At 42.7% G+C, this 144179-nt stretch overlaps 2 protein-coding genes across 2 annotated transcripts; both read right to left on the reverse strand.

Moving 5' to 3' along the window:
* Positions 1-4605: 4605 nt before the first annotated feature.
* F5 (coagulation factor V) lies at positions 4606-82305 on the reverse strand. Its single transcript, XM_041663108.1, has 25 exons — positions 82049-82305; positions 78837-78925; positions 68585-68707; positions 57983-58195; positions 54523-54666; positions 51400-51621; positions 49691-49856; positions 48309-48486; positions 46608-46707; positions 46011-46222; positions 37910-38060; positions 32756-32968; positions 28890-31392; positions 24417-24591; positions 23148-23384; positions 21360-21567; positions 17920-18099; positions 15607-15723; positions 14802-14873; positions 13711-13814; positions 13127-13282; positions 10872-11016; positions 7922-8073; positions 6911-7093; positions 4606-5484 (listed from the first exon to the last, which is right to left on the reverse strand). Exons 1-25 carry the CDS (start codon positions 82204-82206, stop codon positions 5338-5340), a joined length of 6348 nt encoding a protein of 2115 aa, XP_041519042.1. The 5' UTR covers positions 82207-82305; the 3' UTR covers positions 4606-5337.
* A 2591-nt stretch (positions 82306-84896) lies between these two features.
* Positions 84897-110861, reverse strand: LOC121454982 (selectin P). The gene is made up of 16 exons (XM_041662446.1): positions 110610-110861; positions 110139-110229; positions 107795-108181; positions 106534-106641; positions 105848-106033; positions 104170-104355; positions 101989-102174; positions 99425-99610; positions 96163-96348; positions 93044-93229; positions 91716-91925; positions 90509-90694; positions 89572-89691; positions 87349-87379; positions 86132-86187; positions 84897-85644 (listed from the first exon to the last, which is right to left on the reverse strand). The coding sequence occupies exons 1-15, from the start codon at positions 110859-110861 to the stop codon at positions 86133-86135; spliced, it is 2556 nt and encodes an 851-aa protein (XP_041518380.1). The 3' UTR covers positions 84897-85644; position 86132.
* Between the last annotated feature and the right edge of the window lie 33318 nt (positions 110862-144179).

Genomic DNA, 144179 nt, shown 5'->3' on the forward strand with positions numbered 1-144179 from the left:
GGGGTACACTTATTTCTGTGTCTGTGCATGTGTTCCTCTATCATTCTATGCCTCATTTTTAGAGACAGGGTCTCTCATTGGACCTGGAGCTCACCACTGTGACTAGACACCTCTCCCTACCCAGCACACATGTTACCTGGCTTTTGCACAGATACTAGGGGCCCAACCTCAGGTCATCACAATCTCATGGCTAGAATTTTGCCCATTCACCCTTCTTCTCAGTTCAATAAACTTAAATCTTCTGGGGACAAGAAAAGAAACAAACATAATCATGCATTCATTCATAAAATGTGTTATCATCATCCTAATCATTGTTATTATCGTTCTGGGGACTGAGTCGAGAAACTCACATATACTGGCTAGGCGTGACTTCACTGAGTTACAGCCCCAAACTATCCTGTGGAGTATTGGCTTGAGAGTGTTGGCCTCCCAGTTTCTTTCTAACATAGGATGTTAGCAGCCGGAGGATAGGGAGCATTCTTTCTAATCTCAGAAATGTCAGATCATATTATCACCACCAATGGTAGAATGTTCTAGTCTATTCAGTGTATTGCAAAAAAAAAAAAAAAAGCATAACAGTTCATTGTGCTGGATATCTTTTTCTGGTTTATCTTTGGTTAAACTTCTCTCTCTCTGGTTTTTAAAGACAGGGTCCTCGGTTGTAGCCCTGACTGTCCTTCCTGTAACTTCCTCTGTAGACCGGACTGGCCTCAAACTCTGATATCTTCCTGCCTCGGCCTTCCAAGTGCTGGGATTAAGGGCTTGCACCTCTACCACCTGGTTTATTTCCTTTCTTAACAATCAATTTTTCCTTTTTTTCCTTCTATCTCTCTCTCTCTTTCCTTTCCTTTTTCTTTCTTTCTTTTTTTTTTTTTTTTGAAAGGGTTTCTCTGTGTAATGGTCCTGGCTGGAACTTGCTTTGTAGACCAGGCTGGCCTCAAACTCATAAAGATACCAGCTGCCTCTGCCTCCTGAGTGCTGGGATTAAAGGCGTGTTTTTCCACTGCCTGGCTCTAATTTTTCTTGAAAGAAACTTTTTACTTAATTCCTGTAGTGGTTTGAATAGGAATGGTCCCCATAGGCTCATAGAATGGTTGGTCACCAGAGAGTGGTACTAGTGGGTGTGGCTTTACTAGAATAAGTGCATCATGTGGGTGGGCCCTCATGATGTTTCAAATGCTCAAGTCAGGCCCAGTGTCTCTCTCTTCCTGTTGCTTACCATCCAATGTGGAGCTCTCAGCTGCTTCTCCAGCACAATGCCAGCCTTCATGCTGCCATACTTCCCGTATGACAATAATGGACTAAACCCTGATGTTAGCAAGCCCCAAGTAAATGCTTTCTTTTTTATAAGAGTTGCCTTGGTCATGACCACTTCACGGCAAAAGAGCACTAAGACAAGTACATTTAAAATTCTTAATTTTCTATGTGCATAATTTTTTCCGAATCTCATAAGAAGGCCTAAGCGTTTGGTATATAAACAAACATTAACTGCATCTATTCCTGAGAGAAACATAATCTGGTCAGTGAAATCTACCAAGGAAGTTCAGGCATGACATCCAGTCAGTCATTCGTTTAGCCTCGGGAATTAAGGTTTAACCTTTTGTGGAAATCCTGGAACTCTATTTGTACAGTTGAATGCCAACTGCTGAGGAAAGGAAGGCAGAAAACAGGGCAGCGGCTGAAAGCAACGAGTGCTCGACACAGGCGGGTTTGAGGCCAACTTAGTCTGCAAATAGAAAACTAGATGAGGCAGAGTGAGATCACAAGTCTCTGTCAAGCATGCACATGAGCAAAGGCTGGGGAGCAGTGGTGACAGGGCCCCAACAATGGGAGAGCTTAGGCAAGGGGTTGAAAACAGGCACACCAGAGACTGTCACCAAATTCCATGCCAATAAAAAATAAACAAGAGTCTGAACTTGCTGTGTACCATTCCTAAGACATGGAGAAACTTTCCTTTACCATAAAAATAGAAAAGTGCAGATAGATTTGAGGGTGGTTTGAATAGGGACAAGAGATCAAGCCTTTACATAAACACTTTAAAGTCTTGCAACCGTCCAACCGTACCCTGTGATTGTTCCATGTATCAATCATTTTTTTTTCACATATGTCAAACATTTCCCCTTGAATTGTTCTACTGGTCCTCATCACAAAAGATGATACTTGTTCAATTTTGTTATAAAAAGTGGCATGATGTTTTTTGGTACTTGAAATCCCTCTGAAGAAGTGATCCTACGTTTGCTGAGGACTTCTCATATTTGTGAGGAACCCAACTGTTCTTCTCCAACTTTCAATTTGAGTGACTAATAACAACTGGGATTTTAATTGTTGGTTTCTCTTTGCAAATTATAATTCCTCTGTGAGTCACTTCTTTCCATAGCAACCAGGTATGAGATAACAAACAGCGCTTGTGTTGTGTCAGAGGAGGACAGACCAGGTACCGAGGCTGTAATTTCAGCTAAAGCACTTCAAAGCGAGGGACAAAAAGTGGAACTGTATTTTACTTCAAAGTCACTTATAGCCCTAACATTTTATTGGTACTGAAACATTTTTTTCAGATCAATTATGTGTCATTAATTAACACTCATATCTTCCTATCTAAGGGTGTGGTTTATACACACTATAACTTCCGTTTTTGTTGTGATTGGGTTTAGCTCTAACACTAACAAGTAAGAGTTTTGAGCAATTACTTTTCCTTTGGGGTCTTATTTATCTCATTGACAAGATAATCAGGCTACCTGTTTCACTATATTGTCTTTTATCCCCCTATTTACGGTACTGCATAATATTTATTACCCCAATCACATTTCAGATCAAGAGAAATTCTAGCCTGGTATGGGGGCACAAGGCTTTAACCCCAGCAGGTACAGGTGGATCTCTGTGAGTTCATGGCCACCCTGGTCTAGAAAGTTCCAAGCCAACCAGGACTATATTGTGAGACCCTGGAGAGAGAGAGAGAGAGACAGACAGACAGAGACAGAGAGAGACAGAGAGACACAGAGCTGAGACCATCTAATTCTATAGTAGAGATACCTAGGACTAGCTTTATAATTTATGGGGGCTTCTTAAAAAATGAAAATGTTACATTTTTTATTTATCTTAGAATAAAATGTGTCAGGAGGATGACAGCTGAGCAGAAACCTCAGTCCAGATCCCTGAACACAGGGCCTTTTTGTTGATGGATCAGTAGCGTATTCACAAGGCCAGACTTGTAAAAAAGATTTTTTTTTTAAACTTTATATTCTCAGCTGTTGTTAACAAAATGAAAATCTTGGAGAAATTTTGGTAGGATAGTGACAGGAATCAGGAATCAAGAAAGGAAAGTGACAAGAGAAATATAAATACTTCAATGGACGTTGGAAGCTCTCACACATATCTGCAAGGCTCGCCAGAAGAAGAAATAGGTAACTGGTGGTTTCTAAAGGAACCCTCAGTGAGCAGTGCCCTCTGGTATGCACAGCCCGTAGAGTTCCTCCTACTCTGATACTGGGCTCCCTTGCTTCACCGGATGGAATGCGGCAGAAGTGAGGCTATGCCTCCGCTCTGAGCCTGGACTTTAAAAAGAATGAGGATCTCATCTTCCTAGCATTTGAGAGATGCCTGAACCATCACATAAAAAGATCAGCTGCTCACTGGGGACACTGAGTGGAAGACCACACACAGAAGCCAAGTAGGGGGATTGGAGCTGAGACACATCAAAAGAAAGGACGCTCCCCTGCCCCCACTCCCACCCTGCTGTCTTAGTTTCTGCACTCATGTAAATCCCCTTCGAAACCCAGTTGAGGCCAGGCTTTTACTCTAACTACAAAGGGACACCGAAGGAAGCCAGCAACGAAACTGTCCAACTGAGCCCAGGGAACCCACAGCACCCTCAAAGGGAAGACATTTGGTGTTGTTTATGTCATTCATTTTTTAATCTAGAAAAATTGTATTTGTGGTATAGAATGATGTCTTGACTATATGTACACACCATAAAATTAGCCATCTATCTTACCTCTACCACATGCATATTTTGTGCAATTCTTGCTTAAGCTTTGGGGTAGTTTATTTCACAAAACCAGAGAGTTTTGACTGTCTGTTTGAATGACTCTCCTGACTGTATGGAGTATCCATCCCATGTGACTTTACAGATGTTGAGAGGCTCTACAGATGGGCGAGCAGAACAGCACTGTCAGATTTCACGTTTCAGAGAAAAGCATGCTAACAGGAGCTGCCGAGTGCAGGGAGGCGAGAAAGAAGGCACAGACAGAACCCCAAACCCACTTGGCAGTTTGGCCCGGAGCAGCTCTAACAGGAACTGCCAAGCGTGTGCCAACTGTCCCCGTGTTCCTCTTTACAGGTAAGTGCTTTCTTTCCCTTAGGTGACCCAAGTTTTGAAACAGTATGTTTCACGGTGCCAGATTTTCGATCAAGCCAAGGCATATGACCAGCTCTCCCAAAAATATTTGAGTTGTATTTAATGTCTTGATGTACCCTTGGACGTCAAGAGGTGCAGCCTCCCCCAAACAAGGCCAAGACAGATTTGCAAGTCCAACTGGAGTGTGAGAAACATGCTCAATTGCTTCTTTGCTCATGAGGAATCAGAAAACTCACGGTGACATCGAAAGATGGACTTGTAAAATCTTTTATTTACTGTTAGAGCTTGAATGTGGGCATGGGCACACACATGTGCCACAGCTGCATGGTGAAATCAAGGACAGCTTTTCAGAATCCATTGCTTCTTTTCCTGTGGGTTTTCGGACTTGAACTCAGATCATCAGGTTTTGGCAGCAAGCACCTCTGTTGGCCCGCTAGGCCATCTCAACGCAGGGCATTTTAAGTTCTCCCTTCATTACCGCAAGATTCTTTTCTCTATTATCAAAAAACTAAGCTATTTTAGTCTCTCTTCTTTACAAATTATAGTTTGATTTTAAAGGGGAAGTATAGGAAGACAAGTTTTCTAGGTCTACGAACAGTTTCTGAAAGTAATATCTCTTTTATTAATGTCTACAGGATTGGAAAGAGCTAGAGTGAACCATATCATTCCACTATCTAACATTCCATAACATCTTTAATCAGAGTAAAAGGCAGTCATTTTCTTGCTGGAACTTACTATTTTCCCATCTATATTAAAATTAGTGAAGAAAATAATAGCCGCCACCTCGCTTAATGGCAGCGATGAATTAACATTGTAAAAGCTTCTTATATAAACTTTATTCTCTATTAGAAAAAATAGCAGAAATCTCTTAACATTCAAAATAGTCGTAATATATTGGCTATTTTATATTTGCTCTAAATGGCTTAGGCCTTAAGAAGTTTCTTCAGTCTTTATCCTTTCCTTTTCTTTCTTGGTTTTCAATTCTAGTAAACGTCACAGCCAAAGAGTTCCAGGCGAAGTGCAATACTTTGGTTCCAGGATTTAGGAATGATGCGGATAAATCTGGAAATGATGGGTGGGTTAAAGAAGTTCTTCATTTGTCCTTTGGTATTACTATTTCCTTCGAAAATCTGAAAGAAAAACATGATAAAAATTGTCAACATTTACATCATGGGCATTAATGTTTCATTCTCATTTTTTAACATCCTTTTATACCAAAGTCAATTATTATATATTTTTTTGCTATTATCAGTAAGTTACTAAATCAGAAGACAGATAGATGTCCCCTTAAAGATGTTCTTGTTTGTTTGTTTGTTTGTTTGTTTTTGAGACAGAGTTTCTCTGTCTAGTCCTGGCTGTCCTGGAACAAGCTCTATAGACCAGGCTGGCCTTGAACTCACAGAGATTCGCTTGCCACTGCCTCCCGATTGCTGGAATCATTTCTTAATGATGTGTCAGACTAGGAAAAAATAAATAAACCTGACATGAGTGTTTATAAACTTCTTCTTTAGCGTCTTTGTTGCCATGTGAGTTTGAAGACGTCATTACATCCCTCTGCACTCACTGTCTCATCATCAGGGCGAGAACAATCAAGTTTGCATCATACAAGTTGCACACATTTGAAAATGTGTGTAAGCACACGGCGAGTGCCTCGTCAGGGTTGTGTAGTGGATGCCAATGAATAACTTGTTGTCACTGACATTTAAAATAAATGTGACCCTGAGGTTTTTATTTTCATTTCTCTTTTTTGGTGTGTGCTTTTCCTCCTCCTCGAGTGTTTATGTTTGTTTCTGTTCTCCCCCTCAGGAAGTTCCCTGAGATTTACCCACACAGCAGCAGTGAGAAGTCATTATTTCTTTAAGGTAGCGGGGTTTACCCTGATGTGAGGGCAGCCTGCTGTAACAAGATAACACACACTGCCGGGGGTTTACAAATAAGAAAGGGGCAGCAATTTATTCAGTGCTAAGCATTTAATTAGAATTAAATCAAATTAAACCTCCCTGGGTTGCTTTTCCTACTAGTTTTAGCCCAGTTTCCATTCCTGGAACACTAGGCAGACTTCCTTGGCTTTACTTCGGACAGCATCATTAAACCACCTGGTAGAAGGTAGAGGGACTTAGGAATGTAATAGAGCAGTTAGTTTCACCTGAAGAGTGGTTTTCCCAAATGTTTTCTGTTCAGTAGCAATGTGACATACAGAGGCTTGCAGTCCTGGGCATCTGATTCGCTACAAGCAGCAACTCTAACTGCAGCAACTGTGTTTTATTATTATTATTGCAAAGGTTTTCTGGATAGGTTCATTGTCTTTCTCAGTCAGAGAGAACAAAAGCCACACTGCACCCCTGGCATTTTGTCCTCCCCATTTTAGTTCACAGGTGGCGAAGTCAGAAAAGTGATGGAAATGGTCCCTCTGCTAAGACCAGCCACCTGGAGAACGGGGGTTGAGAAGACTGGGGGAGCGGTACATAACCAGCATTGTCAAATCAAGAAGCCCTTGTTTGTCTCATCAGGAGACGGTTCTCCAGCAGCTTTTGCTTTGCCAGATGGCACCCGTACCTTGTCCACCATGGAGGATTTCTGCCTGTAAGGCTTCCATTCCATGCCCTGGTCACTGTACTGGATGCTGTAGCTCTTCACGTACATCTCAGAGGACAGAGACTTACAGCCCTGCGTTACAATGGCAGTTATCTTCTTGATCTTGAGCAGATCGATCTGCAGCCACTGCTTGTTGTTATTTGCCTATGAAAATGATTTAAAAAACAAAAACAAAACCCTGGAATGAGTATGCTGTTAGAGCCTGTCTGTTTGTTACGATCAGGATGTTTAGAGACACACGGGGCTTTTCCATTTGCTCCCTTAGGAGCCACTGTCTTTGAGAGAACTTCACTGTGATTTCTTGTTTATTGCTGTGGATCATGATGGGGGACAGGGACTAAAGAGAGAGGAATAGACTATACATAAAAGGATGGCAATATTAAAGGGAACTGATTAAGAACAAAGTATGTTCAATGTCAAACATATGTATGACATTGTCACAATAAAACCTATTCCTTTGTACACTAATCTAAAAAATTTAATTTCTACTGACGTATTGCATATCATCTACAATAATCATTGCTTTTTCTTTTTTATGTCCCTTGCTGTTCTAGTGTGAGAGCTTAGTTAGTCTTTTACCCCTGGTGTTTATAACAAGACAAGGTACACAGTGTTTGACAAGTAGCTGCTGGATAAATACATACAAGAATTTTACTTGAAATGAAAAGAGTACATTCCCAAATTATCTGCGAACTTAAATTATTTACTATCTCTTTGCACACTGCTGTTCCTTCCCGTTTTAAATCCCAGCTCGACCAAGAACCACAGTGAAGATGTGTGACTTCTTCTGAGCCATGGCTAGAGCTGCGACTGTGGATTTTACAAGTCATCCTAGCCTCTCAGATCGGGGACTTCAGAATCTAACACTCCTGCTCCCCAGTCACGCACCTCCCCCCAACTATGTCCCCTGTGGTAGGGGCCATTGTTTGTTTCTGGAAGGCAAGAGAACACCATTTGTATGGTTGTTGTCACCTTGGCTTGCCAGGCATTCACACGGCCCTGGGCATTCAGGCGGGCACGGGAGGGCTCCCAGTAGTCTCCCCACCAGGACTTTTTAAATGAGGATGCAGTGATTTGCTTGTTTTCTATCCTTCCATCTTCCAGGCCCAGTGGTGTGGAACATCCTGCCAAGTGGAAAGTAATGTGATTAATTACACAGCACTAATAGTCCCTGCATTGCATTTGCAACAGAGGAGGCAAGAAACACCACTCCCAGGGACACAGCAAAACAATCAAAACAAAGAACAATTGTTCAATTCAAGTGCAAGTACCACTATAAATATACTATTCAACGCTCGTACTCACACCCATTTGACAGAAGAGTATAGAGGACAGCAAGACATAGCAGCTTGCCCAACACAAGACAGTCAAAAGAACAGGAAACTGAATTTAATGCCAGTTATCATCAAACACTATATCCTGAGTATGGGTACTCCCTTCCTCAGACAGACATGAAGCTGTCAGTCTTTGAGGTAGATGGTAGTTCTGAAAAATTTATGTGTCCCATAATAATGACATTTCAGTTAATAGCAGACCACACAAATAATGTGAAGCTGATGCCTTGTAACATCCTAGCTGTCATAGTAATGTATAACCTCTGTGTTTGTGATGGTGCCCTAAGTAGATTTATATGCAGTGCATAGAATTATGTAGAATTCATAATATTCCATAGTAGACTACAATGTAACAGCTTTGTGTATTTATTTTACTTTCTAATCATTATTTTTGAATGCACTCTTTCTACTTAAATAAAGTAGCTTATTGTGAAGCAGCGCCATGCTATGCTCATTCACTATGTTTCCTGATTGTGTCAAGAGACCATACTGAGTGACTGTACTGTGCTGTCTAGGTTTGTGTAAACACAATTTATGGTGTTTGCATGGTAAGCAAAATAACCTAAAATGCATTTCAAAGAACTGATTTCTACAGTTGAGTGAGGCATAGCTGTACACACACACACACACACACACACACACACACAGTTTTTTTTAACAGAAGCTGATGAGAAGATGTAGTGAAGCTTTGGGAGTCACTGTTTGTGTTTTCCTTTTCAAAATTTTGAACACATATACTCTTTAGAATTTTGCCAAGGTATAATTTGAGCATTCTAGGCAGCAGAACTGACCTATTGATTTAGGAAACTAGCTAGTGAATAAGGCTAGCTAAATATTTTCTTAGTGCTACTTTGTTTTTTATTTGAAAGATACAGACTTTTATTTTGAAGCTATAGCTTGCTTTTCATATGTGGGAAAAAAAATCCTAAGAGGAACCTGTGTGCTGTGTGGTAATGTTCTTGTCCATTGTAAAGATTTGTCATTCATATTGGTTTAATAAAATGTTGACTGGCAGTAGCCAGGCAGGAAGTATAGGTCGGGCGATCAGACTAGGAGTATTCTGGGAAGAGGAAAGGCGGAGACACAGTCACAATCCAGATGCAGAGGAAGCAAGATGAGAATGTCTCACTGAGAAAAGGTACCAAACCATGTGGTTAAGCATAGAAAAGAATTATGGGTTAATTTAAGTTGTAAGAGCTAGTTAGTAATAAGCCTGAGCAATAGGCCAAACAGTTTATAATTAATACAAGCCTCTGTGTGTTTCTTTGGGGCTGAACAGCTATGGGACCAGATGGGACAGAAACTTCCATCTACATATGTAGAGCCCACTATGTAAGTTCCAAAAAAATGGAGAAAAAAAGCAATGCTTATTATATAGAAAATGATTTTTTTTTTTTTTAGTTTTTCAAGACAGGGTTTCTCTGTAGCTTTGGAGCCTATCCTGGAACTAGCTTTTGTAGAGCAGGCTGGCCTCAAACTCACAGAGACTCACCTGCCTCTGCCTCCCACATTGGATTAAAGGCGTGTGCCACCACTGCCCAGCAAAAATGAATATAAATTAATAGAACAGAACTTCACATTCTAGGTTAGCGAGAGTACATGACTGAGCAAAGCTACCATTCACACCATAATTATGGAAACAAAACTCCCATGACTTGTAGAACTGTTTCATGGAGTAATCCTGCCTACACAAAATTTGCATTTTGTGTGGGCAGTTTTATACACTACTAGTAATTAGGTACTGGCAATTGTCCACATCCATATCTCTCACAAATGTCAAGGTCAGCATTATCTACTTTGGAAAGAAACTGGTTCCAAAATTCAGGTACTTTCTTAATGATGAGTCAGGGGAAGATCATGTAGTTAACAAGAGCATGACACTCAATTTTTTAGCAGTCAGCTGAGGCCTGGGTCAGCCAAGCCTTGGGCCAATTTCTTTTAACTCAGAATGCCTGGACGATGATAGTATTTTCTGTATGTGCCTGAAAGTTAAAAATACTGGAAGACCTTGCTTCAAAATCAGAGAACAGTCAGTAGACCTTTATTATGACTGTTTCTTATGACCCAGATTTTGTTACATCCTAATCCAAATTTCATTCCCTGAAAAAAATAGAGGCTTGAAAAGACTTGAGGACTTATACCGGGTCCAAAACAGATTACAGAACACACTCGTGGTTTCAGAAATAGGAAACCAGGGTCAGATTAAAGAACACTCACTGAACCCCCAAAATATGCCAGAGTCATGGCTCCTTCAGTCAAGAGGCTCTCACTGAAAATGGGCTGATGGTGACAGTCCCAACCTAGACCATTGATGATGCCATGGTGGGGCCATGGTGATGCTCATATCATCTAGACATCATCTAGTGAGGTGCTGCCTACCTCCTGACTACCGGAACCAGACTCAGTCTCTGTTTAGATAGTACTGAGAATATCCCTATTTGGAACTGATGTTTTGCAAATAAATAAATAAATAAATAAAAATCTGGAGCCTGAGTGGTTGAGGAGTATCTAAGAATTCTAGTCTCCCACACTGCTCAAATCTTGAGTTTTGGGGTGGCCATGAGGAGGTCGTGCTTCTTGTCCCTTACCATTCAGCTCACAGCCTTGTAGCTCTAACCGAAGGGTGGGTCTATTATAGGACTTTGTTGGATGTATCCTAATGTATCTAGCCACGATAGGTGGGTCAAACCGATTCTCTTTTATTGTAGAGGCATCTGAGTTGCCAGCAAAATCCTAGAGGAAAAGAGGAAAACATTAATAACAATTCCTAAGACATTGTCTTTTTAACAAATTCATCTAACAAGTTTTGTAAGATTCTTTCATGGGAACTGAATCAATTCAATTGGGTTTGAAAAACTGATTGTGGATATTTCTACTTCGAGGAAGCTGGTGCCGATGCACTTTCTCCTATTCCCTCTGCTGTGTAGAGCCAGAAACCCTGGACTACGCCTAAAAGAAGCAAAAGAAGATGAGAAGCTGGTATGAAGAAGCAGAACAGACCAGCTAAGCCTCTCGGGGATATAAGGAATAGCACGGTCCTGGGGCCCAGGCTTTCTGTTTCCGTCACACGTCCCGGGCTTCTCAGAGATGAAGACGGCAACAGTCTCACTAGATAGCAATTGAGTACCAGCCAGCTACCACAGGAAAACAAACAAACCCAGACTTAACCCAAGCATAGGAGTAGCAGCTGGACTGAAGGGTTAGACTTCTAGATTTCTGGGACTGAAGAGGTACTAGAAGCATCGTAGGGTATTAGAGAAGGGCAAAGTAGGAGCCCAGCATGCCGTCTCTGCAAATCCTAGTAGGGCGCCCTCAGCAGTGTCAAGAGAAGCCAGTGTGGAACTCTTCACCTACCTAGCAGTCAAGAGAAATAATGACTCCTAAGGCGCCCAGTGAGAACTTGGACTCTGACCCCTACCTGGAAGTCACCAGTCTATGCCCCACCTCCCTGTCTCTGACAGAGAAGCACCAGAAAATGCCCAGCAAAAACAAGGCAAGAGTAGGCATCAGCAAGATTGAACACAAACAATAGAAGGAAATTGATAAAGGAACTGGTGCTTGGAGAAGATTAAAAACAAATTGACAGAACCTCAACAGGGCTGACCCCAAAGTAAAAGAAGAGAGAAATTTTGATGTCAGAGATGAAGTAGGCCATATCGCTACAGTCCCTACAGATGTTGGGAGGACATCTGGGGACAACTGGTACTACAGATTCTACACATGTGACCCACAATGCAGAGGAAAGGGGCCAGTTCATGTTTTAAGAGCCTTAGAAAGAATCACAACTTACCCTATAAAATAGACAGCTCAAATAGCCTTCAAATGACTAAAGAAAGAAATTGAATTTAAAAATTTTACATTTCCCACAGAGGAATTTTCAGGTCCAGGTGGGTTTGTGGGTGATGTCTGCCAAATGAAGGAATTAGCAACGATTTTAGAAATCTCATCCCAAGCACTGAAGGGAATACTCTTTGATTTATTTCACAAGTCACCCACTGCTGTATTAAAGTTAGAAACAGCAGAAAACAATCAAACTGCACACCAAAGTGCCTCATAAATACGGGCCTGAATATCCTTAAGGTATGATGGTCAACTGCTGTCTGTGTTTTCTCTCCCACTACTGATTTTTTTAGCATCATAATTGAAGATTTTTAGTGATCTTAATCTAAACTGCTTTATAAATGTGTCCCTATTAGAAATAGCTGAGACAGCAAAGGAAAAGTAGCCTATGGTTAATGGTTTATATAAAATACCAACAGAAACAGATTAAAAGTGGTTGGTCTAATGACAGCCGACAGGCTCTCTACATTTGGATATTTTTGTCTGCGGAGGAGGCTCGGGACAAGGGGCTGATCTAGGAATCTTGGCTCGGCTCATGGAGGACCAGACAGGAGGACACTGATCCTCAGGCATGTCCCCAAGAGCAGCTTGAGAATCACGCGGCTTCAGAGCATCTCTGGGTAATTATGCTCACTGTAAATTAAGGCATGTTAGATAAGGAACAAAGTAAAATACGACCGTGAAATCAGAACTCTTGGAGGGCAGTTTCTAGATAGGCTCTGTGTTGCTCAGTGGTAGACACTGTTCCTGCCACCTGATAATCTAGTTTGTAGGGTGTTTGCTTAAATGAGTTTTTCCTCTCAAGTCTTGGGAGGTTTGAAGTTTTAGTAGCTCCTTGTGTCCTTTTAATTTGTAATATACAGGCTTATATTGGCGTTTTTTACTTCCTAGGACCCTTAGAAAACCATTCACATTTCAATCGTCCTGATGTACTGGTAAAGGACACTGCTACAGAAGCCCCAGAGTGAGTCTTAAGATTTAGCCAGAAAACATGAGCACAAACCATGATGTTCTTTGTGCTGTTCCCTCTGAAGATCTGCCAGTTGGTTTGGTCGGAGCTGTATGCCACGTGGAATTCAGTGATAAAGCAAGACTTTAGGTAGTGTTTCGCACCCTGGGTTTGTACCCCTGTGACTACAACTTCCTTCTGCATGTCCACCTGCAGTACAGACAAGTCGGTAAACAGCAACATCCTCGTTAGTGAGTCACAGCTCGCCATAGCTCATGCTGTCATCAGCTTTCTTTAGCATTGGACAATGCCCAAGGTCTTAGTGAGCTCAGTAAAATGGTGAGGCCAGGGTACGGCCCACAGTCGAGCAAAGCACACCTGGACTTGAGTGTCAGCCGAGGCGCTGGCTGGGAGAGCTTTACTTTGGGAAAGTGGTTGTCACCTTCGTCTGAGTTTTTCTTTCTTAGGCTGAAAATCAGTAGACCCACCTCCCCAAGCTGATAGGAGGAAGTGAAGAGCTGAGAACAGTACCTGCCACCCCTTACTGCTTTTTCCTTTAGCGCCACTGTAAGAACCTACTGACTTGCTGCCATTTTTGTCTCAATAGCGGTCAATACCATCAGGTTAGTAAGCCATACCTGGATCCAAGACTTAAAGGCAAAGTCTAAAGCAGATTTCTCTAAACTCCAAGCATTATATGAACCACCATTGTTCAATCGTGCTAGTTTGGGCTCCCAATAACCTAAATTCATAAACAGAAGGAAAAGGAATTGTGAATTTATTTGTTTTTTGAGGGAAGGTCTTGTTATATAGCCTAGGCTAGACTCAAGCTCACAGTCTTCCTGCCTCAGCCAGGTACTACCATGTCTAGCTTGAAGTGTTGTTCCTTTTTTTTTTTTTTTAATAGAAAATGACCAGTTTCTCAAGTAAGTTTGGTCCAGCAGAGAAGCAGATCCTCGGAGGATCTGTGCTGTAGGTAGGAGACCAGGCAGGTGGCATGGGCATAGGCTGCCTAGCCAGTCCTGAGTGATGAAACCTTGGCTTTCGGCCATGTTTAGTCAGCTCAAAGGCGTCAGCCACCCTTCCTTGTGCATAGGTCATGTTTGTGTTTTCTCAGCCATGTTGATATGGCTACTGCTGAATATACCTACTGAACAAGAAGATTTGGGAGGAATCCGTGGGATCTCATGATGTTCTTCATTGTGGCCTCTAGATCTCAGAAAGGGATTCGAGGCAGAATGAATAAATCTAAGAGACGTTTTGTTCATAACATTTCTTGACTGGATGAATGGCTAGCTTAAGTATTGGAACTGTCTTTCTTGAACAATAAAACCCAGTGAATCTGGCTGGAGCTTATGTGTGAGGGCCAATCTAGGCAAGATAAATGGAGTTTGGGAAATGATCACAATGTCCTAAGACTAAGCTATTTACTTCCTGCCAAATCCCTGCAGAGCTGTGGGTTGCTTAACAATGCTGGGTTCTTGGTATTTCCTAGAGAAGACCCTTTGGGGAATAGACATGCTGGGTGTATGAATATGATTTTAGCTCCTGCTATATTTCTTTCTCTACCAGAGGAGAGCTACAGATGGAGCTGTTTCATCAAAGCTGTGGCAGACACAAACCCAGAGAGAGGAACTGGCTCATGGTCAGGTTGTCATGCCTGGCTTCATGAGCTGGATTCTGCACAGTGTAGGCATCCCCAGTCACAGGTTACGATGTTGCTACTTACTCAGATGTCCTGAGGCCTTGATCTGTGAATCAGATATGACACCCGTGCTCAGTCCCATTGGCATCTTACACTCTGTGAAAAAAAAAAACACAAAAATCAATAATTTTTTTAGAAAAAAATATATATAATAAGTAAAACCTCCATGGCTAGAGATTGTTTGCACTTATCTTTCACGATAATGACATTAATATGCCTGATTAGAAAGTGATAAGCACTCAGCAAGACTTTAGTGTTTATTAAAATAGTCAATACCACATGAGAAATTAACTGGAGTCTTAAAAATATTTTTAAGCTGACTTCTGTCTGGCTCAATTTTTAAAACAAAGTCTTGACATTAAGCGCTATTATTCCTAAGACTGCAGGGCGCTCTTGGCCTGGGGGTTACAAGGAAGGAACTACCAGCTAGCGGGTACCTGGATGAGAACGCAGTGCTTGGTCGTCAACAGGTGATTGACAAGACTTGATACCAAATGGATAGATAATCTACGAGTTCCTGCAGAATCCTGGTTTCTCTTTCGGCTCTACTCTAGGAGCTTAAAGATTTTCTTACATATATTTTCCCATGGGTCAAAATTTCTGAGGAAGTAAGCTTTCTATTGTTTCCCCAGTCATGAAATACTTGACCCGTTTGTTAGGGTTTTATAGATAAATTGTTATGTTTTTAATGGCCAGGGAAAAAAGGCTGTTTCATCTTTGTCACAGCAGAATGATGAGAATCAGATATTTGCAAGAATCAGATAACTGGACATTGGAAGCATTCTATTATTTGGCACCTCCTCATCAGCAAATATCACATGGGCGATACCTTTGTCTATGATGAGAAAGGGTGTTTGCATGCCTGCTATCTGGTTCTCTCCAATCTCTGTGTCCAGCAGCCACCAGCCAGGCTTTGAGGCCTTCATTTCAAGAGTTTTAAATGAACCTAAAATAGGGAGTGAAAGAGAAAATTATAAGCTTAGTGATTATCAGATTAATATTGTGGTGGAGCGCTCTAAGAATCTTAAGTCACAAGAAGCTGCAGGGGAGAATTTAAAAGTGATTCTTCTCTCTTGAGGCTAGATAAAAATTAATTCCGTGAAAGCTACGACACCAGCATCCACAAATGACCAAAACTAAGGGTAGAGGAGCTACTCAGTCAGGAAAACATGCTTGCCTAGAATTCTCAAAGCTCTGAACTTGACCAAGAACCCTGTAAACTGGGTACCCCAGTGCATGCCTCTACCCAAAGGGCTCAGTAGGAGAAGGCAGGGGAATCAGGAGTTCAAGGCCATCTGTCGCTGCATGGGGATACCTGAGACTATTTCAAGCAAACAAACCATCAAGCAGATAAACAACACAAGAGAAATTACCAAAAATAAATCACCCAGACATAAAAACCCTGCCAGCCCTCCTTAAAAAGTTTTCAGTCATCTAAACTCACTGTTAGGAACTGACCCATACACAATTTGAATACACAGTTTCAAGTTTCAAAGTGACCTTGAATGACTTATCACTCGGCATTATAGCTATAGAATGTGTTTTCCTTTTCAATATGAAAGGAATAAAAATATCCTTTCCTTACGCTTTCAAATTCTCTTGAAAGTGTACATACATAAATAAAAATGCACAAAAATTGTTTCAGTAAATTGGAAAGAAAGCCTAAAACTTATGTTATTTTGTACTGACACATAATGTCCACTCTCTTCCACTTGATCCTATATTTGAGTTTTATTTACTACAATTTATGACCACGTCCCAGATTGTGAGTAAAAATTAGCAGCTAATGGTTATTCGTCTCAAACTCGGTGAATCACATCTCTCATGTTCCTTCTGACATCTGTTATTTTGGTTTGAAAATGCATGTGGGATGCTCAACCTTCACTTCTCAGGCCACGCTGCATGTTTATGCAATGAACTCGCTTGCTGACACTTGGTGAAAAGATGGGGTGAATTTGGTCTGGTCCATCCTGTCTCTGAAGTTAAACAAAGGAGCAAAGGAGCTTTTTTTTTTTTTTTTTTTTTTTTTAACTCTTAGGGAGTGGCATTCAGAACCAAACCAGAAGACATTTCTCCCTCTGTTTAGTAAAATAGACCTGTCTGGACTTCCTTGTCTGTATATGAGACTAATTCACACAATGGCATTCACACCCGACCCCTGTGAAGGGATTGCCTTTCGTTAGTTCTTCAGACAGTGTGTATGGGGAGAGTAGCTGCTTGGAAGAGATCCAGAATCCCGGGTCTTCTCCCCCATGGTCTATACCTTTCCAAAGTCTCTGAGAGTGAAAATCTCAGTTCGTGAGCATCTTAACCTGAGTCCTGGGTTCTTCAGTGGCATCTCGCCCTCATAACCCCGCCCACTAACAGATTTCTCTTCAAAGAACTCAGAGACACAGCAAAAATCTTCCCTGATGGTTCCCGTTTGTACAGATCTACGTTAATCATCGTGTTTTCACATGAACAACTCCAAATGCCTCTGTTAGCTTTTACAATCATGCAAAGGATCTTGTTCTCCAGAGTCATGAATCTGTTCAAGATTACAATTCCCAGAATCGCTTACTCAGAAAGGTTAGGCTGAAGGTTTCAGAAGTGGAGTTCAAAGCCCCCGAAGAGCACAGTTTGAGTTCCTAATCAACCTCCCAACAGCAACAGGTTCTTCTTTGTGCCTTGGTGGCTTATTTGTCATGTACTGAGATCTGATTCTCATGAAACACAGATGTCCAGGAGAAATTGACGTGAGAAACTCTGTGACGACCCGAAGGTCACAAATCTGTCTTATGTGGTGCCTACACACAGCTCAGGAGATCCAGATGTCCACAGGTGTGCTCTCCTGGTCTAACCTGCAGCTCCCCGCATCTGATGGTTCAGTCCTCTGGTATAGCCTGCTGTTTCCTGCTTCTGATGGCTCTGTCCTCTCCTTGTCTAACCTGCAATGCCCTGCTTCTGATGGTTCTGCCTTTTCTAGTCTAACAAGCTCTATTTGTGCTGGATGTATACAGCATAGAGACAAAGCTTTGCCTTGGCATCTGGAGCAGACTTTTCCCTTAAACAGTAGACGTACAAGGAGACAAAGACAGGAAGTTACAGGTGCCCTGTCCTGCTGTTTCTTAGCAGAGACCTCTCCCATCGCCCAGATCTTTACCAGGTAGAAGGGGCCAGACCCCTAACTGGTGCTGTTTGGTGCTATTATCCAGCAGGGTCTGGCCATGAAAGTGAACCACGTGAATGTCTTGGGAGTCGCCCATGTTCAGCAGGTGGAGCCTCACCCACTCTTGCTCGTACATTATCAGGCCAGGCAGATTGTAGATCATCCCATTAATGGCTGAAAGGAAAGAGAGCTGTAATCAATCAAAAACTTGTATGCACAAGGAGGAGTCGGGTAAGCCACCCACTCCCCACCCTTCTTCCTCATTACTGGGCATTCCTAGGCCTACCCAGGTGTAGAAAGGGCCCTTGGCGGGATCATAGAACCAATGCGAGGCTGAATGAGGACTTCTGAATTTTTAGGCTACTTCACAAACATCTGCAGAAGTGTGGGTTGGCTCTATTTTGGAATGGTTTTTCTCTTTCTCCCCCAGATTTTGTCCCTCTCCTGCTTAAGGCTTTGCCCATTTGCCTTTCACGTTGATTGTATAAATGTCCCCTGGGTGCAGAAAGATGAAAGGGGGCAGATAATGGTAGCCCCTAGGGTGAGAGTAAGTGAACAGTAGCAGTGTGCCATCTTTCCTAGGTGTGGCTCCTCAGCTCACCTCTCAGGTGTGAGTCTAAGATCGCCACACTGTATCTACCTTCCCTTTAGTGAAATCGGTGGATTTTTTGTTTTAGGTGAGGTCTTGGTATATACCCCAGGCCAGCCTGGAACTCTCTCTCTTTAGCTCAAGGTGATCCTGAACTCAGGTCTTGTTGTCTTATCCTTGGGCACAATACCATACCACTGTGTGTGTGTGTCTGTATGTGTCTGTGTTTAAAGCTCCTAATAACCTTAACCACCTTAAAAACATAACGCACATACACACGCACACATGCACACACACACACACACACACAAATTAATGATAAAGTTTGGTGCTATCAAACACTGAACTGGAACAGAAGCGGGGTAAGGAGACTTCAAGGGATTGCTGTAGGATTTCAGAAACCAACCAAAGAAACTTTTGGAGGGGGAGGGGTTGCAATTATTCTGGCACTTGTCGAATCATTTTGAGCACAGGAATGCCTGCCTACATACTTGAGCATCAGCTCTTACCCCCGTGCTTCAGTTTCTGTTCAAGAATTTCATGTCATAAGAGTGAAGGGCAGTGGGAGTGGTCACTACGTCAGCATCGTTCAGGGGCTGCACTAGGATATGGGAGAGAGGACTTTCAACAGAGATGCTCAATGAACGTTCGGTAGATGAGGATGGATAAGAGGACTTGTTCATTCATTCACTATTTCATTTGTATTCTGAGCATGTGCTACCAAAGCCAGGCACTGAGCTAGAGCCTAGAGGACTCCAGAGGTCTGCTTGTCACATACCCCGATAAATACTACACATTGGGATCACTAAATGTCCAAGAATTAGGAATGTGTTTAGGACTGAAGCTATAATAAACATAGCTGGCTTTGGGGGGAAACCAGAAAGCATTTTCTGGAGGATGCTCCTCAAGCAAAGGGCATAATCAAGAGACAGCCCATCTTATTCTTCAGCCTGTGGGGTCTTATTAGGCTGAGGGGGTTCCTAAAGGGGATACTTCCTGCTTATTCAAGCCAACTTCAGGGCTGAAAGGCCTAGAGATGGAAGAGGGAACGGAAGGGAAAGGAAGGGAAGGGAAGAGAAGGACAGAGCAGGGGAGGGCAGGGAAGGGGAGGGGAGGAGAGGGAAAGGAGGGGGAGGGGAGGAAAAGAAAGGGAAGGGAGGGGGAGAGGAGGAAAGGGGAAGAGAGGGAAGGGAGGAGAGGAAAGGGGAAGAGAGGGAAGGGAGGAGAGAAAAGGGGAAGAGAGGGAAGGGAGGAGAGAAAAGGGGAAGAGAGGGAAGGGAGGAGAGGAAAGGGGAAGAGAGGGAAGGGAGGAGAGGAAAGGGGAAGAGAGGGAAGGGAGGGGAAGAAGGAATCTCTGTTTGCAATCTGTCCAACAGCTGTCTGAATCAGCTGTACTCTAACAGAAGTTTTTATATTTGAATTTTAAAAAATCTTTAAAGGTTTTTATAAAAAGCAGATTCTACTACTAGTTGGTGGGCTTTGAGAACAAATGTAAATCATTGTTTTCCTACTTGTGTCTCAAAGTATTTACAGGTGACATTATTGAAAGTCTAGAAGTAAGGCCATGTATATAAGAAGTGTGCCTTGAGCACATCAGCGATAGAGGAAAAATAAATCTACCGAGCCTGGGTGGCTGGCTAGAGGTGCCATCTAATAGCATGCTATAAAAACATCTTGAAGTACATTGTTCATTTATTTGCTATTTATTCTTTCAGACAAGGTCTCAGTGCGTAGTTCAGCCCTCCTACCCCAGCCTTCAGTGCTGTGATTTCAGGCCTGTGCACCTTTCTCCTCCTTCAGTATTCTGACAGACTCGTTGCCAAAAGCACAGGTTCTCACTAATCAGAAACTTCAGAACAATGGCCTTCATTTTCAAACTTCATTTCCAAAACAGGCCTGAGGTGTCTCTCATTTATTTTTAAATTTATTTTCACCTTGTGTGTCACATGTGTATGTGTGTGCACATGTGCTCGGGTGTGCACACACATACACATGTGCACGTGCATACACACACACACACACACACACACACACCTATGGTATTAATGCAGAAGTCAGAGGACACCTTGTGGGAATCTCTTCTTTCCTTCCACCATGCAGGTTTGGGAGATGGCCCTTGGGTTTGGAAGCAAGCCCTCTTACTTTCTGAACTGTCTTACCACTCATGAGTCTTTATTTTCTTCTGATTTCTAACTGTTGTTGTTTTGGCTGGGCACTAAACTCTTTATCCTGCCTTTTTCTAAGCCTGTTTTTTAATTAATTTGCCATTTTACAGGCCACGTTCCTCAAGGGACTTCTGAACAGAGACACTTTCCCCTGTATCATCTCCTAAGGGCAGGCTGTCTTGCCTGTATCCTGTTGCCTGGATGCTTAGCTTCCTAGTTCCTTAAATTCTCATGCCACCTGGTATAGATGCTGCCTGCAGAGGCCAAGAGATGGAGCTGCTATAGCCACTCTGATTTCGGAAGAGACACAGGGATGACCGTTTCTTAGTCTAATTGTTTTAGACTGCAAGAAACAGGGTCATTAGTATCTTACAGAGTAGAGTGATACCGTGCCCATGCCTTTGTATGTTGCCATCTGGAGGACAGTGCCCATTTTCTTGTTGGTTAGTTTTATGTTGTCTGGCAGCAGCCAGTGTATGCTGTCCTGCAGTCCCTCTGTGCTCTTTAGCAGGGTTTCCTATGGGCCAGATCCTCTCTCTAGGATGCTGAAGAGCCAGACTTCATGATGCTGCTGGCTCCTCAAGAACACCTAAGGTCTAATCTTGTGAAGACCTAAAGGCAGGAATCATTGTGACCTTGTGAGGTTTAATCAGAACAGATCAAAGTCTGAGGAAAAATACCGTAAAACTTGTGGGAATTTTTCACTTCTGGAGAATCGGTTCTCCATGACCTTTTGGACTTTTCATAGTACCAACTCTTCTTTTCATCAAAGGCCATGAAGAGCAAGACAAATTCCCTCCTGTCCATAGGCAGATTGCTCTCCTTGTGAAGTGTTCCTTTCCGGCAGATCAGAAGGGGGCCAATCAAACCCGAGTGGATGTCTTTCTCCTGGAAGACAAGACAAGCAAAGTGCAAACGCTCGTCATTCATTGGAATATTCTTATTTTCTCTTCTGACAATTACAGTTCTTACACAGAAAGAAATCTTATCTAAGAGGCTCCAAACTTGAAGATCAGTAATGAATAAGTCTGGGTTGTTATCCTTTATCTGAATAATAACATTAAGAATCGGCAACCAAATGAACACCATTTATTGAGTGTCCATGCTTTATTAAGGGCTTTGCCTGTAGTATCTTATTTAATCCTGACAACAATCCCAACGGCAAGTGGAAATACATTCATTGAACGCATGTCTACTAACCTCCCCACACCCCCTTCCTTCTACCACTCTCTGTTTTGGTTTTGGGAACGGAACTGATTTCCATCTCCAGCCTCTTTCTAATTTTTCCAAAGGCAAGTTCTCACTAAATGGTTCAGCCCATCCTTGAATACACTCCGAACCAATCCCCTAAACCCCTAAACCACTTGTCCAGGGACAAAGGGAATCCCAGCAAACTGTCTAGAAACCTTGGTCTAACAAAGACAGGTATTTGCCCTGTCTTTGAGGGCAAATCTGAAGCCAAGCTGTCCTTTGCCAGGTGGAGGGCTGGAGAGGGCTTTGGGTTTTGCTGGCTGTGAACCTGGGCGGAGTCCTCAGTCATCTGTGTTTGGGAGTCTCACTGTGCAAAGGTCTCTCTCTAAATGTCAAGGGCAAAGAAGACAGTGAGAGGCCAGTGGGTCTGAATGGACGCCAATTTCTTTCTGCCTTTCCTGGGCGCCTAAGGCCAGCCAAGAAGACAGGAGGTGGGCACAGCTTGTCCTGATCGACACAGTTGCTAGTTTGCCCAGAGAAACTAATTGTTCCTACCTTCCTGAATGTGCCTGGATTATTCCTCCAGGAACACCACAGCCTCCTCCCTGTGTCCTTGTTTAACTTAGAACAGAACTGACTTCTTATCGCATTGTTCTTTATTAGCAAAGGCTACACATTAAGTAACAAACTGAATCTCTTCATGGCCTAAGTGGAGCAGGGAAAACATTTCCTAAGTTGATGAAAATGATTGACCAGGTCTGGTCTCTTCCTCAAGAGGGCACCAGATCTCATTACAGATGGTTGTGAGCAACCATGTGGTTGCTGGGAATTGAACTAGGACCTTTGGAAAAGCAGGCAGTGCTCTTAACTGCTGAGCTCCATCTCTCAGGCCCTGACTTAAGACTAAACTACTTTTAAACTGCAAACTAGCATGGTGTTCTGGGAGCACACTCAGACTTATGTAATCCCCAGGATGTCCATTGAATGAACACTTTTTCTGTGCCACATCTAATGAACTGTGTGGAGTATCTCTAGTTATGGCAGCCACACCATGAATGGCAACTCTGTCACATGTCCCATGAAAAGCATGGGAGCCTTTTTTTTTTTTTCAGACCAGGCTGGCCTCACAGAGATCTGCCTGTCGCTCCCTCCCAAGTGCCAGGATCAAAGGTCCGGTCTGTAGGAGATGCAAAAAAAAAAAAAAAAAAAAAAAAAACAAAACCAAAAACCAACCTGTGGCTTTATGATGAGGGTAGAGATCAGAATTCAAAACCTACCACATTCACTGCAGAGTAGTAGGCCCAAGCCCGACAGGCAGAGCCAGCGTTCTCTGGCCCAGAGCGCTCGGTGGCATGCCACACATACGTATAACTGCTGTTGGGCTGGACAGCATTGTCTTCCTGAAACCATTCAGGAGAGTCATCTTCATAAGTCTTTCCCTCAGAGGACTTTTCATAGAAAAGTCCATGGGCATGAAGAGAGTATGGTCTGGATGCTAAATTTTTAAAGCGAACCTAGAAGAAGAAGAAGAAAGAGTGACCCACAAATGTCTTAACATACCAAACCAAAACTGTCAGCACTAAAGGCTGTCACTGGCAGTCATGATATCAGAGCTAAAGTGTACTGGGCGCTTATAACTGCAAATGAATTTTTGCATATTACTTGATTTAATGCAAGACACCCAAAGCAGGGGAGTCAAGCAACCATTGATGAAAGGGCTAAAAGAAGTGTTTCCTCCGTTATCAGAGCAACAGAGAGCCGACCAACACAGACTTCATTGCCTTTCATGACTGATTAATTGGTTTGGTTGTGTCGGAGTTCAAGGCCAGGATCTTGCAGATCACAGACTAAGTGGTTACTCTTCACCCATGGAGCCATCTCCCCACCCCCGTGTGTCTTTTGAAAAGGAACAAATGGTCATTGACAAATTGGCAGATACCCTCACAGGTCAAAGGTTATGTTTCTGGACATAGATGCGGAGCAGTTTTTCTTGTGTTTTGTCTGCTTATTGTTGTTACTGTTTTGTTTTTGTTTGATATATGAGAGTTTAGGAAGGATGGGGAGATAAACTCTGTTATAAACGCAAGTTGTTGTCTGGGAAGTGGATACAGGGTTTTAAAAGCAATCAATGACTAAGGCTGGTAAAATGCTCAAGAAACTGGCTTACTCTTTAAGGGCAGAGAGACATCTTCATTTTCCAGTTTCCTTTCATTTGGTCTCATATTGCCTCTTAAGAAAACGCTGGGATATATTTATAAATTACTACGGTTGCTGTCACCGCTTCTGCCGTGGAACACAGCTGAGTCATTTTCTACGTTAGCTCAACACAGCCTGGCTTCAGCTAGAAATGCCAGTGCTGCCTCTTCCAGATTAAACAACTTTCAGGGTTAAAACGTCTAAGGTCTTTTTTAATCTCAAAAATTGCCAAATAGTCAAGCAGACTCTGGGGGTGGGGAATGGCAGTTATTTGTCAGTTCTGAGAAACAAATCAGCTTTGGTGCTTGTGGTGAATCCCTGGAGACTCAGAGGGCTCGAGGATGGCTTACTTGGATCACGTCATCCACTTCAGCTCTGATAACAGGACCCAGAATCCCAAGATGCTCCTCATATTCCGCCCGAGGATCACGTCTGGTGAAAGTACTGTCCAGGTATTTTCTGAAAACAACTTTCTTGTATGTGGTGTCTCTTGGGATAGCATCAGAGTCTTCACTGTCCATTTCACTGAAGTGATAGCAATAGCATTCATTAAAAAAAAAAAGAAATTAAGGACTGTTGGGGAAATCTGGGAGAGATGGCTCAGCAGTTAGGAGCTCTGGTTGCTCTTGCAGAGGACCTACGTTTGGTTCCCAGCACCCACTGTGGGCAACTCACAACCACTTGTAACCCCAGTTCTAGGGGATATTCTGGCCTTTGAGGATGCCAGGCACACAACACAGTTCATACATACATTCAGGCACTCATACCTACACATAAAATAAAAATAAACAATTGAAAGGAATTAGGAAATAATCTGTTTGGTAACTAGCATAGAATATTTAATAACCACTTCATGTATAAGTTAATGAATATATATAAATGAAAACACAGGTGACTACATTATGTTTTAGTTTCCAGCTCAAATATAACTTCTTAGGTAATACTTCCTAAAATCTCTTGGAGTAGGTCCAGTATAATTTCATTTATTTATTTAGTATATTAATATATCAGTATAATAAATATATGTATGGTATTATTATAGTCTACACAGTAGATTTCTATAATAGTCCTATAGTATTTCTTTTTGGTTTGTTTGTTTTTGTTTTTTGAGACAGGGTTTCTCTGTAGCTTTCTCTGGAACTAGCTATTGTAAACCAGGCTGACCTCAAACTCACAGAGATCCTCCTGTCTCTGCCTCCCGAGTGCTGGGATTATAGGCGTGTGCCACCACCGCCCAGCTTGTCCTATAGTATTTCTACAGGATGTATAACAAATTATGTGAGACCTGAGAGATCTATTAATATCTCGGTCTGCCACTAAGGAGCAGGTCTTATGAGGCCAAGTATTCTGCTCAGCCTGCTCATGATATGTTCTCTAATTCTGTTTTTTCTTTTCGTTTTTCCCTTCCTTCCTTCCTTTCCTTTCTTGTTTCTTTTTCAAGGCAGTGTTTTTCTGTAGTTTTGAAGCCTGACCTGGAACTCACTCTTGTAGACCAGGCTGGCCTCAAACTCACAGAGATCTGCCTGCCTCTGCCTCTCAAGTGCTGGGATTAAAGGCATGCGCCACCATTGCCCAGCTGCATTCTCCAATTCTTAGCATGTTATTTGGCATACAGTAGGCACTTAATATGTTTTTGTCAAGCACATAACTTAATAAACAAATATAATGATAAAATAACAGATATTTTAAAACCAAAGACAGACAACATCATTCAATGGGTAAGTACCAGAGCTGGGACTTTCAGATGATGGTCAGTTGAGTTAGAAGGCCACCCTCATGAAAGGGATCAGATAGATGCATGTCTTTTACCCTGAGTAGCTGTTCTTGGCTTTGATTTTGCTAAAGCATATTATTTATAAGCTTTTAGACACTGGTCTGAGCAAAGATTTTCATGATAAGACTCTCAAAATCAGGTAACAAAACACAAACAGACAGATGGAATTCCATTCATGCAATATCAGACTAAAGTGACATGTTGCAAAGGAAACAGTCAAGAGAATTAAGAAACAGCTTATGTGATTGGAGAACACATATTGTATTAGATACATGCCTATGTATCTGATAAGGAATCAATATCTAAACATATGAGGAACTAAATTACTAGCAAAAATATTGATTAACAGTAGGCAAAGAATGCAATATACATTATTATTAATAATTAATTAGTAAACAAAATAATATGGTAACATAAATTTTTATATATAATATATTTAAATTTTTGATATATTATCAAAAGAAGACTTAGAAATTCCCAACAAGTACATAAAATGCTACTGTTAACGATCAAAAATGAAAATAAAAATTCCAAGGATATCACTTTTAATCGGTTAAAATGGTGATTATAGGAACAGGAGATAAGTGTTAACAAGCACATGGAGAAAAAGAAGCCTTTAAAATAAAAAAAAGTAAATCTAAATGATAACACATTATTAAAAATTGGACAGAGGTTGCTCAAAAAATCAACAATAGAGTTCCAACATACATTGCAGTCTCATTTCTCTCTCTTGCCCTTTCTTTGAGATGGGGTTTCACTGTGTGGCACTAGCTAGCCTAGCAGTTACTACATTATAATCCAGGCTGGTCTTGACCTCCCAGAGATCTGCCCGCTTCTGCCTCCCAAGTGCAGGGATTAAAATGTCTCACCATGCCTGGCTGGAAATCTCATTTTTGGCCACAGAATTGAATGTGAAATTTGTACATTAAAGAAACAGCTGCATTATTACAGGATTATTTATAACAGCCAAATGTATAATCAACCTAAGAGTCTATTAATGAATGAATGAATAAAGAAAATTACACACACACACACACACACACACACACACACACAGGAACACAAGATAGCCTCTATAAAGAAGAAAAAATTGTCATGTTACTAAATGAAAAGAGCCAAGCACAGAAAGACAAAAACTCACGGAAGCAGAGTGGTTACCAGGGACTTTGAGGGAAGCGGACTGAGAAGGTGTTGGTTAAAAGATACAAAATTTCGTTCAGAGAGCAAATGTACCTTCAGGAGACCTACTATACAGCATAGCAACTATAATCAGTCATTGTGTAGTACAGCCTTGACAACTGGCGAGAGTAAGCTCTAAGAGTTCTCTAACAGAAAATAAGTGTATGGTGCATGTGTTCATTAGCTTGGGATACATCCACAGGTATTGAAACCCCTCATATTTGGCAGCATCAATATGCATCAACAGCAAAACAACAACAAAACTTGTGAATGTCATGTGAAATCCTACAGAGCAATAGAAGGAATGGTTAGATTGTTTAATAATGAGGATGTATCTCTGGAGAATTTTGTTTAGTGGTTAAAAAAAAAAGCCAATCCCCTAAGATCACATGTTGCATGACACAGTGGTTATGAAATGACAAAATGGCAGATATAGAGATCTGACTAGTGACCGCAAGGCTAAGGTGAAGTACGGTGGGAGGGAGGTAGATGGGTGGTATGAGGTGCGCGCGCGCGTGTTTGTGTGTGTGTGTGTGTGTGTGTGTGTAGATGGCAATGTTCTCTCTCACGACAGCAGCAACCTCCATACACTTTTTTGTAGTATAGTATACTTTTCTAAGAGACTACCAATAAGGAATATTGTGTAATTTCTCACAAGAGTATGTGATTCCACAATCATCTCAAAATAAAAAGCTTAATAAAAATATAAATCCAACACTTTAGTTCCCACAGATCTTACCAACTAAGCGAGAGGCCAAAAGACATCAAATTCTCTTACAGATTCAATTCTCTCAAGTCGATGAAAATAAGCCCCAAACTCATCCTTCAAACACCTAATAGCTATAATATCTCCAAAGCCATCAACGGAGAAACTTATTCTGCCTTCCCTCCTGTCTTTCTTTCCTGCTGGCCCCATCTAGCCACACACGGAACACATGAGCAGGCAAGACAACTCTGCCAGCTGTAAGAGCCAGCTTCAGGCCTGAGAGGCAAGAGTTTCGAGGAACTGGCTTCCACTCTTTCTACTCTGTGTAAAGACCCTGTCTCCCCAAGGCTCATCTTAGAAATATTCAGATAACTAGTTTATTCCCATGTAGTGATGGGCACTGCATTTAAGTAAGAAACCACAGGGGACAGCATCTTAAAGAAGCATTCTAAAGCAAATGCTAGCCGCTGTATGAACAGTCCGAGGTGGATCAGTCTCAATGCACACCGTGTTCGCGTACTATAATCACACCTTTACGATATGAGTGTGGCAGCCTTGATTAACCACTACAAGCTGCTTATTGCGTACAGTCACCAGATCTATCCCGACGAATCTGCGGTTGACTAATGATTCTTGCCCCCTTCTTCTGTTTTCATCCCAGAACAGGGTGGCTTTCCATCCCTCAGTGACACTTAATTGGAAAGAATATTAAAAATAAAAGAGTAAGTGGATCTCTTAGAAACTGTTGTTAACAAGTAGATGCAAACAGAGATTTCTACATTAAAGTCTGGATTGGAAGCCAACCTCACTTGAGCTGTTTTGGTCAGCAGATAGCTATGCAGAGGGATAGGTGTGTGTTAGGACAAGGAAAGGGGACAGGAGCATGTGTGGTAAGTGGATATGAGAAAGCAGGGGAGACTGATTTAACCACAGCATACCATAGACTTCCTCAGTACTGGTTCTTCTTTGCCTGAGTGTCATCTAAAGTGTAGAGGGCACTAATATTGGAAATGACAAAGGAAATATCACAGGCCCAGTTGACATAGGACACTTAGACAATAGAAAGCACAGTTTGTCCAAAATCACCTCCCAGGAACTGCTGTCGGTGATTTTCATGGCAGTGGTAGGAAAAATGAGAATATGAAGAGAAAAAACTAGCCAAACCTTTGAGAAAATTTTGAATAATCCCAGGATATTTCTTCAGCAGCAATAAAATAGTATTGCTTGTTTCCACGATGGCCACGGAGGTACCATGCTGCAATGGTATCCGGATTTCTGGAGGAGTTGGTATCTGTCCTGGTATCTGTTTTGTAGGGATCATTATAGTTTACATAATAATCTTCAGTATAATCATCATCAATGCTTTCTAGCTCCTCATTTGACATGATTTCAACATCATCTCCATCGACTCTGCTGAGACCTACTACAACAAGAGGATTCCGTTCCGTTGACTTGGAAGTGTTATTGAGTTGGGGCGATGGTGAAGGAGATGGTGTGTGAATGACATCTGGATGGAGAAGAGTCTGGTTCAGTTCTGGAAGAGGTAAAAACTGACCAGATTCTGAAGGGTCGGATGCTCGGCCAGGATCCTCAGAGGCTGTTTCGTGCCTGTGGTTAAGAGGGGGGCTTGTCTGGATGAGGTCTGGAGAGAGGGTCACTTGACTGAGGTCTGGGGATAGGATGATCTCATCAAAATCTGGAGAGAGGGTCAAGAGGCTGAGGTCTGGGGAGAGGGTCATCTGACTGAGGCCTGAAGACTGGGGCATCTGGTCCAAATCCTGGGAAAGGACTGGCTCATCAAATTCTGGAGGGAGAGGCAAGAGGCTAAGATCGTGGGGGAAGGCTTTCTGGTTGTCATCTGGAGAAAAGGGCACCTGGCCCAGGTCTGGGGAGGAGGGCATCTGGTAGTCATCAGGATAAAGGGGCACCTGACCCAGGTCTGGGGAAAAGGTCTTTTGGTTGTCATCTGGAGAAAGGGGCACCTGACCGAGGTCTGGGGAGAAGGTCTTCTGGTTGTCATCTGGAGAAAGGGTCATCTGGCCTAGGTCTGGAGAAATAATTGTCTGATCTAATTCTGGAGAGATGGTAAAGAGGCTTGGGTCTGAGGAGGGACTTGCTTTGCCATCTTCTGAAGACAGAGACTTTTGACTTTGGTCTGGAAAGAAAGATGTTTGACCAATGTCTTCAGGGTAGGATTCATGGCTTAGGTCATAATCAAGCCCCTGGCTGGGCTCTGGAGGAGAGGATCTGTGACTCAGGTCTGTGGTAGAGTGTGTTTGGTCAGGATCCTGGGTAGGAAATATTGGAGACTGTTCCTCTGGGGGCAATGACGGATACACATCTAAAGCAGAGCTCATCTGTCTCGAGCCATGTGGGGGGCCCTGATGATGGTGAGAAAGTGACCTGTCAACACTCGTCGAAGGGGAGGTCTGATTCAGGTCTATGGGAAGAGCTGTTTCATTAGACTTGTGGGGTGACAGCGAGTGATTAAGTCTTTGGTCTAAAAATGTGGTTTGGGCATCTCCTCTTAGTGGGTGAAAGCCTCTTGGAGATAGAAGACTGTGGATTGCCATCTTCTTATCCTTCTTCTTCTTTCGTGTCTTGATGAACTGTCCGTTATTAAAGTTTCTGTTCCCTTTCTCCTGTCTTACTTGTGGAGATTTACGTCTAATTCCAGAAAACATTGGGAGGTCACGTGGCTTTCCTGTTGTTTTTGTAGTGGAGGTGCTATTGTCCCAAGCCCCTGAGATGTTCTGATTCTGAGGGCCATTCTGCAGCTTATCAACAGCCGTGTCTTCACCATTTGCTGGTATTATTTCATAACTACTTTTTTCAGAAGCCAAATACCATGCCCTATCCAAAAAATTGGATGTGTTTGTTTGTTTTAAGAGGAACAAATCAGTAGGAATTTCCTCGCTGGACCTCACTCTGGCATTAGTATTCTTTGGGTTTGAATGCCTCCTAGTTTTTTGGGCTGGTACTTTCATCTGGGGGAACCTATACTTCATCAGGTGGGCTCTTCCTAGCTTGGCTTTGTTATGCTTAGCGTGTCCTTGGCTCCCTGATCCTTTTGCACCAAGGGGAAGTAGGTGAACCACTGTGATGTCTGATTGTGAATCTTCCACATCATGTTCATAATACGAGCTGGAATGGTGTTCTGTGGGAGAGTTGAGAACCGAGTTCTCACCCAAGCCAGTGAGGTCCTCTGGGAGCGTACCAGTCATGGTGGCTCCTGAGCCAGGAAGGGTTTGTTGAGATTCTTTGAGGTTGTTACTGACAATCCCACTAAGGTTTCCTGGAGAAGATTTCGAGTCATTTACTTTGTCTATGCTGGGAAATACAGACTCCGAGCTGTTCTCTAGAGCGAGAGCAGTAAGATTGAACTCATCTTCCTCCTGATTCCATGATGAGTTTCTGAATGATCTAATTCCTAGTGACGAAGCCAATAGATACTGGTAATCCTCATCTTCACTCTCAATGGAAAACTCGTTTTCTAAAGAGTCATGAATTTTCCGAGTTGTCGTGGAATCAGGTGTAGGTACAAAAGGTTCATAAATCTCATACGAGTCTTCATCATCATCATTCCGGATACATTTAACATCCCTAAATCTCAGTCTTAGGTTTTTGTGTCTTGGATTGGAATTCATGGTAGTTAACATCCACGTTCCTTTATAGGAGAGACAGAGAAGGGAAGGTTGAAAGCTCAGGAAAAGTTATAAAAACACCAGAATCTGCTGGGGGAAACAATTTCTAGTGAATTTTAACCATAGGGCCCATGTGTGAGCTATGGACCATGCTAGACTATAAATGGTGAGTTACAGAACTACATTGACATAGAGAGAAAAACCAAGAATAGGGTGTTTAGGAATTTTTTAAAATGTAGCTTGACATTGCTTTGGTATCTATCCACAGGGTTATTGTACTTTTAGGCTAGGGTATTTAACAGAAATTAGCTTTAAACTATTGGTCTATGGAGATTAAGAAGAAAAAGGGACTTTCAGTTTGGATTGTTCAAGAATTGTTGCTTTAGAATACACCAAGAAAAGGGGAAATCAGTGATAAAATGGACCTCAAAAGTCATTACCGTCTGCTTACTTGTACATTTTGTCTGAGGCTTGGAATTTGAGAGATGATGGTGAGGTTGTTTTCCCACAAAGAAAGGGTATTTAGGTATTTCTAGGAAATAACGTATGTGTCATTTTGAAAGTGAGTTACTGAGACACTAAGGATGGCCTGGGACAGGACCAACGCAACCACTTGTTGAGTGCTGGGCACTTGGAGGAGCTTACATCTAGGAGCTGAAACAACTCTGGACAGCGCTCTCAAGCTCTTCTGAGGGAGACTTCAGGCTTAGTGAGGGCCAGTAACACATCTAAAGTTGCAAAACATTGAGCAGGATTTGAACTTGGGTCTTACACAACAATGTTGTCTCTGAGGCAGCCTCCAGGGCTCATCTAATGGTTGCTCACCTGAAGGTGCGGTGGTCTCTGATAAGAAATTGAAAAGTGGGGCTGGGAGACAGTTCAGTTAGCACAAGGACCTGAGTTTGATTCCCAGCATCCACGTAAAAAAAAAAAAAAGTCAGGGCTAGTAGCCCGAGTTTGTAATTCCATCTCTGGGGAAGTGGATATAGGTGGGTCCTTGGGGTCCACTGGACAGTTACAATGGCCTATTTGGCAAATTCCATGCCACTGTTTCATAAAAAGGTCAACGACGCTTGAGGACTGACACCAAAGGCTGCTTTCGTGGCTAATCCCTTTCTGCTGCTTCTTCAGGGTTACATCTGTCTTTCTGCCATTGTATGTCTTTGCTGCCTGGTTATTTCAGAGATGTGCAAATGGAATTGGCATGAAACTGCTTCTACTTAAGCTATTATTTTCCCAACTATAAACCATGAGCAGCAGGGTAAGGCAAGCCCACAACGGTCCTGGAGACACACCAGGAGCTGTGGTCATTGGGATAGCTCAGTAGACCTTTCTCCACCTGAGAGCTGATCAGTTTTCCCTCTAAATACCTAGACTCTTACTCACCAACATTGTCCATCGTGACGGTCACAGATTCACCGCTCATAGGGAACAGGGTCAGTGTGTCCTCGTGCTTCTTCCCGTAGATGAATGAGTGCCCGGTGAAGTGGACGGTCAAAATGTCATCATAAATTCCCACACTGCAGAAGTGCCACTGGACGGTGTCATCAAAGCAGAATCCTAGAGTGGATATGCTCTCAGGCACATAGCCGTTGAGAGCTGAAAGAGTAAAATCTGTCAAATGCCAGGCCTGTACAACACGAGGACCCATAATCACAGCCCAGACAAATACCTCTATACTCATTTGGCTGCATTAAGGCAGCGGTTAGTGAAGGTAAGCTTTGAGGGCTAATGTGTGAGCAGGTCACAGTCAGCTTCCCAAGACATGGCTGATGCTCCTGACTTAGTTGAGAGGGGAAATCAGGATAAAGATAAAGCCTCTCATGCACATCGGTTAAGTATGCATCCATCAAGCAACTATAAAATGTTACTTTATGCTCTGCTGTACTGGATTTAGATTGTCCAAGATGAGCCTACTGGGAAAACAAGTCTATATAGAAGAACTCTATCTTCTTGGGCATCATTCTTGTAAGAATGAATGTCACAAAACAAGGAGCTTACTGAGCACATTTGTTGTTGAGAACTGTTATCTGTAACCTAAGGTTGACCGACGGCTAGTCTAATAGTTTCCATTCAAGCACTGAGTTCATTTATTTTAATTATCTTTAAAGGAACACCACTTTGGGCAACATCTTTATTTACATATGTACTGCACATGGTAATCCAATTAAGATATGATTTATTGGAGGGCACAACCAGTACACCCAGGTCACCACTGTGACCACACTCCTAGTACGTGTGGTGTTTGGTACTAAAAAAAAAAAAAAAAAAAAAAAAAAAAACAAATATAAGTGACTATGTACCAAATATATGTTGAGTTGCTGAAAGTGTGTGTTATTAGTTTCTACATCATTGCAGATGCTTTTCTAAATGGGCCAATACTATGGGCACTGGCTGCAAGAGGCGGTGAGCAGGTATATTCCATTGACATGTACTTTAAGATCAAATACACACTGTACTGCAAAGACAGTCATGAAGCACATCCCATTTATTTGTATTACTTTAAAAATTATATATCTTTACATCATGAAAGCCTATCTCAAAACAACAAAAAAAGATAGTATCTGGAATATGCTGAGCTAAGTAAAGATTATTCTAATGAATTTCACTCATTTCTCTTTACTTTTCAACTTACCAGGAAATTTCATGTAAATGACTCACCTGCAATTTTTGGGCAGCACTGGTCTAGAGCTATAGGTTTAGAGCTTTCACAGAACCTGAGCTGTAGGTCTAGAGCTATCACAGACCCGAGCTGTAGGTTTAGGGCTATCACAGACCCTGAGCTATAGGTCTAGGGCTATCACAGACCCTGAGCTATAGGTCTAGGACTATCAGAGACCCCAGCTATAGCTCTAGAGCTTTCACAGACCCTGAGCTATAGGTCTAGGACTATCAGAGACCCTGAGCTATAGGTGTAGAGCTTTCACAGACCCTGAGCTATAGGTCTAGAGCTTTCACAGACCCTGAGCTATAGGTTTAGAGCTATCACAGACCCTGAGCTATAGGTCTAGGGCTATTACAGACCCTGAGCTATAGGTCTAGAGCTATCACAGACCCGAGCTGTAAGTCTAGAACTATCATAGACCCTGAGCTGTAGGTCTAGAGCTATCACAGACCCTGAGCTATAGGTCTAGAGCTATCACAGACCCGAGCTGTAGGTCTAGAGCTATTACAGACCCTGAGCTATAGGTCTAGAGCTATCACAGACCCGAGCTGTAAGTCTAGAACTATCATAGACCCTGAGCTGTAGGTCTAGAGCTATCACAGACCCTGAGCTATAGGTCTAGAGCTATCACAGACCCGAGCTGTAGGTCTAGAACTATCACAGACCCTGAGCTGTAGGTCTAGAGCTATCACAGACCCTGAGCTATAGGTTTAGAGCTATCACAGACCCTGAGCTGTAGGTCTAGAACTATCACAGACCCGAGCTGTAGGTCTAGAGCTATCACAGACCCGAGCTGTAAGTCTAGAACTATCACAGACCCTGAGCTGTAGGTCTAGAGCTATCACAGACCCTGAGCTATAGGTCTAGAGCTATCACAGACCCGAGCTGTAGGTCTAGAACTATCACAGACCCTGAGCTGTAGGTCTAGAGCTATCACAGACCCTGAGCTATAGGTTTAGAGCTATCACAGACCCTGAGCTGTAGGTCTAGAACTATCACAGACCCTGAGCTGTAGGTCTAGAGCTATCACAGACCCGAGCTGTAAGTCTAGAACTATCACAGACCCCGAGCTGTAGGTCTAGAGCTATCACAGACCCTGAGCTATAGGTCTAGAGCTATCACAGACCCGAGCTGTAGGTCTAGAACTATCACAGACCCTGAGCTGTAGGTCTAGAGCTATCACAGACCCTGAGCTATAGGTTTAGAGCTATCACAGACCCTGAGCTGTAGGTCTAGAACTATCACAGACCCGAGCTGTAGGTCTAGAGCTATCACAAACCCTGAGCTGTAGGTCTAGGGCTATCACAGACCCTGAGCTGTAGATCTAGAACTATAACAGACCCGAGCTGTAGGTCTAGAGCTATCACAGACCCTGAGCTGTAGGTCTAGAACTATCACAGACCCGAGCTGTAATTCTAGGGCTATCAGAGACCCTGAGCTATAGGTCTAGAGCTTTCACAGACCCTGAGCTATAGGTCTAGAGCTTTCACAGACCCTGAGCTATAGGCTTAGAGCTATCACAGACCCTGAGCTATAGGTCTAGAGCTATCACAGACCCTGAGCTATAGGTCTAGAGCTATCACAGACCCGAGCTGTAAGTCTAGAACTATCACAGACCCTGAGCTGTAGGTCTAGAGCTATCACAGACCTGAGCTGTAAGTCTAGAACTATCACAGACCCTGAGCTGTAGGTCTAGAGCTATCACAGACCCTGAGCTATAGGTCTAGAGCTATCACAGACCCGAGCTGTAGGTCTAGAACTATCACAGACCCTGAGCTGTAGGTCTAGAGCTATCACAGACCCTGAGCTATAGGTTTAGAGCTATCACAGACCCTGAGCTGTAGGTCTAGAACTATCACAGACCCGAGCTGTAGGTCTAGAGCTATCACAGACCCTGAGCTGTAGGTCTAGGGCTATCACAGACCCTGAGCTGTAGGTCTAGAACTATAACAGACCCTGAGCTGTAGGTCTAGAGCTATCACAGACCCTGAGCTGTAGGTCTAGGGCTATCACAGACCCTGAGCTGTAGGTCTAGAACTATAACAGACCCTGAGCTGTAGGTCTAGAGCTATCACAGACCCTGAGCTGTAGGTCTAGAGCTATCACAGACCCTGAGCTGTAGGTCTAGGGCTATCACAGACCCTGAGCTGTAGGTCTAGAACTATCATAGACCCGAGCTGTAGGTCTAGAGCTATCACAGACCCTGAGCTGTAGGTCTAGAGCTATCACAGACCCTGAGCTGTAGGTCTAGAGCTATCACAGACCCTGAGCTGTAGGTCTAGAACTATCACAGACCCGAGCTGTAGGTCTAGGGCTATCATCGACCCTGAGCTGTAGGTCTAGAGCCATCACAGACCCGAGCTGTAGGTCTAGAGCTATCATAGACCCTTAGCTGTAGGTCTAGAGCTATCACAGAGCCCTTACTGGAAGGAAATTATGTGAAGTCAGCTTAATGTGGCACCTGTCAGTCCTGAAACGACATGAACAGTCTCTGGGAAGCCACCTTCAGAGAGGTGGTTATTCATCAGAAAAGGTGATGGAGGCGGCTTTTTATTTTGAGGAATGGTGTGTGTGTGTGTGCATGCGTGCATGTGTGTGTTCATGGGTGTGTGTGCATGGGTTTGTGTGCATGAGTGCGTGTGTGTGTGTGTATGTATGTGTAGGAGACTCTGGTTGTTGGAAGGAAATTGCTTGCAGATGCCACAGTAAACTCATCTCAGACTTCTCATGACAATGGACTTTGGAATCATAGCAAATACCAAGCTCAGGGAACTTTCCCTCTGCTCTGAATTCCTCTCCACATACTTTCTCTTCAGACTTCTGCATCCACCGCCTTCTCACGACACTGGGCTCCCAGGCTCACCTTGCTTGCCTCTGACTGGAGAATGCAGCTTTCTCTAAAAGACATCTTATCTCTGTCCTGGCATCAACTAGAGGGTCTTTGCCATGCACATTTCTAAAATCCTTAGGTACCACTGACCAAGGTCCTCGTGCCTTTCCTCCCAGCCTTCATCGTTGCCTAGTGCATGCACACTTCAACACACACACACCACATCACATTCACATACTACACATACACATGTACCACACACACATACATACATACCACACCACACAAACACATACCACACATACATGCACACACAAACACACACCACAATACATACATACACACACCATGCCATACACATACACATACTGTACACACATACATACACCACAGACACACATGTACACCACACAAACACACATACCACACATCACATACACATACCACACATACACACACCACAACCACATACATACATACAAACCATACCGTACAAACACTCATACACAACACACAAACACATACCACAATACATACACAGACACACAAACATACACCACACATACACACACAAATATACACACATACCACACCACACACACATACATCACCACACACACATACACACCACACAAACGTGGCACACACCTTTAATCCCAGCACCCGGGAGGCAGAGGCAGGCGGATCTCTGTGAGTTTGAGACCAGCCTGGTCTACAAGAGCTAGTTCCAGGACAGGCTCCAAAGCTACAGAGAAACCCTGTCTCAGAAAACAAACAAACAAACAAACAAATCCCACACAAAATTTGGAAGCACGAGGCCGCTCTGACTTAAAGGATCACTAGACTTTGAACCTTGTCTTAAAAGAAAAAAAGCTTTGGTTGCTGTGTTGTCAGGCATCCCATTACCAAGTCTTCAGACCCTGAGTGAGGAGAGGAGGGGTTGCTTTTGGGAGAGGATAAAGCCATCACATGTTTGCCTTTGGGTAAAGACATGCTGCAACCACTAGAGTAAAAAAGACAGATAGAAGCGGAGGCTCCGACTTACTGCTCATGATATTTGATTCATAAAACTTGGGGTCGTCACGTTTCACCTCTTCAGGATTTTCACAAAACTTGTTGATGTTGTCCTCGATGTACCAGCTCTTGTTCTCATCAAACACAGCAAACACAGCCTGCTGCTCAATGTCTGCTGCTTTCTGGAGGTGAAAGAGCAGGGATTAAAGCTCCAGTTGGCTCCTACTTCCCCATTGCTTTGAGTCCAGAGAAGCCACATTTCAGGCACCTATGAGAGCCCATGATATACCAAACACTTGTCAGAGATATAGCTAATATGTGAAAGCAAACTGGAGGGGATCAGAGAACTCAGTCAAAAGTTCCTAGGGGGAAAATGCTACCTCCGTCCGGCACCTGCAAGCCAGTGTGTGTCTGTAGTGGGGCACTTTTCAGCACGAAAGACTGAGTTTGCTCCAGATGATGTAAAGGAGGAGCAGAAGGTTGCAACAGGGAAGCCTCATGCCCTTCCTTCCCGTGTCCTTTACGATATCAATAAATCAAGATCTTGCAAGGGTTCTGATTTTTCTAGGCATCTGCCTATTTTGCATGCCTTTGAATAAGACCCCTTTCACTATTATTTAACCTAATGGGAATTTTAGGTGAATAATATAAGACTATTCATTTGCAATGAAGAGAAACTCAGGATGCTGGGGATATAGTTCTGTTGGTAAAGTGTTTGTTTAGCATGCAGAAAGCCCTGGGTTCTCCCAAGTACCACATATGCCTGGTGTGGCAGCATATGTCTCCAGTCCCAGAGGCATGGAAGTTCAAAATTATTCTGGTTACACAATCAGTTTGAGGCCTGCCTGAACTACAAGAGAAACCTCTCTCAAAACAAAAACAAACAACAACATACCAACAAACGGGGCAGGCTGGAGAGATTGTTCAGCAATTAAGAGTGCTGGCTGAGGCCGGGCGGTGGTGGCGCACGCCTTTAATCCCAGCACTCGGGAGGCAGAGGCAGCCAGATCTCTGTGAGTTCGAGGCCAGCCTGGTCTACAAGAGCTAGTTCCAGGACAGGAACCAAAAGCTACGGAGAAACCCTGTCTCGAAAAAAAAAAAAAAAAAAAAAAGAGTGCTGGCTGAAGACCTGGGTTTAATTCCCATCATTCACATGGCACCCTACAACCATCTGTAACTACAGGGGATTTAACTCCTTCTTTTGGCCTCTGTGGGCACCAGGGATACACACTGTATGAAGACATGCATGCAAGCAAAACACTCATACACTAAAAACAAAAATAAAATAAAAACTAAAATTTAAAAATAAAAAGAAAGAAAAGACAATTTTTAAATGTTCAAGGCCACCCTAGCCCATATAGTGAGTTTGAGGCCAAGTTGGGCCACATAAAAACATGTCTCAAAAAAAAACAAACTGAGAAATCTAGTCTTTTTGGTCACATTCTTTGCTGTAACTTAGTCTCACCAAAGAAAAACTTTTAACAGACTCCAATTTCACCAAAACTATGGCTCCAGCTGGGCTTTGATGGTGCATGCCTTTAATCCTAGCACTAGGGAAGCAGAGGCAAGTGGATCTTTGCAAGTTTGAGGCCACCATGGTCTATACAGCCAGTTCCAGTACAGCCAGGGCTACACAGAGAAACCCTGTCTCAAAATCAAAGCAAAGCAAAACAACAACAACCCAAACAAACAAACAAAACTATAGCTCCAAATGTCCTTGTTCTAAGGGCTCTCTCCTGTCTCTGTTACCTCCCTCTAAAAACAACAAAGACTGGCACCGAGTTTTCACTGCACTCCTATGCCACCCTGTAAACACATTTCTGGGGTGAGGGTGTTCTTATTTATTTGATCAGAGAGAAGAATTAAAAGAGCTTAACTGGCTTCTTCATCACACGGGCAACACTGACAGGCCTAGAGTTTGAAACTTGGTTAAAATCCAGCATCACGAGCAAGCTCCACCAAGAGCAGAAACCAGGAGCAAAATCCAGTCCCAGGAGTCAACTCAGTCCTGGGTCAATGGCGGATCAGGATTGAGCCAGTGACCAGATGCAGAGTCAGTGATCTCCATCGGAACAGGTAGAGGGGGAGTAACTGCTGAGTGAGTGAGCCAGAGCTAGAGACCACTGAGGGTCCAGACATGAATCTGAGACCTTCAAGGGAGTAGACCTAAGCCAAGACCTCTGGGGTCTGGGCGCGAGTAAACCTGGGACCTCCGATGGAATAAGCAGAAACCAGAGATCTCTGTGGGGCCAGGTGTGAGTCTGGGACCTCAGAGGGAGTAGGCCTGAGTCAGGATCTCTGTGGGTCCAAGACCTCTGTGGGTCTGGGCACTGGTCTGAGACATCAAAAGGAATAGGAAGGAACCTGGAACCTCTGAGGGACTGAGCCTGAGTCTGGGACCTCTGAGGGAGTAAGCCTGAGTCAGATCCTCTGCAGTTCCAGGTGCACTCAAACCTGGAACATCTGAAGCAGCAGAATGGAGTCAGAAATCTTTGCAGGACCAGCTCCAAGCCAGGGACTTCTGCAGGAGAATATCCAGACCAGGATTTACAGAAACATGGCAAAGCCAGAAGCCTAGGCCAAAGTAGATCTGAAACAGCAAACTCCAAGGGAGCAGAGCAAAGAACAGGAGCACTGAGCTATTTCCAGGAACACGGAGTAATCAATGGGGTAACTAGAACTGTGGCACTGACTGTACCATGAAGAACAACCATCTGAGCTTTGGATTCATTAAAACCTAGAAGGTTATTTAACAGAATCTCAGACAGCCCCAACCACACCTATTAGAGAAAAAGATGAGTAGAAAAGGTAAGAACACACACAACACCACAAGAGTAACACAACACCAGTAAAACCTTAAGACCCTACAACAGCAAAACCTGAACAATCAAATATGAATGAAGCAGAAGAAAATGACCTAAAAAATAACTTCAAGGAATGTTTGAAACTCTAAAAGAGGAAATGAGAAATTCCCTTAAAGAAATGGAGGAAAAGACAAACAAAAATTGGAAGACACCAGCAAATCACTTAAAGAAAGTCAAGAAAAAGAAATCAAACATATGAAAGAAACTATTCAGGACTTGAAAACTGAAATAGAGACAATAAAGAAAACACAGGCTGAGGGAATTATAGAAACAGAAATCATGAGAAAACAATCAGGAACCACAAACACAAGCATGAACAACAGAATACAAGAGATGGAAGAGAGAATCTCAAGTGCTGAAGATACAATAGAGGAAATAGACTCATCAGTAACTCTAACAAATGCTTAACCCAAAATATACAAGAAATATGGGACACCATGAAAAAGCCAAATCTAAGAATAATAGGTATAGAAGAAGGAAAAGAAATTCAACTCAAAAGCACAGAAAATATACTTAACAAATTCATAGAAGAAAACTTTCCCAACCTAAAGAAAGATATGCCCATGGAGATACAAGATGCCTGTAGAACATCAAATAGACTGGATCAAAAAATAAGTCCTCTTGCCATATAATAATCAAAACACTAATCACACAGAATAAAGAAAGAATATTAACAGCTGAAAAGGAAAAAGGCCAAGAAACATATAAAGGCCGACCTATCAGAATTTCAGAATTACACCTGACTTTTCATTGGACACAATGAAAGCCAGAAGTCAAGCATTATGCAGACATTAAAAGACCATGGATGCCAGCCCAGACTACTATACTGAGCAAAACTGTCAATCACCATAGAAAGACAAAACAAGATATTCCATGACAAATCTAGATTTCACCAATACCTAGCCACAAATCCAGTCCTACACAAAATACTACAAGGAAAACTCCAACCCAAGGAAGTTGGCTACACCAACAAAAACACAGGCAACTGATGGTCTCATAGCAGCAAATCCCAAAGAAGGGAAAAATGCACAAATTAACATCACCAACAATGGTAACTAAATTAACAGGAGATGGCAATCACTGGTCATTAATATCCCTTAATGTAAATGGACTCAACTCACCTATAAAAAGGTACAAGCTAACAGATTGGATATGAAAACAGGATCCATCCTTCTTCTGCATACAAGAAACATATCTCAACCTCAAAGACAGACATCATCTCGGAGCAAAGGGTTGGGAAAAATATACCAATCAAATGGACCTAAGAAACAAGTGGTGTAGCTATCCTAATATATAGCAAAATAGACTTCAAGCTAAAACCAGTCAAAAGAGACAAAGAAAGACACTTCATATTAGTCACAGGAAAAATCCATCAAGAGGAAATCTCAATACTGAACATCTATGCCCCGAATAGAAGGGTACCCTCAGATGTAAAGGAAACACTTGCAAAGCTTAAATCATGCATTAAACCCCACACACTAATAGTAGGAGACTTCACTCCCCTCTCACCACTGGACATGTCAGTAAGACAAAAAATGAACAGAGAAATAAGAGAACTAACAGATGTTATAACTCAAATAGACTTAACAGACATCTATAGAATATTCCATCCAGACAGAAAAGAATATACCTTCTTCTCAGCACCTCAGGAACCTTCTCAAAAACTGACCACATACTCAGTAACAAAACAAACCTCAACAAATATAAAAAAAATGGCATAACCCAATGTACCTATCTGATCACCATGGTTTAAAACTAGAAGTCAACAGCAATACTAATTCTATAAAGCCCACAAACACATGGAAATTAAACAATGCTCACCTGAATCATGAATGGGTCAAGGAAGAAATAAAGGGAGAAATCAAAGACTTCCTAAAATTCATTGAAAATGACCACACAACATACCCAAATTTATGAGACACAATGAAAGCAGTGTTAAGATGAAAGTTCATAGCACTAAACACCTACATAAGCTGGAAAGATCCCACACTAGTGAATTAACGAACATTTGAAAACTTCAGGACAAAAAGAAGCAAACTCACCTAAGAGAAATAGATGGCAGGAAATAATCAAATTGAGAGCTGAAATCAACAAAATAGAAACAAAGAAAACAATTCAAAGAATCAATGAGACAAAGAGTTGGTTCTTCAAGAAAATCAACAAAATAAACAAACCATTATCCAAACTAACCAAAAGGCAGAGAGAGAATATCCAAATTAACAAAATCAGAAATGAAAAGGGGGCCATAACAACAAACATGGAGGAAATACAGAGAGAATCATCAGGTCATATTTCAAAAACCTATACTCCACAAAATTGGAAAACTTAAAGGAAATGGACAACTTTCTAGATAAATATCACCAAAATTAAATCAAGACCAGATAAGCAAATTAAACAGACCTATAACTGTTGAAGAAATAGAAACAGTCATCAAAAGTCTCCCAACCAAAAAAGTCAGGAATCAGATGGTTTCAACTCAGAATACTACAAGACTTTTAAAGAAGAACTAATACCAATACTCCTCAAATTATTCCATACAAAAGAAACAGAAAGAATGTTGCCAAACCATTTTTATGAGGTTACAATTACCCTGATACTCAAACCACATTACTAAGAAAGAGAATTACAGACCAATTTCACTCATGAACATTGATGTAAAAATACTAAATAAAATACTGGCAAATTGAATCCAAGAACACTTCAGAACCATCATCCACCATGATCAAGTCGGCTTCATCACAGAGATGCAGGGATGGTTCAACATACAAAAATCTGTCAACGTAATCCACCATATAAACAAGCTGAAAAATAAAAACCACATGATCATCTCATTCGATGCCAAAAAAGCTTTTGACAAAATACAACATCTCTTCATGATAAAGGTCTTGGAGACAGCAGGGATACAAGGAACATACCTAAACATAATAAAGGCAAAATACATCAAGCCAACAGCCAACGTCAAACTAAATGGAGAGAAACTCCCAGCAATTCCACTGAAATCAGGAGCAAAACAAGGTTGTCCACTATCTCCATATCTATTCAATATAGTTCTTAAGGTCCTAGGTAGAGCAATAAGACACAAAAAGGAGATCAAGGGGATACAAATTAAAATAGAAGCCAAACTCTAACTGTTTGCTGATGATATGATAGATTGCATAACCAATCCCAAAAATTCTGCCAAGGTACTTCTACAACTCATAAATAATTTCAGTAATGTAGCAGGATACAAGATTAACTCAAAAAAAATCAGTAGCCCTCCTGTACACAGATGATAAAAGGGATGAGGAAGAAATCAGAGAATCAACACCCTTCACAATAGCCACAAATAGCATAAAATATCTTGGAGTAACTCTAACCAAACAAGTGGAAGATTTGTATGACAAGAACTTAAATCTTTGAAGAAAGAAATTGAAGAAGACACCAGAAAGTGGAAAGATCTCCCATGCTCTTGGGCAGGAAGCATTAACATAGTAAAAATGGTAATCTTACCAAAAGCAATCTACAGATTCAATGCAATGCCCATTAAAATTCCAGCAAAATTCTTCAAAGATCTTGAAAGAACAATGCTCAACTTCACATGACAAAGCAAAAAAAAAAAATAATAGCCTGTACAACAAAAGAACTTCTGGAGGCATCACGATCCCTGACTTCAAAGTCTACTACAGAGCTACAGTACTGAAGACAGCCTGGTATTGGCATAAGAATAGACAGGAGGACAAATGGAACTGAACAGTAGACCTGGATATCAATCCACACTCCTTCAAACACCTGATTTTTGACAAAGAAGCAAAAAATATCAAATGGAAAAAAGAAAGCATAGTTAACAAATGGTGCTGGCATAACTGGATATCAACATGTAGAAGAATGAAAATAGACCCACATCTATCACCAAGCACAAAACTCAAGTCCCAATGGATCAAAGACCTCAGCATAAAGCCAGCCACACTGAATCTTATAGAAAAGAAAGTGGGAAGTACACTTGAATGCATTGGCACAGGGAACACAGACACTGAGAGAAACAATTAATAAATGGGACTTACTGAAACGGAAAAGCTTCTGTAAAGCAAAGGACACGGTCAACAAGACAAAACGACAGCCTACAGAATGGGAAATGATCTTCACTAACCCCACATCAGACAGAGGACTGATCTCCAAAATATACAAAGAACTCAAGAAATTGGACACCAAAAGATCACATAATCCAATAAAAGAAATGGAGTACAGACCTAAACAAAGAACTCTCAACAGAGGAATCTAAAATGACTGAAAGACACTTAAGAAAATGTTCAACATCCTTAGTCATCAGAGAAATGCAAATCAAAACAACTCTGAGATTCCATCTTACACCTGTAAGAATGTCCAAGATCAAAAACACTGATGACAACTTATGCTGAAGAGGTTGTGGGGGAAAGGGAACACTTCTGCATTGCTGATGGGAATGCAAGCTGGTATAACCCCTTTGGATGTCAATGTGACGATTTCTCAGAAAATTAGGAAAAGACCCTCCTCAAGACCCAGTAATGCCACTTTTGGGCATATATCCAAAGAATGCTCAATTGTGCCACAAGGACATGTGCTCAACTATGTTCATAGCAGCATTGTTTGTCATAGCCAGACCCTGGAAACAACCTATATGTCCCTTGACCGAATAATGGACAAGGAAAATGTGGTACATTTACACCACAGAAAAAAATAACGTCATCTTGAATTTTGCAGGAAAATGGATGGAGCTAGAAAACATTCTTTTGAGTGAGGTAACCCACACCCAGAAAGACAATTATCACATGCACTCACTCATAGGTGGTTCTTAAACATAAAGCAAAGAAAACCAGCCTACAAACCACAATCCCAGAGAACTTAGACAACAAAGAGGACACTAAGAGAGACTTACATAGATTAACCTACATGGGAAGTAGAAAAAGACAAGATCTCCTGAGTAAATTGGGAGCATTGGGACCTTGCGGGGAGAGGCAGGGAGGGTATCAGAGAAAAATGTAGAGCTCAATAAAAATCAATTAAAAAAAAGAAACTTAAAAAAATATCCAGCATCACACCCAGGCTGTGCTCTGCAGTGAGAATCCAAATGAAAACAGAAAGAGCAACAACATAAAAGATGACCCCTGATGAAAATATTGTCACACTGTTGCTAACGAAGACTACTGTCTAAGTGCACTTTAGAAGGAAAAACCCTAGTGTCCAGCAGGGAGACCTAACCTACTCCAGTCAGGAGAAATTCCTATTTCAAGGTTTACTCGAAGGTTAAAATACCTGTATGCCTCTCTGATCCAGGGACCTGCTCTTACAGATTAGAAGCAGGCCTATTAGCCCAGAGGCGATGTCCCTGGTAACGTCCACATCACTGTAGTAAGGCCTTGTTAGGCACTGGGCGTCGTTTTCTGTGGGTTCGTCAAACTCTAGAATGTTCCATTTGTAAGTGTAGATTTCCCCTGGTTGAACTGGTCTGATCATGGTGTGACTGCCTGAAAGAAAATATACACTGTTAATTTTCTAAGAAATTATTTTATTGTAATAAATATCTCCCTTCGCTTTTATTTAGAGTAACTACTATCAGGAGTTAACTACTATCAGGAGTTATAATTCTGTTTGTCTAAAACGCTTGACTACAGATTATCCTTTATTAGCTGTTCAATATTTCTCCACTAGATGCCGCCAAAGACACTCAGAAAGGCGTTGCATTTGTAACCATTAAAGGGAGAAGGGTTTGCTGGGATTTTTAGAGATTTCCCCCTCCGTGAGTGTTACTGACTGCACTTGTCATAACCACCGAGCAAATAGGACAAGAGGAAACCATGGAAGTTTCTCAGCGGTCATTAGTCTCTTTCAGTAGAAGTGAAAGGTTCCCACCTGAGGTGGAGGAAGAGTTGACTCCATCTTCGTAAGGCGAGAATGTCACCCCATGAGGGTAAATGCTATAGGGTCGGCTGGCCATGTTTTTGAACACAATCTACAAAGTTAAGTCATATCAATTATTTCAGCATCGAAGGTAACTCTTGAGAACTATTAGGTCAAAAGATGGCAGCTTTGCACACTTACCTCTGTGTGTGCATGCGTGGGCAGGTGTGCACGTGACATGCGGATGTGCACCCACAGATGTGTGCTCAAGCACTGGGGAAATCAGTTCTGTTTATCTGTGCAGCAGTCCAGCCTCCCTCCCCCCCCATTACCTAGAAATGCGGGAATCAGTTCTGTTCATCCGTGCAACCATCCCCCGCCCCGCCACCATTACCAGGCAAGAAGGAGTCTCTGGGGGAGTCTTACTCCCAAATAAAGATGAGAAATTGAACTTTGTCCCTGGGGAACAGCTTAGGAGAAGTTACATTTCCCTTATAGCACATCCTCCTCTCCCAGATGATCCCATCACCCTTCCCTTATTCTTTCAGATCGGACCTCATCTATTCCTTTCCTCCGCGAAACCGTGCTGCCTCTGCTTGTCTTGCTCCCTGAGATCACTCTCAATGAAGGTATCTTCCTGGAGGGCCCCAAGAGCCAGACCCTGAGTTCCAGACAGCATCTGCTTATCCTGAAACCTAAGGCATCTTAGTGGAGCCAAAAATGAGGGAAGGAAGGAAAGAGGGGAAAGAAGGCTCTGACATCTGATTACTTTCAAATGAACAAAATGGGCTTTCTCTCGGGCATGATTTTCACAGAAGTCCTAATTTGCCTATTAATCTTCAATAGATAACCTTAGTTTTATCTTCTACTTGGTTTTCAGACAAAGCCTTTAAATCAACCTTGATATGCAGATTATCTACATCCTAGGGTCTTGCCGAAGATGCAACCTTCAGTTGTCTGTTACTTGGGTCTTTACCTAGCTCTATGATGTAATACAATGTTCAAGCATATTATTATTACATTTAGTATGTGCGTGTACATACGTGCACTGTGTGTGTACATGTGTGTGCGTGCGTGTGTCTCTGTGTGTGTATGTATGTTTAAAGGCATGTATGTTACAGTGTGCATATGAGGTCAGAAGATAACCTGTGGGAGTTGATTCTCTCCATCACAGGCCCCAGGTGATATAAATGCTGCTGGACTAGAGACCAACCATTAGAGCCACATGCTTAGACTGTCCTGAAGTCATTTTCTCTCCACTCTCCTGACTCGGATGTTCACACTGATAACGAACAATGTTATTTTCAAAAGCTGCCCACCCCTTCTGTTTTGCGACAGTTGTGGGATTTTGTCAAGGACACAAGAAATTACTCCTGGCTCTCTACCTCAGGCAAATGGTGCAGTGTTCACAGGCATGTACACCTTTCTCAGACGTATTTCCTTTTTACTTTGCTGCTCAAGTTTGAACAAACATTGCAGACAACCTTGGGATTGTTTCATTGCACCTACTTGTGACTCTGCTTTATTCGCTTCTGGTTTATCTGTCAAGATCCTTGTATTATTAAGGCTATAAATGCATGAAATACTAAGTAAAACTAAAAGCTGTGTTTAAATTTAAAATTATATGAATACATTTAAAAATATTGAAAACTGCCAATCCCTGAGCTGTCTTTTCAGTTCAGTTCTTCCCAGCCTCCATATCTCTTTGCTTACCTTGAGTGTGTCCCTGACCTGGGCTCTAATAATAGGGCCCAGAATCCCACTTTGTTTGGTACCGGAACTCTCCATGCGTTTGGAGAAGGTCTCGTCCTCATATTGCCGGTAAATAACTTTCTTATACTGTTTTCCAATTTGATTTGAGAAATTATCCAAGTGCAAAGACCTGTATTTCCTTAAAGTGAAATGAAATAATAAAAGAAAAGTCAAACTACTTCAAGTAGAGAGTCCAGTGCAACAGTGGGAAACCCTTGCGCATGCAAGTTCTGCTTTGGGGTTGGCTAAAATGCTACTTCTTGGAATAGTCTCAGAGTAATCTACAACATCCTGATGTCCTTCACACAGCCAAAAACTAGCAATTAAGAGTCACCTGCTCCAGTACTGAATAGGTCATAGGTACCTGGTGAGATCTGGACAGAAAATGTCTGTACCTTCCTTTTTTTTTCTTCTTTCTTCTGTCTCTCTGTCTCTGTCTCTGTCTCTCTCTCTCTCTGTGTCTCTCTCTCTGTCTCTCTTTGTTTCTTTCTCTCTTTCCTTCTTTCTTTCTATTTCTTCCTTTCTCCCTCTTTCTCTCTCTTTCCTTCTTCTCTTTCTTTTTTTCTTTCTTTTTTCCTCTCTCGCTTTCTTTTTGATTCACAGTATTCCATTGCATGAATGTGCTGTAACTTGATTCTCTTTTCCAACTGATGGACTTTTGGAATTGATTCTAATTTTTATTACTATTAATAGTGTGGCAGTATGCACCTTATTCCCACAGCCCTCCACTCGCGAATAGTAATCCTTTTGTGCAGTTAAATTCCAGGAGCAGGGTGATGCTGGGAAAGGGTGTATATGCTTACAATTCTAACATATTTTGTCAAATTATCCTACAGAATGTCTTTAGAAGCACCCTGGGCTACCAGAATGTGTGATAGGCTCTGTTTCCCATAGCCTTGGCAACAGATGGTGTAATGTGAGCCTGGCAATCTGATAGATACAGAGCAACAATCCAGTGAAATTCCACTTTAACCTTTCTTATTAGGACTGGCATATGAAGAGCTACTAGAATTTCCAATTTTCCTTATTATTTTCTGGCTTCTTCTCTCAGGTATGAGAACAGAAGAGTAGCCCTGAACTTGTAGAACTGATGTGAAGCCCTTAGCCAACATCCACTACAAGCAGTAGCAAACATTCAGAAAATTCTAGTTGCTGTTGTTCTTATTATCATCACCGGGCCACATTCCTATGGTGATTTAGGGGCAATTAAATGTTGATAAGGATAAGAATGTCTAGGTGGAAACCAATATGTAAGTCCCTTGAGAGTTGGCCACGTTTTAGCCTAAGGACCCGCCCGAGGAGCACGCCTCTCATCTTTGCATGGTGGTCTGACCCCGACTCACTTGTCCATAGTTGTAGGTATTACAGGTGCATAGTTCCAAATGACTTCCTCTGCAGCAATGAAGTACTCCCACCTCTTCATGTGTCGCCTCTGCTCTCGAGTGAGCGTCTTGGGACTCCTGGTTTTCTTTGGGCAGTTTTTAATGTCAACGTAAGCTTGCATCCCAGCTGGATTAAGATAGAAAGTCAGCAGTAGAATTTAAGAGAAAAAAATTCATCAAAATGTGTATTAAAAAAAACAATTCATGGGATACAAATAATAACAGTAAAGCAATGCTCAGACACTCTTATAATGGGCCACAGAGGACGCAAGAGTAGAGAGCAGGATGAGAGGCAAGGGCTAGAGGAAGAAGTTGGAAAGCTTCCCTGATGGAGGAGCAAACTTAAAACCCTGGGACTATGACTGGGATATAGCACTATGATCAAGTGTGGGCTTAACATGTAGGTGCCCCTGGGTTTGATGCTTAACATAGCTCTCTCTCTCTCTCTCTCTCTCTCTCTCTCTCTCTCTCCCTCTCTCTCTCTCTCTACTAAATATAAAAATTTTGTCATTGAGCAGTGGTGGTGTACACCTTTAATCCCAGCACTAAGAAGGCAGTGGCAGGCAATCTCTGTGAATTCGAGGTCAGCCGGTCTACAGTGCAAGTTTCAGGACAGGCTCCTACAAAGAGAAATCCTGTCTCAATAAACAAAACAAAAAAAATTATCTTTTCTTGTTATTTGTCCCTTTGATAAATGAAGAACACAATGGTGTATACTTAATGTGATTGTTAATTCATAATACCACTTGTTCTTAATTTTAGATGTAGCTTTGCTTTATTCCTATTAAGAACTATACCACAGTGACAGTTTATCAATATCATCACCTTAACATAATTTCCATTGCTCAGGATGAAAACAAAGGGATCTCATACAATATTTATTCCTCAAGTGCCTACACACCTGTTGGTAACAGTTTCCTAAAGTAATGGAATGTGCTTAGATCTTCAACTCTATCAACATGAGTGTTTCAACAGTTTAAAGGCAAAACTGTGTGACATGACAGCTAACTGTTTCATTTACACGGCACCACACGACTCCTGCTGGTTCAGGAGAGTTAACTGCTGCTCTCTGAAGTCCATTGCTAGCAGCATAGTGGCTCATGCCTATAATCCCAGCACTGGGGAGGCTGAGATAGGAGGGCTGCCATGAGTTCAAGGCCAGCTTAGAACATTGGGTGAGTTACTGCAGTGTAAGCCCCTTTCTCAGTAAAACAAACACACAGCATGTAATCTATGGTACACTCAACTCACATTGAGTTCTTTTTGGTGCCTGGCTTTTGAGCTCCTTTCATTGTACGGGACCATATTCTCATGTGTGGCCTTGTCAATCTTCGTAATTCTATACTTCTATAAATTTGTGGATGTTCACCTTGTTCTGTCTAGTCTCTGAGCTCCTTCCCTTGGCTACATGTGAAAGACACCCAAGAGAAGTATCTAGAGAAGCATCAGTTTTCTTCTTCTTTCACGGAAATAGAGACCTCTATTTTAAAGGTTTTTTCAATGCCTTCACTTCCTTCACCTCCAACCCCTGGGTCATGAGTCTAAGAGCAAGGGGGTGTAATGGTGCCATTGGGAACCAGGATGCTTGAGTCTAGGTGGGGTTGGCTAAAAGGGTAAAGGGGAACAAACGGAGCTGCACCCAACACAAGATGATCAGAAAGGTGTCTTGCCTTGATAATGCTTTGGGATGAGGGAAGAAACGATCCACTTTCCTTCTGGGCTCATGGTCATGTTCGCGGTTGTTGACGTAGCACTGACCAGCGTGATGGTGGACACCTTGTGCTGGTTCTGCTCCAGGACTTGACCATTGAAGTGGATAGAGAACAGCTCTGGTCCTGAGCTCATTCCAATCAGATGCCAGCTGACGTGGTCGTGGGCGCAGACTGTTACGTCTGAGAGGGAGAGACAACATCCGAATGCATAGTGGCACGCAAACAAAGAGTCACAACTCAAGCAGCAAGTAGTACCCCCAAAGAGGGGATAGAGCTTAGAAAGAGGGCCTTTCCCCCGGAACTGCAAGAACAGCTAAAGGACTAAAGTTAGGGGGCAGCTGAATATGTGACAAACCCTCCCGGTTGGTCCAGGACTGAGAGGTCGTTCAAGATATAGGGTTCTCAGTGTATGAATCAGTAAAGTACTGGTCACATCAATCTGGCCAGAGTGTCAGGACCCTAATCCTCTCTTGCAGGTTGAAGTCAAGGTCAGTCAAAGTAGAAAGAAGTGTGAAGATGTGCAAAGGATGTTCTATGGTGTCTTCACCCACTTTTGAATTGTTTTAATGACAATGGTTTACTTTCTGTGTTACTGGTGCCCTTGCTGAAACTGGATGCTGAGAGCTTTTCATGGACAGATTGATCACAACTGAAGGAGAAAAAACCAGGGGGAAAGCTCAGCTTTGCTTTCTGTGTTGCCACAGTGATGGAGAAAATGCTCATTTGCTCTGGGAAAGAGTCCAGTCTTGGCTCCTACCCAGATCCATGACCACTAGATATAAGAGGGTGGGCTGGGAACTGGTTTCTCATCCATGGAGGCATTTGTCCTTGGTGAACACTGTGAACAGGAAGCTGGGAGGTAGCTAGAAGGTATGTGTGTTTCTGTGGGCACATTTATCCCCTTCTTTTTCAACTACAATTTTTTTGTCCTGATCAAGTTGTTTCTGTTTTATTTACACGCGCAGTCGGCCATTTTGGCTTTTATATATTTACACGGATTATTCTTCCTGTCAAGACACAGATAATGGGATTGTTAATTCCACTTCTGGAAACAGCATATTGAGCCTACTAGTTGGTAAGGACAGCACAAAGGCAGGGAGATGAATGAGGTGCCAATTCAGATCTTCCAAGGGAGAGGTCACTTAGTTCAGTCTCAGCTTTGGAAGAACCTAATTTTGGAACTCAGAATCATTATCCAGTGCTGAATGAGCCAGGAAGAAGATGGTGCCAAATGAAACAGAATAAAAATGGAAAACAAACCAGACCTCAACTCTTGACAACGATGATTTCTCTGTAAAAGAAGTCGTTTGTGATATTGATACATAATGACATTTAGAACTTTTATTTTTGCTTACAATTGTTTAACGATTGGTTTTGGGGATGTGCATGAATCACGTGATTCACAATGAGGTCAGAGGACAGCCTGTGTAAGCTGGTTCTCTCTTTCCACCATGTGGATCCGAGGGACCGAACCCAGGTCATCAGGCCTGGAGAAAAGCACCCTTACTCACTGAGTCATCACAGCGGCTCCTGGAATTTTTTAATAGGGAAATACTTTCATTTTTCCTAAACTGATCATAAATATAATATATACACATATGCTATGGGACATATGTGTATTTACTTATGTATGTATGTATGTAAATATCATAGGGGACCAATTTGTAGCCAGTTATCTTATATCTTGTGATTGCAAATTTGAAATTTGAATGTAAATCCAGGATAAAAGCCAAGGTTAGGCTCTCCCACAGAGCAAATGAACAATTCCCCAGTCACCATGTAAGCAAAGAAAGAGCAAATCTAGGTTTTTTCCCTGAGTTGTTATCACTACATCACACACACACACACACACACACACACACACACACACACACACACATCTCCTGAATATTTCATTCTAAGTCAGTTTTACTAGAAAGACCTAGAAGAAGTGGAAGTGGTATTGGTGGTTGCTATGGTTACAGCATGTCTCCTAAAAGGCTGCGACACCAGAAGCTTGGTTGGCTTTGTGTAGTGGATTTCAAGTGGTAGAACCTTATAAACATAGAGCGTAGAGGCAAGCGGTTAGGTCACTGGAGAGATTGTCCTTGGAGGAGATTAATGTAGTTCTCCTGGAACTTTGGCTAATTCTCACGCGAGTGAGTTATTATAAAGCAAGGCCATCCTGGTCTTGGCCTCTTCCACATGTAGCCACTTCCCTTTTGCTTCTTTGCCCTACTATGACACAGACAAGTGGTCCCTCACCAAAGGCTGAGTTGATGAGCCTGCCAGTCTTGAGTTTTCTGCTTTTGAAACTTAATTCTTTTTTAAACAACTTTTTTTATATAGTAGCCAGTATTCAGCATTTTATCACAGCAATAGAAAACTGATTAGTACAGTGGAAGTCAGTTTTCCCTCCACTTTATAGTTGCTATGATTTTACCTCTTTGCAAAACTCTTTATCTGTAGATGGGGAGAGAAAACTTTCTATATGCCATTGCATATTGTTTATCAATAGACTTTTGAACAACTAATAAAATATTTGTATGGTAGAGCATAGTCCTGTTTATCTTTACTAAACGTATATTTATTTATTTCCTTAAGATTTACTTATTTATGTAGTTTATGTACATGAACGCTCTGTCTTCATGCACACCAAAAGAGGGCATCAATACCATCGCAGATGGTTGTGAGCCACCATGTGATTGCTGGGAATTGAACTCAGGACCTCTGAAAGAGCAGCCAGTGATCTTGACCACTGAGCCATCTCTCCAGCCCTTTTATTTCATTCTTTCTGTTGAGCATTCCTATTAGAGAGTGACTCTGTACTTGAGTAGAAATGATATACTCAGATGCAACACCTAACAAGTTCCTTGTTGCCTTCTGATTTATCTGTTGTATTTCCTGGATAGGACACACACACACACACACACGATGATGATGGTAAAGGTCCTGAGAGTCACTGAATCATTGCACAAGATTGTAATAATTTGCTCCTAGGCATTGGAAACCAGTGTATGTGGTAAGCTACCTTACAGAACCAGTGGGCCCAAGATACCGGTGACACTGTCATCGCTGAATAGTGTGCGGCCCCTGTGTTACCTGGCATCGTCCTGTTCACAAAGCCATTGACTGTGTACATTAGGGATGGCGACTGGCTCCAGCTCTTGCTTTCGTCAAACACAGCAAACAGCAGCACATGTTGCTTGTCAAACATCTTCTGAGTCCCATCCTCAGTTAGTGTGTCTGAGAGAGAAGAGACATGCCTCTATCGCATTCCAGATTGAAGAGTACCTTCAGTGTTCCCACACATCTGAACTTGGGGCCAGAACCAAGTAGTGTTGATATAAATTTGAAACATACATTCCCAGCCAGGTCCTATGATCTGTTCCTAAAATCTTAGTACTCAGGAAGTTGAGGCAGGAGGATCATGAGTTTGAGGCCAACCTGGGCTATATAGGGAGTTCAAATAAATTTTGAACTATTTAGTGAAGTCTACCACCAAAAGCCAAAACCTTCCCTCCCTTGCCCCTTGTTCCCTGCGGTGGGTGGGAGAGCTGTTCCTGAGGTCATGAGAGTGAAAGAACTGGTTCTGCCCCCCACTAGCTGCAGCACTTGGGGGGAGTGACCCCTGCACCTCACTTGGGCAACACAGTAGAGCTGGCCCTGGTGGTATAGATGCGGGCCAGTTGACCCTAAGGGTGTAAGAGCAGGAGAACTAGATCCCCTCCTGACTGCCTGCTGCAAAGGGTGAGCTATCCAGGGAGGTTATGGAGAGCTTGCACTAGTGACGAGGATAAGGGAGAGCTGGTGGGCTGACCAACCCAGCTACCACCCAGGCCCCAAACCAGGGATATAAGTTGGTCCATCCCAACATCCACGCCATCAGTGATCTGCTAAAGCATGTGAGGGGGCCAGTCCTGCAGATCCAAAGCTGCAGGATCTTCAAAACATAGGGCAACAGCAGGATGTCCAAGAATGATGCGGGACAATGGTCTGTATTCTGTCAATTATATTTTAAATAAATGCTGATTTACCAGTAGCCAGACAAGAAGTATAGGCAGGAGAACCAGACAGGAAGTAGAGGTGGGTCGACAAGAACAGGAGAATTCTGGGAAGAAGAAAGCTTGGTTCACAATTGTGACCCTACAACAAAAGAAGCAAGACGTGACTGCCTCGCAGAAAATGGTACTGAACCATGTGGCTAACATAGACAAAAAATAATGGGCTAATATAAGTTATGAGAATTAATAAGAAGCCTGAGCTAATGGGCCAATCAGTTTACAGTTAATGTAGACCTCTGTGTGATTTCTTGGGACTTAAGGATGGCGGGAACTGGGCAGGACAGAAAACTCAGTCAACACAAGAGCAGTCCAGAAAGGTTCCAAGAGGATGTCCAGGAGGGCCCAGCAGCAGCCAGAGGCCTTGAACCAGACCAACAACTCTTTGAAGTGAACACCTGAAAGTAAAGATGTATGGGGTAAAGGGTACGCTACGCGATTCACTGTGGCACACTGCAGTTTCCACAAGATCTTTCTTTCTTTCTTTCTTTCTTTCTTCCTTTCTTTCTTTTTGTCTTCCTTCCTTTCTTTTTTTTAAAAAAAAATATTTTGTTTTGTTTGGGTCGGGGGAGGTTGCAGTGGCAGAGGGTAGATGCAAAGGGATGGAAAGATGAATGAAATCAGGATGTGTGATGCAAAATCCAAAATAATCAATAAAAAAGTAAAAAAAACAAATATTTACATAAATAAATGAACAATTGTTGTGGAAAAATGGCTCAAAATGATTACTTACCATCAACAATAAAAAACCACACATTTCTTCTAGTCTTCCAGACCAGAACGCATGCCTCAGCTCAAATGGTACAACCCAAGGCCCTGTATTGAATACAGCTTCCTCATTTGCAGATAAATGGGGCACTGAACTAGAGAAATGTTTGTATAAAGATAAACCCATCCTTATATGAGTAAAAATGGTGATAAAATGAAAATGCCTTTTATAAGAGTACATTCTTTCAATGCAATTGCAGTATCTTTTATATGCCAGGAAATTTAAAAATATGTTTGTATTGATGAATAAGTAGCTGGGTATATGGCTTGTGTATAGGTATTAATGGCATTATCCCCTGGTACAGTTCATTGTGACTCTTTGATGGTTTCAATGAAGGTGGGTTGAAGTCGCTCAGAGTAAGAGAAGAGAAAGTCAAGGTAATTCTAAGAACATTGCTAATGGAATGCCTCACTGTCTGAGCATGGTGGTTGCAACAATGACCCATGATGAACAACGCCTTGGGGAACTGAGAGAGGCTCCGGGAAGGAAGGCAGAGGGCCTTTATCTCAGGTAATTTGTTCCCTGCATTGTTCTTGGACGTATTCTGTACTCCTGTTAAACATTTACATTTGGTTTATACGACACGTTTATTCTTGCTGGATGTCAGAACCCAATCTGATGAAAGAATATACAGAGTGCTGTCCTCCGTGCGCCTGAACCTGGATATGGGAATATACCGAGTCTGTCCTCCGTGTGCCTGAACCTGGATATGGGAATATACCGAGTCTGTCCTCCGTGCGCCTGAACCTGGATATGGCCCTCTGCCTTACTTTTGTTCTTTCCCAGATATCATCGATGGTACGTGCCAGGCAATCGTGTTTAAACTGGGCAGTCGTGGGAAAGTTCTGGGAAAGGGCTGCTCTGTCAATATTTAGTATGTGTTTGCTGGAGTTGATTTACATGTTTTACTGCTCATGTTTTTCTGAACTCCAACAACCTTCCTTGGATCATTGCTTTCTTCGATTCCCTTGAGTATTATAAAAGCACACTGAAACTGATGGGAAACTGTCTCCAGCGTTAGACTGTAGACTGCCCACTCCTTAAGGTCCTCAAATCCCAGGTCTCAAAGACACAGATCTACATAGGTCAGCAAAAGTTGACACTCACAAAGTCTGTGGCCGACACCTAAAGTGTTCAGCTTGTTTATAAGAAAGCAAACTGAGCTGGGAATGGTGGTTCACACCTGCAATCCTACCACATGGGAGCCTAAGGGAGAAATATCGTTATGAGTTCAAGGCCCTGTCTACTAAAAACGATAAAAGATCAATCAGCCAACCAACCAACCAACCAACCCATCCTCAACCAAACAACAACAAAGAAGGAGAGTTGGAGTATACATGTTTATAAACCAAATCACCAAAAGAAACCTCAGCTACCTCAGTTGTACCAGCCAGTGTCCTTTCCCGGAACTCTCTCAGTGAGTAGGGTGCTATACACTTTAAAATAAATAGACTTGACTTTGAAGTAAAGATGACTGGTCAGGCAAACATGCAGACACAGTGTCAGAATAGACTTGAATGAAATTGCCATAACTAAGATGAGGGGAGGTTTTAGAAGAAACAGGAAAAGTTGGTACCAGGTGACATTTTTCCTCATTCATGATCTGGTCTCCACTGCATTCTCTTGCATCACCTACAAGAAGGTCCCAAGGTTCTCCAAGCCTTACCCCAGTACAATCTCCCAGGTACTCCAGGGTCTCTGCTGTGGTTGAATCTGGTGTTACTGCTCTTACCTTTCTTACAGATAAGTAGAGGTCCAATCAGCCCTGAGTTGAAGTCCTGGGTCAGGTTTTCATAGGAGTAGTAGATGTGGGTGAGGCAAGGCGGGTCATCGGGTGTGGGCCCACTGTCCTCACTGATGACCCACTGGTAGGTGTACTCTTCCCCAGGAGCCACGGCATCATCCATCCTCTCCGCTGGGAACGTGTGGTCAGCGTAAGAAGCCCCTGGAGAAGTGACAGTCACAAAGACAATTGGATTTTCCCTTCACTCTCCAGTGTGGGGAACCCAAGATGAGCTCTCTGCAAATTACATACTTTCATAGCAACTTCTATAATCAGAAAGAGTCGCCCCCCCCCATTCCCACCTTTACACAATACCATAATGACTTGCTACTTATCAGGGTATTGGAAGGACTGTTTATATGTAATCAGAGACTCAAATCAATCTTAGCAGTAAGCCACCTCATAATACAAGAATCAGTATGCTTTAAACTTAGTGTTAGCATAGGATGTGTGTGCTGTTTGCATATTGTTTTGTTTAGCACTGAGCACATATGTTCTTTTCCACTGCAATGGTTCTCAGCCCTGTTGTTTTGTTTTGTTTTTCAGTCTCTTAATTGCTCCTTGCAATTGGGCCATTCCAGTTCCTCTCCCCACCATGGCTGCATCTAGCTCCAGTATGCAGTCTAATCCTTGGGCATATGAAATCAGTCTGTCCTAGAAGTGCAGATACCTCACTTCATTGTGCAAAAGCCCATTGATAATCTATGTTTGCTGGCTGCTCTCTCTGGCAGCAGAAGGGTGCCATAGAAATCAGTCTTCCGCTTTTGAAGAAGAACCTAGATGAAAAGGGGTTTGGAGGGTTGAGACATGATAGAGATGGAGCAAGTGAGAGCAGGAAGGGGAGAGGTTAGGGTCGTAGGCAATCGCGAAGGATCGACTTCCTCTTTGCCAGAGGCATTTCTCGTTCAATTAAGCCAAGTTTTTCACCCTTGGGATTCCACTTTGGGATGGAGCTTCCTTTGTTTGGTAGAAGTCGAGCCCATCATAATACAGGGAGTTGAGCCTGAAGTGTGTGATATGATTGGGCCAAGAGCCAGTGGGAATTGGGACTGTCAGATCAGACACACTGGTTAATACTCACCCAGTATTATCCTTGAATTTGGTGAACTTTATTACATGTCAATCGAAGGAAATGACAAGAGGGAGGCATAGAAGAACAGAGATGGGGAAAGAAAGGAGAGTAAGGCTGAAATCAAGCATTCGTCTTTTCAAAAGCACAAACACTTCAGGAAAATCAGTTTCTGTGTTGTACTCCATTGTGTAAATGTACCACATTTAGGTTGTTTCCATATTCTGGCTATGATGAACAATGCTGCTATGAACGTAGTTGAGCACATGTCCTTGTGTCACGATTGCGCATCCTTTGGGTATATATCCAAAGGTGGTATTACTGCATCTTGAGGAAGGTTGTTCCCTAATTTTCTGAGAAATTGCCACACTGACATCCAAAGGGGCTATACCAGCTTGCATTCCCACCAGCAATGCAGGAGTGTTCCCTTTACCCCACAACCTCTCCAGCATAAGTTGTCATCAGTATTTTTGAACTTGGCCATTCAGAGTTGTTTTGATTTGCATTTCTCTGATGACTAAGGATGTTGAACATTTTCTTAAGTGTCTTTCAGTCATTTTAGATTCCTCTGTTGAGAGTTCTTTGTTTAGGTCTGTACTCAGTTTTTTATTAGGTTATTTGTTCTTTTGATGACCATTTTTTGAGTTCTTTGTATATTTTGGAGATCAGACCTCTGTCTGATGTGGGGTTAGTGAAGATCTTTTCCCATTCAGTAGGCTGTCGTTTTGTCTTGTTGATCATGTCCTTTGCTTTACAAAAGCTTTTCAGTTTCAGGGGGTCCCACTTATTGTTTCTCTCAGTGTCTGTGCTGCTGGGGTTATATTTAGGAAGTAGTCTCCTGTGCCAATGTGTTCAAGTGTACTTCTCACTTTCTCTTCTATGATGTTCAGTGTGGCTGGCTTTATGTTGATCCATTTGGACTTGAGTTTTGTGCATGGTGATAGATGTAAATCTATTTTCATTCTCCTACATGATGATATCCAGTTATGCCAGCACTGTTTGTTAAACACACTTTCTTTTTTCCATTTGATATTTTTTGCTTCTTTGTAAAAAATCAGGTGTTTGAAGGAGTGTGGATTAATATCCGGGTCTTCTATTTGGTTCCATTGGTCCTCCTGTCTGTTTTTATGCCAATACCAGGCTGTTTTCAGTACTGTAGCTCTGTAGTAGAGTCTGAAGTCAGGAATTGTGATGCCTCCAAAAGTTCTTTTATCATACAGGATTGTTTTGGCTATCCTGGGTTTTTTGCTTTTCCATATGAAGTTGAATACCGTTCTTTCGAGGTCTGGGAAAAAATTTGCTGGAATTTTGATGGGCATGGCATTAAATCTGTAGATTGCTTTTGGTAAGATTGACATTTTTACTATGTTAATGCTTCCTGCCCAAGAGCATGGGAGATCTTTCCACTTTCTGGTGTCTTCTTCAATTTCTTTCTTCAAAGAGTTAAAGTTCTTGTCATACAAGTCTTCCACTTGCTTGGTTAGAGTTACTCCAAGATATTTTAGTAGCATGAGCTCTTAATAGAAGAGCTTATGAGGAAGTATCTCAAAGGACAAGCAGGGATCTTTATCTCTGCAAGCTCTGTAGCAAAGCTACACTGATAAGAAGGGCACCCTCCCTGGTCATTCTTTGTGCAACAAGTGGTCAGCCTGCGGTTCCTTGAGCTGCCCTACATGAGGCTTGCATGCTGGCCCCTCCTAAGTGGTCTCCTCCACAGCCTCCTAGTTTTTTTTCCTGACTAGAAGCTTCCACTGTTTTAGCAGCTAAGGCACCACAAAGGATTCCTATAGTGGGAAGTAGCATCTTCCTGTTACCTTTACAGGCCCTCCAAAAGACAAAATGTGGTCTTTTTGGCAGGGTAAGAGGTTGAGATAAAATGTCTGCTTAGCTTTTAGATGTCTGATTTAACACAGCTCACTCCTTCTCTGATTCTGTGCTACATATGGTGGTGATGTTCCTTTTAAGTTTATTTGACTGATTTTATACATGTTTATGTGTTGTAAAAGGATCAGTGGGCTGCTTCCCGCTGCCCGGCTAGCTCAGTCGGTAGAGCATGAGACTCTTAATCTCAGGGTCGTGGGTTCAAGCCCCACATTGAGCGCCAATCTGTTGTAAAGGGAGCGGTGGGCTGCGTTCCCGCTGGGATCCTGGCTCCCTGGCTAGTTTACACCTGAAATAATCACACAGAAACTGTATTCATTTAAACACTGCCTGATCCATTAGTTCTAGCCTCTTATTGGCTAACTCTCACATCTTGACTAACCCATAACTAATAATCCGTATGCCACCACGAAGTTGTGGTTTACCAGCATGAGTCTAGCCAGCGTCCATCTTGGGAAGGGGAATCATGGCGTCTGCCTGACTCTGCTTTCTTTTTCCTAGCATTCTGTTCAGTCTACTCCATCTATCTGAATTCTGCCCTATCAAAAAGTCAAGGCAGTTTCATTATTAACCAATGAAAGTAACACATAGACAGATGACCCTCCTACATCATGTATGTAATATGTAGGTGTATGTGTATGATTGTATGTGTGGTCAGGTGCACATATACCTGTGTGCACATGTATGTAGAGGCTGTTGTTGACATGAGATATCATTTAATTTGTACCCCTGATAATTTGGGAGGGGCTCTTAATACCCTTTGAAGCCCTTTACCTTAAATTAAGATAAAATAATTCATTTTTTAGAGATAGTATTTTTGATGGGTTGTGAAGACTAGAAAACACACACACACACTCCATATCCCAAGCTATCCTTTCAATCACAAGCCTTCCATCTCAGCATCTCGAGTGCTGACATTACAGATCTAATACTGTGTTCAGATGAGATATATCTTAGTTCTCTTGCGTTCTAGCATAGCTGAGAAAACTGAGATTGGGGTGGCTAAGGTTGCTATGACAGAGTGCCCTAGACTGGGTGGCAGCTAAGCACAACCATTCCTCATGATAGAGGCTGTGTGTGGATTTCAATGTGGTGTGCTCTCATGTGCCCCTCCCTGGTGCAGACGGCTCTCTGTCATAGTCACATGGGATACACACAGGGTGGGAGAGCTCCACTTGTGGTTCCATTGAAAGGGCACAAACCCCACCACGAGGGTTGTGACTCCATGACTTAAATCCCTCCTGAAGGCCCCACTCTTGATATATTCTTGCCGAGGATCAGGTGTCTAGCACATGAAATTTGAAAAACACAAACATGGGAATCTATATCAGTAATGTATCCATTTTAAGGTGAGGAAAGTCCATAATAAGACAATGTAACTGCTTATAATTGCCCAAAAATTAACACATTTCTGAGCAAAGGGAAGATAACCCAGTGTCCCTATTTCTAATAAGTCATCAGTCCTTCAGCTTAGCCCAATAATGATAACAATGGCTCCCACCACCACCTCAAGAATCCCAGGCTCTGTGTTTGGTGCAGATGCAAAGGAGACCAGGGTAAGAACATGGTGGTGCTGTAGTTGTGTTGGCTTTGACCTCTGTTTATTTCCCAAGGCTACTCAATGAGGGACCACAATCAGAACATGCTGTCTGTCTTGATGTAAGAGTTACCTTCTAGGTGAGCAAATGATTTTCCTTGTGTCATCAAATTTATTTGTGAAAATTTAAAGGCTCACACTCAAATTTAACGTTCAGTGGATTTTAAAACCTGTACAAAACAGGATGCTATGACACACGCATAGATACTGAAAATGTTGCCACGGCAACACAAAGAGATGTCCACAAGGAGAACTTCATTTCACATTTTTATGTAAAGCAACATTTTGCATACTTGAATGATAATTTGAATTAAGTTGAAGAGGTGAGATTTGGACATTGGGAAATAAGGGTGAGCAATAGATTTGCACATGGGATGTGGTCTGTAAGTGCACATGGGCTCACTACTAGAGTGATCGGAGGGCACTTTTATCTGTTCTCTTATCTTTTCATAGCAGATTACTTTGCTTTTAGAACAAAACAGAAATGTTATATTGCTCATTCTGTGACCTACACAATACAGAACAAAGCCAAAACAGCTATTTAGAGGAAGCAGTTGTGAAATGTGACTTGTTGGTTTTATTTTGTTTTTGCTGCTGTTTTGGTCAATCTGACTTTGACTTGGTAATCAAAATGAAGTTAAACTCTAAATTGAAAAGAAGAAACGGACAGGATGGATCGTGATATGACTTAGAAGACCTTGTTCACCCTGTAGCAGAGAAAACCACTTACACAAGAGTTCTCCTTCATTTTATATTCACTTGGCTCTGTTCATTTCCTGCTTGGTTCTTGGTCAACTTTATAATGTGCTTACTTTTGACACGAGGTACTAATTATTTTCAACGAGGCCCCAGTATGTCTTAAAACGTGAAATGGTGCATGGAAGCTTTGGGAAGGAGCCTCTGTAAAGGGCAACCATTCATCTAATCTCCCTCGTTACTTCTCCTTGTGAGCTTTTTCTTCCCCATTTATTAAACACAGAGAATGCCTCTGTGCAAGCAAAGGTCCAGATATTCCTTTAGAAGCTGTACTTTAGACAATGGGAAAATTAATGCTGGTGTTGTATAATGAACTTGATTCTACTGCGTAGACATATGAGGTTTTAAAAAATTGAACAATGCAGATTTTTATGATTTATGAGATTTTTTTATTTATCATTATAATTTGTTTCATACTTGGTAGAAGTAAACAAACTTGTGTCAAGAATTGAAATGTTAAGGAAACTCCTTAAAGACTAAGTTTTCATATGCAAAATTTTACAACACTTAGATGCAAACTACAATTTTTATTGGATTTATTTTTAAGATTTAGGGCTCTATTCTGTAAAGCAAAGGACACTGTCACTAAGACACAAAGGCAACCCACTGACTGGGAGAAGATCTTCACCAACCCCGCAACAGACAAAGCTCTGATCTCCAAAATATATAAAGAACTCAAGAAACTAGACCATAAAAATCTAATCAACCCAATTATAAAATGGGGCACTGAGCTGAACAGAGAATTCTCAACAGAAGAAGTTCAAATGGCCAAAAGACACTTAAGGTCATGCTCAACTTCCTTAGCGATCAGGGAAATGCAAATCAAGACAACTTTAAGATACCATCTTATACCTGTCAGAATGGCTAAAATCAAAAACACCAATGATAGCCTTTGCTGGAGAGGTTGTGGAGAAAAGGGTACACTCATCCATTGCTGGTGGGAATGCAAACTTGTGCAACCACTTTGGAAAGCAGTGTGGTGGTTTCTCAAGAAATTCGGGATCAACCTTCCCCTGGACCCAGCAATACCACTCTTGGGAATATACCCAAGAGAGGCCTTATCATACAACAAAAGTATATGCTCTACTATGTTCATAGCAGCATTGTTTGTAATATCCAGAACCTGGAAACAACCTAGATGCCCTTCAATGGAAGAATGGATGAAGAAAGTATGGAATATATACATATTAGAGTACTACTCAGCAGTAAAAAACAAGGACTTCTTGAATTTTGCATGCAAATGGATGGAAATAGAAAACACTATCCTGAGTGAGGTAAGCCAGACCCAAAAAGAGGAACATGGGATGTACTCACTCATATTTGGTTTCTAGCCATAAACAAAGGACATTGAGCCTATAATTAGTGATCCTAGAGAAGCTAAATAAGGAGAACCCAAAGAAAAACATATAGGCATCCTCCTGAATATTAACCTTCATCAGGCGATGAAAGGAGACTGAGACAGAGACCCACATTGGAGCACCGGACAGAAATCTCAAGGTCCAAATCAGGAGCAGAAGGAGAGAGAACATGAGCAAGGAACTCAGGACCGCCAGGGGTGCACCCACACACTGAGACAATGGGGATGTTCTATCGGGAACTCACCAAGGCCAGCTGGCCTGGGTCTGAAAAAGCTTGAGATAAAACCGGACTCGCTGAACATAGCGGACAATGAGGACTACTGAGAACTCAAGAACAATGGCAGTGGGTTTTTGATCCTACTGCACATATTGGCTTTGTGGGAACCTAGGCAGTTTGGATGCTCACCTTACTAGACCTGGATGGAGGTGGGTGGTCCTTGGACTTCCCACTGGGCAGGGAACCCTGATTGCTCTTTGGGCTGACGAGGGAGGGGAACTTGATTGGGGGAGGGGGAGGGAAATGGGAGGCGGTGGCAGGGAAGAGACAGAAATCTTTAATAAATAAATAAACGGAAAAAAAAAGAAAAAAAGATTTAGGGCTCTATATCAGAGAGATGTAAATCAAAACAACTCTGGGATTCCATCTTATACCTGTAAGAATGGCCAAGATCAAAAACACTGATGACAACTTATGCTGGAGAGGTTGTGGGATAAGGGAACTCTCCTGCATTGCTGGGGGGAGTGCAAGCTGGTACAGCCCCTTTGGATGTCAGTGTGGCGATTTATCAGAAAATTAGAAAACAACCTTCCTCAAGACACAGTAATAACACTTTTGGGTATATATCCAAAGGATGCTCAATCATGCCGCAAGGACATGTGTTCAACTATGTTCATAGCAGCTTTTTTTGTCATAGCCTGAACCTGGAAACAACCTAAATGCTCCTGGACCAAAGAATGGATAAGGAAAATGTGGTACATTTACACAACGGAGTACTACACAGCAAAACAATAAAATAAAATAAAAAATTACATCTTGAAATTTGCAGGCAAATGGATAGAACTAGAAAACATCATATTGAATGAGGTAACCCAGACCAAGAAAGACAAATATCATATGTACTCACTCATAAGTAGTTTTTGGATATAAAGCAAAGAAAACCAGCCTACAAATAACAATCCCAGTGAACCTAGATAACAATGAGGACACTAAGAAAGACATACATAGTTCTAATCTACATGGGAAGTAGAAAAAGACAAGGTCTCCTGAGTAAATTGGGAGCATGGGGACCATGGGAGACGGTTGAAAAGGAGGGGAGAGGAAGGGAAGGGAGCAGAAAAAAATGTAGAGCTCAATAAAATCAACAAAAAAAGATTTAGGGCTCCAGCCTACTAGAAGATGGTTAAATGTATAGAGTTATAACATTAAATATAATTTAAAGCATTTTATATAAAACTAAAATTAATTTTGTGGTACAGTACAATGCAACTCCCCAGGTAAATACAAGAATATAAATCCCATGAAAGAATACTATCAAGGGTCTGGAAATGCAACTTAGTGGTAAAAGTGCTTTCCCAGAATGTGTGAGGAGCTGGGTCCGATCCCCCATCACACACACATACACACACACACACACACACACACACACACACACACACGGCGGCAGAGACAAAGAGAAAGAGAGAAGGAGGGAGGGAAGGAGAAGAGACATAGAGAGAGAAGAAAAAAGAATAATAACAATATTAAGACTTATCATGAAAGAGACTTCCTTAAAATAATCACTCAAACCTTACCAATACTGCAATGCATGCTACTTAAAGACTTTTTTTAAATTAAATTTCATTTCAATTAAATTTACTTTAGTGTTAGTTTTTTTTGTTTTTTTTTAGGGTTTTGGGGTTTTTACAGTAGTGTGTGTGTGTGTGTGTGTGTGTGTGTGTGTGTGTGTGTAAGCCAGAGGACTTGTGATGACCTTCATCCCTTGAGACAGAGTTTCTTTGTGAACATGAAATTCAGCTGGTAACCATCAAGCCCTAGAGAGCTCCCATCTCTATCCCCTGTCCACAAGCACTGAATGTTATAGATGCACCTGGCCACACCTTGTTTTTTATGGGAGTTTCCGAAATTTGAACTCAGGTGGCCATGTTTGTTCAGTAAGCACTCTTACCTGCTGAGCTGTCTTCCCAGACCTGATACAAAGCTTAAAAAATTCAATACCATTAGAAAGGAACTGTACGCATTTCCAGGAACAAGTTTGTGTATTCTGTCCAACAGGGGAGTTCTTCTTCAACCTACCTACCATGATGACTTCTCAAACCTATCCTTAGTGTCTCTGTCTCACACTGCCCATCCGTTTTATGTTTACTTCTGAGATAAAGAATTTGGACTCTCACCTTGCTGGCTCACCATGTAGCTGCTTTACCCCCAGCAAACTAGGTCCAGCCACAGAGGTAGGCAGTAGGTGAGGGTGAGTGCTAGACACAGATATGAGGAGATACCACATTTTAATCCCGAAGGGCATGGTACAATGGGAGGAGGCTTGTCTCTACATGAAGGAAAGTATATACTAAGTTTGTATCTTGTTTTCCAGGGAAGCTTTTTATTTTTCCTATTTAGCTGAATTTACTGTTTTCGACTTTATGGAAATATAGGCACTCACGCACAATGCTAAGAAGCTGCAAGCAGATGTGCTGGGGGCATGCCCAATCATTTGGTTTCACAAACGCTTGCTGACTGAGTAATAGGGGGGCAAATAAACATTAGAGGGAGATGAGCGATGTTGCAAGGTCCATTCCCTCTGCAAACAACTGAGCTGAGGGCCAGAGTCCACACTCTCACTTTCTCCCTCATTGTGATGCTTGGAAGGTCAAACATCACTGTTTGACCATGCTGCTGCTCCCCTCTCCTGCCCTGCACTGCTCAACTCTGATCGAGAAACCTCATAAGCGGGCTAATCACTGTATGAAATCAGATAACATAGAAGAGACTCCTGTGCACAATGTCTTGTCCGGGAACTTGCCAACTATTCCAATTCCCGTTTCTCTTGCTGTGATAAAACACTGACCAAAAGCAACTTGGAAAGAAAAGGGTTGACCTGGATTACAGATGATAGTGCGTTGTGGAGGGAAGCCAAGGCAGGAACTCACGGCAGTAACTGAAGAACTCTGCTCATGGGTTTGTGTCCCTGGCATGCTCAGCTACCTGTTTTATACAGCCCAGGCTCATTGCCCAGGGATAGCACCATCCACAGTGGGCTGGGACCTCCCTTATCAATTAGCAGTCAAGAAAGTTCTCCACAGACATGCCCACAAGCAAATCTGATGGAACAATTCCTCAACCAAAATGTCCTCTTTCCAAGGCAGCATAAATCTTGTTGCCTGCAAAGCTGAATGTATTTAGTAGATGGCTTTTAAAAAAAAATGTTTGCTCACCCTTAATTACCATGGGGTTTTGTGTGTGCCCATTAAAACTCATAGAAGCGGGGGAAAGAAGCATAGTAGCCATGGAGTTCAAGCAGAGTACATTTGCCTGCATTTGTTTGTGTGATGATAATTCTTGCTTGTACTTACTGTAGACACATGGGCTTATCTCTGCCTAAAACCATCCTAGATGGTGGGGCTGTTATTACCATTTTAAGGTGAACATATGGAATTCAGAGAGGTGGGATGATTTTCTCACCCACCTTATTAGGTGCAGGAACTTAACAAAACCCTGGTATTTAGGTGGCTCTAAACCATTAGTTTTCATCTCTGAAACCGAAAGCAGGATCAATTTTTATAATTACAGTTTCTCTAAGAGTGCACGGTGAACAATCCCAGCTGTAAAAATATCTAGCAATAACATTAAAGCGATCAACCCTTTCTCTTGTTAGAGGTTCACAAACTCATCTTACCTTCTGAAAATTTGCTGTATTTGATTCCTTGAGGATGGATGCTTATGGGCTTGTCTGCTTTGTTTCTGAAGTGAACTTTCATGGTGTCTCCAACCTCAGCATAGAGAGTAGGTCCAAGAAGTCCTATGGGAAGATAAGCATGAAATTTTTGTATTCAGGATTATTAAAGAGGCAGCTGCTAAGCAAGAGGAACATGTAGAAAAGCCCCAAGCTGCCCCTTCTGGTCCTGAAGTTGACTCGCTTCTCTTGAACTTAAACTATCACCTGATCTTTGTATCTTCGTCATCCCATCAGCTCCAGCATGGCTCTTTAAATAACGATGAACGGCAAATCCTTGGCCTTAACCCAAAGCAACTCCAAAGACTTGAGAGACAGTTTGCCCCAGATCCTACCCGCTCTCATGTGCTGTCTTTTCTTACATGAGTTAGTCTCCACTCTCCCGCGGATCTGAGTGCAACCAAGGAGTAAATCACACCATTCCCTGGTACTCATACAAGTTCAAGAATCTCCAAAGCCCCGAGACCTTGATCACAAGGACCTTAATGTATGGAAGGAAAGCCCTTGCATGACTCCTCACAACAACAATTCTACAATATCAAGGGGAAAGTGAGATGTGAACGGGGTGGGGGTGGGAGGATCCATGGGCCATCATAGGGATTTGGGTTTCTTCTACACGGACCAGCAAGTCATTTGAACTTTGTATAGTATAGACATGGCTCAACATGTTTTAAAAATTCATACTCATTAGGAAAAAAAAACATGTAAAAGAAAAGAGAGCTATGTCTGAAGAACGGGGCTACTGTGGAGGGAGTAGACAGCTGTAGATTGAGCCAGCGCGTCCGGCAGTGCAGCAGTGATTTGCTGGACACATTTGGAAGTTAAGAGAACAAGGATTTCTAACAGATGGGAAGTAGCATATATGAGGAGTCAGGAAAGATCCCAAGGTTTTATGATCTGAGTCACTGGCTAAATAATGCCATCAGATTGTCTGTTACCATGACAGATGAGCAGGAATCGGGCTAAGGACACAGGCATCAAGACCAAGGCTTTACTTGCCATTGGCAGGCTCAGTGCGGAATCTTGATCCACACGAATGAGTAAGACACAACCATTGGCTCCCAGGGGACCACAAAGTAGTTTGAATGTAGGCATTCTCTAGATGGACAGGATATTATGGGCGCAGGGAGGCTGCAGGGCTAGCTCCATCTGGTTCCTTAGCAGGAAGCTGATAGAAGGGTCAGAGTTCGGGAGACCCATATGCTAGAATTTCCTGAAGTGTAGACTTGGAATACTTCATTTCAGACTAACTCGGTATCTCACCAAAAGAAAGAGTCCCAGTTACCACCTTGGCCTCGGCTCTGGAGGCGGAGCTTGTGACTCTGTGTTTTAACGCGTGCTCACAAATGATTTTGGCACCCGTCAACTCTAACTACAGTTCAGTCAAGCGGCAGCAATGGCTGCTGTCACATCCAAGCCAGCCACAGTCTCACAGGATTTCTTTCTGGCCCCTGGGAATCTTAGATGCAGAAGGAGGAAATGACAGTGTGGTCATGAAGTTCAGCCAGCATCCATGTACTGCTGGTTACATTTGCAGTGTGAGAGTTAGCAGCGGACTTTCACTTACTGTCCCTCCGATATGCCCAAGTACTGGAAGCCCTTATATTAACCTTCATAGTAAAATTTAAGGTAGCGATTAGACCTTCATATTACATACTAGAAAAGTGAGCCTCAGAGTATTAAGGATCATTCCCCAAATCATAAAACTAAGAGAGGCCAAGCTATGATTTCAACTTAAATCTGTCTGACTCAAGGCACTGAGTTTTAAGCCACCTCTTTACACAGCACTTCACACTTAGCGTTCTTCCATATATCAGATACTAACTGCTCTTCCATCTCAGGCCTCAGACTGTGAAGACACATGGCTGTGGGACACATGGCTGTGGGACACATGGCTGTGGGACACATGGTTGTGGGACACATGGCTGTGGGACACATGGCTGTGGGGACACATGGATGTGGGACACACGGCTGTGGGGACACATGGTTGTGGGACACATGGTTGTGGGACACATGGCTGTGGGGACACATGGTTGTGGGACACACGGCTGTGGGGACACATGGTTGTGGGACACACGGCTGTGGGGACACATGGCTGTGGGACACATGGCTGTGGGACACATGGCTGTGGAGACACATGGCTGTGGGACACATGGCTGTGGGGACACATGGTTGTGGGACACATGGCTGTGGGGACACATGGCTGTGGGGACACATGGTTGTGGGACACATGGCTGTGGGGACACATGGCTGTGGGGACACATGGTTGTGGGACACATGGCTGTGGGACACACGGCTGTGGGACACACGACTGTGGGGACACATGGCTGTGGGACACACGGCTGTGGGACACATGGATGTGGGACACACAACTATGGGACACACGGCTGTGGGGACACATGGCTGTGGGGACACATGGCTGTGGGGACACATGGCTGTGGGACACATGGCTGTGGGACACATGGATGTGGGACACACAACTATGGGACACACGGCTGTGGGACACATGGCTGTGGGACACATGGCTGTGGGGACACATGGTTGTGGGACACATGGTTGTGGGACACATGGTTGTGGGACACATGGCTGTGGGACACATGGGCAAGAAGTAGACACTCTCTGACTTTTAGAGCTCACAACATACTAAGAGAAACATCTAACAATTAATCACACAAATACTTAGTTATAAACTATAATAGCATCAAAGATGATGCCCCTCTCCTGCCTACGAAGATGGAAGAATGGAGAAATGCATCAAGAAACACAGGCAGCTCCAGCTAATGGGAAAGGCACAGACTATGCCAGCCAATGTATAAAGTCTATTCCGGGCTTGTGAGCAGGAGAGGGTCAGGTGTGGCAAGCGCTTTCCTGAGGGAAGTGAGCCTTTCAATGCGGTGCCAAGGCAGGGAAACAAAGGGATGGGAACAAGTGGAATCAGCATTTGCAAAAAGAGGCCAGAAGACTCAACCTACTTGAAGAGCCCTTGATGGCCAGTGAAGCAGGGAAGAGAGTACCTTCTCTTAGGGAAGAGAGCAAGGTGTCAAAAGTACCGCTGAAGGAGTCATCCTGGACAGGTCACTCAGGGCCAGGGGTGGCATTTGGAAGTTTGGTTTTCATATGATAACAGTCAGAGTTGTTGAGGTTTTTCAGCAAGATACAATATGAGCCAGACTTCTAAGATGTTTGGTCTTTAATTTTTGTTTGTTACTTTCTATTTACTCTCTCTCTCTCTCTCTCTCTCTCTCTCTCTCTCTCTCTCTCTCTCTCCCCCTCCCTGCCTCTCTCTCTCCCTCTTTGGCCCAGATTTTTTATTTTAAATGTTCTATGTTTATTGAGAATGATCTGGAGAGGAACTGGAGTAGAGGCCAAGAGAAGGCTCTGAAAGAGACACTGATAAGATTAAGGACATAATGGAGAAAGGTCTTCAGCAAAAAAAGTGTCAGCTACGTACACTGGAGATGAAATCTTGGAGTTGTAGAATGGATTGGCTATGTGGTAGGGGTTTGAGGTCAGCAAGGTGATACAGCACCAGGAAGTTTCTGTTTGGGAGCTGCATAGACAAGAGCAGCATGCTGTGGGATGGAAGATACCACTTGATGGTTCTGTGTGGCGTGTGTGGTGGGCAGGGCAATGCCCCTTCCCTTCCACGTTGTAATGCCTAAGATTCTGAAGTGTGCTGCCTTGTGTGGCAAAAGAGACTGCACACCTATGATTAAATTAATGATTCAGTATGGCAGTCAGAGATTTTCCTGGATTACCAGAGAGGTCTTATGTAGTTGCAAGGGCATTCATTAAAGGGTTACTGGAGAAGCCTGAGGGGGAAATGAGAAGATGCCACTCTGCTAGCTCTGAAGATGAAGGAAGGAGCAAACATCAATAAACCCGGGCAGTTCTAATTAATGAAAAGATCAAGAAAGAGTCTTTTTCTAGGGGAGGGGGGCAGGACTCTGCCAACTCCTCTGTCTATACCTAGTGAACCCTATGTTGGTCCCCCACACATCTAGAACTGTAGTAAGAGAAGAAGAAAAGAATTAATTCATGTTTTGAGGCAGGTTCTTGCCATGTAGCCTAGCTGGCCTTGTCCTCCTCCTCATCTTCTGGCCTCCTGGAGCTGGAATTATAGATGTGTTCCAGGACATCTGGCTGACTCATGCTTTTCCAAGGCACTAACTGTGTGGTGATTTGTCACAGCTCAGCAGAGATCCTGCCTCCCCTGCTCTGTTCCCGTCTTCCTATTCATTCTTGACCTAGTCCTGCCTTCTTTGTTCCTATCTTTCTGGCCACTGTCACCTAGTTCCTGCCTTCTTTGCTCCTATCTTTCTGGCCACTCTTGTCCTGTTCCTTTTGTTGACACACCCATCTTGGAATTTATGTTGTTTTTATACCGGAAGCTTGTTTGCTTGTTTTTCTCTTTGCTCTGGACAGGATCATGGAGGCTACATTCTTCCGACCTCATTTCAAAGATGGTTAACACAGCCTGGGGAGTGTGTGTGTGTGTGTGTGTGTGTGTTAGGAAGTGTGGGAGAGTGGAGCTTGGCTTGCTCAAGGTCACTCAGTGACTCCCTGCCATTGCTGAGACTAGAATATTGGAGCTCCCAAGAGAAACTTTTTCCTAATTCTTTCTTTGGAATAGTTAGGACCCTAACCTCCTTAGACCAGTCCAGATGGGTTCCTCTTTCTGGTTTCTGACTGCCTCATTGGCTGACCCTGTCTTATGAATGCTACCATTCATCCTGATTTATTAAGGATGCACAGAGCGCCCAGGCTGCAAGCAGCCCAGGACTTTGTGACAGTATGGCCACAGTGGGCGCTGTATTTTGTTGTCATGTTTCTCTTGCACGGTTGTTTGTTGGTGTCACATGGCTATGAATGCCGGCTGCCAAGGAAAACTCTCCTAGGTTATTTGACTCAGTAAGATCTCTTACTTCAATGGACATTCTGACAGTGTGGGGTGTTTATTCAAACTCCCTTCCTGCTTCTTTCAAATTAAGGTACAGCCACAGAATGTTTTCATAACTGACTCAAATACCTTAGCCCATGCCGCAGACTCGAGGCTGAGACTCGCCTCCTCTTTCAGCCACAGTGTCTAAGCCCTTTTCTGCTGATGGTTTGATGGGAGAGAATGGAGGCTGGGGAAGGAGTGATGTACCTTGGGGCTTGGAGAAGACTGTGGGGCATGTAGCCAATCTCGTGCAGTTAAAGAATTGGAAAGACTGCAGTAGATGAGCTAACCAGACCCACTGCTCTTTGCCCAACAAAGAATGACACCATACAAGACAGCCTGCAGTTAGCAATTAAAGCGCATTTGGGGACAAGGATTTGATAGAAAAACGTGGAGACTCAAGGCTTGAAACCCAAGTTGGGTTCCTGAAACTGCATCCGACCTCTCCAGCTGTTTAGGTGTCCGTCAACCTCACCAGGAAGGGCCCTTCAACCTATAACCCAAATGACTAGCCTCTGCTTTCAATTTAGTAAACCAGTCTGGGCTCCTGATGTTGCAGAGGTGAAGAATCAGGACTTGTTCCTGGCTTGGCTGGAACCACACCCACCAAGTGTTTGGGAAAGGAAACACGGCAAAGGTACAAACAACACAGGGCTAGATCCGGGCAGCGCTAACTAGCCTTCAAATCCAGATCTGAGCCAGGGCAGAGGCTTTTCTTTCTTCGGTTCTGCATTCTTGGGCTAGAATGATGATCACACCAGCATTTCTACCGTGCAGGGGAGGGGTTCAGAGTTAGGCAGAACTGGGAGTTTAAGAAGGGGCTGCATAAAAATGGATGCTACAGTTCCCCAGCTCCCCCACATTAAATATGTTCTATGATACACAGACACTGACAGAAATGTTGAAGGTCCAAGGTCTTAAACATGATCTGGGCTGTTCTCACCGACTCACAAGGTCTTCTTCTGACTTACAAGGCTGAGTCAGGAACTCACTACAGAAGCCTTCATCTGGAAGGATGCCTGGCACAGTGGTCTCCCTTTTGAAAAACGATTGGTGTCTCCTTCTATCAGCTCAGAAGTCTCCAGTCTGCCCATGGTTCTGTCTGTTTCTGTGCCTTCAGCACAATGCATCACTTAGCAATGACATCAATATCTGGGGAACCTGACCAAAGCCACAGAACATTCAGCTCTGAACACTTGTCTTCTCGTCTTAGCCTAGGGAATATGTTCCCATTTATTTACTTACAAGTTAAAAATCTCTTATGAGTCTATTGAACACGGTAGGCTCTGCACTGGATTATGAAACTGGACTCAGCAAGAGAGGACAAGCGAGCCTCCAGTTTAATACCCACAAACACAAAAGTAAGTTTATAGGTGACCTTCAATGCCCCACCCCGGGACTCACAGCGAGGGAGTAGCCTTTCTATGCAAGGCTGAGCTGGCTGCAGTTTCTAATACCAGCACTTCCTGATTCTTCTGTGTCTGGATCCATCAATTCTTCCACAGGTAACTTTTCTACTGAATTATAAATATTAGATTCCTGTGCAACTTCCAACATCTTTGAACCTCCTATTTATCTCCAGAACGTCCCTGCCTCCTTCGCAGTGGGAGGCGCATCTCAGGAAGAACCATACTTTCCTTGTGTTTCCGGTTCTTTACCGCCATCCACTCCCCAAGCCTCCCCCACCCCATCAGTTCTCACCCCACCACGATAGCCGTTTTATTGCTCCGTCTATTGGTAACCATTGACCTCGGTGCCATTTGATTCTGCTTCCAGGGAAGCATGCTCTCTGTTCTCTTCTGTCCTCTCTGGGAAGATTTTCTCAAGCTTTTCCATGACTACTGCTTTCTTGGCTTACCCCTTGGTCTCTGTTGCTCCTTTGAGCTTGGTTGCAACTTCCTCTTCTAGTTACATTTTGCTTGTGTGATCTTTCGTTCCCTCAGAGTTTCATTTATATTGTGGTTATTTCATCTCTTGAGTATCTGTATCCATCTATCTCAGTTCTCCCGCCTAAAAGAGAACTCCGTACCCACCTGCTCCCTTGATAACACTAGGAAGAAATTCTACAGACACCTGGGTCTCCAGTCTGACCTCATTATCCTTGCAAACAAGACTCCTTCTTATCTTAAATTTTCTCTCTTACTGAGTGGCAGGCATGTTATCGTCTCTAATATTCCACCCAGGAAACTTGAAGTCAATCACAACCCCCTTTTCACCTCTTCCCATCCAGTTAGCCACCTGTTTAGTTGATTCTAGCACCTAAGTATCTTTGGAATTCATTTAATTTTCTCCGCCTCAGGCCTCCCTGCTGCCTTGTTTCCTGGATCGGCACTAAAGTCCCATTACTACTTTCTCTGGCGAGTCTCTAATCCATCTTCCAGACTTGAACAGATTGATCTTTTTTTTTTCTAATTAATTTTTAGTTAGCATAGGAGGCAATGGAGTTCATTGTGGCATTTTCATACATGTGTTACGGCATTGTGCTTTTTTTCACAGTCTTAGACCAATAGTGAAACCAGTACTAAAGGGCAAACCTGGGTCTGTCTTTCTCCCACTTAGCTTAGCGACTCTCTGCTTCCCTCAAGACAAAGCTTTTCCATGATCTGACTGAGTCTCTCTAGTCCAGTGGTTCTCAACCTTCCTAACACTGAGAAACAGTTCCTCATGTTGTGGTGACTCTCGACCATGAAATTATTTTCATTGCTCTTTCATAACTGTAATCGTGCTACTGTTTTGATTGTAATGTAAATACCTGTGTTTTCCAATGGTCTGGGGTGACCCTGAGAGAGGGGTATTCAACCCCCCCCCCCAAGGATCACAACCCACAGGTTGAGAACCACTGCTCTAAACCCTCATGTGCTCTGCTGTTCCGTTGCTGTTCTAAGATACATCTTTATGCCCCTTCACCCCCACTGTTTGACTTTCCAGTTCCCTCTTCTTCCTCTCTCTTCTCACCGCTAGACTGGAGACCCTTCAGCATCTCTCTTCCTTGTCACTGTGCTAGAACATTCTATCATCAGTCATCTCTAACGGCTGACCATGGAAAGTCAGGATTCACTTTTATATCCCCAGCCCCTCAAATATGGTATTCTTAGGTTTGGATCATTAAAAGGAAGAAATACTTAATGTACTTATCTCAAGGCAAATAAATATATAAATTATAATGCATAAGAGATAGAAAATGAACAAAAACATAGTTGTGTTGATAGATCCACATTATCATAATCGGCATGCTCTAATGGAGGCATAATTCATAGCTACAATAGCAGCAAGAACAACAATGTAGCTAGCTTGTATTAAGTGCTTATCACGTGTGAGCATTCTTGTAAGTACTTTGTATTCATTAATCAGTCTGGTCCTCACAGCCTCTCAGAGAGGTAAGCCTAAGTCCTTGGTGCTGGGGACACACAGAAGAGAAGACTTCCTAATGTTGGGAGAGGATAAAAACCAAGGGAATGTCTTAGAGGATGTGGCTTCCCGGTGGCTGTCTTTCAAAGCCACGGTTGTGACTGAGTTTGGAGCCTCGGAGAAGAGATAGAAAAGAAACTCAGAGGAAAACCAGAGGAAGTTTCAGGAGGGAAACAAGATAAAGAGGTCCAGAAAGGGAGAGTGTCAAGCAGCCTAGAAATAGCGACAGAACCAGAGAGACATGACACATGACGGTGCTGCCGTCTCAGAGGCAACAGTCGAGGGAGACAGGGTTAGTCATGCCGGAGCAGCTCAGGGGAGGGAGGAAGATGGAGACTGTAAAGAATGACACTGGCTTCTCATGTGAAAAATTGAGAGGAAAAAATAGAGAGACAAGAAAATGGCAGAGAGGGCCAAGGAGAGATATTTCCCTTTTTCTAGATACGATTTACCAGAAAATGACTTTTTTTTTTTTCTGAAGGAAAGACCCAAATTGAGGAAGAATTGAAGAATAAAGGAGACCAGATGAGACAGGGGAGAGCAGCCAGTGAGGATGGGGTGGGTAGGCAGATGAGGCAGAAGGTGAGCCTGGGAAAGATGGTCGATCATCACCAGGGTGGGGGAGGAATGGCAGACCTGATGACAAGGGGCCCGACTGGATGTTGTCCTTCCTGGATAGATTCTGTAATTCCTGTAAAATAGGTGTCTGTCATGAAGATCCCAGAGCCCTTGCCAAATTCGTCTTTGATTAACGAAGCATCAAAGAAAAATAGAAGAGAGGCTTTCTTCAAATGCCATAGCTACTGGGAAAGCTAAATGCAAAGGGTCAAGCATACGCAGTTCCTTTGAATGACTATAGGAAGCTGGATAGAAACAATGACAGACTCGTTCTGTTGGCATGCTTCTGTGTCCAGACAAACAGATCACAAACCCCAGGAGAGTCTGAGTTCACTTTGTCTGACTCTTGTCTTCATAGAGCCTAATTCAACGTCAAGCCCACAGAAGGTGCTCAGCTGTGGATTGTCAGATGAATAAATACAGATTCAAACACTGAAACGCTTTGTTTGGCTTTCTTGACCAAGGTTAAAAGCATGACTGACTGTGTGGGCGTGGGACCTGTTCAATTCCACAGGGCCCCATGCTCAGAAGAACCCCTGTTTATTTAAATTTTCCTGTCTCTGAAATTCTCAATCATATGAACAAGGAGCCCCATCTTCTCACTGCATCTGGATGTATATATTTTATAGCTAGAGTCTGATAGAAATATCATACATATTAACAGAAGGTAACTAAGTAGATCTTTAACTATTTTTACACACACTTATTTTGGGGTGTGTGTGTGTGTGTGTGTGTGTGTGTGTGTGCGTGTATGCGTGCACACGCCATGGTGCCTGTGTAGAGAGAAGAGGACAATCTGGGAGATAGTTCTCTCCTCCTACCATGTTCATCTGGAGATGAACTTGGCTCTTCAGGCTTGGCAGCAAGTCCTTTTAGCCACTGAGCTATCTGGCCAGTTCACAGTGTGGATATTTCAAGTTATAAAGAATATAATATTACCCATGAAAACTTATATTTACAATTATAAGAAATACAAACTAGACCTGGTGGGCCAGACCAATAATCTCAGATACTTGGGAAGTTGAGACAGAAAAATCACAATTCACAGTCTTGCTATAGGCAAGTTCAAAGCTTGGGTCACCGACTTAGTGAGATCTCGTCTCAGAATAACAATGTAAATGAGCACTGGGATCTGGATCAGTGGTAGGGCTTTTTTCCTAGCATGCCTGTAGGTTCAAACCCTAGCACAAAGAATAATTTTTTTAAAAAGATGTATTTCAGACTTACCTGAGATGCTAGATCGTGGCTTTTCTTTCTTAAAATGTGGCTCATACTCTCTGTAGACAATTTTCTTGAAGGAAGGTTTAGAATTCAAACTAGAAATAAAATAGAAAAACTAATTTGAAATTCACATGTGATATCTATTCCTCTTCCAGAAAAGGAGGTGTCTATGCACTCAGATTTTGTATATAAAAATGGAATGACAACATTTTATTGTATTTCCAAAGTCCAAGGTTTTATAAAGTGAAATCAATGGAACAATCATTGGTCTCTTTAATGAGAGTTTTCCATAAATGTAAGCCAAATTTTGTTCCAATTCTGCTTTTCAGAATCAATTTTTCTATAAAGGAAGATAAGCACATAGTGCAAAGTCAAACTTCAGGTCTAAGTTAAAAATATAAGTCACTGATTAGTATATATTTGAACCATTTTTCAATCTTTTAATCAGATATAAGTTAAAATTTTTCCACTTTCATTATGCAAATTTGAATCAATGGGAAATGTGGTAAATTGGTGTCTATTCATTGGACCCTATTTTCTTTTCTTTTCTTTTCTTTTTTTGCATCCAGAATCTTTATTTAGTTATATTTTAAAAGGAGCAAAGTTACTGAACACAGCAAACAAAGCCTCATTTATGTTGCCTTGATTGAGGAATAAAAATTGGTACTTTTTTTCTCTTCCTATGTTTTTAATTTCATTTTACATTCCAACCACTTCTCTTGCCCCCCTCACCTCTCCTCCTTCCCCCATCCACTTTCCCCAATGAGTAAGGGCTCCCATGGTAATTCAACAAAGTCTGGTACATTAAGTTGGGGCAGGACCAAGCCCCCCTGAATTAAGGCTGAGCGTAGTGTCCCACCATAGGGAACGTGGAGCCTCTTTCTAGTGGAGTTGAGAGAATGGAGAGAGCAATAGGGCAAAACTCTGGGATCTGTATTGGAAGCAAACCAAAAACCTGCATTGAAAAGATGAAGTCAGCCGGGCAGTGGTGGCGCACGCCTTTAATCCCAGCACTCGGGAGGCAGAGGCAGGCGGATCTCTGTGAGTTCGAGACCAGCCTGGTCTACAAGAGCTAGTTCCAGGACAGGCTCCAAAACCACAGAGAAACCCTGTCTCGAAAACCCAAAAAAAAAAAAAAAAAAAGAAAAGAAAAGATGAAGTCACTTCCAAAGAAGATGTAGAGGATACAGAGCACAGCCAAGGTCCAGGAGGGTTAAACCATTTCCTCAGCTCTATCCAGACCCAGGAGGCTTCTGTCCCATTCTCCATTTCTAGGGTAGCCGAGGTTCTGCAGCCTGATAACTATGGTACCAGAGTTCCCAGGAGCGATGAAGATCCTAAGAGCTTCCTCTAGTAGTTTTCCCTACCAAAAGTGTGCCGACTCTGTGTGTGTGTGTGTGTGTGTGTGTGTGTGTGTGTTGTCAACTGGACACAAGCTAGTGTTATCAGAGAAGAAGGAGCCTCAGCTAAGGAAATGCCTCCTTGAGATCCAGCTGTAAGGCATTTTCTCAATTCCTGATTAATGTGGGGAGGGCAGCCCGTGGTGGATGGTGTCATCCCTGAGCTTGAGTTCTGGGTTCTATAAGAAAGCAGGCTGAGCAAGTTGGGGAAGCAAGGCGGCAAGCAGCAACCCTCCATAGCCTCTGCATCAGCTCCTGCCTCCAGGATCCTGCCCTGTTTGAGTTCCTGTCCTGACTTCCTTCAGTGTCAAATAGCAATGCTGAAGTGTAAGGCAAACAAACCCTCTCCTCCCCAACCTGCCTTTTGGTCAAGGTGTTTCATGGAAGCAAAGGAAACCCTAACTAAGACAAACAACTTACCCATTTTCCCTTTCCACTATCCATTTCTCCTTGCCAGGGAAAGACCTGCCTATGTAGCACACTGTTGTTAATGGGGTCCTCATGCTGTACATTTGATCTGAATTTGTTATCCTTAACTGTGTGTCCTCTGACTTACACCTACCTGTGCCCTACTCCAGGCTGAACAAACCAGCCACCAAGTCTGTGTTCTACCCAAAGCAGGAAATTAACACTGGAAGTAATGTTATTGGGGGGGGGGAGGGGTCAGTTAATGGCAGTTTCCTAAGAGTGTGTATGGCTTAGATTATGACTCTAAAAAAATGCAATACTTGAAATCATTTTAATGTGATATTTCTTATTAGCATAATATAAAGATAGACTGTAATGCCCTCCCAAATAGCCCAGTTACAACAAAAACAAAAATTAAATGCTTTATTATGCTTTCATCCTAAAATGTTACACATTGCTTTCAAAATATTACAGTATTTTTTGGCGGATTGCTTTGGTTTTGCAATTGTAAAAGAGGAACACATCTTTCACAATCACTTAAACTTTGATGTCAACTAAAAGGGAAAAAAAATGAGTCAACTAGAAGGCTAGGCTTGCCATTTAAAATAAAACCAGTAGTTGTAAATGCTGAGTAAAAATCTATGGTTTGGTTAACATCAGGAAGGCTTTCAATTAACCTTCCAATTGGCAAAGTGTGTTTAAACTTCCTCATAGTTACACACACCGTTGAGTGGCCACAGTAAACCTCGTCACTAACATGGGTAATATTCAGGGCAGACCAAAATATCCAGGATAAGCCAAATTCCAGGAAGTAATCCAAAGTGAAAGAAAAAAAAAATGAAGCCACTTAGGTAGCCAGAAATAAGTCAAGAAAAGATGAAAATACAAGTGTGTCCTTTTTCCATGAGCCAACGTTATGAAAGTCATTTATAGGAAGGCAACAAAATTAAGGCAAGAGTCACTAAATTATCTCCTTTAGAAGAGGAGTCTGTGTCTACAAGGAATAAATGTTATGTAACTCAAAGTTCGTTTGCTTTCTTTCTTTCTTTCTTCCTTTTTTTTGTGCAGACTGTTAGAAGGCTGGAAAGACGTAAGAGGGTGCTGGAGACGGGTCATTTCAACCCATCAGTTGAAGGATCTAACATTTTTTTGGGGGGGGAGTGATGAACAAACCGTTAACCATAGCTAACTATTCACACTGAAAACTTTCTTCATCCTCAGTATGATAAATTATATCAGTGGAGACAAAATTAGGACCCACCATTATTATACTTTACCTGTATTCTCTCTCTCTCTCTCTCTCTCTCTCTCTCCCCCGACCCCCCCCCCCCCCCCCGAAAACAAAACTTGTAATTACAGTGGATTTTCTTCCCTGGAGAGGAAGCCCACCTGGACTCCACCCCGAGTTACCTTGGGTCTGCAGTCTCAGGATGGTAGTTCCAGAGGATGCCCTGAGCAGCCACGTAGAACTGCCTCAGCCGCGCTGCCTCGGCAGGGTGGCTGCCCCAGCCCGCCCAGCTGGTGCCCAGGACCACCAGGACGCAGAGGCGCGGGCCGACTAGGAGCATGGCCCTTGTTCCGCCGCGCACTGCCACTGCCAGCAGTGCTCAGTTCTCTGTCCGCGCTGTGCGCTGTAGCTGTCGTAGCTCCCAGGAGGATTAGGAGCCTGAGGACGCAGTGTCCCTGTCCCCTGCGGTGGCTGGCTCACCCTACCTCCCTTTCCCGGCTGTGCCTCATATAAGCATGGGCTTGTTGAGGTCACTGCCCCCTGTGGCCAGAGGCATTTATTAGGGAACCTAACTAGGGACTGTGTACTACAAGGAAAGAAAGGGCAACCCTGCTGGAGGTTGTGGCACAGGAACTGTGCCCAAGGGTTCCTGCCCCCATCACAATCCCATCCATCTACCCTTCACCTGCGGGGGAGGGTGGCCGGACGGGGAGGAAGGGTCAAAGTTTAAGCTTGCCTGCCGGTTTCTGCAAGCCTCACTTAGATCCAACACCCATCCTCTGATCCCAGGAAAACAACACTGTGCGGTTACTAGGCACAGAAAACGGCCAGAGAACAAGTCCACCAACAGGTTAGCGTCCTAGACTGCATTGGTAACTTCTCCCAAGGCACAGACCACCTGGTAAGGCTTGTCACCAGCTCAAGTGTAGCAGAGAACAGGACTTAATTGAGATAGTCGGTGGCTGTGTGGTCTTGGGCCAATCACCTTATATCTCTGGAGGACTTTTGACATCTGCCAAATAAGGATGGCAATTCTAATTTTCCTTGATCCAATTATTTTGAGGGGAAAAATGTTGTAAACGCTATGCCTCCTCCTCCAGTGCCAAGGCAGCTGCAGGCTGTGCTCTTGTCTATGCTAATGTTCTCCTGCTCTGTGGTGCCACGTTTTGAAGTGTGTTAGCATGTTGTTTTAGATTTTGTTTTTCTGTTGGTGGGGAAGCTGAGAACTGTGTCTGAATCACCAAAAGGACTTGTCCCTGTTTCCCTAGAACTCTGCTTTAGGCTTCCAGCACAGCCAGTAAACTGTAGTCAGGCACCACCCAGGATCCTCAGCGGTTTCCCCACCCCCACTCCTGCTTTTGTTCTCTTGCTCATATTCTTCAGTCAGTTTACAAGGCCCTTCTCAAGGAAGACGTGAAGCCCAACACATGGGGGCTGAAGGAGGAGAAAGCGGGTTTGTGGCTTGACATCAGCCTATGTTACACAGTGAGACCCTTTACCAAAAATTAATTAATAACAGACACGTATATCTAACTATATTGTAAAAACCCATTGTTTTTCCTCTCTGCTCTCCCGTTCTTTAAAATCAGGAGTTCTGCCTTTATCTCTGATTCTGGGTTCAAACTGATTTCTCTGTTTTATAAACTCAGTCTATTCAGATTATATTCTTTTTTTTTTAAATTTATTTATTTATTAAGGATTTCTGCCTTGTCCCCACAACCGCTTCCCATTTCCCTCCCCCTCCCCCGATCAAGTCCCCCTCCCTCATCTGCTCGAAGAGCAATCAGGGTTCCCTGACCTGTGGGAAGCCCAAGGACTGCCCACCTCTATCCAGGTCTCGTAAGGTGAGCATCCAAACTGCCTAGGCTCCCACAAAGCCAGTACGTGCAGTAGGATCAAAAACCCACTGCAATTGTTCTTGAATTCTCAGTATTCCTCATTGTCCGCTATGTTCAGCTAGTCCGGATTTATCCCATGCTTTTTCAGACCTAGGCCAGCTGGCCTTGGTGAGATCCCAATAGAACATCCCCATTGTCTTAGTGTGTGGGTGCACCCCTCGTGGTCCTGAGTTCCTTGCTCGTGCTCCGTCTCCTTCTGCTCCTGATTTGGACCTTGAGATTTCTGTCCGGTGCTCCCATGTGGGTCTCTGTCTCTGTCTCCTTTCATCGCCTGATGAAGGTTAATATTCATGAGGATGCCTATGTGTTTGTCTTTGGATTCACCTTCTTATTTAGATTCTCTAGGAACGTGAATTATAAGCTCAATGTCCTTTATTTATGGCTAGAAACCAAATATGAGTGAGTACATCCCATGTTCCTCTTTTTGGGTCTGGCTTACCTCACTCAGGATAGTGTTTTCTATTTCCATCCATTTGTATGCAAAATTCAAGAAGTCCTTGTTTTTTTACTGCTGAGTAATACTCTAATATGTATATATTCCATACTTTCTTCATCCATTCTTCCGTTGAAGGGCATCAACCTAGATGCCCTTCAACGGAAGAACAGATTATATTCTTTTTGATTATCCTCTATTAGTGTTTCAGGATTCTCTTGCTTCCACATATACATTATAATCTATTCAAAAGCAGGAACAATAACTTACACTCCTGACCCACAATTCCAGGGCTTCCCAATGTTGTCAGAATCCTCTGTTTTTGTTGTTTTTTTTTTTTAACAAAATGCAAATTCTGACACTGGAGACAGGTTGAGAGATTGAGATCTTGGATCCTATAACACCTAGCAAGTCCCTAAATTACTTTCATTTTTTTTTCAAAGTCACTGTGACTTTTCATAGGGCAGCTTTACTGTTTTTGCTTGCCTATCTGCTTATATGAATCCAGTCTACATGGTGGTCACTGGATTTCCTTACACCACAGCAAAGCAACTGCACTGTTCGACTCCCTCATGTTCACATCAATTAGAGACAAACCATATATAATTTTCAGTGACTTATTTATTAAATATGTGAATTAAATTACATACAAAACATCTGTTCTTTCCTGCAGAACAGTAATACAATGAAGACCCTCTCTGACTTTTTCTCTGTGGAAAGGGGACAGATGACATATATTTGCTGGCTCACTGGAGGGCTTAGCTGTCATTTGGATGACTGTAACTGTCACCATATTGGTGGTAGACAATGTGAGATACATGGACCCTTATTGAACAAAACAAGAGGAGCCTGGCGTTTGGGGGAGTCTGGTTACATATTCAAACAATGGCCTGTGGGTGCTTTGGTGGAGTGAAGGTCTGAATTCCGATGTGGAATCCTGGCTCTGTTCTTGGTCTTCTGTGGCCTCTGGTACCATGTGGAAGTTTCTGGAAAGTGTCAGCAGCAGAGGTAAACAACCTCACAGGTAGGAAGCACAGAAGACCCAGGAGACCTTAGAGCAGGCTCTGCCTTCAGCTAGAGAATTTCCTGCTCTCCAGCATCTCGGAGTCCCAAGAGAAAGCAGATCCTCAGTTCTCCAGTCTGGTCTCCTGGTGAGTCAGATGCCCCAGTGCCTTGGACTAGCTCCCATCTTCAGTAAGAGCAAGGTCAAAGTCACAGACCACAGCAGAAGCGTTTGCTCCTGTTTCTGTGGCTGCTCTAGAGGAAGGTGAGAGGCGGAGCAGGAAGGGGTGGGTGGAGAGGTGGGAATGTGTATAGTTCTTTTGCTTGGTTCCCGGCTGGTTATTTACAGAAAACCACAGCCAATGCAGTGGAGTTAAAGTCAGGGAGCTTGGCATCTGCAGGCAGAATCCTGAGAGACAGTAGGAGGAAGTGGGGGACCAGATCTCTGAAAACATAAGAAAACAAATTAAACTATGCTTAAGAGAAAAAAAAATCTTTCCTCATGACTAACCCCTGATGTTTAAGACAGTTCCTCTTTCTAGGTCCTACCCTGTCTACCAGGAGGATGATTTTCTTGGGAAAGGGGACTTTTCATTGCACTATTTGAAAAATTGCTTTCATCTGACTTCAGTTTTCCCATCAGTTAGCATAGGGGCTTTTATGGCAAGCCTACAGCCTGCCAATCTCGCGCATCCCGGAACAGTGCATGTGCTGCTACAGCCTTTCATCTCAGAAGGGATAGAAATCCTTGGGTTGGCTCTATGGTCCCTACACTGTCACATGCACTTGCTGCAATGTGGTCTCTGTCATGGCGTGACATTTTAATACATGCTTGAAAGTTAATATACGATGATGTAAAGAGAATTCAAGCTTTATCTTCTCGTTCTCTTACTGTTTTATTTTCTTCAAAAATGTCCTCACAGGAAGCTCACCTCAAGGAGTTGGGTCAAACGCAGCATTAGTGAAGACTCCATATGTTCCTAGGTGGCTAAAGAATAGAAACACAAAGAGGGTCTACCATGAAGTTACTCCTCCAAACAGCCAGCTCATAGTACCTCTAGAAACAACGGATTGCCACCTACCCTGGCATCCTGTCTGTTTTAATCAGGAAAGTAAACAGAGAAGCAGCTTCATGATCCCACTCAGAGCTCTGGCTAATTTGACTTGCGCTTTCCACTCGCGCTTTTTCATGGTCCTGGGAATGGAGCCCAGGGCCTCAGGCACACTACACAAATGCTCTACCAGCAAGCCACATCTCCAGCCCTACCTACACTATTGTTGCTAGTGGTTTCTGGGCAGAAAAGGATTTACCCTCTAAGGGGTTGCAGCCTCTTCTTGAGAAGAAGAAATAGTTTCAAAGTGCTCAATCTTAATAAAGGGTGCTTGAGCAAGGGTTTCTGCAGAATGATAGTACTGCCCCCTAGGGGTGGTTTTTAGATTTTCGCGGTGATGAAGAGGACAGGCATGTGGTGGGCAGAGGTCAAAGATGCTGCATGTCCATAATCACAGGATACAGAAGAATTGTCCCAGATCCCGTGTGGCTTTGGAATACCACTATTCAGGATTAAAGATAGCCTAGAGCTTAATTGCTTCACATGAAAATACTGTGTTTTTTCATCTTTTACTATCTGTGAATTGCACTAAGACAGTATTTTCCCAAAAGACAGCCCACTGTCTCTTCCGGAGCCATTGCTCATGGAAAGCCTACTGAAATTTATAAACTTTCAGTGTTCTGCCAGCGTTTGCTAGTGTAACACCCAAGCTTTAGCATTCAGTTTCTATCATAAGTCACTTCCCGGTTTATTTCTTCTTTTATACTATAATGAGGATAACTACTGTCGTTAGCCAGTGGGGTAAAGAAATGTGCACACACAGCAAGTCCTCAGAGAGAAAGACTCTCCACAAAGCAGAGGGAAGACTCCAGAACCCGAAAATCCCTAAGTTTAAGTTTGATACTTCAAACACTATGGTTAGCTGGCATATATTGGTTAACTGGCATATATTGCCCACACACTTTTTCTCAGGCCAGGAAAGACATGGCAGAAGAATATTCCAGAGAGGAGGAAGCCTTGCAGACATTTCCCCTGACACAGCACGTTAGAGAGACAGGCTAACAAAATTTGTTCTTGCACAGACATTTCCATCTTACCTGTGAGGGTTCAGGGGGTATTTTCCATCATCTGAAATAAGGGAGAAAACATGAATCAAAGAAAGCAGTGAGGTAAAAGAGTGTTACCAGTGTTAGAAATTACTCAAGAAAATCCGAAGGCTGAGTTTCAGAGACATGTGTTATATGCAGAGTATTAGGGACTGGCTGGCCTGAAACGTAGGTGGTAATTGTTTTAGACTAAATTGGGCATTTTATCATATTTTATCCCAAAATTGTCCTACCTTTTTGTCTTTTAGCTTTGTAGGGGGACAAAGCTACCCTGTCCTCATATCTCTGAGGTCCCCAGACCCTGTACATGAGGGCTCCCGATTCCTTTAGCCAGGTTTAGTCCCCTGGTCCTTGGCTAGCATGGTAATCTCATAAATCAACTCACAAGGGCACTACAGTGGATGCTTTCATCTTCCCTCCTGGTGACACAAGCGATCAGGAGCCTCCTCTCTTAATCTAAACTGCAGACTGTGGTTAAGTCCTGAGACATGGCTGCAGCACTGTTTGCTACCTGACAATAGACTATTTTGACATCGGAAGCCAAGCTGGGATGAGCACAGGAAACACCATCCTTCCCCAACTCATCAATTTTGTTATTGTCAGAGATTTAGAAAAATGAGAGGCTACTGGCACTTTTATACCCTTGAATTTATCTGAAAACTGAAAAAAACAGTTTGGCAATGGTTTATAGGGTCAGTAGACCATGGGGGGAAGGGAGGAAAAAACGATGTAATTCTGACATGCTTATAGAGCTTAAAGCTGGGTCTCCAGAACTCTTCTTTCTACCGTCTTGATTTGGTTAAGTAAGCACACAGTTTCATGGAGGAATTCGCCACAGCTATTGGCACATCTCTCGCACCATCAAGAAACTACCCTTTGTCACCATCAGTCTTCCACGCACAGGAGATCACGTGCACGAGTGTTAGAGAAACAGATGTCATGCAATGGTGGTGTTGTGTGGGGAATAATAAAGGGAGAACATAGGACATTTTGTCCCATGAGCAATTAAGGCCAATGGAATGCGAGGTCTGGAACAGTTTAACACAGACACAGCTCCTTCCAGTTGTCTGGACTTAAGCATCAGTCACTCCTCAGTGCCTCAAGCTGTTTATGAGGAAGGACAGTCACAGCCTCGTTAGCTTCAGAGAAACATGTGTGAAGCCAGTCAACCATTGGGCAGGCGACAAGACACAGCAGATGGAGAAATAATGTTTGCAAGTCTAAGAACTGGGTGATTCTTTTGTCTTTCGGTCTAAGTTCTCTTTCTGACGACAGGCTGGTGAGGTGTCCCTGGTAGTCTTCGTTATTTGGTTATTCTCCTGTTTAAATCATCTCCAAAACCACAAATTTGCAGGCGAGAATTGTTGGGTATGTGTTTTCAGAACACTACTGAAGCAGCGGCTTCTCAAGCTCCAGCTTTCTCCTCCTCACTGGTCTGTGAGTCTGCTGGGTCAGCTGTTCTTCACTGCTAAACACACCACCTCGCCCAGCTATCTAACGAGCTCGTGGTTTCCTTTGCTAGAACCCTAGTTCACCTGCTCACCTTGGCTACATTCCATAACCCAAGCTGAGGCTGAGGAAGCCTTTGTGAAATGCCAGTCTTATCCAAGAACCATTGTTCTATGTTACAGTAACATCTACACTGTATTTCTGTTCTTGCAGACATACCGTAAGTCAGTATGTGTACTGTTTAACTTATCTGTCCCTCTTACAGGACTTTTTCTTCCTCGACCTCAGGGATCGTCACTATTGGCCCCACCGTCTGGAAAAGCTGATTTGCCAATGGCTACTCCATGGGCAAGTGAGGGAAAGAAGTGTGGCATGTTTGCAAAGAATGTTGCTGGTGCCAGATGCTCTCAGATGCTTCAGAAGAATTTTAAGGGAAGTCTTTGGAAAAATTCACATAATGGCTGGTGACACAGCCCAATGGTAGAGCACTGGCTTAGTATGCAGAAGGCGTGCACATGTGTACACACACACACACACACACACACACACACACACAACATACACAAAGAAAAAAGGAAAAATTCCAAATTTCTGTATTGTCATAAATTCCTGCAGGTGATTCTGACAGGCAGTCAGGACTCAAGGCCACAAATATTAGTCTTCTTGTTTTTTTTTTTTTCAAGCTGTTTCTAAACGGCAACTACTGACTTTATCCCTTCACTCCAAAATCGTGAACAGAAAAAAGGAAGGTTCCTTCGTATTTACCTTTTTTCCTGAGACGCTTTCTGAGGAGAGCCAGGAGTGTCCCGCCCACTGCCAGACCCGTTGTAGACGCCACTGCCCCACCCACGTAAGTCAGTGCCTCCTGGATGGTCAGTGGTCCTGCTAAAATAAACACACGTGAATGGTGTGAGGGGAGCGGGCACAGGCCAGTCATCCTCTCCGAGGCAGGGCTGTAAGCAAGATCCTCAAAGGGCCTGCCAAGGCTGAAAACCTGAGAGGAAAGATCTGGAAGTCAGAAATCCACTGCAACGGAACAAGAAGCAGGGCCTGATTGCATCCCAAGGCTTAAAGTTTTTGATTAAAAAAATCATGATTTTAAAGTGGACAAGACAAAGATCAAAGATCCCCTGAAAGGAACTTATTAGTAGATACAAATTCATCAGGACATATGTATCAGTCAATGATGGGGCAAGTTTTCTTTATCCATCAATGACTTGGCTATGTGACAGAAACTAGCCATAACTGCTAAGAAAAAGTAAGGGTGACGTAGGGGCTGGGATAGAGCGTGTGCGCGTGCGCGCGCACACACACACACACACACACAGAGGGGGCATAATTAAATGACGAGGCAATTTTAGAGGCAGATGGTAAACAAAGTCTGGCACAACAAATAAGGACTGGGTGTGAGAACCCTTAACCCTTGGTTAATGTATTTGAAGTGTCAAGGTGCGTTAAGCAGAGGCTATAAGAAGTGGGGAAATTTGTTTCACACATCTAAACAATGACAAGGAAAGGCCCGGACCCACATGGTCACTAGCCTCATGCCTGGGGCTCTGGATAAAGCAACAGATTCTTTGTAGCTCATTGTGAAACATTCATAAAGCAAGTGGGGAGGGCAGAGAAGGGAAGAAAAGCCACCATGAGAAATGTGTAGAAAAGAAGCAGGGATTCTGTCTTCTAGGTCAAGGTCAATATGTACCTTGGCATGTTGGCATGGCAGCTGACCAGTGACCATTCTCTCGGCATGTCGCCTTTGCAGAGCCATTTAGTAACTGCCCCTCTGGACAGTGGAAGGTGCAGGTTGATCCATAGCTAAAAGTTCCCCAGGGATTGGAACAGTTCGCCACTACTGGTGTGTCCATGTGCAGTTCTGAGCACTTCACGGCTGCAAGAAAAAAGACAGCAACAGCAGCATGAATGGGAAGCAAATACACAGAAGGAAGGCAAGTGGGATTGTGCTTTGCTTTTAACTTGGCTGGAACTGGCAATAGATGTGGCTGATGTGGAAAGTCAGAAAGGAGGTCAGTCACATGTAAGAGCCACAGCAGCTCTTCAAATACCATCCCACCAAAGTAGCCAAGAAATAGTGCTAGGCAGAGCACAAGGCTGACCCAGACTCTACAATGAATTGTTAATGCGAAGCTCTATTCTCCAAAAAGTCTCTTTACAAAATTTGCCCCTCAAAACCAGTATTGACTTTGTATCTACATGTTGTTATTGATATAGTGTGGTGAACCAGCCACGTCAGTGTGTCATATCAAAATACTGATTTCATGTCCCTCACAGACACCAGACATTTGGAGGAGGAGACCACAGCCCTCTTTAAACTATGTTTTAGGCAACTTCAGATTCTTTTCCGTAAATTGTGGACAGGAAACAAACCACAGGAAATCAGACTTAATTCAAGTAAGTGTTAGAGAACAGTCCTGACATTTGTAAAGCTCAATGTTGTGCTTTGTGGGAGATATCTAGATGAAGGAGACGGGGGACCCCATGCTTGGTGCCTAGTGTGGTAGCTCCTTAAGAAACGTCACTCAGGGCTGGCGTCTTAAATTCTAACCATTGTGAAAACACCGCAGGTTCACACTGCCGCATAACTAATCATGGTGCAGCGTGTACTTCACAATTCGTTGATCTGGCTTTTCATTTGTGTGCTTTTAGCTCTGACGCATGCATGTGTTCTATGCACGTGTCGCCTATGTATAAAGTGGTCTGAGGGGAGGGCAATGCTGAAGTGGCTGCCACACATTCTTCTGCCTGGAGCTGCTGTGGGCTTCATGGAGGAGTGAGTGCCTGGAGCGGTTGAAGCACTGGGTGGAATTTAAACAGGCAGATGCACACAACGGCTAACTCATCTACAGCAGGAAGATGGCTTCAGAACTCCCTGCTCCTGCCTAGTTGGTTACCTCTGCACGCTGGAGTCACTGCTGTCCATTGTCCTGAAGTCCTGCATCGGAGCGAGCTGGCTCCTCTGAGTGTAAATCCAGTTTTGCACCCAAAGTAACAAGTGGTGTTTGGAGCAAAGGTTCCCAGATGGTGGCTGCAGGACATCGTCCCCTGTCCAGGAATGGTGAGAGCGGGACAGCGCACCTCTGCGTTAGGAAGTGATGTTACGCCTGTCACGGAGAAAAGCATTTCCAAGTGTTCAGTATGCTCATGGGTTGAGAGAGTGTATCTGAATTAAGACTGTCATGCAATAGCTGCCTTCAACTTTTCTTGTAATAAGTGATCTCTAGCAATTTATATATGGCTTGGTGGAGGAGAGCACTTGTTTCGAAAGCAAAAGGACCTCAGTTCAATCCACAGCATCCCCATAAAAGCCAGTGTTGGCAGACAGAGACAAGTAGATCCTGGGGACTTAACAGCCAGATAACCTAGGCAAAAAGGTGAGCTTTACGTTCAGTGAGAGACCACGTCTCGGAAAATAAGGAGGGGAGGAACTAACAGAGGAAGACAACTGCTAGCCTCCTCCAACTTCTGCATGCGCACACATGGGCTCTCATGCCAGCACATAAATGGGCACACATACCACACACGAGTAAACAAGTGATTTAGCAAAACAGTATTTTAAAAGTGCCCATGAAAAGCCATTGTCCTGATCATAAGAAGAAGTGGAGCTGATGCTACTAATAGCCAGTAAGAGGCTAAAACTAATGGGCCAAGCAGTTTTCTTTATTAATTAACCAATGAAAGCAACAGATAGATAAAGACACTCCCACATCAAGGAGGCATTTGGAGAGCTGCTACAGAGATCTAGCACCTCAATAGAAGGCCACATTAGATGCAAACAACTGCTTATGAATTGGTGGAAGATATACTATTTTCTGGCCCAAGTTCAACACGAAAGATGAAACAGAAACAATGCCACTGACTTGGTCATAAACTTGCCATCGATAGAATTATGATACTTGATCTCTCTGCTTCTTGATTTCTTGTCCCAAACACCCAGGCCCATAACTGCCACCCAGCATCCCCAGCAAGTACAATGTACCACTCACTTTGCTCAATAAAGATCTTCAAAGATAAATAGTTTTAAAAGACGTGAAAGCAAGTCTCTTCATAAGAGTCATGGTATCTTTTATTTGGGAATAGAAAAATCCTATAACTTCTTAGAAAGTTTAAGAACCCACAAGTGTGTTGACTACACCAACAGTGTAATATGTACTTGCTACATAAATGAGCTATGTGTCAGAGTTAACCCCAAGTACTGCTTCCCTGGGGAGTATGTCATTACCCGTGCAGGTTGGTGGAGGTGAGGACCATCTTCCAGAAACCGTGCATTCCACGCTGGCTGATCCCACTAGGTCAAAGCCCTTGTTACAGGAGAAGCGGCAGGTGGAGCCAACACTGAACTCTCCGTGATCATGAGAACAATCCAGACTGCCTTGATCGGGGGCAAAGATTCCTGGGCACTTGATGGCTGAAGGATCAAATGAGAAAGTCACGCTTATTAAGATCTTCTGTGTTTCACAGAGTTTATTCATTTAATAGTTGACAAATAGCCATTGTTTACGTTCTATGTGCTGCCTCTTGAAGCAGTGTGTCAGCATGTCGGCACAGGTGTTTGCAGGAAGAGGCTATTTGTGAGTGTTTTACGCATCCTTGAGGAGCACACTAAAACAGTCAAAGAGATGGAGGAAAAGAGAGAAGCGAACCATCCCAGGGTTCGGAGGGTACATGCCCGCTGTATTTCAGAATCTGGACAAGGATAGGCAGATAACACAGACAGAGTGCTGGAGCTGGAGGTGAACATAAAACCAGGTCTCTGTTTCCTAAGAAGATTAAGGAAGGTATCAGGTGCTCAATTCAGTGGCCAACATGGTCTCTAGAGGAACAGTGAATGGGGAACCATGTTAACCATAAGGAGAGCAATAGTCTGTGTCAGAGAGGTGGCCTATAGGTGGGGACAGGAGGGACACAGCAGCTGGACCTAAGCAATCCAACTCACAGATGGCATTATGGGAATTAGAAGTGCCTTTGTCACTGGTATGCTCATGGAGAAGATTCCATGGCCTGAAAGTTCCAAGGGGCCCAGGGAACTGGTATTCTTCATAATGGAAATACTTGTGGAGCCCCCCTCTCCAATGGAAACATCAGTGCACAATGAAGAGAGAAGCTAGGCGTCCCACCCACTGATGATCGCAAGCCCCTGTGGTCCCTTCTAGGGTTCTGGAAAAATATTGCCTGAGAACCTGGGTTCCCAAGGGTTAAAATTCCAAATTAAGGTAGGAAAGTGAAAAGGAATGGCTTCCCTAAAAATACAATGCATTGTGGGTAATGAAGCGAGAACAGACATTAAAATTAGGATTCAGAAGATTGACATAACCGAGGACCACATTTTGTTAGAGGTGCTGTCCCTGGGTGGAGTCCAGGCTCACAGGTAGGAGGCAAGTGCTTCCGTCTGCAGAGAAAAGAGGCCCAGGATGGAGTGGAAGGAAGTGGTGTGGGAGATCACAGGCTTAGCAATTGAGCTGGCTACATACATGGTTTAAAAGTTCAATGGGATTTATAAATGGAATTTGGGGTTTTTTTTTTGCCCTTAAAACACAATCTGAACAGTATAGCTTAGGAACCTGTGACTAAGGTGACAGAGAGTGAGAGATAAAGGGCTGAGCAGGGTATACAATGCATAAACTCTGCCCTCACACGGCCTGAGTTCCTTGAGGTTAGAAGTGCACCTTTTCACAGCAAGTGTTGGCATGTACGCCCTTTAGTACAGTAGTAAGTTCTTGGGATATCAGTTTCCGGATGGATAAGTATTCGAACTGTTTCCGCACAGCTGTAACAGACTCTTAAAAGGCATAGTCTCTTGGCTGACCACCTGCAGAAGTCACCCCTTCAGCCTGTGCCTGGACCCGGGGTTTAGAAGCCCTGCCGCTAGGTGGCAGTGTGGTGTAGCAATAAAAACACCCAGTAGCCTGTCATTCTGCCCTTCCCTCCATGTTCTTATTACAGTTACTTATTCTCTTGGTGCCCTGTTCTCTTCATCTTTAAGTGGGCAACATCAATTACCTCTTCAGAGGTGGTTTGTGTAGCCCAAATAAGAAAGTGTTTGAAGTGTAGGTCTCATTACTTACCCTGACTGCATTGAACAATAAATTGGAGCAATAACCCTTCTGAACCCAAACAGGAACTATAAGTGAACTAACATGGCACACTTCTCTTTTAGAACATACTACATGCCTATAGTTATATGAGAAACGTTGTGCCCACTGGGTGCTTCCAGGAAGTCAAACACAAGTGAGCTCTACCCTGACACTGTCAGCAGGGCTGCGCTGGCGCGAGTGAATGTTGCCAGAAACTGATTAGCTTCCGTTCAACAGATGCTTGATACACACTCAGTTTGATTCCATTTACTATTGAAGGCAATATAGAGATGGAGGGCCTGAGGAGATGACTCAGTGGGCCAAGTATCTGCCAGGCAAGTGTAAGGTCCCAGGTCTGATCTCTGGGCTCTGTGTAAAACATGGCATCGTTGCACACATCTGTAATCCAAGCACCAAGAGTGTTTAGACAGATGTGTCCCTGGAGCTTGCTTGCTAGTCAGTATAGCCAATTGGTGAGTGAGGACTGGGTTCTGTGAATAACCATGTGTCTAAAAGATAAGGTCAAAAGCAGTAATGGAAGCCTCCCAACATCCCAACATTAATGTTTTCTGCAGCCACATGCATACTATCCCTGCATACAAACACACACACACACACACACACACACACACACACAATACATACTACAGAAACATGCACATTTATTATACAATCTGCATGCATGCACACGTTTGCATGCACACACACATACACACAATGGAGGATGCACAGCTTCTGCATTTTAAACTCAATGACTTAAAACCCATAAAGAAATAGGAGTAAAATAGGAGGGAACATGAAAGCCAGGGTAGATTAAATGACATCCATCCCCAAATAAGCTACTAGTTCGAGACTTAGTGGGGTTGGCGAGGGTGGATATGGGAGTGATGGCTGGAGAGTGTGGTAGAAAAAGAGACAGAGTTTCTCAGAAAATAAATGCTCCGTTGCATAGCTGAGTATCACTGTGAATGGCAATGACTTTGGACTACGTCACCTCTGAGCTTGTCTCTTTCTCATATGTAGCACGGAAATGATATAGACTTCCCTTATTCTAGAATGGTAGTATCATGTTCTGTGATGATGTGGAAACATTGTTAAGACTGAAACGATTTATACTCAATTCGTTAAAAGGTTATTCAGGGAGAAGGGAATTTTTGATCTAGAGTCTCATGCCTAGATCGGGACGCCGTCATCCAAATCTCTAATAATTCTTCCTTCTATAATGCCATCTGAGATAGGACAAGATAGGACAGATCCAAGTGCCTACCTTCACACGTGGGCGGTGTGCCTGTCCAGTGTCCAGATGGAGAACAATCCAATCTTTCTGGTCCAGAAAGATAAAATCCTTCATCACAGATGAACTGGCACGTGGATTTGTAAGTGGAACTTCCACGAGGCTGGATACAGGTCATGGTTCCGTTGTGAGGGCCGTGCAAAGGTGGACAGGTGACGTCTACGGTGGCAAGGACAAAGTGGGGGAGGGGAGATCATGTTAGCACTCGGCATTTGGAAACCCATCTTCTCTCTTTCTCACTTTCTTCCTCCCCCTCCCGTGTATGTGTGTGTGTGTGTGTGTGTGTGCTGTTTGTCTGTCTCTACTTGCAAGTTTAGCATTTAACTAAAGGTGATCATTTTTTGTTTGCATTTTTTGCTCTTTCTCTGTAAGAGGCTGTGGAACTGGTGACAGCCGCAGTTTCTTACAGTTGACTGTCATTCTGAGATCTCACCCACACGGGGTTTCCGAGGAAATTCTACAAGGGACTCAGTGCCTTGAGGTTCATTTTGGAGGCCCCAGAACCCAGAAAGTTGCTGCCTTGCTATCTTCTTGAGAAACAAACCTAATGTGTTTCCAACAAACAATGTCAAGAACTTAGAGGTGGAAAATGGGGCCGATTTCTTTCTTCCTCTCCCCAGCGGTGGGTAGAGAGAATCTGGGCCTATACCTCAGCTTGTGCTATGCATGGTGACCCTTTCAACCTTAGCTGCTTCATTTCCAGTCTACTAAAAGCTAACTCTGGCCTCATAGCTACTCTTAGCTGTACAGCCAGTCTCCTGAGTCACACTCGAAGAGGAAATATGACAGGGGATAAAGGAGGCAATGCATTTTATCAGCTGTCTGCAAGTGCCAGCCTCCACCTCTTTCCAGAAGCCATCTCAGCCTACAGGACCAGGCATAACTGATCCCAGCTTATTTTCCAGTAAAAGTTACGTCAGGTCTCACAGTTCTTTGACCCCATCTTTAAAGTCAAGTGTGAGGTGCTGGGAGACTAGCTTGGGCTAGTAATCATAGTGTGTGACTTTGGGAAAATTGCTTAACCTCTCTGAATCTCAATATTTAAAAAATGTCTTAGCCAATCCAATAGTGAATACATTCTCGGCACCCATTGTCAGTAGTTGTCAAGATGGTCCTCTCGCAACCCACAGAGCAAGGAAGCCCATGGACTGACCCTCAGAAGAGAAGACAGAGTCAGCATGGGCTCAGGGACTTCTTTACTGCCGGGCTTGGCTGCTCACTGTATGGTTTTAAATCAGAGGAAGTGCTACAGCTGTCCCAGGCCAGCTCTCTCTTGCTCAGCTAACTCAGCAGCATGAAGTTTTAAGGTGTCACCTGTACCTTTGTTTCTGACTCCCCCCAGCAATACTCCTCTCAATCTAATCAATTTCTACAGAGACCGGGGTACTGTCTGCCACTTGCAAAGTCTTCCTGAGTTCAGTATGTCGGGGGGCGGGGGGGGGGGAGGTCCGGAATGGAGGGCTATGATCTGGAAAGGCAAAGGGGAAAGGGGCGTGGGTCCTTGGTTTGGTGGAGTCATTTCCAGCTCTCCTGTGACTTTGCAAGGGTGAGTGTGGAGGGCTGTGGGGACAGTGACAAGGGAAATTATCTGATAGCATGCTCTCCCTCGGAAGTGCCGCAATAGCTTGTGGATTCCTGCCTCGACCACATGTGGGTATTTCACTCGCTATGCACCCAGCCAGAAGAGGAGAAAGTTCCTCCAGAGTAAACAAAGGGCTGAAAGCAGAAGGGGACTGGAAGGTCACCGGAAGCTGGGGTGAGAAGCAAGCTCCTGGCCGTGAACACCCATAGGCAGGACTGTGGGGCAATGCAAGGACTGGCTTTCCCGGAAGGGACTGGTCACTCTGATAAGCCTGCTCAGGAATTCTGAGCTCTTCTTCAAAGTCACATGGACGGCAGTGTAGTGAGGATGAGAGCTGAGGGGGCAAGCTCATGGCCTCGTTCTGCTCTCTCCAGACTCAGTTCCTCACTCCCAACCCAACTCCTGCTTGCTGTAGGTTCTGATGCCTGGCACGAAGGAATCCTATTATGCTGTTAATTAATTCATTTAGTTATTCATACATGCATTATTAAATTTAAAATGGTGTGTGGGTGTGCATGTGTGTGTGTGTGTGTGGGTGTGTACACTTCTGTGACCTGAATAACAAGTGGTTTCTTCTTCATGAAAAATATGACCTGCTTGCTTTTACTTAGCTATTAAAGGCCTATACAAAGTTGAAGGCATGACAAATAATACAGAAATATTTCATATTATATATATATAAAGGATATTATTAAAATTTAGTATATACAATAAAAATACTATTACAAAGGAAAAATGGATGAGAAAATACAGGAATCACTCTGTGCTAGAATGTTAGCAATATTTATTTTAGGGGACTGATCCTTCAGAGGCTATCTTTTATTTTTCTGTTTTCTTATTGTATTTCTATTTGTAGATTTTCTAAATAAAAATCTTGTGTTCAAATTGTTTGTCATAAATCTGTCTAAAACCAATAGATACACTGAAAGAAAAAGAAATGGGAAAAGTTGAAGATTACACATCTTCAATTCATAAAGTCAGGTGATTAGACCAACTCCAGTTCACACAGGATGTTATGGTGCTCACAGGACACTGGCTTTTTAACACCAAGTCTAACAGAGATAATGGTCTTATTAAATCTGCACATTGCTTTCTTCTGAGGATGCTCTAATCTCCATAGTTCGTGGCTTGTGTTCTTCCTTTTCCCTGTCCTCCCCGCTCTATCCTAGGCATTTTCTCCACTCTTATATAGATCTCAGCGAATGCTTGCAACTAGGTTCTGTAATTCTACCTCCCTCGTTCCAGCGGGACATGCCATGGTCCCAAAGAAGAAGAAAGTGCTGGATCAGCCTTGGAATAAACACTCAAACTAAGTTTTCTTTTCCTCCTCTTTCTGGGTACTATACTTAGTCAATAAGTACCGCTTGTGATAGGAGCCTGTTAGTCCTGATGTAGATTCTGATAAGGACAAAGCAAATGGATGCATTGCTGCTATCCATTGACAAATATCCTGACACTCGCAGTATCCACTTAGCTTCCGATGACATTTGCATTTAGGGTTCTCGGGACAGAGGATGAAGGGCTTAGAGACAGTACTCACTCATTTTTCATCTAGTTTCAAGGTAGACCCTACACAGTCCCTGCCACGGAAATAGCCTTTAAGAATATTGCTTCCAATTTACTTCCAAGAAAATGGGGAGAATGCATGCTTACCTTGGCATTCTGGAGGAACCCCACTCCACTGTCCAGTAGCCAAACATTTGATTGCACTTTCTCCCACCAAGAGTGAGCCTTCATCGCAGGAAAAGCTGCAGACTGACTGGTACTTCAGGGCACCAAAGGGGTCTGAGCAGGTCACCTGAGCTTTTCTCGGAATTGAAAATTCCCGACACTGCAATGCTAAGGGGTGAGGAAGGCAGGGAGTAAGGAAGCTGTCACACATAAGTGTTGTTGACTTTGACCCATCAGCCCTTTTTAGTGAAAGAATAAACACTTGTGAGTTGAGGTTGTTTTACTTGGAAGATAAAGAAAAAGGTTGTAATTAATGTCAATGATACTTGATGGATTTTACAAGGAAGAAATGTTTGAACAAGTGTTGGCTGAACCAGTGTTAACTGAACCAGTATTAACTGAGCCAGTGTAGAACAGTTTGGTAATACATTCCAATCAATCTAAAGTTATCATACCTTTGGATTCAAGAATCTCTGAGGAGTGTAGATTCTTGAGATTCATACCAAAATCAACTCAGTCATTTTTGTCCAGACATTGTTTGTAAGAAATTTTTTTTTAAAAAAAGCATAAGTGGGGCATAAATTTCAGGGCGGAGGAAGTAAATTGTGGATTCATGAAAGGAATGTTCATGGTTCTTAAATTTCATGTGTTTTACTTGCAAAATATTGTGGAGGTGTGTCTATGTATAATGTTAAATGGAAAAGCAGAATAAAAATTATGATCATGATTAAAGTGTGGTCTTTTGTAAAACAATTTTAGTTAGCATACAAAATGATGGGTTTCATTATGACATTTTATATACACATGCACAAGCACATATATAATTGTACCTTACTCGTTTCATCCCCATTGTCTTATCTGTTCCTTCTCACTGCCTCTCACTACACTATTATCTGCAAATATACGATAGTCATATATGGAGAGAAATCACTTATTTCATTTTTATCACCTCTGAAATATGAATAATAGTTTTCACTACCTCTTGGCATTAGACTATCTGAGATCACAGGAAATGCTCGGTAAATCCTGGCTACCAGCCACAGTAGCAGCCGCAGAGGCACTGGCGACGCCAGAGCCATCCTCAAGGCTGTGTGAGGACAATAAAAGAAGTGACAGAGGATCCAATTCCAGATGCTCAAGAAGATATCCAACCATCTTCTCAGGATCATTTGACATTTACTTGCCCCAGTACAAGGTGGCTTGAACAATCCCTTGTGATCCTTTTAAAAGGGTCACAGGGCTTAGCATGTCTGTGTCTCCTGGACAATAGACAACAGCACGTGTAACCACCTCCCTGTTTTACCACTGTGAGGCACCTTTATTCCTTCACTGCCTGCTTTTCTCTCCACTGTTTTCATCGTGCTCAGTACACGGACCATAAAATCTGCCATGTGCCACTTAGCTGATTGAAGTGTCTGAGTTGTTTGTGTTTGTACTGTCATAGAGTCTTCATCACCTTTCTTCCCCAGGGCTCTCTTCATGACCCCAAGCTGAATTCCAGGCACACTAACAGTAATTCCTCTTTCCCTCTCCCTTACCATTCTACAGTCTGTCCCTGTGATTATATTGCTTTACATAACAGATATAGATAAGACCATATAGTACTTGATTTTTGGAGGGTGATTCATTGTCTTTAAGATCTATCCATATTGGAGCATGTTGGGATTCCCTTTCTAAAGCTGAATAGTATTCTAGAATATGTGAACACCAGATTTTGTTTATCCATCCCACCCACTGATGCTCACTTGCTTCCACAGTTTACTGTTTGAATAGTGCCACTGTGAACCTCAGTATACACAGATTCCTTCAAGTTCCATTTGCCAATCAGGGTATACACAGGCCCAGGGACTGACACAGCCTGCTGAAGAGTACCAGTAAATGGTGACATAAGATGCTGTCACGTACTTCTGGATCTTGGTTTTGCACAGATACCCTTTGTAAAATGAGGCAGTCCCAGTGACCATTTTGTGACTTAGTCTTTATTTTAGAGCAAAACACTGAGAACATGAAATCCTAAAAGAGAGCCATTTTGTCAAATAGGGCCACAGACTTGGGATTTATAAGGTAACTGTTTCATTCTGTCTTTCTTTGTTTTTATAAAGTTGACAGCAGTGTTGGTGGCTTTAGAACACATGGACTCACAACTGTTGTTGACACAAGTAGGAAGAGCAGGTATTAGTGTCCCTTTTAGTAGAAGTAACAGAACTCAGGAAGACCCAAAGCCTGCTGACAAAAAATGATAGACGTGGACTAGCTGCCTGTTCGTTCCTCTTCCACCATCTCACATTGTTCCTTACACATCATTTCCTCGGTGCTGTTCTCCTTAGTCCTCTCCAAACATGTGAACCAAAGCTACTCTCGTCTTGACTATGCTGTCATGAGCATGGCTTAAAACGTGCCTTGCCCACCATTTGATCTCTGGTAGCAAACACAAAGAGTCCAGCCCATCTCAGGTTCTCTGTCAATGTCCAACAGACAAGCGAATGGTGGTGTTGAGTGCCCATCGCACCTGAGAGGCACAGTGGAATGATTCAATGTCACATTACCTTCACAGACTGGAGCCGGGGCTGTCCACTGTCCCATGTCAGCACAGCGGATGACATCACTTCCCCTCAGCTCGAAGCCCTCCGCACAAGTGAAAGTACAGCTGCTGTTGTATGCAGATGCCCCTGCAGATGGGGAGCAATCCATGTTTCCGTGGACGGGGCTCTCTGGAGGTTCGCACGCGATGGCTGAAGGGAGAATGCCAGATACGAGGGCTTTATAGAGTCTATTAATAGAGGCCGCTGCTTTCCTGCCCAAATTACCTATATATTCAAAACCCTCAACTCTTTGTCCAAAAGGAAAACTAGCCTTTCTGAGTCCCTCTTTGGCTGGCTCACTCTTCAGATCTCAGTTTTGATATTATTCTCCTTCAGAAGGCTTCCTTCCCAACCAAACTGAGGGGGAGGGATTCCTTGTGTGGTTCCTCAGACGGTGCCCTGCATTATTTATGCAGGATTGTCATTCTTCCCTCTTACCCCACAGTCTCCTTGATGCTGGGGTAGTCATTCAGAAATGCATCCTGGAGCCCTATACTCTCTTTGATAAATTCAGAGTGCTCACTCAATGTTTATCAGATTATAAAGAACAGATATGGGAAACGTAGGCTCAGGAGGAAGCAGATGGGATAGTATAGCTACTGAGGATGCTCTGACCCAGTGCTGGATGATGATTCCAAGTGACCCGTATCCTAGAACACAGGATGTCATCCTCATCACATTGTTTGCCAAGGGAGTGCAGCTCAAAGTAAGTTCCTGCACACGGTTATACTCTGAATGACCCCAGTTCTCATAAGGACCAGTTTCCTCAAACCCTTCTGTGGAGACGGTATGCCTCTAGATACGTCTGCAGATCTGAGAACACAGAAACCACCCCTTCACCCTCACCTCTAGTTTTTACAGAACCAGATCATGTAAGGGCAAAATGTCCTCTAGTGCTCTTCTTCTACTGTATAATCAAGAAGAAATGGGAATCAGAAATGTCGAATAATCTCCCTAAAGTCTATGTGTTGAGGTGTATGCCTGCCTGTGTGCGTGTGCGTGTGTGTGCATGTGTGTGTGTGCACGAGCCTGCTCATACGTGCTCACATGTGCACATGACTGCCCATGTGTAGAGGCCACAGGTTGGTGTCAGGTGTCTGTCTCTATCACTCTCCACTTTATTTCTGAGATTCTTATTGAGCCTGGGGTTCGCTGCTGCAGCCAGACTGGCTGGTCAGCAAAGCCAAGGGATCTTCTGGTCTGTAAGTCCCCAGTCCAAATGCTGAGGTTATAGGCACATGTCACCACCCTTGGCTTTTGTGCTGATTCTGAGAAGCCAAATTCATGTATTCAGGCTACAGCAAGTGCTTTACCCCTTGAACCGGTGCCTTAGCCCCTCCCAGAAGTCTCACAGCTCACTACTGGAGCTGGGCTTGTCATCCAGATCTGGGAGTTTACTAATCCAACCTTCAATCTCCTAGTTTCCCTCCCCGTCTCTGCCCTATAAGCTGAAGGGAGAAGCAACTGCACACGGCTCAGTCTTCATGTATTATGTAATCACCTGGGTTTGCACCAGAGCTGTTCTTTAATGCGGGTTCCTTCATTCCTTTGCAGAGTCCATCTCCAGAGATTTTGAGCCAAGATGTCTCATTATCCCTATAGCTACTGCTTTAACTTCTTCTCAAGTGTAGGATATTGCCCTGCAGAGTGCATATGCCAGTGGGACAGGAAGGGGATGTGGTTGAAATAGGCAGAGGCTGAAGTGAGCAAGTGCCCAAGTCTCTCCTTTGTATTTTATCCTTGCCATTTCTTCCCTTTCCTCTGTCTTTTCTTTATTTTAATTTATGTTTTAGACAGAGTATTATTATGCAGCTCAAGCTTGCCTCCAACTCACTGTGCCATCTAGGTTAACATTTAATTTACAGAAGCCCTACTGTCTGAGGCTCTCAAGTGCTGAGACTACAGACATGTGACACCACATCCTGCTTACACATGCTACTTCACTGTGTGCCTTTCATATGCGTAATTCTCACAATGCACCCAGCGATTCTTAGCCTCATTTCACAGATGAGAAATCTCCAAGCTCCTGAGGTTGAACAAGTATGATCCTAGAGGAGGCTGTCTCTGTCCTTAAGAGCCCTTAGTCATGCCTACCATGGCATGACTCCATCTAGGTTATATCGAGAGCTGATAAAATAATCTTACCTTCACAGGTTGGCAATGGTCCAGTCCACTGGCCAGACCCAGTGCAATGGAGTGTGTCCGAACCCTTCACTTGATATCCAGGATGGCACTCAAATTTACAGCTGGAGCCATAGGCAAAGGCAGCAAGTGGATGTATGCAGTCCATGTCTCCATGGACAGGGCTTTCCAGGCTCTGGCACTGCACAGCTTAACAGAAAAACCAAATGATAATGAGAAGGGAAAATACCCAGCATGGAGGGAAAACACAACCCCAGAGAACAGTATAGATCTGCCTGTTGAAACACAGATGGAGCTGGGAAGATGTGGGGACCAGGATGCTCTAACCAACCTGACAAGGAGTATCAATCCTCAGAGTGACCTGAACGTCTGAACAGAGTCCTCCGAGCTTTGACCTTAACATTCTTTATGCTTTGTGTGTTTCAAGTCTGATGCTGAAGGCCCATAAATTGATGTATTTGCCCTCTTGCATATGAAACACACAGACACTACCAATACTATTCTGAAACTACTTGTGGTATATGAGTTGGGGAAAGAGTAGATTTTTCTATTTTCGTTATAGCAAAATCAGTCCTTTGTTTTCCCACAGACTGATACTGCTTTCCCATCCCAGATTTAAACCATCCAGCTTAGTAGCTGAAGGAAGGAAAATTAAAAATTGACAATTCAGAATGACTTCTCCACAAGATGACCAGCTTCGTCTATGCCCCAGCTAAGATGGGGTGGAATGGATATTATATATCTCAATGACATTTGCTCTTACATTCTGGGACTGGAGCTTGTCCCACCCCTAGGTACCCCATCGCTCCATCTTTGGCCAACTCAAGCGAGTCCTTCTTTGTACCAAAGCTCCAGCTTCACTACTGATGGGTGATCCTGTAGGCCAGATGCTGGCCACGCTTCCTCCTTCAGCACTGTTCAGGGCTGAGCACTAGGAGGCCAAGAGTGAGCACAGAGGCATGGAGTTCATGCTGGGATGAGTCCCCTCTGTGTTTTGGAAGCTCTGGGATTCTGTGGCATTCATACTTCCCAAAGTGGCGGGCAAGGTCATTCTTAGTTGGTTAAGTGGAGTTCAATGACTGTTCAGAGATCCAAAGAGCCATGTTTTTTGCTTAAGAAGCAATGATATACGCTCAATCCCAAGTTCTCATCATGTTCAAAGTTCACTCTACAAGGAACAAAAGGGAAGGAGTTCCTTCCCAATGCTTTTGCCAACAAATAAAAAAAAATTAAGCTACCACCTCTATGTAGGTAGGAGATGCTCCACAAAAATGAAAATAGGATTAACCTGATTGACTAATAATTGTGGTAACTAGAATTTCCAGCTAATTTAGATCCTTATTGTCTTCTCAAGTTTTTATTTTTTTAATTTTCATTTACTTTAAAATATTTTATATGTATGGGTATTTTGCCTGAACGTATGTCAGTACACTACATGTTTGCTTGGTTCCTGCCGAGGCCAAAAGAACCCTTGGAACTGAGTTACAGGTAGCTATCAGCCATCATGTGTATGGTGGGAACTGAACCTGGATCCTCTGGAAGAGCAACCAGCACTCTTAACCACTGAGCCATCTTTTCAGTCCCGATTTTGCAAGTTCTTAAGGGAACACGCACTGCCCGCTGATGTAGTCCCCCAAACTCCAATTATTTAGTGAGGATGGAAAAAATAAGGTCTGCCTACCTTTACACTGCGGAGGTTTATTTGTCCAGATTCCAGAAGCCAAACATTCCAGCTTTCTGGGTCCATCCAATTCGTACCCTTCCACACAGCGGAAATCACACTGTGAGCTGAAAGCGAAGTCTCCCCGAGGGTGGCTGCAGTTCACGAGCGCATGTTGAGGAAGGTCAAACTTCCCACACTCTTGGACTGTGGGGGACAAAAATACTGATTTTTTTCTCATTGTAGACTTAAAAGCTCTGCTAGCCACAGTGAGTTGCAGATTTCTTTATTCTCCCTCCTTAGACTCCTAACCCAAGCCCTCCTTCTTAACCAGGTTCCTTAGCATTGCCAGCATCTTAGACAATAATCACCTTTCTGGACAGCTCAATTCACTCACTGTCTTTTTTATTTATTTCAAAGAGGCAAAATTAAACATTAAGGCTCTCATTTTATCTTCCTGTCTTTGTATTTCTCTTTTATTCCTTGAAATATTATGAGTGAATGATCTCTCCAAAAATAAAGTGATTTTTATCCCGGGTGTTTTGGGATAACTCTGTGGAGAGGGCGGACAGACAGCAGAGGGGATTTCCCACTCGCCCTTATTATCTAGAGAGGATGGAGCCTCTCTAGACATCCAGTTACTTCCTGGCATCATCTCTCACCCAAGATCAGTTGCCAAAGCAACACCACCCAAGCGCCAGCCTCACCGTATTCGCACTCTGGCCCATAGAAGCCGGGGTAGCAGGAGCAGGTGTAGTTCCCGATGGTCTCAATACACTCCCCTTGCTTGTTGCAGGACATGTCCTGGCAGGAGGCTGCGTGGATACAGAGAGGTCAGAGTCACACAGCTGTGACTCCACCCTTTCGGGAGCCATGTAGAGGGCCACCCTATGCCCGGTGAAAGACATTGCCACAATAGGAGCAACAGAAGGGCCTTGTTGATAAAGGGCCTGAGGACTAAAAGTGACTAAAATTAAATAAACAAATGATGTAAACAGAACTACACAAAGTGATAGTGTGGTTGGCATTCAGTCCTAGTGGGTATTCGCTTCAAACTTCTTCTCAATCTGGACCTTCTTACGCTAATGCATACTGGTACGGAAAAGTGCTAGACGGCAGGGTTTGTCGTTCTAACTTCACCATAGGAGTATTGCAACGCTCCTGTTGGATGACACATTTAGTATTTCCAAAGGATGGTGCAGCGATGTGTAGACACAGAACTTCAAGTGCAGTCACAAACAGCTGTGTGGACAGAGGGACTCTTTCATGTCAAGGAAAATGCTTTCTAACAGAAAGTATTAATGCCCTGAAGCTGACTTATACTCAAAGGTGGTTAGGAAACAGATTTGGGTCTCCAGAAAGGAGTGTAACAGAAACTCAAAGAATAAATCTTCTTATAATAGCATGTGCTGAGACCTGACAAACTTGCAGATGATTATTTCAGTAACCAAATTTAATATCTCATTACAATATTCCTATCTATGTGTTGTCTCTCTTCTGGAGAGAACCTCATTACATCTTACAGTGCAAAATGTCGGTCAATGTCAGTGTGTCTAGAATATTGGGTTGTTAGGGATGGATCCTATCTAAGTTTTGGAAAAGCGTACCAATTAGCGATGTTGACTTTTGTCATCAGAAAAAACATAGCAGCACTTTGTCAGTGATTTCCAATGCCTTTTCTATTTTGTAAAAATTCTTTGAAAGCCTCCTGGTCCTAAGAAAGTAACATTACCTCTGCACAGTGTCTTCGGAAATAAGGAGGGTGGGCTGGGCAATACTAAGGTCCCTTCTAGCTTCCGATAGATGCTTTTCTCTAATCTTGATTCTATCCTCTCCAAGGCACTCGGGAATGCCAGCAATTCTGCACTCTCTTTGTGGCCCCATGTCACTGACTCAGGCGGTTACATCCCTCGACCAGGAAAGACTTCTTTTTCAGGGAGGATGGCCCGCGACCAGGGGAGGCCTCACCTGTGTAGCACAGGGCCCGCTTGCGTTTGGAGCAGGGCTCATCATTCCACTTGCCAGGGGCCGAGTTACTCTTGATATAGATCTCCACGCAGTCCTGGTTGTTCCTCTTGTTGTTGGGCTCGTTGTCGGCCCAGTTCTCAGCCTCCTTCGTGAGAGTCTTATTGGTTCCCACCCAGGTCCACTTATTATTGATCTTTCGGATCCCAATCCAGTAGTAAGAGCTGAAGTATGGGATGACGTCATTGAGGTGCGCGATTTCATTCTTGTTTTGGATGGCCACTAAGTCTGTGAAGTGCCTCTGGCAGAATGCCCGAGAGTAATTCCACGGGTACGCCTTTATGCTGTAGTTATAGGTCCACGCTGCCACTTCCTTCTGATTTACAAACTCTGGGGGGATGGGGTGGGAAATAAACATTCGTTAGTATTACTCACTGGATGGAGCCTGATTCTAAGCTTATTTCTGAGAGTAAGATGAATGTCACCAGGAGAAAGATGCCAAGAACAAGGCTGTTTTCTGCCTGGTGTTATCTAAGGAAAAAGGAGTGTTCTATAAAGTGGAAAATATGAGGTCAGAAAGGAAAACGCCATCTTCTAAAAGATTTTGGATGTTTAGAGATTGGTGATCCCAAGATAGCAGAGACAGGGGGGAGCTTAGCGCTCAGCCAGTCTACTCTTGCTTCATGGGTTAAAGAGACAGGTAAATGGCTTGTCCAAGCTCACATTAGGGAGCACATGAACGTGGGATGGAAATGAGAAGCCTTGTGATCTGGAGCCTCCCACTGCTCCATCTCGGTGCCCACCATGCTTACTTTCTTCTTTACAGAACACCTGTTTTGTTTTGTTGAGTCAGGATCTTACAGCATAGCTCAGGCTGGCCTGGAACTCCGTCTCAGCCTCCCAAGTACTGGGATCACAAACATGCACCGCCATGCCTGGCTACTCCTTTGCCTTCCCTTGTAGCTGTCCTATTATGTTGGCTAAGCTCCCCTTCTTTCCTGGTAAATTTCCCTCTTCTGTTTCCCTTGGTAGACTCAGGTACACTTCGCCCTTCTCCCTCCAGGCTCCCACTTCTCTTCTAGCCCCATGTTGTAAGACCTGTTTCTGTGATGTGACCCATACCCACCAATGTGAGTCTGTTTGGTTGTGGGCCCCCTTTTAGCCCCAGATTCTCATCATGAATCACGGTGATTGACCCTTACTGATAATGCAGTAAGTAGATGCCTGCTGAATTCGTGAACTGCTGTAGGGCTAGGCTTGGAAACATCTCCCTTCTTGCAGCCACACACTTTACTTCTCTTAGCTGTTTCTCCCTGATAAATTACCTTTTCCAAATCTACTTACTCATGCATTAAAACAGACCCTTCCTTGTAAGTGCTTGTGATATAAAAACAAAATAAATAAAGTATGTCCCCTTTGATACAGAGGTTGTTATTGGAGCCCATGGGAACTCATGGGGCAGAAGAGGCCAGTTCCCCAGAAGAGGTGGACAATGCCAGCAATCAGACCTGGAAACGACTCCCTTCCTGTTTATAAAATTCTGTTTCTATTTGACCCATGAGATTTGCCATATTTCAACTTTCTTCACGAGCGCCTCGGTGGTAGTGTTTTGCCTGTAGGCTTTACTCTGGAGGCAGGCAAGCATGGCGGTACACACTTGTAACCTCAACCTTCCTTACAGAACTGGGAGGCTGAGGCAGAGGGATCACAAGCTTGAGGCCGACCTGGTTTACATAGTAAGAGAGGAGATTTATTTTGGCGCAACTAGGATTGCACTGTTGTTTCCAGCAACTAAAGGCAGTGATTAATGTACTAATATTATATACTAAACTGTTTACTTTGACTTTGAAGAAATTCACTTTTATTTTTTTAAAAAGACTTCTTTTTTGTTTGTGTGTGTGCGTGCTCATGTGGGTTTGTGTGCACCACTTGTGTATAGGCATTGTCTGAGTCAGGAGAATGTCAGGTCCCCAGGAACTGGGTTACAGGAAGCCGTAAGCCACTTGACATGGGTGCTGGAAACTAAACCTGGGTCCTCTGGAAAAACAGCAGGTAACCTTAACTGTTGAGTCATCTTTCCACCCCCAAAATTATGTTTAAAGAAACTGAAATAATGCTGTGAGTCACTGAGAATATTGTGGCCTGTGCCTGTCTTGTCTAGATGATGCTGATCCATCCAGCAACCCTGTGGTTCAGTGTGATAATGTCTGCTGTATATTTCTTTCAGGCCCCTGGGTGTGAATGGTTTCCCACGCCTCACAGCAGGCTACCATCCCAAACTACTCCCATTTGACCCTGGGATCACTCCTAAATACTCAGGTCAGGTGAAGGTTCACGTAGTATTTACCAGAGATCAAAGCAATGAACCAGATAAGCTGAGCAACTCCGAGGACTGCACTCTGGAGTCTTGGCTTCCAGGAAGCTTTTAGGCAGCCGGCCTGAAACAAAACAGAAACTTTCCTTTAGTATCTACAAACAACCAATGAGACTGTAGAAATTCGGCTGAGAATCACTGGGATCATTCTTATCTCCTGCAGGAAGGTGTTGTGGACCTTCCCCTTCCTTCTACTTTTTCAACACTCTCCCGACCCACCATAACGAGGCTGTGAAGGGCATATCAAATCTATTGGCCTTTAGAGATGACTTCAGACAGCTAAGTTCTAGAAATGCTCATCTTATCCAAGTTATTATTACACACAGCAATACTGAACTTGTAACATCTAAATGGTATCTTACAAATGAAAATTGCCGACTTAGATGCAGAAGCTGTCTACTTGACATTTTTACATTCATAACCCCCCTAAGATTTCAAACTCACAGTGCATTGCCTTTGAGGATGTGGAGTATGAGGCATGTCCAAGCTGAGCAGGGTACCAATATGCCTTTGAGGATGTGGAGTATGAGGCATGTCCAAGCTGAGCAGGGTACCAATATGCCTTTGAGGATGTGGAGTATGAGGCATGTCCAAGCTGAGCAGGGTACCAATATGCCTTTGAGGATGTGGAGTATGAGGCATGTCCAAGCTGAGCAGGGTACCAATATGCCTTTGAGGATGTGGAGTATGAGGCATGTCCAAGCTGAGCAGGGTACCAATATGCCTCCAAAGCCACTCTAATGTTACGACCAACGTGAACACAATGGTTTTGTATTTAAACCCAGGGTTTCTACTCCTTCAGAGAAATAGCTAACTAAAATGACTGTAGAGAAATTCTGAATTGCCCAGACTGTACCGCTACCATACACGGTACGGGATGCAGAGGACACAGGGTGGGACAGCATATGTCTGAGGGGGCAGATGGCCTGCTGGCCACAGGCTCCAGATACCAAGACATGCATAACTCAGACCAAAGCAAGTCTCCCAGACAGTGGTGAGTGACTTGGCCAGCTTGGCACTGTCTACCCTAGAGTTTCTGAATTCTGGCTTTTATGGGTAGGTAGAGTGTCCTCACAAGCCAGCACACTAGTCAACTGACCTCTGCATAGTCGTCTCTCCAGTGCCAACATTGGTACTATATTCATCACAGCTTAATTGTGTTCTAAAAATAGTTGCCATGTAGGTGACATTTTAAAAAAATTAACTTTCAGAGACTTACGGTTCCAGATAATTAAAGATACTTTCATTTTTATTTATTATATTTTTTATAAATAAGCAGGAAAGACATTGTGTTTAAAATTATATTAGCTTAGGATTCTGTAGAGGAAGTAAAAGGGGGTCAGTAGTTAAGGAGACAAAGAGAATAGTAGTAATGTCCGTGTTATCTCATGTTTCTTAGAGTTTGTATCATTCCAACATTTAATACCTTTTTTGAACTTTAAGACGGAATACAACAGTTTTTTAAAGAGCTATGTTTATAATATGCTGGAAATATAACCTTAATTTCAAAATTTATGAAGAAAATCTTTAACGCTCCACTTTAAAAGGAGGGGAGGTAGCACAGTTTTCCGAAATTTTGGAGATAACGAAAGAAAAGCTCTTACTGATGAACATAGCAATGTAACCTGATGCGGGGACCCAGTACTGGCTTTGACCCTTGGCTGGCTTCCACCCTGAGGAACATGACCGTTTTAAATCCATTGCATTTCCACCTGGGCCCCTGTGACTTGTCCCACTAATGGTATGTCTAGGCATTTTAGATGCTGGGGTCTGCCTAAAGGAGGCATGAGAAGAGTGAGCTGATGCGGCTTCTAACTTTGTTTTTTTAAAAAAAATCACTGTGCCCAAATCTACTCATTGTTTTCTGTATTAACTTTTTTCAACTTTTAAATAAGCTTTTGTTTAAATACAACCCTCAAAAGAGGTACTCCCCATTCTGAGTTGTCCGTTTATTTGTACAAAATTTAAAACAAGATTTTATTTAAATTTCCCCAACTATTGTACCAGTTGTGTGTGTGTGTAAACGTCTCTCTCTCTCTCTCTCTCTCTCTCTCTCTCTCTCTCTCTGTGTGTGTGTGTGTGTGTGTGTGTGTGTGTGAGAGAGAGAGAGAGAGAGAGAGAGAGAGAGAGAGAGAGAGAAGAGCGGTTTGAGGAAACGTAAGGTATTAGAAAATTGTGATGCTCCAAGAAGTCCTGACATCATAAAAGGAGGACACAAACGTCTGTGCACCCTGTTTCATCTTGACACTTCTGTTCTTCAAGATCATCAAATACCAGGACTCATCTTCCTGAGCTATTTCAGTCCCACAGGAGATGCAAGGGTCCCTGCCGAGTCAATTCTGCATTTCCCTGGCATTCCACAGTAGGTGTTCTGGTCTACTAAGGGACGATCACCACATCCCATCACGGAGTTTAAGTGATTTTTCCCAAGTTGGCTAGCTAAGTGCACAGCAGGTCAACATATTATCTTAGTCTTACAAAGCTGATGAACCGTGGAAATGGTGAAGAGAATGTTTATCTGTAGCAATTAGACTCCTAAAGGGCTCATGAATCCAGTAATTCATTTGTGCTAACTCTCATGTAGTTGAAGTTAACTTTAAACTTGCCATGTAGCCAGTTCCTCAGCCTCCTGCCTCCATCTCCCATGTGCTGGGATAAAGCCACCATGATCACGTGAACCTCCTCACTCTGATCATACTTAATGAACCCCCAAATCAAACCCCTGTGTCAATAGTAAGGTTGCCTGTTGATTTAGTGGTAGCTGACAGGACTTTTCTGTGGATATGAAGCGTGGTAGTATTCGAAAGCTTTACTTCGTAATCAGTTTTCCTCGGAAATGTCTTTTTGGGTGGTGGCAGCCTTTTATACCTGCTCTTACTCTACAGGACAGCTTTAGGGAGCAAAGGGACCTCGGACGCTGAAGAGTTAAGGACCCTGTGTATCTGACCAACCAAGAAGTGTTGTAACAAGAGAAAATGCCTCTCTAGGTGAAGCAGCCATGTGCTCTGCTAATCTTTAAGGCTGTCTGGCAGACTGCTTCAAATTGTAAGTGTCTGAAAAGAGTCTGAGCCTGACTGGGTCATTAGAATAACATCCTGTGACTGCCCAAACCTTGTGTAAGCACCCTGGTTATCGGCAGTGCTACTTAGAGCTGGGGCAGAGTCAAGGAGGGAGCAGAAAGTGTGAGAATCTTGGCCTCTTAGCCTCCCATTTGTATGAAGAGGGACCAACATACAGGGGTCCCATGACCACAGAGAGGGGACCACAGTGCAGCAGTTCAGAAGCAGAGGTGGTACCCCTTTTTGACCTTTGTCTGCCCGTCCATATCCTCTTGGCTCTCTCTGCTTCCTCTGCAGCTACTAATTCGTAACTCCCCTGCCTCCTCTTTGTTTTCCAGCCCACAGCTTCCACCTTCTTATCAAACTGCTCTCTTGAACTTTATCGTGAACTTGCACATCACCCAATTAAGTGGCAACTTTCTGCCTCTATCTTACTTGAACTCTGTGCACCAGCATTTGCTGTAGGCAATTCGTTTTGCTTAATGTGATGTTTCTCTAATGTCTTGAGAACTTTTTCTGAGTGTTCCTTTGGATCTGCCCCAACTTTCTGTCCTTAGTGTGTTCCTGCTTCCATGATATTCTATTCCTTTTTTCTAGGCCTTATGGTCGTCTATTTGTAAAAGTCCCCAAATCAGCATCTCCATTTCTGGTTCGTTCTAGAGCATAAGGCTCCCAACATGAATACTGAGCAGACACAAGACCAAGAAGGTTATCAGCTCCCAAAGAAACTATGGCAACATTGGAAACAGCTGGCTAACTGTGGTGCCTATAAGCATATTCATGGGCCATCTCAGCTCTTCACACCACGTGGACATGTGATAATTAGTAAATAAATGATAATCATAATCTGATACCTCTGATACAATATGCTATACTAGAAACTGTCTGAGTAAAAAAAAATTACAGATCTGAAAAACAATATTCTTGCCATTTACTCCACTCACTAAAGTAACAGATTTATTGAGTGACATGTCTAGGAACCCAATGTGCAACATGACCACTGTAGGTAATAAAAATATACTACCTATATATTCCTGTTAAATATGATTTAGCTATTCTTTCCACAAAAACAAAATTAAAAATAAGCAATGAAAACCACTTGGCTACCTGTATGTATCCTGCTACATTATACTGTATATTTAAATATCCACAATAAAGCATATTTTTTAAAAAATGAATGATGGGTTTATAGATATACAAATGAATGATGAAATCTGAAATAAACAAAATGAACCAATATAAAATAATAATGGTAAGAAAGCGACTGGAAATAAGGCAGAGGTCGGCTAAATAAGGCAACCTCCGAAAAGCACACCCCCACCCCGACACTTTCCCTCACTGTACCTGATGTGAGAGAAACAAGAGCAGGACGGCTCTTTCTCCTACAGCTCCCGCAGAGGATCAGGTAAGCCTGATGGACTCTCTAAACTCCATACAGACAGGATGTAGGAATGAGGGGAGGGGATGTGGGGAGCTGGGGGGATGTTCCAAAGGGGCTATGCCTCAGGAAGCCTAGAGGATGTGACATAGCAACCACTCTTTAAAAGAAAATTAAGTTTCAACGTAATGTTCTGGTGCGGTCTGACTCTGAAGGGCTCTGGCACACAACCAATGCAGGTTCTTATACCAGGCAGTAGCGTTGACCCGAGCTCCTCTGCCTACATCTCCATGGCAACCTGAACTCCTCCACCAGGTAGGAGCAGGGAGGGAGGACCAACAATCTTTCCCTTGTCTGAACCCTTTTACAGCAACCTGTTGAGGAAGCCTAATGACTTTACCGTGTGGCAAGAATCCTGGACACTCGCCAAATTGTCGCTTGGATTGTCACAGACTGGCTGGCATGCCATTGTTTCTTTTCCAGGCCTCAGAAATCAGCTTCTAATTGGCCTCACTTCTCAAGGTTAACTACTGCTAATTCTTTCTCTAAAATGCAATCAAAATGATTATCTTTCTTTTTTCTTTCTCTCTTCTTCTTCTTCTTCTTCTTCTTTTTCTTTTTTTTTTGTGGTGCTGGGATCAAACACAGGACCTCATGAATGCTGTGAAAGAATTCTGCTATTGAGGCATATCCCCAGCCCAGAATGACATTTCTAACATAATTTGTTATATTGCTTTACCACTTAAAAACCAATGATTCCTTGTCTCTAAGCCACACATTCAAATTCTTCAACATATACAAAGAAGACCCTTAAAAATATGGCCCCTTACTGTTTGAGAATTCCTCCTGCCACTACTTCTCAGTTATCCAATCTTTCTTGCAATACTATGATAAAGTTATAATAAGACATGCTATGATTTCCATAATGTATTATATGTTCCCTGTGTTTTTATGCCAAGAGCACCTATGTGTGTCAGCCCAGTTCCCCTTAATTTTTTCCTTAGAGTAGTCTGGCTATCCAGACCACTTTTTCCTCCACACCAAACAACCACTCTCTTGTCGCTATCTGGGGGTTATTTTTCCATTAGTTATTCCAACAACAACTAAGTCCCTAAAATACCTTTTCCAGGGAAAAGAGTTAAAATCATGAAAGTGGACTCAGTATCTGTCCTCAGAATGAACACGTATGGTTGCACTAAACAAAAAGAAGATGTACAGAAATAGAAGTCAGGCAAGACTTAAAGTAGGGTTATGCGACAGAGGGACTGGGGAGCTGTCAGCCGGGGACCTCAAGGCAGTCCTCTGCAGGAAGGTGCTATGTAATCCAAGAGCAAAGTGATCAGAGAAAGCTGTCAAGTGGGCAGCAGGAAGAACATGAAAGCCTTGAACACAGGATCAAGCATAAGGTCAAACAATACAAAGAAAGAAACGTGGCTGGAACGGATGAGGTAGAGGGCAAACAAACATGGCAGGAAAGTAGTTAAAAGATGATGCCAGGCTCTTGGAGCCAAAGCACAGGATGACCTCTTATTCTAAGCACAGAAAGAAGCCAGGGGGCAACTTTAAAAGAACTATGCTGTGCTCTGGCTGATGTTGAAAACTGGGACTCTGGAGAGTAACTGAAAAGGTAGTTTGGAGACAGGTCTTGTGTTGGATGCTAATCAGAAAGGGAGCCATCTTCAGGGTTCTGAATTGAGAAGCCCCATGAAAAAAAAAAATGCACCTGACAAGGCTGTTGTTGTTAAGTAGGAACGTAAAGACTGAGACACAAAAAGCAGAGGCCATTACCATGGTCCTGATTGAAGTTAAAGAGGAACTGATGGGCTGCAGTCAATGGAAACGGAGACGGGAAGGAAGAGAAGAGATACACCAGGGACGAAGAGCCATATGACCTCAGAGTGGCAAAGCCCAGGTATCACGAGGCATGGTAATAGTTCTGGCCTCAGTGCCCTTGGCTTTCTGATTGGAGGTGGTGGAATGTCAATGTCCCAGCAGCGCCTCCCACCCCCGGAAAATAACACTAGAAAAGAGCTCGTCTCTAAGTTCAACAGATTTCAGATAGAAATAAGACAAATCCCTTATCTGGCCACTCAGAACCAAAGCCTGTATTTAAATTAAACTAGGCAGAGTTATGGTATAAAACAAAACAGCAGCATTAAAATAAAGCACATAGTTGATTTTCAAGAAGACCATGGGTCCTTGGCTGAGCTACATCCCTAAAAACATGAAGGATTTCCTCTGCATTTGATGCTATAGAGTATCTGCCTTGCTCTTCCAGCAGAAGCATTAGACACCTGGAAGGCAATATAGTGACTCTCTGTATAAAATCAGCCTGCCCAGGACCTTGTTCAGTACTGTCTATTAGATGAAAGTCAAGATCTCTTTGGTGATCTGACTAATGGTCTTCTATGCACAGAGCTCTAAAGATGCATACTCGAAGAGCTCATTGCCAGCCTAAAACACTATGGAACAGAAATGATAGAAGGAGCAGTAGAAACTGGAAGAAGCTGGAGGCTGAAGTGGTTTAAGGAGTTCACAGGAAGTGATCCTGAGCTGCTCCTTGGCCTGCTGAAGCCTTGTCAGACCTCAGGATGACTTAATCCCTAAGCAGGAGCAGCTCCATGTGAGCTGATTGAAAACCATCCCACGAGATACAACTTAACTTGATTCTTTCAGGTCCTCATTGAAGCCACTGTCTAAGCATGAAGCAGATTTCATACAGACAGACTGGGGTTTCTGAATCCTAAGAGACAAATGCCCTTGGAGAGGAAGATATCTAAGGAGTGCTGTGACCAGTCCCAGGGCTCGTCCTTAGCACTTCAGTGCAGGCTTCCAGCCTGCTTTCAAGGTGAGAGCCGAGGAGCACCTGAGCATAGCGGGGAAAGTCCCAAGGGTCTTCTGCAACCTGCCTGGAAGTCCAGGAACCTCCTACTGATGTCTGTAAAGGTCAACTTGTGTGGATATTTGTCTTTTCATCCAGGCAAAGAAATTATAGCTTCCATCAGAATCCTGAACAATGCCATGATCTAATATTTTTATGTATTTGGAATAGAAGAGGATGCCAAAAAGAATAGAAGGAAGAGATGGATGGTTCATTCACTTGCGTCAACTGATTCAGAAGAATGGCATGCAAAAATACACCAGTAATCCCAACTTATGTCATTGTCATTAAATAGTGCAGGCTCAAATGTCACCATCCTCATATCTCTATTTTTCTACACACACACACACAGGGGGGTTTGCAAAGGTGTGTTGCGGGGAAGTAGGGAGGAGGAAGTATCCCATGCAAGCATGGCTTTCTTCAGGAGTGCTACAGAAAGATGCCCAAAAGAGAACACATGCCTGCTCCCTCATTAGGTACAGACTAGAAGATTTCAAATTCCGAGACTATGTGTGATACTCCTAGTATATTGGAATGCACATGGAAGTACCCCAACTATCTGATTGCCTTTGTATCTTCCCTCAGTCCCAACCTCACTATACCTCCAGAGTTTTCTCCTTCACTTAAATGGTGGCTAGAGATATAAATGCCCTTCAGTGCAATCTTATTTCTTTTCTGCTATGATATTGAATAATATATGTAGATTATTATTATTACATCCCATTCATTGATGAGGAGACTGAATTAGTAACACTAAAGATAGAAATTTAGATCAGAACCCCATGGATATTTATGGATTAGTCCCAGAAAACTCCCGAGACTTAGAGAAAGTGTTAAGAAGGCTGAGAATAAGATGAGTAAGAAGCTATTCAATTGTAGATGCCCCCGTGCACTTTCTCAGCCTTCCATTTATCCCAGAGACACCCGCAGACATAGCAAAGAGGTGACAATCTTGCCAAGATCTCTTCTCGTGGAGAGTGTGTGCAGCCAGAGAATGCGATCTAGAAGGCAGCATCATCGAGTATTGACAGGCATGTAGCCACTGGTTAAATGCCTGCCTTCTGTAAGCCACAACAGTTCTAGCTGTAAACTAGAAATCATCCAAACTTACTAAGATGTTGGGAGAATCCAAATGAACAGCAGGCTTTTAAAGATGCTTTCAAGCCAGGCATGGTGATGTGAACCTACGATCTTACCTATCTAGGAAGCTGAGACAGGAGGAGAGAGTTTAACAAGCCAAGGTAATAAATAAGACCTCATTTCAAAAAGAGAAAAAAAGCCTTCAAGCTCTAACCAGCTATTCAACATAAAGTCCCATGGCTATTGCTGTTCCTTACTTTGTGAAACTTTCCTCGGTCCTTCAGCCAGAAACCGCTTTAACTCCTCTACTTCCCACACAGAGAAAATGAACTTACCATCTCCTCCACGACTCCACTGGCTTTCTCCCTTCTGGCCACGCCACGCTTCTTATACTTTTGCTGCTTCCCCTTGGTGTCAGGCTGCCTCGGAAAAACAACTTCCTATTCGCTTTTGAGAAATTTATCACGGCCTTTCCCCTAAAGTTAGAATGTTGATACTGCAAGATCAGAGTTGGCAGCTTGGAAGAAGCGGTTGCCAAGGGAGCAGCGGGTCACTTCTTCCGCGGGGGACCGTCTGGAGACAGGCACAGGTGTGAATCATGCCTGGACATCCCAGGCTGAGCAAAGCAGGAAGAGTCCCTGTGCCCCGAGAGGTCAGATTTGCTTTGATTATCATACAAATTCCAATCTAAGGTCATAGGTTTGGGAGACTTGCTTTGTACTAATGACAAATTCCCAGGGTAAATTCCAGTCAGTGGGAGATGCCCGAGAATGGTATGGTTCCAGGAGCCTGCTGAGGGGACAGAGCAGAAAATAGAAACAAAAAGCTAAGGGTGTGGAAAAGGGAAAACCCAGTGAGAGTTTCTGACACTTGAGGAATATTGTCGGAAACAGTTTTAAAGTGACTTATGGAACAGGCCCAGGCCCAAGTGTAGTGGCACATGCCTATAATCCCAGAACTTGGGAGCAGGAAGAGGATTCAGAGTTCTGGGCCAGACTGGGCTCGAGAACCTAACCCTGTCTCCATAGAAAAGGGAAGGTTTGTATTTCTCTTCTCATGGAGACTGTGGTATGTGGGACCAAACATTCTGTCGTGCAATGGTTAGGGTTTGGGCAGGATGTTTAAACGTCTTGAGGCTTATTCCTATACTCCTACCCCATTTGTAGCCATCTATTGGGCAAGTCACTAAATTAATGTGTTTTTCTACACTATTTTCTCAACTGTGAATCTGAATGATAGTATTGGATCCTCCCTCCCCGGGTTTTGTGAAATTACATGAATTGATACAAGAAGAGGGATGAAAATAATAGCAGACACACTGAAGGTGTTCCCCAAATGTCGCTAATCATGGCCACTTACCAGATGAGTGGCAAGACCAAACACAAAATGTTTTACATCAAATTGGAGAGAAAATTCACAATTTATCCTTCTGAACTTCTAGTTAATAGTTTTAACCATTATTTTCGTTCACTCTTTTTAGGATTGTTACGGTTCCTTCACAGACATCACATGGATAGGTTCAGAACTGGGGATGATAGGAACTGGAAGAAAGTCAAAAGGCAAAGGTGGATAAAGTAGTGTGTGGACCTGCTTTCATGACTTGGGGTTTGGACCAAGGCAAAGAGCTTTAGAACACAGGTCAGATAGAAAAGCTGTTTACAGAGGTAGTCATGGAGAATGGCCACAGAGGAGTAAGGGAAACTGAGTGAGAAAAGATAGGGGAACTGGGAGGTTGCATGAAACGGGGGTTTAGAGACCACACCCAGACTGCCTGACTCCACCGATTCTCAGCTGTATGAGGTGATTAAGTTACTCACTGCTCCTTGGCTCATTCTCCTCAGTCGTATAAATAAACAAAGGTAACAGTCACCAAGCATGGGGACTTCGGGGCAATTATGTAAACTCAGTGCTTGGGATAAGACCATGCGTGGTGTTAAGTGTGTTGTCGGTGCCAGTGCACAAAACACTCACTTCAATCTCCCTCCAGTCTTACTGTTTATTCTTTGGCCTCTCTGTTTGACATTGCAGAGAGATTTCCTAGAGAGGTGATGTCAGCAGGATGGTGGAGTAAGTAGAAAGTTCTTGACTCTGTGTACCCTGACATCCTCACATCCCACAATATAGACAGCTATCCACAAATCAAAACAGCTCTGAGAGAGCACAAAGGTTCATGGAAAAATATTCAGTACCACGGTGGAACAAAACACCAGAGCTTACACACCCAGAGAAAATGACTGGAGAGTCAACATATAGTTGATGCCTGGGAACACATGGAAATAAGAAGAAAGGCAGAGGTGACCATTATCAGCCACGGAGACCCCCCCAGTACCCCTTGGTGGCCCCATTGTCTGTAGGAGACATTGGCATTCTTTTCCATGAAAGCAACTTACCACAATTCCTACCGCAAATTCCTCAAAAAGAAGACACAGCTTCCAAGGAGCAACTGCTTGTACTAACCTGGGGCTGGAGCCAGGGCCACCACTTCTCAAAAGGCCATGTGTCACCTGAACCTCTCTGCAAGTGTCCTCACCACAGACCCTGCTGCTGTGATTGGACTGCGGTTTTTCTGTTTTCTTTCCTCCATCTGTTCATTTTGTTTTGTTTCTTCACTTCAGATGCCAGCGTCATCACCATTGTGATCTAATTCTCACCGTGAGGTATCTGTGCGTGGTCTCTTTTCAAGATATCAGCTAAACAATGACAGAGAGATAGCTGGTGCCCCCATCCCTGGAGCCACTGCGCCTTTCTACAAACCCCAGCTTGGAACCTAGCTCTGAGGCAGGACTTTGTGTCCCCAGGACTCAGACTCTAACCATCACTATAGACTCTATACCCAGAACTCCATAGATAGACCTCTGTAAGAGCCAATGTTTTAGACACTAATGCAGCCACCAAAGGAGTTGGCCGATGGCCTAGATCCCAGAACTGCTATAGAAAAGAACATGTCCCTGGTCTAGACCCCAGCTCTGAGGTTGTTCCTCTTGCACCCATATTCCCAATAACCACAGTGTCAAGGTTATTCTGTCTCTATTCATGCTTTAGTGACCAGCTCAGCTGCCAAGGGCATCTATCCCATGGCCTAGACTCAGTGAGCTCTGCACATGCTCTACAGCCTTTGGCTCCTCAGATGTTTTGTAGGACTAACACCTGGTACAACATTATCAATATAGCAACGGTGATTCTTGTGCCAGTCCCTGGTTTCACGACTTCTCTTGAACCCAGTGCTGTGATCCGTCCACGGATGCCTGTGCTTTAGGACTTGACTTTGGCTACTTCATAAACATTGATCTGTGGACATTAGGGTCACTGCTGTTTGGGGGCAGATCCATAAGCCAGATTGATTGCCAAGAGGAAAATTTCTTGATATCAAGTCTCTAGGTCAGAGGAAAAAAAATACAGCCAAAGGAAACAAAACAAATGTAAAGGAATGGAGAACTTCCAGAGTCCTGGGACAACATCAAGATGTGAGTATCATTAGTGCCGCATGGTACAGAGAACGTAGAAAGGGACCGAAGCTTATTGGAAGAAATTGAAAATTTTGAAATTTGGGGAAAGATGTAATTGCTCAGACCACAAGTCAATGGTGGGTGTCTTCTTCTTCAATTGCTCATGCTTCCTAATTTTTGAAACAGGGTCTGTCACCTGAAATTCAGCTACATGGGCTGGCCACAGCCTTTAGAGATTTTTCTGTCTCCACCGCCCCAATGCTGTGACTGTAGACATACCTCTGCAAGGCCTTTTTATGTGGTTATGAGAAAATCCTAATGGCTTCGCATGCTTGCAAAACAAACACTTCACTGACTAACCCACCTCGTAGGTTTGTTCTGTGTGTGTGTGTGTGTGTGAATGTATGCATGTGTATACATGTGTTCATGTTGGTGTGCATTCCTATGCATGCAGAGGTCCAAAGAGGATGTTGGGAACCCTGCTGTACTACTCTCTGCCTTAGTCCCTTGAGATGAAGTCTCCCACTGAATGTGCAGCTAGGCTGGTAAGCAGCAGGCCCTAGCAGACCCTCCGTCCCTGCTTCCCCACCCACCAACTGTAGGTGCAAGTGTGCGCAGCCATACCTTGCTGGGCTTTTTTTGTTTTTAGTTCAGGCACAACTTCTTTAGAGTTTAAAAGAAAAACTCCCCAAAGCAGACAACTTATAAATTAGCTGCTGTCTGGACGGAGAGAGAGGAAGAGGAGGAGAAGGAGAAGGAGGTGGGGCAACCAAGCTTGAGTTAGGCAGGTATGCAGGGGAGCATTACAGAGCACATGACCTCTACACGCTAAAGAAAGCATGCTTAGGAATGAAATAGAAAGAAGAAAAGGAGAACTTGCGCTTTCTGATCCAGAACTCAGACAAGCAGGCAGACTCAGAAGAAACTCTGGTGGGTCCACAGCCACTAAACTAGAGGGTAGGGATTCTGGAATGAAAAGGGACATCTCACTAGTGGGATAATTATCCCTCCCATCTTCTTAGTGTGGTCCAAGGTGATCCTGCCTTCCTAAGAGGGAGTCCCTTTTTTATATTTTGGGTAGCTTGGAATGCTATGTCTCCATTCATGCTAAAGAGGAATTATTTAAAAACCAGATCATGGACCAGAGCTCTTCAATTAGAAATTTACCTAGAAATCTGTATTGTCATTTCAAAGACATTTGAAACTCATTCAGGATCCATTGCCCCTTGTAACCCAAGAACAAAGGAGCTTAGATTGTGCTCCAAGCTCAACTGAAGAATTACACACATCCCCTCATGTGTGTGTGTGTGTGTGTGTGTGTGTGTGTGTGTGTGTGAGAGAGAGAGAGAGAGAGAGAGAGAGAGAGAGAGAGAGAGAGAGAGTTTGTGTTGAGGACCAACCCCTGACCCTACCTTTTACATGCTAGGAAAATACATAAAAGCACATAAAAGAATCTTGTATAATAAAATAGAACCCGGGAAAGCAGCTAAATACTTGCCTAGCATGTGTGGGGCCCTGGAACACTCTCCAGGAGAGCAAAATGAATTGTAACAAAGAGGCCTGGCCAAGCAGTGTGGTCTTTCCTCAATGCCCTCATTCCCACTAAAGGCATTTTTATGCTATGGAATGTGCAATAATGACTTTTTCTCAAAGGGATTTTCCCTCTAAATGTTCTCAAGGGCACAATGTTTTTAATGCTCATAGTTATTTACAATTTTTTCTCTCTGTTACAGAGCCAAAGAGCCAGTCTGACTCAGTACATGGAATTTTGGAGGACATTTAGAATAAACCAACTAAATCTCAAGTAACTGGGCCTACTTGCTTTCAGAATCTATGCTTAACAAGCACAAACCACACATGACAATTTACCATCACAATTCATGTTACAGCTGGTAAGTAGAGGATTTTCCTTACATATACAAGGCCCTGGGTTTGGTCTCCAGCACTGTAACAAATAAGCAAACAAAAAGAAATTGTTGAACTCCTAGAAGCACAGAGTAAGAGAATGACTACCACGGACTTGAAACTGGGATTAGGAGGGTGACGATCTAAGAATACAATATGACAGCTGGGTAGGAGAGTGAGTTCAAGAGATTTATTTCATAAGATAGTGATTAGAGTTAATAAATATTGTATGTTTGAATGTTGTCCTAGCTGAGTTTCTGTTCCATTACTGAAGGAAGCCAAGGCCGACACAGGAGCAGAGACCATGGAGGAATGCTGCTTAAGGGTTTATTCACTGATCTTTCCTTTTATATTGAAAACTAGATTTTTGTCATATAGTATGCTTTAATTATGGCTGATTTTCCCTCTCCCACTCCTCCCAGTTCCTCCTTTTCTTCCTATCCAGGTCCATACATTCCCTTTCTGTCTCTTGATAGAAAACAAAAAGCAGCTAAGCAATCGTAATAAGATAAAATAAAACAAAAAATAGAAAAAGAGTCAAAGAAAAAGCACAAGAAACAAATAGAGACCCAGATACAAATTTCACACAGACACACACACGCAGGAATCCCATAAAAACACAAAATTAGAAGCCATAATATATATGCAAATAATATGTAAGGTTGAAAAATGCCCCGACACAACAGTTGAGACAAAGAACCTCTAAAGATGCCTCTGAATTCATTTTGTGTTAGCAGTTTACTGCTGGGCAAGCAGTACCCTTAAGCAAGACTACGCTTAAGAGTGGTTTGTTTCCCCAGTGAGACTCCCTTGGAGAAAACTAATTCTCTGTTTGCAAGTGGTTGTCAATTGGAGATGGATTTTGGGTTCCAGATTGGGGCTTGTGTCCCCTTTTGCTCTTATCTCTAGGATCCCATGTGGTACAGACCTGTACAGGTCCTGTGTATGCTGCCATGTCTCTGTGAATCCATGTGTATCTAGGTCATACTTCATTTAGAAGGTCTTATTTTCTTGGAGTATTCCATCTCCTCTGGTTCTTATACTCTTTCAACCTCCTCTTCTGCAGAGTTCCCTGAGTCACGAAGGGAGGGATTTGATGAAGTTATCCTGTTTAAAGATGTTCCAATGTCTCTCACTTTCTGTGTCTTGTCTGCCCGTCAGCCTCCGTGTTTGTTCCCATCTGCTGCAGTAGGAAGCTTCTCTGATGATGGCTGAGCAAGATATCGATCTATAAGTATAGTAGAATGTCATTAAGAGTCATTGTGTTGCTATGCCCCTTTAGTAGAACCCCAGGTCCTTGGCTTATCTAATCTCAGGCACTTGGCCTGAGATACCCATGCAGTGTCAGGTATGGGTTGCATCTCATGGAATGAGTCAAATCAGATATTGGTTGGTTGCTCCCATAAGTTTTGTGCCACTATTGGACCAATGTATCTCACAGGCAGGACACCATTGTAGCTGGATTGGTATTTACCTAATTCCCTTAATAGCATTTATAGTACCTTCCAGTACCATGAACTAGTCTATAGGAGTGAAGGCTCTAGGTAGGTATCAGCTCAACTTCTCCATGTTCAATGAGTTGTTGTGTAGGTGGTGTCTTCAGCAACAGGGCCATAGTGTCAGTTTGTGGAGAGCTACCAATAGCCTTAGCAAGAGCCTGGGTTGTTTGGAGATTCACATAGGATCTCTTTGGAAAACAACTCAATTAGATATAATTCATTTCTTATGCTGGAAGCTTTATTTTGTTGACAAGAGATTTCTAGTTGGGATTCTGTCTCCCTAGTTATTTGATGATTTCATTTATATCACCTTCAAATATGTATATATTTTAGGATCTTCTACTGTATTGGGTTTCCATATGAGTCCGCAAATGGCCTTTAGTTTTAGCTGTCCTTTCTTACAGTTCCTCCCTTGCCCCTTCTCTCCTCCCCCTCACGGCTTGATCATCCCATTACAGTGCCCCTCCCTTGTCCATCCATAACTATCTATTCTATTTCCCCTCCCTATGGTAACCCACCCCACCCCCATAGTCCCTTACTCTACATGTCACTTCTATGGGTCTATGGATGGTAGCTTGTCTATCAATGGCTTAACAGTAGACACCCACATATAAATTAATACATACCATATTTGTCTTTCTGGGTCTAAGTTACCTCATTCAGGATGATTTTTCTAGTTCCACCCATTTACCTATGGATCTCAATTTTTAAGAGCTCAGTAATATTCCAACATGTAAATGAACCACATTTTCAATATCCATTCATCTATTGACAGACATATAGGCTGCTTCCAGTTTCTTGCTACTATGAATAGCACAACAATGAACATGGTTGAACAGTGTCTCCATAGTATGATGATACATCTTCTTCATATTCTAGGTATATACCCAAGAATGGTATATAAGCTCATTTTTTCATACAAACCTAGGGCCACTTGCCCAGGGGTGCCACTGCCCACAGTGAATGGGACCCTTGCACATCAATCATTAATACAGAAAATGCCCCCACAGACTTGCCTTTAGCCCAATCTGATGAAGGCATTTCCTCTGTTAGGTTCCTTCTTGTCAAATATGTCTAGTTTATGTCAAGATGACAAATCCAAGCAACACAATAGTAAGTCAATATATTTTAACTATTCTATATAACAAAACACTAAGCAAGTGAATGTTAATTAACTTTAATTGATATGTTAATTAACTTTACTTAGCATTCTACAAAATGGTATCAAAACATATTAATTATTGTAAAAATAAATTATTTTCATTACGTATGAAACATGCATATTCACAGAGACTGAAAGAGAAGGAGGAAGAGAAGGTAAGGAGAGAGATAGAAAGAGAAAGAAGGAGAAAAAGAGAGATCCTAAGAGAGGAAAAGGACCACCAAGGATAAGAATGATGTAAATACAGTACAAATATATAAAATTTTAAAAATGAATAAATTTATTTTTAAAAAGAAAAATGATAAAAAAGGAAAGAAATGGGAAGAAATACTATTAGATTGTGTTTAAAATATGTTCAGGTTTATACCAGTTGCTTATGTGTGTTGGTGTATGAAAGAGTTCCACAGTAGCCTGGAAGGAAATATAACAAAGGTTTATTTATTTGGGAATAAACTCTAAGTGTAGAGATCCACAGTCCCTTGTGCTGGGAACTGGAACTGAATCTAGCAGCCAAGGGGGCTGCACATGCTTTTTGCCTGATTTTGTAATACATGAGACCATGCCAAAAGTGGGCTAGCATCTTAAAGGCTACTGGCTGAAGGAGTTCCCACAGTACTTCTTCCTTTTGTCTAAATAAGAGAGTTCTAAGCCTAATACAAACTATATACAATAAGAACAAATAAGTATTGTTCAGGGAAAAAAGAAGCAAAAACATGCTTAAAAATTAGAATTACAACCAGCATGAATAACACCAAACAGGAAACATATGCTAAATGTTTCAATAACTATTCTATCATAAATAATCTAAGTCTTATATTAAAAATGGCTTGGCTAAGTCATGAGAGGAAAGTAACAATCACTATCTAGTCTTCTACTCCATGAAAGACCTGAGAATGGAAATAATATTGCTTGATTAAACAGGAAGTGCAATCAAGCAACTTCTAAAAGGTGCAAGAAATGAGAGAGATATCTGGGCAATCACTGAAAGTCTCTTTTTCAATATTGGGACAGCCACCTTTGGCTAAGACCTAGAGTATCTGACAGATGATTTTCAGAGGTAGAAAATTTGAAAAACTCTCTTACCCTGTCTTGGCAAGACTTGGCACATTTTTTCTTGTATCCTGCTTGTCCAGTCTGGACATGTGCATTTTGTCAGTAGTCAAGGCAGGGGCAGTTCTTTGCCCAAAGACCAGTTTTGCCAAGAATAAAACAAGTGGAGTGTCTTTGGTGTAAATATTCTCTTGGAAATAGATTGATGCTTCCAGGAGCAATCATATCTCACGTCAACAGAATTCTACGTTATTTAAATGCCATATTCTACAGTTCTTTGAAAAGTTTAATTCAGATAGGTATAGTAAAAGATAAATTAGATATAAAACTTTCCAGATACAAATGGATTAAATATTGTAGGTGTAATTCTTTCTTGATACCTGTTTTGATTTATATTCAATTTTACTATGTTAAAGTTAAAACCTTATTTCTTATTTAGACAGAAAAGGGGAGATGATGTGGAATGTCCTTCTATATATGTATTGTTCTTATTGGTTAATAAATAAAACTGATTTGGCCTATGGCAGGGCAGAATATAGCCAGGCTGGAAGAGATGTAGAGAGATAGTAAGCAGAGTCAAAAGGATGCCATGTAGTTTCTGAAGGAGATAGACACTGCCAGAAGCTTTCTGGTAAGCCACAGCCTTGTGGCTATACACAGATCAATAGATATGGGTTAATATAAGATATAAGAGCTAGGTAGGAATACACCTAGGCTAGTGGACAATGTTGTAGTTAATATAGTTTCTATGTGATTATTTGGGCCTGGGCAGCTGGGAAACAAATGAACCAGTCTCCCTTTACATGTGTGAATATAATATTTGGATAATTAGGGTTGTTTTAAATTGCATTTAAAGCATGAAATAGTTCCAGTTCCTATATAAGTCAATTATCATGTCATATAATAAGATCTAATTATCTTTGAAAATTAAAATAGCCAAGATAAAACATGATTTCTATGGTCTAATCATGATATAATTACTTTTAAAACATGAAGAAATTATGTCTAAACTATGATATCATTTATATATAACAACATTGTTATGCATTTGCTATGTTTTCGCATCTCTTCAAATTTTAATATGTTTCCAAAGCTTAAGAACCCTTTTCTATAATAGTTTTCAGTTACCTAAACTGTTTAGGAGAGGTCAAATAGACACTGAGCAATCACTCTTTAGGTTGGTGACACCAGGCAGACACAATGAAGAACTCCCCCCGACTTCCTTCCTGAATGCTGTGGTCTCATTGATCCATTCACATATATCAGAAACACTGAAGTTCTTCTGGGGCTCTTGGTGGTGTGTATTCTTTGGGAATGCGATAATGAGCAAATCTTCATATGGCTAACAGTTTTGCTGTAAGAGAGAATACGTATCAATATTAAACAAAAATCACATCAATAGGTGTAAGGGGAAAAAAGAACATAAACAAGTGAGATTACTTGTCAGGAACTCAGTCTAAAACAAGCTCCCTGAGATAATAGCCACAGAGATAAGATCCAGATGCTGAGAATGCTTTGTATCAGTTAAGGCTTAGAGGCACCTGGAAGTCCAGAGACAGGCATGATGGCTGTGGGGGCAGGAAAGTAAATGGAGAAGTAGGAAGGGGTTTGGCCACATTATGTAAAGTCTGTGTTTTCATGCGTCCTGCCTGTTATCAATCAAACTAGAGGAAGTTAATTCCCTGGTAAGGTTCAGCCTACCTGCTGTTCCCTCTACTTAGAGAACAGGGAAATTTTCTAGAGAATAGGTTGTAGGATGTCAAGTTACGGTTTAAAAAAAAAAAAAAGAATACATAGGGTTTTTGCTTTTACTCTTTAAAAAAAATAGTATGTGATCATTGCAAAAAAAATAAAAGCACAGAAAAGCACAAAGAAGAAAACACCATCAAATGTCACCAATGGCATTATGTATTATACATTATTTTATATCTGCTTTTATCATTAGATGTATTATCATCTGCTTTTCTTATACAAGAATATATGTCTGCTCTAGCTACAACTTAATCCACCCAAATCAACATACAGAGAGATGACATGTAGATATTAATATAGATCTATAAATAACATAGAGCTGCAGCACAGATGTGAGGAATGAGGGTAATTTGCATTTCCCTATAGTTGAGCATGGAAATGTTCAAGGCAATGGAGCCCTTCTGGCCTCTGTGTCTCTGTATCTGTTCCTTCCTTGAATGCTCTCTACTCCTGCTGTGGACAAAGGCACCAGCCCTCCTCACATAGTCTTAGGAAGCTATCTCAAGCATGCTTAACTAGCTTCTAACTCTTCCTGTGGGGAATCTATTTAAGTTGCTTTGTGGTGTGATGCTTAGGCATTTCGTTTCTCTATCTTTGCTCTCCAGTTTTTGGAAAGGAAGGAAAGGCAAGGAAAGCAACTGGCTTGGCAAAGATCCTGAACAACAGACATAAAATTTCATAAGCCTATCCACCCTCATAACCTTAAATAGAAATGGGATTCTCAGGACACATTCTATATTGCCACATTTATACCAGCTTTGTCCCACAGAGGGATTCATCTATTCTGCTTATGTTGTTTTTTTTTTTTTTTCGTGAGAGCCTATGATCTAAACTATGCTCTAGAGACATGAAAGCAGATGACACATAGTCCCTGTTCTAAAGGGACTTAAAGTCCAGCTCAGAGACAGGCAGATCGACAGCTGTGGTGGAGTTTGTGGGAGATCCACTCAGGGCATCTGATGTATTATTGGTGGTGATGGATTGGTAGCTAGAAGACTGTAGAGGAGAAGATCCTTTAGAGTGGAAGTAGTCAGTCTTTTCTGCAAACAGTGTGACTTTAGACATGTGTACACAGAAAAGGCTCAAAACTCAATAGATGATTAGGAAGTGGTTTTTCACAGTTACAACATCACTTTTACCCTTCCAAAAGCATATTGTTTCTGAACCCTGTGGGTACCAGAGTGCTGGGATAACCACAGAAGCTTTATCACCTACCTTCACGCAGCCACATTTGTAAATGAGCGACGTGTTTACAAATGAACATTTTTGAGTAGGCTAAACCTACCAAGAATGCAAGCCAGAAATATTGTTGTACTTTAAATCTACCAATATGGAGCCTTTATTCTTGGGCCAGAACTTATATTAAACATTTTTAATGCTGTCTCAATCCTTATAACAAATTCATGTGACAGGTATTTTCTGTAGTACTTGTCCATCTACCCTAAAAGTATTTTGACATGGATTGTCTTCGAATGGAAATTGAGGGTTGGAGGGTTAAATATTTTAACATGACACAGTTCTTAAGTGAGAAGGATGGGCTCCATAACACTACAGTTGATTAGAAAGTAAAATTTTTGTTTAAGCTCATTACAAAGTGCTTTCTGTGGAGAGAAGCCCTTTGATCCTTTAATGTTATAGGGTACTGTATGCTAGAAATCTCTAGCAATTTTGGACCAAATAAGAGTGAGATTGACTTGAACTACTTCTCATGTCCATGCCAAGAAACATGAGCCCTATCTCAAGGCTAGGTCATCTATGGACCTTAGCCTCCCAGGATGAAATAACCTTGAAGTCAAAGGTTTGGCTTAGTTTGTTCGAGAGTGTGTATTTTATCTGGAAATACAAAGAACACATCAAAAGAGCTCCATTCATATCTGAGGGGAAAAGGTTAAGTGGGATGGGCAGTAAAATTGGCAAACTTTTGCATGTCCATACAATCATAAAAATAAGGGTTACTTTGGTTCTGAACTGACCACAAATTTTTAGTTCATTTCTACCATTTCCCATTATCAGTTGTAGTAAGAGACTAATTAACAGATAACATAAAATATGCTGTGCATAACGTGATTTGTTTTCTGCTGCTGCACGCAGGGGATTGTTACTCTAATGATCTCTGCAGCCATTCATCTCTGTAGAGTTACCATTCAGAAGCAGTAGATTTTATAATTTGGAATGTATACATTTACACTGAATTTTCTTTTCTTTTCTTTTTTTTTTTTAGAAGACTAGAGATGGCTTAGTGATTAAGAGCACCGACTGTTCTTCCAGAGGACCTGGGTTCACTTCCCAGAACCTACATGACGCTCACAATTGCCCGAAATTCCATCTGACACCTCCTCTGGTCTCTTTGGGTACTTCAAGCATGTGGTGGGCAAACATACATTAAAGCAAAACATACGTATATAAAAAGTCAAATGAAAAGAAAAAATAATTTCTTTCTTTTCTGGAGAAAGGTCTTTTTTATTATGTAGTTCTGGTTGGTGTATAATTCACTAAAAAATAAAATTTATCTAGTCAAAAATTATTTAATGATTCAGTTATTGTTTGTCTCTTCTCTTGATCTGTTCCCCTATAGGATTCTAAAGTTGTGGCAGCAAAATACAGAACTAAAAATACTTTCAGCATTCAGAGGCATCTCTAGTGGTCTAAGAACACCCCCCCCCCATTAGAATTTTAGTTTAAAAATCAATTCAAAATGGGTGGAGGCCCAAAGGCAAGATTTGAAACTCAACTCTAAAATTTCTAAAAGAGACTGTAGGGGAAAGACCCCAGAAAAGAATTTTTGGATATTACCTATGTCTTGGGCCAAAGAAGCAAAACTAAACAAATGGAGATTCCCCAAGTAAAGACATTTCTGTCCAACTAAGGGATAATCAGCAATGTGGAAAGGCAATCTATGAATTGGGAGAAATACTTGAAAAGCACGTATTTGGAGTTAATATTTGGGTTGAACATACAAATGAATCAGGATCTCAGACAGCTTAGCAGCAGAAAAATAGGTAACCAAATTTAAAAACTGGCAAAAGACTTTGGTGTGGTTTACAACTTGAAAGTGTTATCATAAAACCTTGGTCCTTAGCCTCACAGTGGTGTTGAGAACAGCTTCAGATGGTTCAGGGGGCTGTGGAAGTATACAGCATATGGTAACTGGTAATTCAGGGGTCCACCCACCTAACCCTGATGGAGCCAATCCTGTCTAGCAAGGCTTACAGGACCACTGGCTGAAAACCGGCTGCTGGAATCTATAATTTCTCTCATGTGCTACTTCATTTCTTCCCTAAGAAGATCTTTGTGTGTTTTCCAACTGCTTGTGTGTTTATCTCATGAAAGTATTCCATTTAATGGGTACATATATCTATGGGTGGTCAGGAAAATGACTTTCCATTTATCTATACAATTTCGATAAATAAAAATATACTAAGATATGCTTCATAACCAGATCTACTGTCCCAGAAAGACTATAGACACGTAAAAGCCTACCTTGCTCCTTTGGCTCAGACTAACTGCACAGAGTTAGCTCAATTTTATTTCAGAGCAAGTTCAAGCTAGACTAAAGGCTTTTTGTAAATAGATCATAAGTTTAAAACTTACAGTTATGCACAAGGCCAGAGTTGCAGGTGTCCAACAAAGGCTACTACACAATACACCCTAAGAAAAGCATGCAAAATCTTCGCTTGCCAAGTCTGCTGACAATAGACCTATGTCTCAAAGTTTGTCACTGGGCACTGTGCCCCTGTCTGGTCATGGTCTCACTGCTGTAACCATGGAACCTCGTGCTACCATGGTAAATGGCTCAGCTACTTATCACTTACCCTTGGATGTGCTTTTGACCAATGAGAGGTAACTCTTGTAATTTTTTTATTGCTCCAAGCCTCCTGAAAAGGAGAGTTTCTAGGTTAGGAGGAGAAAACGCTAGGAAGAATTAAAATTAAGACAGTAGAATTAGAATAGAATTAGAAGAACAAGGAGACTTGTTCGAGACAGTATGGCGTTAGAGAATTCATTCACCCTCAGATAGCCTAAGTGCCTTTTGCTTGCTGCAGTTCCCAATCTGAACCCTGAAGAGGACATTGGGGAAAGACCCCAAAGGTCATCATTAAGATGCGGCAGGAGAGAATTAAGGCAGAGAAGTACATCGCATCCCTAACACACACCTGCACATATACTTTCTGTGTTGTTATCAATTTGATAAACACTTATCCTTCTTCATTAACTGTTACTCAGCATCTCTGAATAATCTTTGCTGCATAGCCAGCAGTGGAGACAAGCATCCGTGGCCAAGCTTGCTTGTAGACTGGAACAGGCTTTATAAGGACAGCAGGACTGTGAACATGCCCTTTCATGTGGTGCCAAGTGCCCTGTTGGCCTACATCCACATTGGGCCTGATCATTTACCTCCCTTAGTAGACAGGAAATTCTTTGCTGCAGAAACCCTGTCTTAGTCATCTTTATATTGTCTGATCTGTACTATTCTTGCCAAAAGTCAATGCAAGTAGTGTGAAGTTCACTGTCCCTGAGAGGGTCCTTCTTGCAATGAAACATTTATTCAGTACAATTTTCTCTACCTATACCAACCAAACACTATTCATAGCCCTACTAGAATTAACCTCTGCTCCATGAATCATTTAGCACATAATTCATGTGCTAAAGAAAATTAAATGAGTGTTTCTCATTCAAGAGCCTTGTACCCATGTTCTCTTCTTCCTGTCACACATGAAATATGAACCTGACAAATTATACATTTTTTCACTTGAAAGAAAAGTGTAGTAGAACTGAAGATATACCTGATTCTTTCCAAATAATCTTGAAAATGTGTTTGTTTTTGTTTTCTTTTGGAAATGGCCCTTTGAACCGTATCTCTATCTTCCATGAAATTGGGGCTAAGAAGGGAAAGTTGACATCATCTGATCCTTAATTATTGAAGTGTCAATTTCTCAGATGCAAGGAGAATGGAACAAAGGTGACTTTGAGTGTTCCTCTCACTAGTCCCACTGTCATTGGGTGAGCCTTGCAAGTAGACACATAATTTTGAGCTATGTTCCAAATTTGACATAGCTAATTTAATGTTATTTCATTAGTTTGTAAATATCTTGCTCATCAAAATGGATACTGTGTACATAAACTCCAACCATAACATTAAACAAGAAATTATGATGTAGTAGATAAACGGAAAAGTGGCAAATGTATAACAGTTTAGCTGGAAGTAATCAAACCAAGTCCAGTTTTTAAATCATCAAATAATTCTATGATCCTGGCTCCTGATAACAGGGAATTTTCCTACCAAGAAGAATAATAGTCCCTGGGGGACTTGCTTTCCTTTGAACACTAAGGAGTCAGGAAAGGCAGTCCTGGAGATTTGTATTTCGTGGGCTGTTTGTGCTTAATCCCCGCTTAATAAACTGTCTTTTCCTATAGCTAGACTTTTTGTTATTCTAATTGTTAATAAATTAAACTTTAAAATTTTTATAGCTACTAATCAGCTTTACAAAAACAGTCTTCAGAGCAGAAATAAAAATTTGGAAGCAATTTCTTTTTTTTTTCTTTTTCTTTTAGGGGGGGACTCATTATTGTTCAGTGGTGTGCTGTTTCTTCCCCATGAGTCTATGTACTTTCTGTAGTTTCTCTTTTTTTTTTAGTTTTTTTTTTTATTGAGAAAAGGAGAAAAAAAAAACAAGTTTCCACCTCCTCCCAGCCTCCCATTTCCCTCCCCCTCCTCCCACCCTACGCCCCCTCCTCCCACCCTTCTCCCCCTCCCCCCACTTTTTTCCCCCTCCCTCTCCAGTCCAAAGAGCAGTCAGGGTTTTCTGCCCTGTGGTAAGACCTAGGACCTCCCCCCTCCGTCCATATCTAGGAAGGTGAACATCCAAACTGGCTAGGCTCCCACAAAGCCATCACATTACGTAGGATCAAAACCCCGTGCCATTGTCCTTTGCGTCTCATCAGCCCTCATTGTTCGCCATGTTCAGAGAGTCCAGTTTTATCCCATGCTTTTTCAGTCACAGTCCAGCTGGTCTTGGTGAGCTCCCAGTAGATCAGCTCCACTGTCTCAGTGGGTGGGTGCATCCCTCGTGGTCCCGACTTCTTTGCTCATGTTCTCCCTCCTTCTGCTCCTCATTGGGACCTTGGGAGCTCAGTCCAGTGCTCCAGTGTGGGTCTCTGTCTCTATCTCCATCCATCACCAGATGAAGGTTCTATGATGATATGCAAGATATTCGTCAGTATTGCTATAGGATAGGGTCATTTCAGGTTCCCTATCCTCAGCTGCCCAAGGAACTAACTGGGGACCTCGGCTTGGGCACCTGGGAGCCCCTCTAGGGTCAGGTCTCTTGCCAACCCTAAAGTGGCTCCCTTAACTAAGAATTGTGGTTCCGTGCTCCCCTGTCCAACCTTCCTTTATCCCAATCCTCCTGTTTTCCCAAGGCCCGACCTCCTTCCCTTCTAACTATTCTCTCCCCATCTCCCCTTACCCCCATTCAACCCCACCCCCAAGATCCCAATTTTCTCCCCGGCAATTTTGTCTACTTCCCTTAGCCAAGAGGATAACTATATGTTTTTCCTTGGGTTCCCCTTCTTACTTAGCTTCTTTAGATTCACCTATTGTAGACTCCGTGACCCTTATATATGGCTAGAAACCAATTATGAGTGAGTACATCCCATGTTCATCTCTTTGGGTCTGGGATACCTCACTCAGGATAGTGTTTTCTATTTCCATCCATTAGCATGCAAAATTCGAGAAGTCATTGTTTTTTACCGCAGCGTAGTACTCTAATGTGTAGATATTCCATACTTTCTTCATCCATTCTTCCATTGTAGGGCATCTAGGTTGTTTACAGGTTCTGGCTATTACAAATAATACTGCTATGAACATAGTTGAACAAATGCTTTTGTCATATGATAGGGCATCTCTTGGGTATATTCCCAAGAGTGGTATTGCTGGGTCCAGGGGTAGGTTGATCCCGAATTTCCTGAGAAACCGAAACACTGACTTCCATAGTGCTTGCACAAGATTGCATTCCCACCAGCAATGGATGAGGGTACCCGTTCCTCCACAGCCTCTCCAGCAAAGGTTATCCTTGGTGTTTTTGACTTCAGCCATTCTGACAGGTGTAAGATGGTATCTCAAAGTTGTTTTGATTTGCATTTCCCTGATTGCTAAGGAAGTTGAGCATGACCTTAAGTGTCTTTTGGCCATTTGAACTTCTTCTGTTGAGAATTCTCTGTTCAGATCAGTGCCCCATTTTTTAATTGGGTTAATTAGCATTTTAAAGTCTAGTTTCTTGAGTTCTCTGTATATTTTGGAGATCAGACCTTTGTCTGTTGCGGGGTTGGTGAAGATCTTCTCCCAGTCAGTAGGTTGCCTTTGTGTCTTAGTGACAGTGTCCTTTGCTTTACAGAAGCTTCTCAGTTTTAGTAGGTCCCATTTATTCAATGTTGCCCTTATTGTCTGTGCTTCTGGGGTTATACATAGGAAGCGATCTCCTGTGCCCATCTGTTGTAGGGTATTTCCCACTTTCTCTTCTATCCTTTTCAGTGTGTTTGGGCTGATATTGAGGTCTTTAATCCATTTGGACTTGAGTTTTGTACACGGTGAACGATATGGGTCTATTTTCATTCTTCTACAGGTTGACATCCAGTTGTGCCAGCACCATTTGTTGAAGATGCTTTCTTTCTTCCATTGTATACTTTTAGCACCTTTATCGAAAATGAAGTGTTCATAGGTTTGTGGGTTAAAATCCGGGTCTTCTATACGATTCCATTGGTCGACTTCTCTGTTTTTATGCCAGTACCACACTGTTTTCATTACTGTAGCTCTGTAATAGAGTTTGAAGTCAGGGATGGTAATGCCTCCAGAAGATCCTTTATTGTATAGGATTGTTTTGGCTATCCTGGGTTTTTTGTTTTTCCATATAAAGTTGATTATTGTCCTCTCCAGATCTGTGAAGAATTTTGATGGGATCTTGATGGTTCTATTGTTGTTGCTATCCAGATTTATTCTTTTGTGGCTAGATAGGGTGCAGGGTGTGATTTTAATTTTTCTGTACTTTTTTAAGAACTGCTTTGTGTCCCAATATGTGGTCTATGCTGGAGGAAGTCCCAGTGGCTGATTAAAGGGTGTGTGTTCTTTAGTACGCATGCAGGATATTCTCCAGAATGTGTTAGGTCCATTTGATCTAAGATATCATTTAATTTCAGTGTCTCTCTATTTATTTTTTTTCTAGATCACCTGTCTGTTGATAAGAGTGAGGTTTTAAAGTCATCCACTATCATGTTGGGGTTAATATGTGGTTTTAGGTTTAATGGTATTTCTTGTATGAGACTGGGTACTCTTGTGTCTGTAGTGTGTGTATTTGTATGACAATATGCTCTTGGTGGATTGCTCCTTTAATGGGGGATAAAGAGACCCTCCTAATATCTTACAATTAGCTTTGTTCTGGAGTCTGTTTTGTTGTACAGCACCTTTTAGAACCATGAAAACCAGTTCTTTATTCTGTGACTCAAGTATGTGGTGTCTTCAGAAACAAGGTCTTACTACCTACTGAAATCGTCCCTGGCTTTCTTGTCCCAAGAGTCTCAGGCATGAAGCAGTATGCCAGAACGAGGGGACCATGGAAGCAGAAATGTGGAAATTCTAAGAAAGAACTAGAAAGAAATGTTAGAGGTCAGCAAAGTTGTACTAGAAATATGCTGCTTCGTTAGTAAACTGTATCCAGCTAAGGAAAGGATCTCTAAGATTGAAGACATCCTAATAGAATTAGCCGACACTGGAAGTCAGAGAGGATAAAAATGGAATAAAACAGAAGAGAATAAGTGAAGAGTATGGATCCAATACAAAAAGTATGTTGTTTAAATTAGACTATCAGAGGTGAAGAAAGAGGAAAAGAAAATAAGAAATATTTGATATAAGAATGGCTGAGAATTTCCTTCAAATTCTCTTCAGATATAAGAACATCAAGGAGACTAAATGTCAAATTAACTATATTAGGTGTACCATTTTCAAGCCAAAGAAAATCAATTAGAAAACTCTAGAAGTCAATACCAATGAATAACAAAAAGAACTACATTTTTCTCCTCAAATACCATATAAGTAAGAAAAAAGACAAGGGAATGTAGACTATTGAGAGAGAGAAAAAAACTCCCACCTCAAATTGTGGGTACTATGAAAGTCGCCTTCAAGGAAGAAGGAAAAACAATGCTTTTCTTGTGTCAAATTTGAGAGAATTTGCTGCCAATATCCCTGCCTTACAATAAATGTTAAAAGAAGTTCCTAAAAGAGAAAAAAAATGAAGAAACTACAAAACTCAAAAGGCATCAAGGATCTAAATCAATGAAGATGGACAAAGTTCCTGTTTAGACTCAGCACCAGTAACGGTTAGGAAGACATGATATAATCAGATGTGACTTCTTATCAGCTTTTTCTATAAACTCAATGCAATCTCAATCAAAATCCCAACAAATTATTTTGTAGTTATTGATAGTCGACACTGTAATATATATGGAGGCATATTTGAATTTTTATATCTCCCCAAATTTATTTGTTGAAACCTAATTCCTCAAAGTAATGCTATTAGAAGGTGGTGTCATTGGGAGGAGATTAAGTGGTGAGGCTTTTGCCTTTATGTAAAGAATTAATGCTTTTACTAAAGATACTTGGCAAACTAGCTCATTTCCTCCATGTGAGGGCATATAAGATGCCTTCTATAAACCAGGAAGTAGGTTGTCACTAGATCCCAAGAATTTTAGTATGTTCATCTTGGCCATCTCAGCTTGCACTTAAGATAACATTTCTACTGCTTATAATCCAAATAGTATAAGGTATTTTACTGTTGCATTCCAAAAGACTTCAACTGTATAGAAACAGCCAGAAAGGTATTGAAGGAGAAGAACAAAATTGGGGTATAGACACGACCTGATTTTAGGACTCACTGAATTCTAAATTAGTTAAGTCAGTACTAATGAAAGAAAGCAACAGATTAGTGGCACAGACCCAGAAACAGACTCCGTAAACATAGCTGTGTGATTTTTAGGAAGGAAACAAGAACAATAGAAGGAGGCACAGATGGTATTGTCAAGAAACGGTGACATGGCTGAGAGAAGGCTCAGTGCATAAAGGTGCCTGACAGCACGAGTGACAACCTGAGTTTACTCTCTGGTTGGAAGAACAGAACTGTCTCCAGCAAACTGTTCTCCCCGCCCCCCATAAAAATTTCAGAGAGAAGAAAAGAAACATTTCTGGAACAACTGGACATTTATATACCATCAAGAGAAAGGCAAGGGATTTAGAGACAGACTTGACAAAATGTGACTATAAGAGTCTTGAAGATAATGAGAGAAAATCCAGATGTTTCTGATGAGGACATTTTAGGTAAAATATCAAAGTTGTGACCTGTAGAGACAGTATCAATAGTACAAGACGACAAGCTAAATATACAAACAACCTTTAAACTTCAACAACAAGAAAAAATTTAAATCTCAGCTAAATTATGTAAAGATCTAAACGAAAACTTTATCAAAGAAGACATACTAATGTAAGTACATAAAAAATACTCCACACCAAATATCAGAGAAGTGTTTTATTAAATTAATGAATGTTTACTGAGCATCCTGTCTTGACTGTCTCTGTAGCACAACGAGGCTATAGCAATGAGCATGAGAGGAAGTAACAGTCTGTGAGGACAGAAGTCACACTGATGAGAGCAACCTACTAAGAATAAGTGATTGCTAGTGTGACATACTGATTCTATACTGTATAATTGACATCTCACTGCTGGTAAAATGGAAGGTTCAACAAATTAGATGTCTTATAGGAGATTGCATATTTTATGCAACTGCCAAGAGATGAATGAATATGGCATCAGAAGCACATATGAGAAATACACAATTTGGTGAAATACAAGCATAGGAAGTAAAGGCTATAAGCAGCAAAAAATCAGAATAGCTAATACGGGAAAGGAAATGGTCAATGTAAGAAGAGTGTATATACTCTAATGGTTTAGAGATTGACAGACATATTTGTCTCTAATACAATTGCAATTCTGCTATGTATGCCTTGTATTAACTTGAACAAGTTATTGAAGCTCTAGCTCCCTATGTATGATGAGAACAATGGACAAGATAATGTGTTTCTAGTTTAATGTAGTACCTGGCACATAGCAAATGCTACATAAAATAACACCTCTTTTTAGTTATTAATCAACCTATAAAGTCAGCGTCTATTTGTATGCAGACACTTAGGATCCTTTGGTACAATGTTTCCATCACTAGAAGAGATAGACATTGCAATATCATCCTTATTGTTGAATATCTGCTCTTTTTAAGGAAAATTTACCAAACAATCAATATCTTATAAATTGTATAAAGATACTAAGAAATCCAGAAGAAGAAATGTAACCAATATTCTGAAGTATGAGATGAGCTGAGTTTCTCGTTGTAGCTATGCATACCCTGGGTCAAGGGGGACACTGGGGGAAGTACTATCGTTTTGTCTCCTCCCATCCCCATGTCATTCCTGAAAGACTAGTGTTGGTACGTTCAGACTCCAGTGTTTGCTATGGGATAATGAGTTGTTTTCCATTGCCTACAGAAGATTCATGTTTACCTGAAAGTCCTGATCTTACTAGATTGAACAGTGTATGTTTCTCTCTTTTGAAGAGAATTAATTTTGTTGGTTAGTTTGTTTTTGTTTTATTTCAAGACAGGGTTTCTTTGCTCAGCCTTGGCTGTCCTGGAGAGAGTTAATTTTGAATTATTACACACAAAGAGTCAGGAAATAGGCTAAGAAAATTAAATTAACATATCTTCTCTACATACCAATGGTGGGGTTAATGCCAGGAAAATAATTTCACACCACTGAGTTAAATCAGTTTGAGGTATGGTCAATATGTGAATGAAGACAAGGACCATAATCACAGCTTTTCTGAACAAGATGAGGTCAAAGTTGTGGTAGAGAAAAGGGAGTGGGGATTATCACAAACCAATTTAAACCACATAACAATCAGGTTGGTCATAGCTTTGGTTTGGACACCAGAGTAGGATTATCCGGGCAGCAGCATCCTTTCCTGTCTTCAGACACCCAGGGAATTAATTGGGAAGTCAGACGCTACTAAGGGCAAACTTGGATGATAAAGCACAGTGATTTTCCCAGGCATCATTGTGCCTCCCTTGCTAATGCCTCCCATTGTAAGAAGGCTAGATAAACAAAAGTTAACGGGAATCCAGTATCTTCCTCTCTGTAGGAAAACGTTTCCTTGCTGAAGTCTTTTAGGAAATTCCACATTGTTGTGAGGGCTAGGAGGTTGGAAAAAGAAAGTCTTAACAATAGTGAATGTTACTTTTAAACTATGAGTGTTGAAAATTAATATCTGATTTTAAAAGTCTAATACACATTAGCAGAGATGGTGATCCATCTTCTACAGCAAAAATGGAAGAATATCATTAAGAATAAGCCAGGCCACAAAATGAAGACTTCCTGAAAGACAATTGTGCGTAAAGGTCAGAGACAAGGGGTACCAAACCACAGTGCTGTTAGACATTGGGAGAAGAGCTACCCTTGGGGACAGGGGCCACTTAATTACCAGAAGCCAGAGCAGAAACATCTCAGTAAGTGACACTGATCTGGTTCTTTTCTTTTTTTTCCTGTGTACATTTTATTTATTTATTTATTTTCAAAGATTTATTTTTTTTTAATTTATTTATTCATTAAGGATTTCTGCCTCCTTCCCCCCACCGCCTCCCATTTCCCTCCCCCTCCCCGGATCAAGTCCCTCTCCCTCATCAGCTTGAAGAGGAATCAGGGTTCCCTGACCTGTGGGAAGTCCAAGGACCGCCCACCTACATCCAGGTTTAGTAAGGTGAGCATCCAAACTGCCTAGGCTCCCCCAAAGCCAGTACGTGCAGTAGGATCAAAAACCCATTGCCATTGTTCTTGAGTTCTCAGTAGTCCTCATTGTCCGCTATGTTCAGCAAGTCCGGTTTTATCCCATGCTTTTTCAGACCCAGGCCAGCTGGCCTTGGTGAATTCCTGATAAAATATCCCCATTGTCTCAGTGTGTGGGTGTACCTCTCGCGGTCCTGAGTTCCTTACTCGTGCTCCCTCTCCTTCTGCTCCTGATTCGGACCTTGAGATTTCTGTCCGGTGCTCCAATGTGGGTCTCTGTCTCTGTCTCCTTTCGTCGCCTGATGAAGGTTAATATTCAGGAGGATGCCTATATGTTTGTCTTTGGATTCACCTTCTTATTTAGCTTCTCTAGGATCGCGAATTATAAGCTCAATGTCCTTTATTTGGTTCTTGACCTGGGTGCTGGATATAGGAGTGTGTTTAGGTAGTAAGACTTTATCAAATACTATCCACTTGTTCTATCCCTGTTTTCATATGGACATTACACTTCAGAGAAACTAAAACAGTGACTTCTCATATTGCCAGAAAGATTAGTTAAGGGCTATCACCATTCTGGCCATTTCTGGGAAAAGTTCCTTAAGTCATGCGAAGAATGGATAATTCCAGAACAAGTTCAGGGTGGATAAATTCAGAATATGAGTTTGTTGAGTAAGATTCTCTGTATGTTATAGTGTTGTTATAGAGTCTAAGCATTGTGCCCCTTTTGTGTGAGAAAGACAGGACGATCCACTCCTAAGGGTATTTGACTGGAGGTAACACATCGTTGGTTAGAACTTACTAAAAAACAATATTAGCGTTTACTATCAGGGAGAGCTTGATTGTAGCACACCTTAATGTTTTTAACTGACTGGTGCTACCAGGCATGAGCAGTTCAGCTGCCTACCTGGGAGTTCTCTGAGCCTTCTCCATATGTGGTGCACTGGTACTGCTAGGATGCTAATCTGATGCCTAAAAGGGGTCTGACTGCAGATGACTCCTGTTGTTCCTGCAGTTTCCAGAGTCTACGAAGGCTGTGAATGATGCTTTTGCCTCTGCTGAGGATCCCTGGCAGTTACAGAAATCAGTTTCAAACCCATCATCTTCCCAGAGGCCCTGGGAGCTGTAAATTGAACAACTGCTTCTTCATTGTATCAACAGCCAAGGCTGCTTAAAAACATCTTGGGGATGCCTAGGGAAACTTGGGCTCAGCATTAAATACTTTGAGGAAACTACCAACCTGACATAGATGCTCTGAAGAGATCTCGTCCCAGGCACAGGCACCACAACTGTTGTCATGGCATATTTGAAACCTTGGCTTCGGCTTTAGGAGCCCATACCACCCCACACCCCCGTTTTCATGCCTCAACTTCTCTGGACACCCTGTAGTGACTCAGAAGACTGCTTCATCCATGACAGCTTTGAATGACCCTCAGATGACCTTGCTCACACTCTGGATTTTTCCACCAAGGCTCAGTGAGATGGGCGCATGGCAGTGAGGAACAAGCAGGAAGAGCTAGTTTGCCTGTTTCAACTGTGTAACTAAGCAGAAAGTTTGTGGATAGCAGAAGGGACACTGTGCCCATGTGGTACCAGCACTGCAAGCAATGCCCTTCTCAGAAACCTTGGGGAAGTTGTAGAGATGTCCCTGCATATCCCCTAGCCCCGGTGTTGTTACTGAGACCCCCCCCCCACATGAACTAATCTTGTGTGTTTTCTTGCACGACTTTGTGCTTTATGGGTAGAGTGGACTAAGCTGGTGGAACAGTTAGCAACTTCCAGGGTTGGCAGCTCTAAGCACACCTAACAACAACTGAAAGGTAGTTGAGAATTCCAGATTCCTGCTGAAATCGCATGAAAATTGAACAGCTCTCAACTGAATTTCCTCTGGGCCAAGGAAGGAAGGAAGGAGGGAGGGAGGGAGGGAGGGA

The sequence above is a fragment of the Microtus oregoni genome, unplaced genomic scaffold (genome assembly GCF_018167655.1).
Source record: "Microtus oregoni isolate MIOR12 unplaced genomic scaffold, Mior012 000013F_ref0000133, whole genome shotgun sequence".
NCBI classification, from domain to species: Eukaryota; Metazoa; Chordata; class Mammalia; order Rodentia; family Cricetidae; genus Microtus; species Microtus oregoni.

Bases quoted from the DNA above. Each gene is read 5' to 3' on its own strand.
- F5 (XM_041663108.1), bottom strand. From the start codon at position 82,206: ATGCTCCTAGTCGGCCCGCGCCTCTGCGTCCTGGTGGTCCTGGGCACC. The intron at 38,061-46,010 runs GTATTTTAACCT...TTTCACCTCCAG, and splicing joins TGGATCAGAGAGGCATACAG to AAAGCAGCAGACATTGAGCA. The intron at 14,874-15,606 runs GTATCGCCCATG...TTTTTTTCACAG, and splicing joins CTTTCTCATCATAGACAAAG to AGTGTAAGATGCCAATGGGA.
- LOC121454982 (XM_041662446.1), bottom strand. From the start codon at position 110,861: ATGCCTCATACTCCACATCCTCAAAGGCATATTGGTACCCTGCTCAGC. The intron at 110,230-110,609 runs GTGAGTTTGAAA...GTTTTGTTTCAG, and splicing joins ATCCTCAAAGGCAATGCACT to GCCGGCTGCCTAAAAGCTTC. The intron at 93,230-96,162 runs GTAGGCACTTGG...TTGATCCTTCAG, and splicing joins CACACCGCCCACGTGTGAAG to CCATCAAGTGCCCAGGAATC.